We start from the raw sequence: 144,179 nt of genomic DNA, 5'->3' as shown, positions 1-144,179 counted from the left end.
CACCCCCTGACTCCCTAAAGCCTGTCCATCATCCGCAAGGCACAGGTCAGGAGTGTGTTGGAATGTTACTGTTGCTGGGTGACTATCCGCAAGCTGCCTAACAGCACTCTGAGCGTATACCATATAGACTGCAGTGTTTCAAGAAACTGACTTTCAGCATCACCTTGTCAAGGGCAATTAGGGATGGGCACTAAATATGGGCCTTGCCAGCAACACCCACATCCAATGAATGAATATAAAGAAACTAGCCTTTGGTTGAGGCATAAATGTTGGCCAGGATACTGGGGATAACTCTATTGGTCCAGTGCCTAGTAAGCCTCTATTTACATTGCAGCTAAAAACTATGTCTGTTTTGACTTTACAACTGTTAGGATAAAACCTCACCATCTAACAGCCTCAATTTATTTTTTTCTGACAACGTTTTTAAACGGGTGACCTGTTGATCGAAGGTTCCAACTGCCTGTGATGTAAATGGCCTCCATTCTGACTGATAGCAGGCAGGCAAATATGTAATCTGATTTAAACATCTTCATTTGTGCTCTGGAGCAACATGCATTGGATTGTAATCCAAAACTGTCCAACCAGCTCCCTGAGAGGAGGGCAGAGGTGAAGGTAAATACAAGGACGAGCAAACTAATTTCGATCTTGTACTTTAAACAGGAGCTTGGATCAGCAAACCAGTTCTACCTCCAGGAGCAATCAGTCGCAGTTGGGGATTTTTTTTCTTTAAAGCCTTGTGAAAAAGAGTTTCTTGCACCCGATTTCTTCCATTTACAAATCAATGAGCTAATTTCATGTGGTAGTAGAAGCGCAGAAATTGGTCTCTGTGGCTCTGGGCTATGATTGATGATAGTGTTGAATCAAGCAGAGTTCTTCTCTTAATTGATAACCAGTAACCCCATCAATCCTTCCCCCAGTTTGGGAAGTGCAAGTGTCTGGATATGCTTATGTGGGATACATGGCACTGAATAATCAACTCTGCACTTTGATTGGCAAGCTGAATGACCAATTTGGGATTGATATCCATGGACTTGTATTCCATGCAGAATTACTCAGTGCTTCAGGGAAATATTTGGCTTAATTTACTTCACTTCACCTCAAACCTAGCGAGTTAAGTGGTGCGCACGTCAAATCTGCTCAAGGGTAACACAGCACACTAAGTGAACTCTGATCGGAGCAAGTCATACATTCAAAGTTTATCCCATATTCCTTTTGCGATTCTTTGATAAGTAAATTTTAAGTAACATCAAACGTTTTTGGTGCATCTATTCTATTGTCCTTCCGGGCATGGTGCTGGAGGCAAACATTAGAATCTGTAAAGATGACTCATTGCAGGCAGATGAATCTAGACTCGCCATCCATATCCATGTTGATTTCTGAACTTTGAACAATCTCTTCCAGTCATTCCACTTTCTCCGTCTTGAATTAGCTCTGAATATCGTAATGCACGAGGCATTAGAAAGTCGATTAAAGGATGAATCTATAATGGCAGAACCGCTCTTAAAACCATTGGACTACTTCCATGCATTATCACCAACCACCATCAATCACCAGCCACAGAGCTGCACGAAGCTAAATGAGTTAGCACAATATGATAAAAGCTAATCGTATCTGCGAAATTAAATTATCATTTTCGTAATCAGCTTGTACCTCAAGGGTGCTAAAGTTTGGAGCAGTATAAATTACCTTCTTTGCCCACTTACTGATGTTATCTGAAGCATAACATAATAGATTTGTAATCATTGCTTTTCGGCGATGAAAAAGTATTCAAAAATTAAGGACAGATTGTAAGATTAACTTTAGCCGAATGGAATTACAATGTTGTATGACAAAGATATTTCATTGCTTCTTACATATTTAAACAAGTTGCTCATTAGTCCTCAATTCACTGCAGGAAAAGATTAGGATAGAAGCAATGGGGCAGATGAGGAGGAGATCCTGTAACAATGCAGCTTTGGTCGTCTCACTCCGACCATTACAGAGGGAAACCTTCCACTGCATCTGATAGTGTTCAGGTCCTGAGAGTGCTTGACTCCTGTTCTGGTGACAGGAACCTTATTGCAAATCAAATCTTACAACATAAACGTCTGTTTTTTAAAAATTAGTTCCTTTTTAAAATTCATTTGCAGGATGTGCTACGTCAACATTTATTGCCCATCCCGAATTGCCCTTGAGAAGGTGGTGTTGAGCTGCCTTCTTGGGTACACCCACTGTGCTGTTCGGGAGGGAGTTCCAGGATTTTGACCCAGTGATAGTGAAAGAACAGCGATGTGTTTCCAAGCCCTGGGGTATGGGCATTGCAAAGAAGGCCAGCATTTATTGCCCATTTATTGCCCTTGAGAAGGTGTCAGTGAGCTTCCTTTTTGAACTGCAGAATCCACATGACTAACTTCTCCTGCAGTGCTATTATCCGTGGGGATGACAGACCAGCGTTATATGTCCAAGAGGGGATGGTGTGTGACTTGGCTGGGAGCTTGCAACTGCTGATGCTCTTAAGCAGCTGATGCCTTTGCTCTTCTGGATGATAGAGGTCGTAGATTGCGATTCATTCCAATTGGCACCAAGAATATGGCAAAAGCTCCAAGCTTGATAATTTAATGCTGCAAATTGGCAAGCCTTGGTAGAGGTGAAACTTCTTATGCAATCAAATCAAAATGCAACTCGCCTGCAATTGACTATGCTAGTTATGTTGCATTTATAGTGAAATGGTTGTACATTTGACAAAATCTGAATTTATAGTAAAGGGATAGGCGAGAGATTAAACTCACAGCTTTCTATCTTGTAGGTCCCGGGGTGGAAGCCACAACATTATCGGCCTCTCACCCACTTCAATTCCTTATGGATATCACATTATGGATGGTATTGTGGACCTTGCAGCAGCTCCCCTTGTGATGCTGGTGGCAGCGCAGGCGGCCAGGTGCTGGACAAGGTGGCAGCAGCAGCATCGACAGAGGCTCAAGGCAGCAAACCGTGTGCAGGGGCCTGCCCCACACACTGAGGACCGGCCGCCCATCAGGCCAGAGAGGGACCTAGAGGAGGAGGCCATCGAGGGCCCGAGGTGTATAGGCATCGGTCATTTGAGGAGATGTCGGACAGCATGTGCCGCAGGAGGCTTCACCTCAACAAGGGGATGGTACGGCACCTGTGCCATGTACTTGGCGACCTCCAGGACCATTCCTCCTAGGGTGGGTGAGGACTCTGATGTCGAGCACCTTGTCGCCTGTCTGGATCCTTTCCCGCCTGTTAGGTGCCAACTTTCCTGCGTGGTCAAAGGGAGGGCATTGTGAGCTTCACACTTCATGCATTCTAGGGGGGTTGGAGGGTTATGGCAGGAGACGTTGAGCTTCTTAAGTCACTGGGTAGAGGTCCTCCATTTAACGCTCCCTGAGTTGATGACCGATACCACTGCCTCCCAGGCAGCACTCACTTACCTGTGGCTGAACCTCCCAACCCTCTTGCGGGAACAGGGGGCGGGATTCTCCCCTACCCGGTGGGGCGGGGGTCCCGGCGTAGCGGAGTGGCGCCAACCACTCCGGCGTCGGGCCTCCCCAAAGGTGCGGAATTCTCCGCACCTTTAGGGGCTAGGCCTGCGCCGGAGTGGTTGGCGCCACGCCGACTGGTGCCAAAACCGGCGCCAACGGCCTTTGACGCCCGCCGGCCGGCGTCGGGGCTGGCCGAAAAGCCTTTGCCGGTTCGCGCATGCGCCAGTGCTACAGCGGCCGCTGACGTCACCACCGGTGCATGCGCGGTAGGGGGGGTCTCTTCCGCCTCCGCCATGGTGGAGGCCGTGGCGGAGGCAGAAGAAAAAGAGTGCCCCCACGGCACTGGCCCGCTCGCCAATCGGTGGGCCCCAATCGTGGGTCAGGCCACCGTGGGGGCACCCCCTGGGGTCCGATCGCCCCGCGCCCCCCCCCATGACCTCAGGGGCCCGCTCGCGCCGACAATCCTGCCGCCACCAGAGGTGGTTGAAACCACGTCGGTGGGAGAGGCCTGTCAGTGGCGGAACTTCGGCCCATCGTGGGCCAGAGAATTGCCGCGGGGGGCACGCCGATCGATGTGGGGGGGCACGCGATTGGCGCGACGTGATTCCCGCTCCCGCCGATTCTCTTGTGGCGTAGAATTCCGGCCACGGCGGGGGCAGGATTTACGACGGCCCCGGGCGATTCTCCGACCCTGTGGGGGGTCGGAGAATTCCGCCCAGGGTGTCCCACCTCGATTCCACCGTGTCCAACAATGGGACTGGGTCGGTATCTCCAAAACGCGGAGCGGATCTGCGCGGTGGCATGGCTGCACGCTGTCTGGGGTTTGCTGAGATTTACGTGCTGCTCCCCCTCATTCGTGGGGAGCCGCTGGGTGTGGTCCACGTGAAGCAGCTGGCTGGACAGCCATTGCCACCGTGAAACTTGTGGGGGATCATTACTGTGCCTAATTGACATTTTATACCAGTCACGGTCTTGCCGTGTTGACCGTCAGGAAGTACCCAGCAAGTCACACTCGCTATCGCACTAAATGTTTCACCAGTTAAATCGCGCCCCAGAAGTGAAATACTAAAAAAAAATCTCATCTAACCAACCACAGACAGATGAAATAAAGATTTCCTGCGGGACATTAACGTCTACATAACACATGCCTTCTATTAGTCCTCTTTTACTGTCTATATATATATATAGCACCTGATTCTTTGCAGCTACACGGATCTTCGATAGTTGCGACTAAACTGTGAAAACCTTTGTGCTGCTTCTCTCATGTTTGATTAGCCAGACACCAGTAATACTTTGAAAGCTTTGGAGCACCATCTTGACACAATTAAGTCAATAATGAGCAGTGAGAGTGACGAGCCTTCTGATAACAAAGACAGCATAATTATTCTGCTAATGTGACATGGCTTAGAACTGCTTCAGGTCATTCTGTGAAACACTTCATGGCTGTACGATAATTATCCTCTTATAGAAAGTTCTATTTCACTCCAATTTTTCGCAGTTAATGAATCTTCATAGCATGTGCACTTCTTGTTCTTACGGTTTGACATGTTTCTTTTGTTTTCACTTCTCTTTTCGATTCAATGAGTGCTTAATTTAGGTTAAAATGACCCTCCATGTAGTTCAGTTACTGCCATACTTTTTCCACTAGAGTAAGCCGTAATTTGCATCAAATTACTAGGAATGACACCTAGAACAGAGGACGTCAAATTTAAGTACTGAATTGGAATAACTGTGAGACAAGACAATCTGAAGAATGTGATATTAGAGCAAGTGTTGACCTTTTTACCTAGCTTATGTTTGTTTCTGCTCTTTTCCTCTCGAATAGACACAAAAGGCTGAGGGATTAACATGCACTCCTTTCACTGTGTTCTACTAGCATCATATAATCATGGAATTTACAGTGCAGAAGGAGGCCATTCGGCCCAGCGAGTCTGCCCCGTCCCTATGCCGGGCATACTCCCTATGCCAGGGCCAGAATTTTATGCTGTAAATGCGCCCGACCTGACCCCACATGAAATGATGTGAGAATACGTCAGGCGGGCGTCTTGAAATCATCCCGCACTGGAGAAATGTTACGGTCGACGGGCGCGCTCGAAGTTCAGCAGTACGCGTGCCAACAATTAAACAAGTAATTAGCTCGATAAAACATGAACGAAACAAAATTGTACGGTGCCCGTCCAATTTTGCACTCAACGCGCTGGCAAACCTGACACGCGGACAATCCGTTTTCTTCATAATGTCATCCTGTGGCCGGGATACAATGGGTCCGGAGCACTGCCATTATGGGTGTCAAGGAGTTTGGGAGATAGTTTGCTGCTAGTTGTTAGTGAAACTTTATCTCTGTTTTTAGCTTCAGTCTTTGCAAATTTTGCATTTATTTCAGGACTCACTGGTGTCTTCCAGACTCCTGGAGGATTTATATGGTGTGGACCCTTCCGGTCGCTAGACACCTTTCCGTTTCTCTGGGAATGGGCATTGCCTATTCCACTGGTGGGAGCTCCTCTGAGGAAGACGGGGCAGAATTCAGTCTAGGTGCCCACTGCCAGGGCCCAGGTGCGGGGTTTGGGGTTGAGGGGTGGTTGGAACCTGTGGGTGGAGAGGCACAGACACATGAGGTACATGGTGGAAAGGGCTACAGAAAATGCCACTATCCTGCAGCCAGAGTGTACACCAGAATCGCCAGAGCGATTCAGCTACCTCAACACGATAAGAGGTTATTTGTTCATTCATGGAATGCAGGCATCGCAAGCTGGGGCAGCATTTATTACCCATCCCTATTTGCTCTCGACTGAGTGACTTGTTAGACCATTTCAGAGGGTAGTTAAAAGTCGAACAATTGCTGTTGGTCTAGAGTCATGTGTAGGCCAGGCCGGGTAAGGATGGCAGATTTTCTTCCCTACAGTGAACCAGATGGTTTTTACCAACAATCGACAATGGTTTCATGGTCATCACCAGACTGTTAATTCCAGAGTTTTAAAATTCAACTTTCACCATCTGCCACGGTAGGATTCAAAGCCAGAGCATTACCGTGGGTTTCTGGATTGCTAGCCCAGTGACAATACCACTACACCATCGCCTCCCTGCTAAAGGAGTGCCAAAGGAGAACTCTGCCTCACCCAGGAGACTCTGATTTTCATGTGCCGAGCCAGAGGCTTTGCTGCAATGTTAGGGATCCCCATCATCCAACGAGCCATCGACTGCACAAGGCGCCAGTGATTGAACCTGGTACCTTTATGAAAAGGAAGGGTTTCTTCCCCCATGGCCGTAGAGAAAGTCTGTGGCCACAAGTTGCATATTCTGCAAGTCTGCGCAAGATACCCCGGCAGCTCCCATTATACAAACATTCTCCAAATCTCACAGGTACCAAGGCTGTTCATTGCTCCAGCTCTGCTGGATGGATGGTTGCTGGGTGACAAGGGCTAACTAATTAAAAGGAACCTGATGATGCTTCTGCAGCATCCAGCAGGACAGAGCGAAGGAAAGGTACAATATAAGTCACACCTCCTCAAAAGGCAGTGATCGAGAGGATCGTTGGGCTGCTACAGATGAGATTCAGATTACAGTGCTGTAATATCCTCCACAGCTTGTGTCTCTCATAGTCATTGTATGTTGCGTCTCCACAATCTGGCTCTGGCAAGGGGGGACCCACTGGAGGATGGGGATATCAAGGCCGCCCCGCAGACCGCAGATGATGACTTCAGTAATAGATCAGAGGAGAAGCCCAGGGAAGGACGTGATGAGGACCTGGAGGCAGATTTCCAGAATCTTCAGCGAGACAGGGACACCAGGGAGGCCTTGATTCAATAGATCTTCAGCAAGGCAGCCAAAGCGCAGCTTCCACCTCATGCCAGGCGGACCAGCTCCTTACCAGACAATGAACTATTCCATTGAACCCAATGTCCACTCAGCACCGGTGCCACAAGGTTTACAGCCCCTCATGTCCACCATGTGGCACTGCCATGTGCTACATCCATAAAACAAGTGAGGCATACTCAGGCCATTGACACAAAAGTAAAATCGACAGACAATGAACTTAACTTGTAAGGTTTCAACAGTCACAGCAGTAAGCAACTTAACACATGATGGCAGAACGGAAGGTCACCCTTGAAAAGCCACTCATGCTCACGGTGATTTAAACTTACATTTGCGAGTGCTGTGCCTTGGCGCCCACCTAACCCCAATCACTTGCTGTGGCATTAGCGCCATTTGTGCCAGGCCACATCTTGGCCGCTGACCTGGGATGACACCTCTGCCCATTCTTCCTTGGGCAGATGCGGTGCTGTCCTCCTGCCATCCTGTGTGGCCTAACTGAGGTGCCAACATTTTAAAGCCCTCACTGGGTCACCATGCGGCCCGGCTACCGACAATCCCCCAGCCCCGCCTGGACGTTCCAACCACTCAAGGGGCAGGTTTCACGCTAAGCCAGCCAGCCATCATGAGATGGCATCAGTAACCCAAATGCCACCCGGAAGCGGATTGCACACCTGCCGGGGGGGCTGGGCTCACCCACCCAACTGCAGCGAAATGCAGGCCCTTGATTGTCTTTCTCTCCCGATTCTAGCTGCGAGATTGCAGGGTGATTGGTGAATAGATTTTTGAAATAGCTCACCCTTTGACATTAAATCCTTTAATCTCTCTTTCCATTGACGGTTTGCGACATGCTTCTGGTGTTGAGAAAGCAGAGAAGAACAGCTGCAATGATTAATCCAAATATTCCCGAAGAGAAGTAACCTTCAACAGGCGAGCGAAACTATTCAGCCACTTCAATTTGAGCGGAAAGATGAAGCAAATCTCTCCCGATGACACCCATGCAACATCAATCAAGTTCATTTTTTTGTGTCTGAAACAATTCCCCATTTTGTTGTTGGCAGAGGAGCGAGCATTTGACAGTGTAATTCACTGATTAAAATACAACAACAAATGGCCCGCTGCTTGTTTTGAAGGGCCACAATGAGATAATCAGGAAGTTAAATAAAGCAAATATTAAGGAATTTAAAGGACGCTCTGTAAGGAATACCTGGAATGGCAAACAGTGACATAGATGAAAAGTATTGAGATGATGAAGTTCTCCCATAATACATAACAGCTCACTGTTAAATATTTGCGCATCCACACTCAATATTTTCAACGCCAATCATCCAGTTTGAGAAGTTGATTATCAGCACAGTTCCTACTTTGACTGCAGATAGGCTGTGTGAAGTGATGAGAAACAGAGTCTCTGGCAACTATCTAATTTTTCTTGGATACAGGCGTCACGGTGGCGCAGTGGTTATTAGCACTGCTGCCTCACGGCACCGGGGACCTGGGTTGGATCCTGGCCCCGGGTCACTGTCCGTGTGGAGTTTGTACATTCTCCCTGGGTCTCACCATCACAACCCTAAAGATATGCCGGGTAGGTGGATTGACCACACTAAATTGCCTCTTAATTGGAAAAAGAAATAATTGGGTACTTTAAATTTATATTTTAAAACATTTCCTGGACCCAGGTGACAATAAACTGATTTTTATAAATATACTTCGAGCTGAATTTTCTTTTTTCTTTTTTCTTGGTTCAAATTGAATAAAAGAAGTATATGCATTGGACAAAAATGTGATAAAATCTTTCCTCATCTCTGGGGCATTCCCCACTCATCCCAAAGCCTGGCCAACCTTATAATACACATTGTTCTGCCCCCAAATATTCTAGTCCGTACGCAGCTAAAAATATAATTGAAATAACTTTGGATCACAAAAAGACACAATTTCCATTTAGATAGCATGTTTAACATAGAAAAGATCTCAAGGCTCTCCTCAGAAGTATAACCAAACAAAAGTTATCTGTGTAATCTTTGTGGTTTATATAGTTACTCTCCCTGGAGGGAACTAAGTAAACATCCACAACTATCAGCAAAAAACATGCATCTTATGTGAGACAAAGAAATGTGGTAAATAATGCAGGTGTAATACAACAGATTCAGAATAGTGGGGAATAAGGGAAGAGTTACTAACTCTAAAGACTGAAGGCGGTTCAACATAAAAGAAAGGTGGATACTTAAGAAAAGAGAATGATTTATGTAGATTGAAAATCAGTCAAAAGCCAACAAACAGCAGCTGAAAAGAAATTGCTTGCTTAAGTGAAAAAATAGAAAGGTGAACCGCTGTGATCCTTTGATCAAATAAGTGTTGTTCTGATTACGTCATTCAAAGCATCGAAGAACAACTGAGCCATTGAGGTGAGTGTGCCACAGATGTTAGAAGGTATGGCTAAATATTCTAATTTTTAGCACAGTATTTAACTTTAAAGAATTTTATAGTGACCTGTAATTGAAAGAGTAGTTACTGTATGTTCAGGCAGACCAGTGATTGGTGCCGTCTTATTGCTGTAAGCTTTCCATCCATGAATTGCAATGTAGAATACAATGCATTGAGTGAATAGGTGTAACCAAACTCAATATTAACAGAAACTTTTATCAAGTTAGTCACGTCTGCATTCAAATGGGATACCAACCATACATTGTCTTAAAAAAAGAGACAATATTTTGCTGAGGCTTTTGCCTTGCTCAAAAATAAGCTGAAAATAAATGCTTGCTGGACCTGGGTGAGAGCGATAACCTACTGTGTGATATATCTGGCAGGGTTCACCCCCACAGCTCACTGCTTATGTGTATGGGCTGCCCAAGAGACTCCTATGTGATGTCCCTTTATGCCCTATCTTATCCATGGCTGGCTCTGAGTAACATGAATTGGTCAAATGGTTAGCCAAATTGTTACAATCAGTTTTGCGCAAATTTTCCACACATGTGGTGAAGGATACTTTCACATTTGTGGTGTTCTTTGTGTTGCTGAATTCATTATGATTGGGGTAGTGTTCACAAATACCACAAAATAGCTTGAACTTAAACACTATGGGCGCGATTCTCCGTCCCCATCGGGGCTAGGAGAGGGGCCCCAGGGATCTCGGCGGCGCGGCCTTGACGACGGTCGTCATGCGTGGAGCCGTCTTTTCCCTCAGCCGCCCCGCAAGACATGGCGGTTTGATCTTGCGGGGTGGCGGAGGGAAAATAGTGCGTCCGTTATGGACGCAGGCCCGATGATCGGTGGGCACCGATCATGGGCCTTTGCCCTCCTTGGCACGGCCGTGGTACTGCCATGCTAATCGGGCGCCTATAAGCCCCAAAAGGGGTTCTGGCGCCCGTTTCACGACGGTGGCGACCAGGTGTGGTTGCCGCCATCCTGAAAAGGTCGTAAACGGCCGGCCACTTGGCCCATTGGCCTCGGAGAATCGCCGTTCGCCGTAAAAAACGGCAAGCGGTGATTCGTGGAGCGGGGCGAGCGTGGGGGGGGGGAGAATAGCGGGGGGTCGTAAGAAATGTTAGGAGGCCCTCCCGCTATTCTCCCAGGCATCGTGGGGAGCGTAGAATCGCGCCCAGCTAATTTGGATTCAACACGTACTCCTATAGAATACACAGTTGATCATTAACATTTAAACTATGCTCATCTACAATTAATCTTAATACTGATATAAACTATAATCTGCGCTCACTCACACTATTTGTACTTTTGACTCTCTCTAGCTAACTCCAGCACATACTCTCCCCACAAGGCTTAGCATCACTGCCTTATATACTTGCAACTGTAGCTCCCTCTAGTGGCTACTCTAGACACTTCATTAACCCTTGCAGTTCTTACAGTTATGATAATACCACAACATTTCCAAAGATCATAAAGGACTGGCATATCGCTAGCAATGCTGTGCACATTTGGCATTCCTATTCACCAATGTTCCACTTAAGTGCTGCAGCACTATCTCATGCTGATCGAGACCCACAACCATTGTGTGAATCAGCATGAATCAGTATTCATGGCACTAATGATCTCAGCAACACAGGTGGGGGTGGGGAGAGGTGTTTGTGCAGGTTTTGTTTTGGAACAGTCTTCTCTGATTATTATGCTTCAGCATCTCCCCAGTAGCCACTACTGCAAGATTGTTCTATTGTTCTATAATAGATGCTGTACCTGCTACAACATACCATCCTACAATGCAATTAAGCATCATCTCTTCTTGAAACAAAATGAAAATAAAATATGTAACTAAAGTATGTTGCTGATGAAATGGCAGCACATTACACAATTGTGAAGGGATACATGAGGAATTGAAGTTTTATGAAGTATCAGATTATGGCCACGGTTTTCTGGCCTGTCCACCGCATGGGCAAATCCCGTTAAGGCCGCTAACTCTTGTGAGAAGACCATAATCTCAGAATCTGATCACCCCGTCCCTGCTGGTGACATCATCAGGTTCACGCCCAGCAAGCGTGTGAACCTGATTGCCATGAATTTGAATTGAATTTAACATTCATGAATGGCTTGATGCCATTGCTTCTGGGGTCATCAGATGTCCCCTCCCAACATTCTCCCACCTCTAACGTGAGGCAATGCCAGTGGGAATCACTACTGGTTTCCAAAAACGGAAACCAGTCAGGATTACCATGCTGGTGGCTGAGTGGTGAGTATAGCCCCCAGGTGGTGAGGGACATAGCCTGCCAGTACCCTGGCACAGCCCCCTAGTGCCCCGGTAGTGCCAATCTGGCACTGCTTCTGCCAGGTTGGCACTGCTAGGGGTAGATCCAGGGCGTGGCCAGGGCAGGGACTTTTATGTGGGGGGAAGCCAAAATGATGGATGGGTGTGGGGTGCCCTGATGCCCCAATATTCGGGGTGGGGCTGACACCAATGCCCTGATGTTGACAATAATGTGGAGAGCAGGTCCTGGCACTGCCAGCGATGATGGTGGGGGGGGGGGGCATGGCACGGCACCGATGCCCTAATACTGGCGATGAGGGGGCAGGGTACATGGCACTGATGCCCAATGCTGGCGATGAAGGGGAGGGGGCACTGCTTCCCCAATGCTGGCGATGAAGGGGAGGGGGCACTGCTGCCCCAATGTTGGAGATGAGTGGTGGTGAAATGCTGCCCTGATGTCCATGATGATTGGGGGATGGAGTGGTGTCACCCTAATGCCAGAGTGGTGTGTTGGGTTTGGGGGGGTGTTGGTGACCTGAACATTAAGTGATGGTGGGGGTGAGGTTGTCCCTCTGTCTTCCAGGGTTGGGGTTGGTGGGGTTTGGGACAACCTTTAATCCATGTGGAGCCAGGTTTGCCGGCTCTATCAGGCCACGCCAGAATGACAGCGCAAATTATGCCCCATTTTTTTGACAGAGGGCACAATTCAAATAATTGGGAACAAAGTCCCATAGTGAGCGTGTTTAGCCGCGTGTTTCCCGGCACTTGCATGGCTATACAACACAACTCGCATTGTGTAAGGGGCCTCAGCGGGGAACGCGTGGCTGAGGCCGCAAATAGCCCCATTTTGTGCACTGGGAATCTCCGCTCGCTGGATCTCCCCAGTATAACGAGAGATTGGGGCGCCATGTTTAAATGGCATCCCCACCTCCAAGGCCCCAAAGCAATCCTTCCCAGCCTGAACACAGTATGAGGCTCCCCCCCCCCCCCCCCCGCACTCACCTAACTCCCCGCTACACCTCCACAGGGCACCCCCGACCCAAGTACAAATAATGCCAGCTTGGCACCGACAAACTGGCACCCTTGCAGTGCCCACACCAGCTGACACTGCCAGGGTACCAGCCTTGCACTGTCATGGTGCCATGGTGGCACCAGCAGTGCCAGGGCACCACCCCGCCCAAAGGGTGATCCCCATGAGTGCCGTTCCATTTGTGGAGACCAATGCTGAACAGGGCTTGCCCGAGGACTCTGAGGTGAAGGGGATCCAAAAGCTTCAGGTACCTCGGGAATCTGTACAATAGGGTGAGGCTGGCAATTTCGCTTTAATATGCAGAATTGCCAAAAGGGATGCTGCCCACAATGGGCGGGATTTACATTGTAACGTCTTGCGAGACCGCGTTAGATCTCGCAAGGCGTTGTGAGCCGGGTAGATCCCGGAAGCAGGATATCCCGCTTTCTATCGGCCATGCTGCTCTGTGGCGAGCTGACTTTCAGGTGCAGCGTGGCCATTGGATTGCGCCCACAGTGTCGGAAAACCTGGAGCAAAAACCTGGGGAGAAACACGTCGATTTTCAGTAAGAACCTGGAACTTTGGGTGAGATCTTCCGGCTGTCTCTGCCAGCCCCACCGATGGCGCATCCCCGTCACAGGGTCCCGGTGGCAGGGGATGGATTCAGTGGGAAATCCCATTGACAGGGGCAGGGCCAGAAGATACTGCCTCTGGCCAATGGCGGACCACCTCCCACCACCGGGAATCATGCTGCGAGAAGGCCAGAGAATCTCGCCCACTGCCATTTGTGTCGGAAACTTCCACCCTTTATAAATGCAAGAGGACTGAGAGAAATGTAGAGTTAGATGTATTTTGGTAGATACTTTGCAGTACTTTCTGGAAATGCAAGAGTGCAAATGTGATTCCAGTCTCTCTTTTATTGGGAAAAAAAGGGAATAATTACCAGAGGCGTCAATGGTGAAAGTGATGAATTAACCGATTCAGGTGCTCAGTTAGGATTAACAAAAAATAAATTCAAAATGTCGGATTATGTCAGGGAAATGGGGTGATAGTCTCTCAGCCTGAAACCCTGAAGTTAATGCAGTTGATGTTACAAACCCACGCTGCCAGCATGGAGTCAAACCTGCCGGCATTGCAAGCTCACAGACTGGTGTACCTGCTCGTCGATGAAGGCTTTTATAAAGCTCCTCTTCCACTTTTAAACAAGTAGAAACTAAACCGAGGTAAAGACTCCTGGAAAAGCAGTGAAAATTAGAAAGTCAATAGTAAATTGGTTCAATAAGCAACTACATCCACTCCAATCAGGCTGATGAAACCTCAGGAAATAGAACAGAGCTGAGGCCTCAATTAAACATGATAGAGGTGATTCTGCTATTGGGCGATTCCAGTGATTGCACTAATGCTGGTTGGAAAATTGCAGGCTTGTCTGTTAACATTAGAAGAGAGAGGATTAAGCACTGACTTTCCAACCATAACCCTTGTGTGCATCACTGTGTCAAGGGCACCTGATTGATTGATATTTATTAATGGCCCTAATGGCGGTATTGAAGGGCACTGTCTCCAATAATACCAAATTATATTGGAACATGTGGGGCGGTATTCACCGCGAACCGGTGGGGTGGCTCACTCCGGCACTGTGGAATGGCGTGAACCACTCCGGCGTCGGGCCGCCCCAAAGGTGCGGAATCGTCGGAGTGTTTGGCGCCATGCCAGATGGCGCGGAAGGGCTTGGCACCACCCAGACACGCCGAAGGGCCTCTGCCGGCTGGCGTGAGTTGGGCATGCGCGGGAGTGCCAGCATGTGCTGGTGTCATCCCAGCGCGTGCGCAGGGGGGTTCTTATCCGCACCGGCCATGGCGGAGGTTGACAGCAGCCGGTGCGGTGGGAAAGAGTGCCCCCACGGCACAGGCCCATCCGCGGATCGGTGGGCCCCAATCACGGGCCAGGCAGATCCCCCCCCCCCTCCACGAGGACTCTGCAGGCCGCCCGTGGAGCCAGGTCCCGCCGGTAAGGACCTGTTGTGATTTACGCCGGCAGGATCCACGGAAAGCGGGCGGCCACTCGGCCCATTGTGGGCCGGCGAATCGCCAGGGCGGGTCGCTGCCAGCAGCCGCCAACTGGCGGGCCGTGATTCCCGCCCCCGCCAAAACCCCGGCGCCGGAGAATTCGGGATTCCCGCTGCCCCCCCCGGCGATTCTCCGACCCGGCAGGGGTCGGAAAATCCCGCCCAAGCTAGTTCATGGAGAAAGATTGGTGCTTTAAGCAGAATTACAGAAGCAAATTGACCGGGCAGGTGAGTCAGAAGACATGCAATACTGAAAAGTCTTACAGCAATGCATACAAGTGTGCATACAAAATCAGTGTGCACTATTACTGTGTACTTAGCTTGTCAAAGGCTGGGAACTGTCGTGAATTCCAAGTGTGATCACCCTCAGACCAGGCTGAAACATTGGTTTTTAGTGCCGTCAATAAGACTTCCTTCAAGATGGATGTCACTGAGATTAGAGACCAAAATGACAGGGTTCCAGGAAACTGAAAATTAACTGCATGATTCACATGTAGCGCAAGGTGTTGGGTGTATTTATTTATTTAAAGAGAGACACAGAGGGAGTGCAATTTGCTGCAAATGCACACTCTCTAAAACCAAAATTGCATTTTCTATTTTCAAGTACAATAATACGAAGTTGCATTGATGAGGTGATGTAGAGTTCTTTATGAAGAGCTAGGAAAAGGGAAGCAGGAGTAATGATTGTGAGCCATGAAAAGAGCAAGCGACATGTAACTTGAGGAGAAATGGCTTTACACTAGTAAACTGATGGAATAAATGGCTGAAACATTGAAAAAGAGAAGGTCCTTCACAGGTCATCTGATTGACAAAGCCCATGGATGTAATGTCAGTATAAAATATGAATTAGAAACATTAATTTTGCCTCTATGTCTGGTACAGAAGAGACAAATAGTTGCAACAATCGCTTTTCCAATGTTTTAGTCAAGGATGGAGTTTTAGTTCACACCTGGCTGTTCTATACCTGGGCTGAGAGGGCTTGACACTTTACAAACACTTTCTTCGCATTTTCATCCTTGATAAATCTAACGAGCATTGAAGAATGTAATAATGGAGTAAAACGACCATATATAGAAACAGCTCCCATTTTAAATACATTCCAACAGAAATTATGCACGGCTGGAGTCTTTGACTTCACAATGTCTGGCAGGAACCGTAACTATGGTGATGTGAGTTCCTTTCTTTTGTTGGAAAAGAGCTATAAAAGAGGCTTAAAACAAAAGGGCTTTAAAAGGAACACAAGTCTTAAAAAGTTGCACAACACGACAGCTAGTTTAAGATTATGGTGAAGCAAATACTTGTGGTCCCTCTTGGAGGCGATGCTAATTGGCACACTACTGGTTTCTCTGCCTCACCAAAAAATTGTTCACCCAAAGATTCCTCAGATTTTCCATTCACTCCGCTGCTGAAACGTTGGCATCGTTACGTTGGAAACCCTGCTAACTTTGTTGTGAACCTTTAAAATAAAATGGAAAGTGCTGGAAACACTCAGCAGAGTCAGGCAGCATCTGTGGAGAGAGAAACAGTTATTCAGGTCGAGTGTTCTGATGTAAGGGGCGCGATTCTCCGCACTCACGCCGGTTCAGAGAACAGCGGGCCGCGCAAATATTCACGGCGACACTGGTCCGACGCCCTCCCCGCTATTCTCCGAACCCCGCACAAACTACACGTTGGGATTCCCGGCAAAGGCCTCGAACGCGCCCCCAACACGACCAGAATCGCTACTTATTGGCCCCCCGCTATTCTCCGGCCTGGATGGGCCGAAGTCCCGACGTCATCACGCACTGTTTTCACGCCGGCCAACACACCTGCTTTTCAAGTTCGTCAACCAGTCGTGCTGGCTGACGAGAGCTTCGAGTAGGTGAGCGCACCGCTCAGCGCACTGCTCAGCGCACTGCTGGAGTCTGGCCACAACGGGGAAGGCATCCCCGAGAACGGGAGGGGGTCCAGAGCGGGGGGGGGGGGGAGTGGGGGAGAGTGAGGGGGGAGTGTGGGAGATGGAGGGGGGAGTGGGAGAGACCGAGGGGGGGAGTGGGGGAGACTGAGGGGGGGAGTGTAGGAGACGGAGGGGGGAGTGGGGGAGATGGAGGGGGGAGTGGGGGAGAGACTGAGGGGGGGAGTGGGGGAGACTGAGGAGGGAGTGTGGGAGATGGAGGGGGGAGTGGGGGAGACTGAGGGGGGGGAGTGGGGGAGACTGAGGGGGGAGTGTGGGAGACTGAGGGGGGAGTGGGGGAGACGGAGGGGGGAGTGGGGGAGACGGAGGGGGGGAGTGGGGGAGACTGAGGGGTGGAGTGGGGGAGACTGAGGGGGGAGTGGGGGAGACTGAGGGGGGAGTGGGGGAGACTGAGGGGGGAGTGGGGGAGACTGAGGGGGGAGTGTTGGAGACGGAGGGGGGAGTGGGGGAGACTGAGGGGGGAGTGGGAGTGGGGGGGGTAGGGAGAGAGTGAGCGAGTGACCCGTCCAACCCCGTAACAAAATGTCTGCCTCCATGCCATGGTGTGCCGGTCACGAGGACACGGCCGCTGGTTCCCCTGTGGCTTACGGCCACAGGCCACTGACGCACCGGTGAGGAGGACATAGTTAACTGCCCGTTGGATGCTGCAAGTGACCAGGGGTTAGGCTGCCCGCGTGTCAGCAGCGCGACCAGGCCACCGGGACACACAGGTATCCCGTGCCAGGCGGCTGCCGAGGTGTCGACTAACCTCCGTCTAACATGTCCCGTTTCTCTGCCCCCCACCACCCTTCTGTAGGTTAGCACAATGTCTGTGAACAGAACGGCTATGTTCTGCGCAGTGGTTGGGGCCGCTGCACTGCATTTGGAGATGCAGCAGCATCCACACCCACAACCCGCAGTGGATGCAGGGCCAGCTGCAGCAGCAGAGGGAAGGGCCGAGGAGTTGCCAGTCGTCGAGCAGCATTGGGGGGGGGGGGGGGGGGGGGGGAGGGGGGGGAGGAGGAGGAGGGGGAGGAGGAGAGAGTGAGGGTGCAGCCACGGTACCAGAGGCGACGACCAAGGCCGAGGGTGTACTGTGCCCGGATCTCTTTCCTAACAATGACGGACATCACCTGCAGGAGGAGACTCCGGCTGAGTAGGGGGACGGTGATACATATAGAACATATAGAACAGTACAGCACAGAACAGGCCCTTCGGCCCTCAATGTTGTGCCGAGCCATGATCACCCTACTCAAACCCACGTATCCACCCTATACCCGTAACCCAACAACCCCCCCCTTAACCTTACTTTTTTATTAGGACACTACGGGCAATTTAGCATGGCCAATCCACCTAACCCGCACATCTTTGGACTGTGGGAGGAAACCGGAGCACCCGGAGGAAACCCACGCACACAGGGGGAGGACGTGCAGACTCCACACAGACAGTGACCCAGCCGGGAATCGAACCTGGGACCCTGGAGCTGTGAAGCATTTATGCTAACCACCATGCTACCCTGCTGCCCCCTCTGTCACCTCGTGGCGCACCTCGCCATATCTGTCACCTCGTGGCGCACCTCGCCCCACGTGGAACGGGGGAAGGACACGTGATCCCGGTTGCCATCAAGGTGACAGTCGCTCTTAACTTCTATGCGACCGGCTCCTTCCAGTCTCCGAGCGGGGACCTCTCCGGGATCTCCCAGTCATCGGTCTACAGGTGTATCCGGGATGTGACCGACGCCCTCTATGCCATCGCCGATCGCTACATCACCTTTCCCGAGGACCGAGCAACTCAAGACTCACGAGCTCGTGGATTTGCCAGCATGGCCGGGATACCGATGGTGCAGGGGGCAATCGATTGTGTTCATGTCCCCATGCGCCCGCCTGCAGGGGACAGGGAGGTGTTCACAAACAGGAGGGGGACATACTCCATGAATATCCAGGTGGTATGCGACCCCCACATGAGGATCATGAACGTCTGTGCAAGGTTCCCAGGGAGTGTGCATGACTCCTACATCCCTGCGATGTTTGAGGGGCGTCCCCCCCTGGCTGAGGGGCTGGTTGCTAGGCGACAGGGGTTATCCGCTGAGGTCTTGGCTGATGACGCCTATACGGAGGCCTCGGACCAATGCGGAAACACGATACAACGAGGCCCATGCAGCAACCAGGGGTGTGGTGGAGCGCTGCCTTGGCTTCCTGAAGATGAGATTCAGGTGCCTGGACCGCTCCGGAGGGGCCCTGCAGTACCAGCCCGACACGGTCGCTCGCATTGTTGTGGTCTGCTGTGCGCTGCACAACATCGCAATGCAGAGGGGAGATGACCTGCTGCAGGAGGCGGAGGGAGAAGCCAGTGGCAGTGGTGCCAGCACAGAGGAGGAGGAGGAGGAGGAGGAGGCTGGCGGAGTGGCGGGCGCAGCACGCAGACACGACCCAGGTGCTGGTGATGTCCAGGAGGCGGCACGACGGACCCGGCGAGGACGGCGGGCACGCGACGCCTTGGTGGCAGCACGGTTCACGCTTCGTATGTGACGTCCCCGCTGAACACCAAACCACCACCTGCATCGCTAATCGTGCAGAGGGTCAACACACAACTGCCACCACCACAGCCCCCCCCCCCCCCCCCCCCACCCCCTCTCAGTGTACACTGCTCCACTTAGACATCACCCTTACCACTGGGTCCAGACGGTATGGTACAACATCGATGGCTGTGTCAGCGGGTGTGATCAGTGCCATGTGGAATGATGACAGCCCGCTCTGCAAAGAGCTGTGAGCTCAGAATCGTTCGAGAGAGTCTGACCCATGGCAATAGCTGAACCATCCACCTTGGTGGCCGCTGAGATCGTCACGGACACTCTATCACGTGCCCGCGTGGGCTAGCTGTGGGAGGGGGTGGGGGGGAAGGGACTGCACACCCGGCACCGAAGTTTCACCGCTCGTCAACCCCAGCAACACTCGGTCACCATCACGATTCCTGTGGCTGTGGAACAATCACACGGTATTACAAGTAAGATGGAACAGTGCGTTTAATGTGAACAAACATTTACAGGTGCCCTAGCTCCTACAACTAAACTGTGCCCTTCACCCGTGCCAACTTACTCAGTGTCTCTCTTCTTTGCCTTACGGGCCCTACCACTACGTCTAAGTGATTCCCCAGATGATACAGCAGGAGTGGAGGAGGACTGCTGCGAATCGCCCCCTTCGACTAGTTTCTCCTTCGGCAAGCGTTTCCTGGGGCGACCCGGCCTTGATGGGCCAGGCTGCTCTGCGGGCGTCTCGGGTGACGTTGTGCCACCCTGCTCTGCCTGCTGCCCACCCGATGCACCAGGGATGGGACGGGGGGAGGCCAAGAATTCCGGGACGTCCCATGATGGACTTAATGGGACGGGCCCCGAAACCTCCTCCTCCCTCGGGGAGCCCGGTGGCCCCCGGGCCTCACTTTGGGACAGAGGTGCGAGCGGGGAGGTGCCCCGTCGTGCCACCGACACCTGGCGCTGCCAGTCCTGGAGGCCTGCAGTGGTATCCACCAGAATCCGAAGGTTTGCAGAGACGGAGTCCAGGGAGTTAGACATTCCCGCCAGGGACTGTGCGATCTCAACCTGTGAGTGCACGACACCATCCAGCACATGTGTCAGGCGGTTGATGCTCTCCGCGACTGACTGCTGGGACTGTGCCATCGACTTCTGGGACTGTGCCATCGACTGCTGTGACTGTGCCATGGCGTGCTGCGACTGGGCCATGACCTGCTGAGACTCGGCCAAGGCCCGCAGCGCGCCGGCAATGTCGTTTTGGTTCTGGCGCATTGCTGCCTGTGAGAGGGCAACCCTGTCCAGGGCAGAGGATGACGCGTGCACATTAAGCCCAACGCCTTGCATAACCTGACCCATGGCCGAAACCGTTTCACCCATTGCCTCCACCGCGGATGCCACCCGTGCGGTGTCGGCCTGGGTTGCTGCCATGAGCGGCACCACTCCCTGCTTGTGGACGCGGTTCAACTCCTCTAACAGCGTCTGCAGAGTCTGGAAGACAACCCTTATCCCGTCATTGTGTCCCTGGGTTTGGGTTTCTTGATGCATCGGCTGTGCGGGTGGGTTGAGAAAGTCCAGGAACTCTGAAAACGCCTGGGAGCCAGCTGCATGCTGGGCCTGGCCTGGCCTCCGCCAGTCCGGGCCCTCGGCTGCTCCGACCTCCACCTGCTGTACCTGCTCAGCTGTGATGTGCGACCCAGACTGTGACCCAGGAGCCTCATCACTAAATAGGCCAGCCGGGGTGAGTGTCTCTGGGATGGTGGATGGTGTGGGAGATAGCAGTGCCGCAAGCTCGAGGTCGTCTTGGGTTGATGCCTCCTCAATGTCATCGGCCCGCTGAGAGGCCGCAGGGCGTTCGCGGGCCATTTCTCTATCTTGCGGTGTCGCCGCCCTCTGGGCGTCCTGCTCCACAGATTCGGTTGGGGAGGATGGGCCTCCCCGCTGATCAGGCACCCTCTGTCGTGCATCCCGGGTGAGGTGGGGGCAGATGCCTGTGTCCGTCTGGAGCCAGACGGCCCTGGTCGTTTGGCATCACGTCCTAGGGAAGAGAATGAAACGGGTTACTTAGATTCGCTCGGCCGGGCGCTGGACGGTCCCAGTGGGCAGGGTGTGTGAAGGGACAGAGGATGGGGGAGGTATCCCAGTGGGCAAGGTGTGTGAAGGGACAGAGGATGGGGGAGGGGGGGGTGTTTGTCATGCAGGGTTGTCTCACTTGTTGCACCTCCGCCAACCTCGCATTGCGCAATCTCCCGAGTGGCAGATCCGCCAACAAGGTCCAGGGCCCTCTGCTCAAACGTGGTGAGGGGACGCAGGATGGGCGAACCCCCTCCCGTCTTGTTCCGCTCACGGGTGTTGTGAGCGGCCTTGTCCTGTTGGGGGAGGGGGCATAGGTAGATCATTACAATACGGCAGGTATCAGCAGTCCGTTCAGATACTGGCACAGTTTGGGGGTCAAGTTGTAATAAGACCATTGCATCTCTCCACGGGGGCCAGAGCGCTGGGTCTGTGACAACTTTGTGAACCACCCTCAACTCACTCTGCCCCAATCCCCCTCCACCCCCCGTGCCAGGGGGGGAGGTGGGTGATTAAGTAAAGGGGGGGGAGGGATCGTTGTGACCCGGGGGCACCCTCTTGGCACTTACCCTGGCAGCCCTGGTGAGGTCGTGCATCTTCTTCCGACATTGGTCAGCTGAGCGAGGGGTCTGCCCCACAGCACTGACGGCAGCAGCAACCTCACGCCAGGCCTGGCGCACCTCGCTGGCAGGGTGGCGATGCCCTCTACGCGGGCAGATGATGCCCCTCCTCTGCTCGATGGATTCAAGCAACATCTCAACATCAGCCTCCACGAATCGCGGGGCTGCTCTCCTTTGCTCCGACATCCTGGCCTACAGTTTCTGTGCTCGCCCGCGCCTTTTTACGGCGTCGGGCGGCCTCACGTGGGCGTGTTCGTAGCGTCGCCGCGTTCCTGCGTCATCGCGCACGTGATTGACGCGGCTCCGTTCCTAGCCCATTTCCCGGACGGGAATACCTCGGGAAATGGGCCGTGCCGGGCCGTCGCAAAACACGGCCGTTTTCACGTCCAACTTCGCGATTTTCCGCGGGTGCGGAGAATCGCGCCCAAGGGGCGAAATTCTCCGCACCCGCGGAAAGTCGGCAAACGGTCGTAAAAATCGGGACCGTTTTACGACGGTCGCGAAGGCTTCATTTCCCGACCGATTCACTTCCTGGAAATGGGCTAGCAGCGCGGCCGCGTCAATTACGTGCGTGATGACGACGGAACGCGACGACGACACGAACCCGCCCATGTGACGCCGCCCGACGCCGTAAAAAGGCGCGGGCGACCACAGAATCTGTCGGGCAGGATGTCGGAGCCTAGGCGAGCTGCACCTCGCTTTATTGATGCAGACGTCGAGGCGCTGCTCGATGCCGTGGAGCAGAGGAGGGGCATCATCCGCCCGCGGAGAGGGCATCGCCAACCTGCCAGCACGGTACGCCAGGCCTGGCGTGACGTGGCTGCTGCCGTCAGTGCTGTGGGGCAGACCCCTCGCTCAGCAGAGCAGTGCCGAAAGAAGCTACATGACCTCACCAGGTCTGCCAGGGTAAGTGCCATGAGGGTGCCCCCTAGTCACAACCATCCCTCCCCCTTAACTGCCCGGGGGGGGGGGGGGAGAGGGATTGGGGCAGAGTTATTTGAGGGTGGTTCACAAAGTTGTCACAGACCCAGCGCTCTGGCCCCGAGGAGAGATGCAATCATCTGATGACAACTTGCCCCCCCCCCAAACTGTGCCAGTATCAGAACGGACTTCTGAGACCTACCGTTTTGTAATGATCTACCTATGTTTCCTCCCCCAACAGGCCAAGGCCGGTCATAACCACCGTGAGCGGCACAAGACTGGAGGGGGTTCGCCCAACATGCACCCCCTCAGCACCTTTGAACAGAGGGCACTGGACCTTGTTGGGGGGTCTGCCACCCGCGATATCGCGCAATGCGAGGTTGGCGGAACTGCAGCAAGTGAGACAACCCTCCCTGACAAACACCCTCCCCCCCCCCCCCATCCTCTGTCCCTTCACACACCCTGCCCACTGGGACACCTCCCCATCCTCTGTCCCTTCACACACCCTGCCCACTGGGACCGTCCAGCGGCCCTGCCGAGCAAATCGAAATAACCCGTCTCATTCTCTTCCCTAGGACGTGATGCCGAACGACCAGGGCCGTCTGGCTGCAGACGGAGACACGAATCTGCCGCCACCTCACCCGGGGCCTCACAACAGAGGGTGCCCGATCAGCGGGCAGCCCTATCTGCCCCAACCCAATCTGCGGACCAGGACGCACAGAGGGTTCGAGGTCCACCACCACCACCAGAAATGGCCAGGGACAACCCTCCTGTCGCTGAGCGGCCCCACACCCTGGACGAGGACCTAACCATTGAGAGCGTCGGGCTTGCGGCACTGCTTTCTCCCACCACTTCCATCATCCCAGAGATACACACCCCGGCGGGCCTATTTAGTGATGAGTCTCCTGGGGCACAGTCTGGTTGGCACATCACAGATGAGCAGGTACAGCAGGTGGAGGTCGGAGCAACAGAGGGCCCGGACTCGCGGAGGCCAGACCAGGCCCAGGATGCAGCTGGCTCCCAGACGTTTTCGGAGTTCCTGGAGTTTCTCAACCCACCCGCACAGCCGATGCCTCAGGAAACCCAGGGAAACAATGACGGGATGAGGGCTTCCTTCCAGACTCTGCAGACGCTGTTAGAGGAGTCGATCCACGTCCAAGAGCAGGGAGTGGTGCCGCTCATGGCAGAGACCCAGTCCGACACCGCACGGGTGGCATCCGCGGTGGAGGCAATGGGTCAGGTTATGCAAGACGTTGGGATTAATGTGCACGCGTCATCCTCGGCCCTGGACAGGGTTGCCCTCTCACAGGCAGCAATGTGCCAGAGCCAAACCGACATTGCCGGCGCCCTGCGGGCCATGGCCGAGTCTCAGCAGGTCATTGGCCAGTCGCAGCAGTCAGTCGCCGAGAGCATCAACCGCCTGACACATGTGCTGGATGGCGTCGTGCACAATCAGGTTGAGATCGCACAGTCCCTGGCGGGAATGTCTAACTCCCTGGACTCCGTCTCTGCAAACCTTCGGATCCTGGTGGATACCGTTGCAGGCCTCCAGGACTGGCAGCGCCAGGTGTCGGTGGTGCGACGGGGAACCTCCCCGCTCGCACCTCTGTCCCAAAGTGAGGCCCGGGGGCCACCGGGCTCCCCGAGGGAGGAGGAGGTTTCGGGGCCCGTCCCATTAACTCCATCACGGGACGTCCCGGAATTCTCGGCCTCCCCCCGTCCCATCCCTGGTGCATCGGGTGGGCAGCAGGCAGAGCAGGGTGGCACAATGTCACCCGAGACGCCCGCAGAGCAGCCTGGCCCATCAAGGCCGGGTCACCCCAGGAAACGCTTGGCCAAGGAGAAACGAGTCGAGGGGGGCGATTCGCAGCAATCCTCCTCCACTCCTGCTGTATCATCTGGGGATTCACTTAGACGTAGTGGTAGGGCCCGTAAGGCAACTAAGATAGACACTGAGTAAGTTGGCACGGGTGAAGGGCACAGTTTAGTTGTAGGGGTAGGGCACCTGTAAATAATTGTTAATATTAAACACACTGTTCCACCTTACTTGTAATACCGTGTGATTGTTCCACAGCCACAGGAATCGTGATGGTGACCGAGTGTCGCTGGGGGTGGCGGGTGGTGAAACCTCGGTGCCGGGTGTGCAGTCCCTGCCCCTACCCCCCTCCCACAGCTAGCCCACGCGGGCACGTGATGGAGTGTCAGTGACGAACTCAGCGGCCACCAAGGTGGATGGTTCAGCTATTGCCATGGGTCAGACTCTCTCTAACGATTCTGAGCTCACAGCTCTTCGCAGAGCGGGCTGTCATCATTCCACATGGCACTGATCACACCCGCTGACACAGCCATCAATGTTGTGCCATTCCGTCTGGACCCAGTGATAAGCGTCATGTCGAAGTGGAGCAGTGTACACTGAGGGGGGGGGGTTTGGTGGTGGCAGTTGTGTGGTGACCCTCTGCATGACTAGCGATGCAGGTGGTGGTTTGGTGTTCATCGGGGACGTCACATGCGATGCGTGAACCGTGCTGCCACCATGGCATCGCGTGCCCGCCGTCCTTGCCGGGTCCGTCGTGCCGCCTCCTGGACATCACCAGCACCTGGGTCGTGTCTGCGTGCTGCGCCCGCCACTCCGCCAGCGTCCTCCTCCTCCTCCTCCTCCTCCTCCTCCTCCTCCTCCTCCTCCTCCTCTGTGCTGGCACCACTGCCACTAGCTTCTCCCTCCGCCTCCTGCAACAGGTCATCTCCCCTCTGCATCGCGATGTTGTGCAGCGCACAGCAGACCACTACAATGCGAGCGACCCTGTCGGCCTGGTACTGCAGGGCCCCTCCGGAGCGGTCCAGGCACCTGAATCTCATCTTCAGGAGGCCAAGGCAGCGCTCCACCACACCCCTGGTTGCTGCATGGGCCTCGTTGTATCGTGTTTCCGCATTGGTCTGAGGCCTCCGTATCGGCGTCATCAGCCAAGACCTCAGCGGATAACCCCTGTCACCTAGCAACCAGCCCCTCAGCCGGGGGGGACGTCCCTCAAACATCGCAGGGATGAACGACTGCGCTAGTATGTAGGAGGCATGCACACTCCCTGGGAACCTTGCACAGACGTTCATGAACCTCATGTGGGGGTCGCATACCACCTGGACATTAATGGAGTATGTCCCCCTCCTGTTTGTGAACACGTCCCTGTCCACAGCAGGCGGGCGCATGGGGACGTGAACACAGTCGATTGACCCCTGAACCCTCGGTATCCCGGCCACACTGGCAAATCCACGGGCTCGTGAGTCTTGACTTGCTCGGTCCTCGGGAAAGGTGATGTAGCGATCGGCGATGGCATAGAGGGCGTCGGTCACATCCCGGATGCACCTGTGCACCGATGACTGGGAGATCCCAGAGACGTCCCCGCTCGGAGACTGGAAGGAGCCGGTAGCATAGAAGTTCAGAGCGACCGTCACCTTGATGGCTACCGGGATCGCGTGTCCTCCCCCCGTTCCACGTGGGGCGAGGTGCGACAGGAGTTCGCAGATATGTATCACCGTCTGCCTACTCAGCCGGAGTCTTCTCCTGCAGGTGATGTCCGGCATTGTTAGGAAAGAGACCCGGACACGGTACACCCTCGGCTTTGGTCGTCGCCTCTGACGCCGTGGCTGCACCCTCACTCTCTCCTCTTCCTCTTCCTCCTCCTCCTCCTCCTCCCCCCCCCCATGCTGCTCGACGACTGGCAACTCCTCGGCCCTTCCCTCTGCTGCTGCAGCTGGCCCTGCAGCCACTGCGGGTTGTGGGTGTGGATGCTGCTGCATCTCCAAATCCAGTAGAGCTGCCCCAACCACTGCGCAGAACATAGCCGTTCTGTTCCCATACATCGTGCTAACCTACAGAAGGGTGGTGGGAGGCGGAGAAACGGGACATGTTAGACGGACGTTAGTCGACACCTCGGCAGCCGCCAGCCATGGGATACCAGTGTGTCCCGGTGGCCTGGTCGCGCTGCTGACACGCGGTCAGCCTAACCCCTGGTCACTTCCTGCATCCAACGGCCAGTAAACTATGTCCTCCTCACGGGTGCGTCAGTGGCCTGTGGCCGGAAGCCACAGGGGAACCAGCGGCCGTGTCCTCGTCACCTGCACACCATGGCATGGTGGCAGACATTTTGTTACGGGGTTGGACGGCTCACTCTCTACCTAAAACCCCCCCCCCCTCCGTCGCCCCCCACTGCCTCCCCCGTCTCCCCCACTGCCCCCTCCGTCTCCCCCACTGCCTCCTCCGTCTCCCCCACTGCCCCCTCCATCTCCCCCACTGCATCCTCCGTCTCCCCCACCTGCCCCCTCCGTCTCCCCCACTGCCCCCTCCGTCTCCCCCACTGCCCCCTCCGTCTCCCCCACTGCCCCCTCCGTCTCCCCCACTGCCCCCTCCGTCTCCCCCACTGCCCCCTCCGTCCCCCCCACCGCCCCCGTTCTGGACCCCCTCCCGTTCCCAGGGATGCCTTCCCCGTTGTGGCCAGACTCGAGCGGTGCGCTGAGCGGTGCGCTGAGCGGTGCGCAGAGTGGTGCCCTGACCTCCTCCAAGCAGTCGTCAGCCAGGCCGACTGGTTGACGAATTTAAAAAGCAGGTGTGTTTCACGACGTCCAAACAGGGCGCCATGACGTCGGGACTTCGGCCCATCCGGGCCGGTGAATAGCGGGGGGGCTCACAGTGGCGATTCTGGTCGTGTCAGGGGCGGGAAGGAGGCGTTTGTCGGGAAACGCGACTCCGACAATTTGCGGGGTTCGGAGAATAGCGGGAGGGCGTCGGAACAGCGTCGCCGTAAAAATTTCCGACGCCCGCTATTCTCCGACCCGTCGTGAGTCCGGAGAATCTCGCCCAAGGTCTTTGAGCTGAAGAATTAACTCTGTTCCTCGCTTCACAAATGCTGCTGACCTGCAGAGCATTTCCAGAATTTTCTGCTGATATTTCAGATCACCAGCAGTTGCAATATTTTTCTGTTACCTTGGACCTTTGTCTGTCTCTGTGTAACTCTGAAACAAATCATAATCTTCCAATAACAGAGTGATTGAGAAGTTAGAAGTGTTTTATTGGCATTTTAATTGTACAAGAATACGTACTTTGGCTAAAATGTTTGGGGCGGAGGGGTTTCCCTTCTTCCCACCCCCGCAGCAATTTCACACTCCAGGAGGCGGGACTTCTGTCCCTCACTCAGGAGGAGGTCCTGCCTGAGTCGATGCCGGTCAATCTGATTGGCTGGCAGCTCTCCAGCAATAGAATCATAGAATCCCCAAGGTGCAGAAGGAGGACATTCTGTCTGCACTGACCCTCTGAAAGAGGACTCCGCCCTCGCCTACTCCCGCACCCTAGCCCAAACTATGGAGCAATTTAGCAAGGCCATTCCACCTAACCCTGCACATCTTCGGACTGTGGGAGGAAACCGTAGCACCCGGAGGGAACCCACACAGACACTGGGAGATTGTGCAAACTCCACACAGAGTTACCCAAGGTCGGAATTGAACCCTGGCCCCTGGCACTTGCAGTAATCAGGTGTGACCTGGATTTTAGGCCCGATAAAATTGGACTGTATAAATTTAAAAATTGGACACTTTATGTCAAACTGCAGTCAACCTCCGGCAGGCTGATGGGAATTCGAACTTGGCCATGTTGGAATACACTGAAACTCAGGCAAGCTGCCAGGACGTGCCTGGACCAGTCCTATCAATCACCTATCAAGAGACAATTTGCTCTATTCACATGGTTGAGTAAATCAATACCCATCAAGAGATAATCAGCTCTGTTCATTGATCGATTGTTTTGAGTAACAAGGTGACATACAAACACTGCACCAGGAAATGGACCCCCGATGTCCTGCTGGGTAGCCATTAGTAACTCCATTGGATTCCGCCACTCCCAGCCTGTGACCTCATTGGCTGGTGGCTGGAGAATATTCGGGAAAGTCATGGGGAGGCGTTGAAGAATCAAACCCCCGGAACTCCCAGCAGCCGTGACTCGGCGTGGAGGTGACCTTGACCATTCGGAAGACTGACCGGAAAAGGAAGGAAGCAGCCAGTGAGGCCCACCTTCGCAGTGATGGCCCTGAGGAACAAGAGGCTCAGTGAATCGGACCCGCGGCACGGCTGAGTTCATCGGTATGGGTGGTATAACAAATCTAGGGATCTTTGGGTGAATTTCATTGTGTTAATTTAAAGGTCAATGTTATTGTATAGAATACACTTGGTTTAACTTTATACATGTGTTGTCCTTTGTTGACCTCACCAACAAAGATATCTGGGTAAAACCTTTGATTAATACACTGGTCGAGGTATCTGAGACTTTACAGATACAACACACTGTAAGGCAAAAGCTGCAGTGGACAGAACTGGGACTGTCCAGAATTTTCTGCTGATATTTCAGATCACCAGCAGTTGCAATATTTTTCTGTTACCTTGGACCTTTGTCTGTCTCTGTGTAACTTTGAAACAAATCATAATCTTCCAATAACAGAGTGATCCCGAGCAATCCCCAGAGCATAAGTCCTGGGATTCCAGGAACAGGCAAGTATTGGGGATCTTAGGATGGGAAGGGTGGGGGAGGCCTGGGGATTGGCTGCAAACAGCCCAATCGGTGCAAAAGATTGAGAAATTGTAAATGCAAATGATGTCAAGCATAAATTGAGTTTCTGAAGGGTGGGCTTTTCCAACTGAAAGCCCCATAGAGGGTCACACCACAGCAGTCAAAACCTTTAACTCTGGTTAAAGAGATTTTACTGGAAACCAACGCCATCCACAAAAACTGGCCACACCCCAGATTGAAAGAAAGAAGGTGATGCCTTTCCACAAATTATACCACTTTGTGGATGTTGTTCAAATTGAGTAAGTACAACTTTCCATTCCACATGCCGCTCCCAATTGCATGGTAGGTTTTTCCACAGTGGGGGCGGCTTGTCACTGGTGACTGGCAGGATCTTCCGGTCCTGCTGATATCCAGGCGTTTTGCATGGCTCATCAGTCCTGCCGCAGGGGAACCCGCAGCGGATGTCGCTTTTGGCAACACCGGAAGATCCCACTGTTAGAAAAACTGGAAAATCCCATCCAAAGTTTTCAAATATTAAAACATCCGGGGTAGCGGCGAGCCATTCGCTCACGGCGGAATTCTCTGCTCCCGCCGCTGTCAATGGGAATTCCCATTGGAGCCGCCCCACATCACCAGGAAACCTGCACTTGGGGGTCCACAGCTCGTGGAACCACATAAATCCGCGGCGGGATTCTGTGATCCTGAGGCTAAGTATTGACGCCATTGGAAACGCTGTCGCATTTCTCGACGGCGTCAACACGGCCTCAGGATCAGCAATTCTGGCCCCTACAGGGGGCCAGCACGGCGCTGGAGTGGTTCATGCCACTCCAACTGCTCATCCTGTCATGAACTGGCACCGGCGCCAACGCATGCACGCGCAGTGGCTCCCTTCAGTGCGCCGACCCTGACGCAACATGGCGCAGGGCTACAGGGGCCGGCGCTGAAGAAAGGAAGACCCCAGCCAGAGAGGCCAGCCTGCCGATCGGTGGGCCCCAATCGTGGGCCAGCCCACATCGGAGGCCTCTCCCCTGGCGTCGGACCTCCCCACCCCGCCCACAGGCTGCTTCCTACCCTTCCACGCCAAGTTCCCGCCGGCTGAGAGCAGGTGTGGACGGCGCCGCACCAACCACGCCAACGCTACAACGGCCGCTTGGCCCACCCCAGGCTGAGAATCGGCGTGGGGGCCCGAAAGAGTGGCCCCTGACCAGCGCCGCACCAACCACGCCGACGCTAATGGTGGCGATTCTCCACTCTGCGGAGAATCGCGTGCCGGCGTTGGGGTGACGTTGTGCAATTTGCGCCTGTCGCGGGGATTCTCCAGCCCGCCCCTGCTGTTAGTGAATGGCCGGAGAATTCAGGCCCTGTAAACTATCAAGAAACTGAACAGAATATAGCAATGAAAGTAGCAAGTTGTTAACTATTTTGAAATCATTTTTCAATGATTTTAAATTAGGTTACTCACATGCGGAATTTAACTTTTTGTAAAAATGCTTTTTTTGTGATCAATCCATTTTCAGTTTTATCAATTAAATTGCAACAGATGACCCTGTTAAATATATAATAAATGTTCTTCAATGCAAGGAAATGTTTTTAAGTGCCTACTATGATGGCTCTTTACGCTGGTTTTGGTCAACTTTTGGTTTGTAATTATACAAATGAGTTTTGGTGGATACAGGAATTGTTATGTCAATTCAGAAACCGAGCAAAAATTTAAACATAATTTGTGGTCTATCGGCCAGTTGCACCCGATCAGAAACCTTGATGTAATTTTTTTTCCTATAGCTTCCACTATCACTTCGACCATGGGAGCTACTTGCAGCTGACCATATAAAGATCTTCAATATTGCAATCGGTTCTGCCTGATAAGATTAGTACGTGACAAATTTGTCCCACTGATTGGCAGAAGGATAACAGCGAAGCATCAATGCAACACATTGACAAAAAAGGGAGCTTAAGAAATTAATTAAGGTGTAAAGGGGCAGCATGGTGGCACAGTGGCCAGCATTGCTGTCTCACAGCGCCAGGGAACCAGGTTAGACTCGGACCTTGGGTGACTGTGTGGAGTTTGCACTTTCCCCCCATGTCTGCATGGGTTTCGTTCGGGGGCTCCTGGTTCCTCCCTCAGTCCAAAGATGTTCAGGTTAGGTGGATTGGCCATGCTAAATTGGCCCTTAGTGTCCTGTGATGAATGGTATCGGTAACTGCTGTAACTGTACCTTGCCTTTAATACATTGGCCCTTTAAGACCGGGCTTGGAACCCTGGGGGACTCCGCCTCTGGCTCCGCCCTCGGGAAACAGAATATAAGGTGATGCTCACTGGGCAGCATGCTGTGACCACAATTCTTGGCAGCTGTCCGGTTCTCTGGTAATTAAGGCCTTTGAATTACCAATCTTGTGACGTAATTGAGGGTATCTCAATTTAATTACCAGAGAACCGGACAGCTGCCGAGAAGTGTGGTCTTCAAAGGGCCCCTCCCGTCCACCAACCGCATCATCTATTTCCTCACCATTATCGATGAGTTCTCCCGCTTCCCTTTTGTGGTCCCCTGCCCCGATATGACCTCGGCCTCCGTGATCAAGGCACTGCGCAGCATCTTCACACTGTTTGGTTTCCCCGCTTATATCCACAGCAACCGGGGCACATCGTTTATGAGCGATGAGCTGCGTCGATATCTGCTCAGCAAGGGCATCGCCTCGAGCAGAACGATGAGTCCTTAACTTATCTTCACAATTATTCTTTGAGAAACAGGAGTGAGAAAGTGTACGGACAGTGAGTAGAAGAGCGGGATCAGCTCATGTGGAGAAACATAGCTGTCCTGATACTGTAACATTGAATGACCACGTGAAGAACAGCATTATACCAGCTATCTGGTAGGGGTAACATTTGGTTTGTAGTGTAATACCCTTAATTTGAAATAATGCAATTGTATAAATAGGCCGGCAGGATGGAATTGTTCGAGGAATATTCTTCAACCTGTGGTCTGAATGATTTTATCATAACTTGGTTATATCCTGTACTGTGGCAGCCTTTGCCTCCCCCATGCTCTGTGCACACATCAGGACAAGGTGAAATGTATCTTATGACAGCTTGATATCCAGCATCTCGTACATAAAACTGGCTAATGAATAATATTAGTTCCACCAAGTAGCAAGTCATTGCTTGATGTTTTAGCTCATTAAGTTATTGTTACAGGGTCCAAACTTAGGCATTTCAATCTAAATTGGAATATATTATGCATGGGACGGGGGCGCCATTTGATGCAATAACCACCTTTTGGTCATGCCTATATCGATGAAGATATTTTTAATATAAATTCTGAGACCAGCCCAATCATAGTAATAATAATAATCTTAATTATTGTCACACGTAGGCTTACATTAACACTGCAATTAAGTTACTGTGAAAATCCCCTAGTTGCCACACTCCTGCGCCTGTTCGGATACACTGAGGGAGAATTCAGAATGTCCAATTCACCTAATAAGCACGTCTTTCGGGACTTGGTACTTGTGGGAGGAAACCGGAGCGCCCGGAGGAAACCCAGGCAGACACAGGGAGAACGTGTAGACTCCGCACAGACAGTAATCCAAAGCGGGAATCGAACCTGGATCCTTGGTGCTGTGAAGCAATAGTGCTAACTACTGTGCTACCGTGCCACCCTGAGATAACCTGTCTTGATTCTATTGCTGATTGTATGGCCAAGCACTATGCAATTAGTATTTGGAAGGATGAATATCACACGCATTAGTACACAGTGTGCTTTCGGGTTACACCATAAGACCATGAGACTTAGGAGCAGAATTAGGCCAATCGGCCCATTGAGTCTGCTTTGTCATTCAATGAAATTCTGACTGATCTGATGTGATGACCCTCAACCCTACTCACCTGTCTTATCCCCAGAACCTTCCATTCTCTTCCTGATTAAACATCTGTCTATCTCAGCCTTGAACATACGTAACGCTCCCGCCTCTCCAGCTCTCTGCAGTAAAGAATTCCACAGATTCACTCCCCCCCTGAAAGAAGACATTCCTCCTTATCCGTCTTCAATGGGCAACCCCTTACTCTAAGATTATGCCGTCTGATCTCAGACTCTCCCACAAGGGGAAACACCATCTAACCTGTGAAGCCCCTGAGGATCCTGTATGTCTCAATAAGATCGCCCCTCATTCCTCTAACTCCAATGAGTACCATAAGACCATAAGACATAGGAGCGGAAGTAAGGCCATTCGGCCCATCGAGTCCACTCCACCATTCATTCATGGTTGATTTCAACTCCATTTACCCGCTCTCTCCCCAGTACAGGCCCAATCTACTAAACTTCTCCTCATAAAAAAATCCCTTCATACCCGGGATCAACCTAGTGTACCGTGCATGGACTGCCTGCAATGCCTGTATAGGTAACATATTTTGGCTCTTATTTAGCCACGTTACTTGTTCACTCCAGAGCAATAGACATTTTTTTCCCCAGCGAATTGATAGAAATTATTTTTTTAGAAAATCGTTATTTTTAAGAATACAGGGACAAGGGTCGAGGTGGATAGTCCTGCTCAACAACAAGATTAAAAAGTCAAGGAAAGACGAAGTAAGTGAAGTTGGGTAATGACAAGCTTGGCTTTGATAGATTCTTGGCTAACAAGGGGGTGAAGGGTTATCGGGGGTAGGCAGGAGTGTGGATCAGCTACTATCTATTTGAATGGCAGAGCAGGCTCGAGGGGCCGAGTGGCTCCTAGTTTCTATGTCCGTATGAAAGCCTGTAGATTTTGGGAAGATGAAGCTCAGGAAGGCGAGAAGTTCTGAAACAAACAGGCTGCACACAGCTCCATTATGAGAGTAGAATAATAATGCATTGAATGTTAAACAGTATACTGCTTCTCTCAGGAGAGAACAACATTTCATCTGATTTAGCATTCAGCAACACAATTGCAAATTTATTAGTGAATATGTATATATGAATTTCTGTTCTTTTCTGACAGAAGCAGTGTACATAACATTCAATGTATTATTCATCTCCTCAGCTGGAGCTGTGTATCACCTACTTTGTTTCTTTGCAGCCACTAAGCTGAAATGTTATAAAAAGGCGCATTCTAAGATTAATCAAAGGTTAATCTCTGATGTTGAAAGAAGTTCAAAATTGGGAGCTGCTGGTGAAATCTTGGCTTCAATTCACAAGAGGCTGATGGGAAACAATTGGCTTTCTTTGTTTTCATTTATAACCTTTTTAAAAAAGTTACAAGATGTGTCAAAAAGGTGATGGATAAATGTTTTCAGATATTGAAATGTTTATTTTTAAAAATGATGTTTTGTTCACTCACTGAAAGATTCAGAACACACTTGGGACAGGGTTTTGGGTTGGAACATCAACTTTAGGGTCAAATGTGCGTCAGGACCCTGTACCCAATTGGAAACAGGTAATTACTTTTTTTCAAATTAGCCAATTAATGGCCAGAGGGTGGGCTCAATGTACAATTAAGAAAGGCCCTCAAAGCCAGGGGGCCATAGGAGACCTTCCATCTTGAAGGAACAACAGCCTGCGAGGGAGACCACACCCATCTTGAGGCACTCTCCAACTTTTCAAACGTGTAAATTAATTAAATTGCCTCAGCAACTGGGCCAACACTCTGTCCAAACAAACGTGGAGGGCTCCAATGCTTGCCTGAAGTGCTGGCCTTCCAGGCTATCGGTCACTATAGGCCCCGTTGGATTAGACCCCGCTGCTTCAGAGGGTTTGCAGGCCAAGAAGAAAATTTTGGTCAGCTCTGTACATAGTCAATGTCGGCCACTTTAACTCCTTCCAATTGGATATCCACCATTTGCAGATGAATAGTCCTTCCGATCCCTCATCCATCATCTGCAAAAATGAGCTGAGGGTGGGATAGTGTGAAACCAGCACGTTGGCCAGTGCTGCAAATTCATGCACCTGTCCATCTCCATAAGTGGTGATAATTCAAGTTCTGGGCTAGAATTCTCCGATCGTTGTGATTCACTTTTTCCAGCGGCACCTCACCCCTGACCCGTAGGTTTCCCGGCGGCGTGAAGTGGTTGTAAGGGTAAATCCCATTGTCAACCGGCGTGAAGATAGAATCCTCCCGCCAGCAAACGGTACGCTGCTGAGAAACACGTAGCTGGGGAGTGGAGAATCCAACCCCTGGTGTCAGAGTTTAACACTCTTTGGATGAGGAGCGCTGGAGAAGCTGCTTAATCCTGAGCATTCAAAATAGGGCCATCGTGTTTTACCCTTTACCTATCTCTCTTATCCATTATTTTATTAATTATTCCAAACATTTTCCAAAATCATATATTGTTTAGTTTCATTGTTATAAACCACTCCTGAAGACAACAATTTAATATAAAGAGCAGCACTAAAGGAAACCAATGTAACAGGTTTAGTAAATTTATACAGTTTACATGTAGAACGTTTAGATTATAAAATATACAAAAGGGTTAACTGACTTGGGTCACTCTGCAGGGAAGAGCTAATTCCATGTGACTTTTCCTTAACAACTAAACTATTGCAATGTTCCAGAAAGGAAGCACATGCTCTGATATATGCACGGTCAATTGATTTTGCATCTTGTTGGACTTTGTATGAGTCACAGCACTGCCATAGAGAAGAGTGATAACCACTAAAAACAGATAGGAACTTAAATAGACTCCGGCAAAGAAGAATGGATACTTCTCTGAGTTAAAAATAAGCAATGCCACAGAAGTTAAACAGTAACAAAACGTTGCCCTTAATTCACTGTTAGCTGAGCAAGATGTCTCACAGTGATTTGAATTGAGCAGAAAGTGGGACAATGATCGAAGACATCAGGAAGCTTCATGGAGAGTTTTTGAATAAGACCGAGAGCTCCACGGAGGGAATGAGAATGGCAGGGGCATAATGGTTGCGACACTTGTCATTCATTAATTTGAGGGAGGAGGGAGGCGGTAGATTGTTCCAGAAACTTCCATTCTGGAGTCCAAAGAAGCTCGGAGTTGGGAGTGATTCCTATTGTGGGGCAGGGTGGTTGACCACCCATTGATCCTGCACTGTTCAACTCATTACATATGCATCTGCAAGGAGCATGCTGATTCTCACAATGGGGGGCAGACCAGAAGTCACCGTCAATGCCATTACCTTGTGGGGTTGAAGATCCAGGAGCCATATTAACAGGGCACTCGGGTAGCCTGCACTATCCTTTCTACCTCTGCCTGGTCAGCGCCTTCCTTGGTCACCTTCCACACAACTTTTTTTTAATATAATCTCTAATGTCACAAGTAGGCTTACATTAACACTGCAATGAAGTTACTGTGAAAAGCTCCTAGTCGACATGTTCCGGCGCTTGTTCGGGTACACAGAGGGAAAATTCAGGATATCTAATTCACCGAACAGCAAGTCTTTCTGGACCGGTGAGAGGAAACCGGAGCACCTGGAGGAAACCCACGGAGACACGGGGAAGCTGTGCGGGCTCTGCACAGGCAACGTCCCAAGTCGGGAATTGAACCTCGGACAATGGCGCTGTGAAGCTACAGTGCTAACCACTGTGCTGCCTTGCTGCCCTCGGTCTGCATTTGCAAAGACTCCCCAAAGAGGACAATGCAATGACGACTCACCATCAATCACGGAAGAAGCCCACTTTGGCAGCACATGCTATTTGTGCAGTCGTAAAAGTGAATGTTCTAGTTTGTCACTGGTGGGGTAATTTAATTTAGAGGGAGAAATTAATTCTGGCAAGGTGGCCTTTTACTGAATGTGCATGACTTGCCAATGCATGCAAAAAGTGCTTCCCGACATTGTTCGGCGGGAACGTTGACCCGCCTTTAACTCACCTTTAAAATCCCGACAACTTAATTGCTCAAGTTCATCTCAAAGTTTATGAAGCTGGTTTTTGGCTTCACATCCCCCCCCCCCGCCCCCGGCCCCCGCGCCGCCTGCCGGGCCTCCTGCTGCTGGCAGGACTGGAAGCTTCCATCCCGAGAAACCAAGCTGCAAAGTGAGATGAAGTGCCAGAGATAGGGAGGAATGATTTAATGAAGATAGCTACATAACAATATTGAGATTATGTGCAAAGGGATGGACCGAAGTCAATAGACATTAAGGAAGTTATGACAGATAACTCGGGCAGCACGGTAGCATGGTGGTTAGCATAAATGCTTCACAGCTCCAGGGTCCCAGGTTCGGTTCCCGGCTGGGTCACTGTCTGTGCGGAGTCTGCACGTCTTCCCCGTGTGTGCGTGGGTTTCCTTTGGGTGCTCCGGTTTCCTCCCGCAGTCCAAAGATGTGCGGGTTAGGTGGATTGGCCATGCTAAATTGCCCGTAGTGTCCTTAAAAAAGTAAGGTTAAGGGGGGGTTGGGTTACGGGTATAGGGTGGATACATGGGTTTGAGTAGGGTGATCATTGCTCGGCACAACATCGAGGGCCGAAGGGCCTGTTCCGTGCTGTACTATTCTAAAAAAAAGATGGGTAAGTGTCCCAGGTTTGATTCCCTGAACATGTGGTGTCTGCAGTTCTCTCCGTGCCTGTGTGGTTTTCTTCCGGGTGCTCCGGTTTCCTCCCACTAGTCCTGAAAGACTTGCTGTTATGTAATTTGGGCATTCTGAATTCCCCCTCGGTGTACCGGAACAGGCGCCGGAATATGGTGACTGGAGAATTTTCACAGTAACTTTATTGCAATGTCAGCCTACTTGTGACAATAAAGATTATTATTATAAGTGATACTTTCTACTCAAAAGAATATAGGTCAGTGCTTCCAAAACCCTCTTCTGATGTGCTCCCATTTGACTGCTTCAGGATTTGTGCACCCATTGGGAGGGTAGCTTCAGCCACTGCACAGTTGTTTGGTGGGTGTTGGGAACAGCTTCTGAGCAGATAGGGGTCGGTTATTCAACAAAGGATAATATGATAAACTGAGTAACTATAGATCTGTTAGCTTTGCATCACTTATGGAGTAACTTTTAATGTTCATTATCAAGGTCAAACTGATGAGCATGTGGAAATGCATGGCTTCATCAAGAATCAGAAATGCAAAGGCTAATTTAGATCAGCTGGATTAAAAAGCACAGATTTGTTAACGGCAAACCAAATTTGATAAATTACAATTGGATTTGTTTTTAAGCAGTCTGGATTAGACAGCTGTTTGAAATGCAGTAGATGTATGCATAGTGTCACAGACAGGGAAAAGATGGTAAGGTGGTTCCCTCATTTTCTGTCACTCAACAGACAAGATGCATTTCAGACAAGTTTTCTCAATAGTTTTTAAAAAAGGAAGAATAAATACTTATTCCACAACACGCAAAAAATGTGATCACAACAGCACCCATTCACATACACACAAAAGAAAAGTTGATTTAAAAGAGGTAGCATGCACTTAGGTTTTTTTTTAAGTCTAGAAAGTCATTATCACTCTTGAGTCAAGCTGGAAATAGTGCAGGCCTAATGATTCTTTTTTGGTTCATCGAGGACATGAAGGAATTCATAATGTTTTACTTCTTTGATCAGCAGATTTTTGGCTTTGCCCCAATTGAGGAGCAGTTGACGCCGATGGCAAAGATCTGTCTTAGAGCTTCAAATCAGTAGGTAAATTGCGAGTCACACATGTCTGCATGTTAGTGGATTCTAGTCAGGATTCTTCCTTGGCTGGGTAGACTATTTTCCCTCTGTGGTCTCATTGTTTCCTTGACTGACTGACAACTGACATTTCTGTCCAAAAATGTCTGAAGAAATCTTTATTACAGGTTGATTTCCATCAGGTGACTATAGCATCAGTGTCCCCATTGTCCAAATAAATGGTCGCGAATGGACATGATCATTGCCACACAATAGGATTATGAATCTCAGTCATTTGTGTCATCCTGTGATAAACTGGGTCTTCCTCACACCTATCTGCGGCATTTCATTTTGTAGCAAATACGTCTGTGTGGTTTTTTGCATTAATTCCTGTGGGTATTTAGACAATAGAAGCTGTTAACACGACAGGAAGGATCTGGGGCAGATTCTCCACGAAATGGCGAGGTGGGCAACTCCGGCGGGAATGAGTGGCTTGAACCACTCAGGCATCAGGCTGCCCCAAAGGTGCAGAATCCTCCGCACCTTCAGGGGCTAGGCCGGTGCCGGAGTGGTTTGCGCCCCGCCGGACAGCGCAGAAGGGGCTTGGCATCATGCCAACTGGTATCAAAGGGCTTCTGCCAGCCAGTGCGAGTTGGCGCATGCGCAGGAGTGCCAGTGTGTGCTGGCGTCATCCCAGCGCATGTGCAGGGGGATCATCTCTGCGTCAGCCTTCGCGGAGGGCTACAGCAGCCGATGCAGAGGAATATAGTGCCCCGACGGCAGAGGCCCACCCCCGGATCGGTGGGCCCCAATTGCGGGCCAGGCCACCGTGGGGGCACCTCCCAGGACCAGATCCCCACGTGCCCCCCCAAGGACCCGGAGGCCATCCGCACAGCCAGGTCCCACTGGTAAGTACCTACTCTAATTTACGCCGGCGGGACCGGCTGAAAAAGGGGGGCCACTCGGCCCATCGCGGGCCAGAGAATTGCCGGGGGCCGGAGAATCACCAGCGACCGCCGACCGGCGCGGCGTGATTCCCGCCCCTGCCAAATCCCCAGCGCCAGAGTGTTCGGCAGCCCGCAGGGGCAGGATTCACGCCGACACGCACTGATTCTCCGACCCGGCAGGTGGCCGGAGAATCCAGCCCCTGTTGTATTTTAATGTCTTCTCAACAGAATGTCCCCCCAAAAAGTTTTTACGTTTTAGTATCCTGACCAGGTAAGCAGGCTAACTTCCAGCCTTGGGAAGTTTCATGTATATGTGGTCAATACAAAGGGGTAAAAGGTCAGCTGATCTCCACCTCCATTCTGTTTTTTTAAGTAAAGCATCAATGTTTACGCAAAGCCACAGACACAACTGCATGAGCATGACAATGGAGACTACGGGGTTGAAATATGTACGGGCGCGATTCTCCCGAGTCACGAAAACTCGGGAAGCTTGCGTCAAAAACGGGCGCGTTTGACGCCAGCCTCCGCCCCCCCGACGGGGAACCGATTCAGCTCCCCGGTCGGGGCTAGCATTGCGCGGCCGTGAACTCCGGCATCACGGGCTTAACGATTTTCATTAAGCCCGCTAGCCAGAGTTAGCGATGGCTGACGCGTCAGATGACGTCAGCCGTGCATGCACGGATTGGACGACTCCAACCCGCGTATGCGCGGATGACGTCATCGCGCTTGTGCGTAAAATCCGCGCATGTGCGGGCCGTTATGCCCCGCAGAAGCCCTGCGGATGGATCCATCGGGGTGGCGGAGGGAGAAAGAGTGCGCGGGGTGAGTACCCTGCTGCCCGTGCCAGTCGGTGCCATGGTTCCCCAGATCGGGACTTTACGGCCGTTTTTACAAACGGTCAGACCAGGTGTGTTTTACGTTCATAAAAATGGCTGTAAAGGCCTTGGAAATCGGCCCATCGGCCAGGGGTGAATAGCTGCTTGCCGTAAAAAAACGGTGGGCAGCGATTCGTGTCGGGAGGTGGCCGTGGGGGGGGAGAATAGCGGGAGGGCGTCGGACCAGCGTGTCCGTAAAAATTTACGCCGCCCGTTATTCTCCGAATTTTCGTGAGCGCGGAGAATTGCGCCCGTAGTTCTTTGATACAAACACGTACATAGATAAAGTCATAAACGGTCCAGCAGAATCTTGGACTTAACAAGTTGGGACGTGAGTGCAGGAGCAAAGAGATAGTGACCAATTTGTACATTTGCTACTCTTACAGTGACAGTATGCTGTGCAACCTTGGCATCCCACTACAGAAAGGACATTAAGTCAATAGGATATGTGCATGGGGATTCATTAGGATGTGACTAAAGACGGGGTCAATATTTATGAGGAGGTAATTTAGATGCCGAAACTACTTCCACCAGAGCATAGAGAGCAAGAGGCAAAAAACAAAACTTAGCACCGCATGACCTGAAGAGTTTTCAAAGCATTTCACTGCCAATTGATTACATTTGACATGTAGTCACAGTTGTAATATTGAATAACGCAGCAATCAATTAGTGCACAGCCTGGTCCCACAAACAGCAAATATGCTGAGGGATAAATATTGACCAAAACACAAAGATAACCTTGAAATTTTCAGTATTACAGGTGAGTTTGAATTAAAATATGCCCATGATTTTAGGCGGCACGGTGGCATAGTGGTTAGCACTGCTGCCTCACAGCTCAAGGGTCCCGGGTTCAATTCCAGCCTTGGGTGACTGTTTGTGTGGGGTTTGTACTTTCTCCCCATGCCTGCGCGGGTTTCCTCCGGGTGCTCCGGTTTCCTCCCACAGTCCAAAGATGTGCAGGTTAGGCGGATTGGCCATGATAAATTGCCCTTGGGGTCCAAAAAGATTATGTGGGGTTACTGGGTTACAGGAATAGGGTGGAGGCATGGGCTTAAGTAGGTTGCTCTTTCCAAGGGCCGGTGCAGACTCGATGGGCCGAATAGCCTCCTTCTACACTGTAAATTCTATGATTCCATGATTTAAACTGCGGTCGGTAAATGATATGCTGGATAAAGTATTTTTTATCAATGTATTTTATTGGATGTTTGAACAGAGTATATTTGCCGTTATGTGCACAGGATATGATATATATATATAATATATAGGCATTGTGCCGGCGAGACAATTCCAGAGGGCAGTCCTCGAATGGATCTGGTGCCGGTGTTGCCACTCGCTTCTCCCGGACGAATTTCGCCGCCGTTGTCCTCTCGTGCACACTTCCGCTTCTGCGGCCCTCCCGTCTTCTGCCTGTATTCTCCTTTTTCTCTGTTCCTGTGTATGTCAAGTTGGTTAGCGTTTCCCTGCCTCCCCACCCCACCCCCACCCCCACCTACCTCCCTGGCTCTCCTCTATTGTTCCCTGTCTCTTCCCTCCTTCCCCACCCCCCTTGTGGTTCGTCTTTCCTTCCTCTTAGATTGAGTTGTTTCCCCCCACCCTCCCGCTCTATCTCACCCTCTCATGCTTTGGCTGCTTTCCTCTGGTTCCTGGCTGCCTGGCTATTCTTCTGCTTGTTTGGAACAATTGGGTGAATGGTCCCACGTTCTGTGGAAGCCGTCGTCTGACCCTCGGATGGCGAATTTGATTTTCTCCATTTGAAATGAAAAAATAAAAATTGCTTATTGTCACGAGTAGGCTTCAATGAAGTTACTGTGAAAAGCCCCTAGTCGCCACAGAGATTCCGATTCGGACAGCCAGTCTGCAGCTTCAGGTGGTGCTGCTGACCGCCAGCCGAACAGGATTCTACGGCAGGCGATCAGGGAGGCAAAGGCAAGGGCGTCCGCCCTCCTCCCCAGAAATAGATCTGGCTGGTCTGAAATCCTGAAGACCGCCACTTTTGGGCATGGCTCCACCCTCACCACCACCATTGGGTGGGGACATTGCCTCGAAGAAGGCAGTCCAGTACTCCACAAGTCTGGGGCAAGACCAGAAAATGTGGGCGTGGTTGGCCGGGCCTCCTTGGCACCGTTCACATCTATCCTCCACCTCCGGGAAGAACCTACTCATACGGGTTCTTGTTCAGTGGGCTCTATGTACCACTTTTACTTGTGTCAGGCTGAGCCTTGCGCAGGAGAAGGTGGAGTTGATGCTATGCAGTGCTTCGATCCAGAGTCCCCACCCTATCTTGATCCCCAGGTCCTCCTCCCATTTCATTCTTGTTGCGTCCTGTACGGTGTCGGGCCCTTCTACCAGTCGGTCGTACATGTCGCTATAGTTTCCTCTCTCTAATGTGCTTGCGTCCAGTAACTCTTCCAGTAATGTCTGTCGTGGCGGTTGTGGGTAAGTCTTTGTCTCCTTTTGTAGGAAGTTTTTGAGTTGCAGGTACCTCAGCTTGTTCCCCCTGGCTAGCTGGAATTACTCCGTCAGTTCGTCCAGTGTCGCGACCCTACCGTCAGTGTATAGGTTCCTGACTGTCACTGTCCCCTCATCCTGTCTCCACCTTTTGAAGGTGGCGTCAGTCAGTGCTGGTGTGAACCTATGGTTGTTACAGATGAGAGCTTTGCCCGAAATTTTGGTCAGGCCAAATTGCTGCCTTAGTTGGTTCCAGGACTGGAGGGTGGTTATCACCACCGGGCTGCTGGAGTGTTTATTGGGTGGGGATGGGAGTGCCGCCATGGCGAGGGCCCGGAGGGAGGTCCCCTTACAGGAGGCCTCTTCCGCATACACCCACTCGGCTTCTGGCATGCTGGATAAAGTTGATAAGATTTAGTCTCAAAAGGTTAAGAACTTTTCACAAACCATGGTCACCAATCTTCTTATCATTAATAAGGAAAAGACGGCTCTAAATAGCAATTTTAGATGGCAGTCTATGATTTGAATGAAAGTTGGATCTAAGGGCTACAGTAAAAGATGGCATGCATATTTTATTGCTTCTCTCCATATGGGATATCTCTTGAGTAATTGGTCATGGACTTTCACACCAATGTTTAACTGGGTTGTTTTGACATTGAATGGGACAGTCCAGTCTAGTGTTAACTTCAGCCATGATTCAGTGTATAAATAATGGCTCTTCCTTTGTCAAAGCAGGGATAAATAGTTGTACTGTCCTTGATCTGTCTTTGCTTTAGATTTTTGCAGTGGTCCAATGCAATGTTTCACAGCTTCTGGGGAAACCAATAGATTATGGACATAAAAGAGGATAGAGAAGGATTATGAAATGATTAATGAACTAGATAGGTATCATCTTCACATTGAATTAATTAATGTCCCACAGTTACCATCTCTTGTGGTTATTTCTGAGTTTCATCTCCTCACAAGAGAGTTATAATTAGATTTCTTTTGTGATCTGGTACCTTGTCTATTTTGTTGTATTACTCTCTGATTTATAAGATTTGCCTTTTTTGACCTTGTTTTGAAATGAAAAATTGTCTTCCAAAACAAAAGATAATTTCTCAACTGCTTTTACCCCTTTCATCAGCTCGAGAGTCCTCCAGGAACGAAGGCGATCATCTTAAAGTTTCTAATCTTGTTAGGTTTCTTAATGAGGCATAATTAAGTTTTCTGGCATTTCAATCTGTGTATTAGTCTGACTGTTCACACTGATTTCTGAAGTGATTACGTTTTCACTCTATTTTCCATATCTCCTCTGATGATTCCAAGCACTATTGCTGTTCCTTCATTACTGCTGTTGGATGGCTCCAGGTGGCCTTTGTTAATCATTAATATTTATCTTTCCGAATCACGGAACTGAATCGAATGGTAATATTTTCTACCTGTCCTTCCATCTGTCTCTATCAATGGTAAAATGACAAAGGCAAAAGAACTCAGAAACGATTGTATGGTGGCTGATTATTATTATAGGCAAGCCCTCCAGTTCGAGGATAAGAGTTTTTGTCTTTTGATGTTAAGTTGATGAGCCATCAATTGCACGAGAGACGAGTTGCTATACAAAAGTTAGGCTTTAATAAGCTAGAACTTAGCCCTGCGGTTGTCTACAATAAATTGGATGACCGCCTGGCTTTCCGACTATTTATACCTCGGTAAGGAGGCGTGGTTAACCCAGCCTCTCGAGCAATCGGAGAGCTGTCACGTGACTGGTCTCAACCAATCGGTCAAGAGGCACATGACCGACCAGGGCCAATGGTAAGCCGGTGTTCTGCACCAATGGCAGACAGCTAACAAATCATATCACCACATTGGTTTTATCAGATTTTTTTCTTCCAGGAGGGTTCTGTTCTGTGTTATCGTATCGACGGGTTGACTGATTGAACAGATTACAAACTGACAGAACCCAGGATCGTATTGAATTAACACATATAATTAAACGAGGTTGAAATGATTGGATCAGAGGCATTTTGCAGCCTGTTAGACGTTTTTCCTCATTCTTCAGTTCGAAAAGGTTTCACGCCATAACTTGCTGGTAGTGCGAGCTGATAGGAGGGGAAGTGGCAGAGGAGAATGGGGCATCTAACATCTAGAATAGTGTAATCCACAGTGTAGGTGGAATCTTGCACTCTGTGTTCAGGGTGCTGGCCGGGTCGGGAAAACCGGCCCTCATAGAATTTACAGTGCAGAAGGAGGCTATTCGGCCCATCGAGTCTCCACTGGCCCTTGGAAAGAGCACTCTAATTAAGCCCACACTTCCAATTTATCCCCGTAACCCACTAATCCTACCTGTCTGTGCGGAGTCTTCCCCGTGTGCGCGTGGGTTTCCTCCGGGTGCTCCGGTTTCCTCCCACAGTCCAAAGATGTGCAGGTTAGGTGGATTGGCCATGATAAATTGCCCTTAGGGTCCAAAATTGCCCTTAGTGTTGGGTGGGGTTGCTGGGTTGTGGGGATAGGGTGGAGGTGTTGACCTTGGGTAGGGTGCTCTTTCCAGGAGCCGGTGCAGACTCGATGGGCCAAATGGCCTCCTTCTGCACTGTAAATTCTATCTATGTAACCTTTTTTGGACACTAAGGGCAATTTAGCACGGCTAATCCACCTAACCTCCACATCTTTGGTCTGTGGGAGGAAACCGGAGCACCCGGAGTAAATCCACGCAGTCACGGGGAGAACGTGCAGATTCCACACAGACAGTGACCCAAGTCGGGAATCGAACCTGGGATCCGGGAGCTGTGAAGCAACTGTGCTAACCACTGTGCTACCGTGCTGCCCCTTTAGCTGCACAGATGACATTTCTCTCCAGGTTCTTGGGCACTATCTCCACAAAGAAATCTGGGGGGGGGGGGGGGGTAGGTGGTTTGTGCTGTCACACTGGTGAGCGGAGCCTTATTGAGCCCACAATGCCGCATCTAAGGAGATTGGGGCACCATGTTCAGAGGGCATTTTAAGGGGATCTTGCTCATTTTAAGGGGATCTTGCATCATTCCTTGTAAACACGGGGGCGGGGGGGGGGGGGGGGGGGGGGGGGGGGCGTTGAGGGTGAAATCACCTTCTCATGAGGCGAATGGCGAATCATCCAGCAGTAAATTGGTTTACAAGAAAACAAATTGGCGCCACACCCACAATTTTAAAAAAGTATTTCTCTTTCAAAATCTGGCTAATGTTTTGAGCAATTTCTACTTTAATTAAAAAATGGCACTGCCTGTTAAAGAAGATAGATGAAGCAAGCATACTCCAATTATCAGATTATTTTACATTGGTTATCTATAATTATAGCATCACAAAATAATGCTATTCATTTTTATCTTCAGCAGGAATGATCTAAAGGCAGACAGAATATTAAAATGCAAGGAGAGGTGACATTCCAATTGGCTGATTGGGTCACTGTCTATAATCATATGACTTGCTCAGAGGTAAATCTTTTCAGTCTAATTTTTTCAAATAAGTAATGATGGTTTGTGCTTTATCAGCTAAATTGTTTCTTTCCTGTTAGAATTTACTGCTTGTAAACATAATAATATTTATTGTTGTCACAAGTAGGCTTGCATTAACACTGTAATGAAGTTACTGTGAAAAGCCCCTCGTTGCCACACTTGGGCGCCTGATTGGGTGCAGTGAGGGAGAATTCAGAATGCCCAATTCACCTAACAAGCACGTCTTTCGGGACTTGTGGGAAGAAGTCTTTTCCTGTCCGTGTGAAGTGGAACTCCAGAATGACTAGGAGCTGAATTCAGTAGAGCTCAGCAGTTTAAATGCAACATTGTTAAGCTGGTGGGATGCCAGTTATGTCTAACCATACAAGTTAGTACCCCACACCAACGTACACAAGCAGTGATGCATATTGCTGTACTTGTTCACAAAGCAGTTGCTGCTTTTAAGTGCAGGATCCTATGGCAGGATATTGTCATGGCGATGGTCTGCTTCTAGGAAATGTTGTAGAGATGGTAGTGTGAGGGTCGAGTACCATGGGTCTGTTTGCCCCGACTGGACACTGTTAGAATTAATAATCAGAGTTAAATTCTCACATGAGTTTTGAAGAAAAGCACAGAATCTCTAATGTCACTTAATTAAAATACAAATTGCTCCACTAGTCCCATGGCTAATTCTAGCAACGGCGCAGGGCCCACGTTGCTGTTGAAGGGTAACAATGAGATTGTAATCTGTCATCACTTATTTGAGAACATTTTGACATATTCTGGAGCATTTCGTTTTACCTTCCTGCCATTCGTTTGCTCTCATTGGCAATTATATTTTGCTTTTATTTTTATTTTCATTTTACTGAATTAACAATGAATAAGATTCCTACTTAATATGATGACTGGTTGTCATAAAAAGAGAGTTGCATGGGAGAAGATTCATGGTGTGGAATCTTCTTGAGGGGCTGAGGGGCTTTCCTGCCGGCTGCAGAGCTGGCAAGAGACCCCTGGTGCCTCTTTTCAGGCAGGCCTTCCAAACCACAAGCCAGTTAGGCATTGTCAAGGCTACCAGCTTGCCTTACCCTGGATCAAGACTCCAGAGAATTAAAGTCCTGCCTACCAAGTATTGGCAACTCACCACAGACAATGGCTGCTGCCAAAAGGACACTGCTGGAATGCCATGATCATGAAGGTCCCAAAGCTGGATGTAAATAATGTGAGTGGAGGGGGTTCACGGGATGCGGGTTGCACAGAGAGGTATGGGGGGGGGGGAGGTGGGTGGCGCGGGGGTCAGAAACAAGGGCAGTGCAGTGGCTCTCAAACGGCAGCCCTTTCCAATGTACAAACACTCAATTAGGCATTGAGTGCCTTTGATCAGAGGAGCCATCACATTCCCCACCCCCAGCACATCTAGTGGGTGACAAGCTTGCCACACAGTTTTCTTTTAAAAAGTCACTCCGTTCTTAAAAGTTAAAAGCCAATGTGCAGAGTGGACAGGGCAAACACCTAATCCATCTCATTGCTGTTCCAAAAACTAATTCAAATTCAAATTGATCTAATTCCTGGTCTCCACGAGAGGGACATACAAGATCCAAGCTGACCAGAAAAGGCATCGCACCTCATCAAGGCCTTGATCTGATGCTTGACCTTGAAAATGAAATGAAATGAAAATCTCTTATTGTCACGAGTAAGCTTCAAATGAAGTTACTGTGAAAAGCCCCTAGTTGCCACATTCCGGCGCCTGTTCGGGAAAGGCCGTGCATCATAACTGATGACAAGAGGTCAGCTTGCAGCTAGGTTAATACCAATAACAGCGGGATGAGGTTGATATTAATGATCATTAATTAGTTATTTAAGGGCCTCAATTGGCAGCAGGGTGGAAGGTTGACACTGTGCCTTCTCACTCAAAACTTAATTCTTGTGGAAGTGGACAGGCAGCGAGGTTCAGGTATGTGCGTACCCTACCCGCCTCGAGGTTTGCCACCAGTCAGAGCCGAAGATTCCACCCATGGTTCTGGGTCGGATGTCAACAGAAGGTTGCGAAAAATTATATGTCCCTGGGCCTCTGCTGACAGCAGGTAACTGTCAGGCTTGGAGGTCAGGCGTACGGGGCGGGATTCTCTGAGCCTGGAGAATCGGCGCTATTGGTGCCGGCACGGTCAGTGCGGCGTGGTTGGGGGCTGCTCTACAGGCCCCCCCCCCCCCCAGCGATTCACCGCCCGGAAAGGACCGAGCAGCTGTACCAAAAAACCCAAGTCACGCCGGCGCCGTTCTAACCTGATCTTACCCAGCGGGACCTTGGCTTGGAAGGATCCGGGGGCGGCCTGTGGGGGCGTGGGGGGGGTGGCTTCCGCTGTGGCCTGGCCCGCGATTGGGGCCACCAATCGGCGGGCCAGCCTCTCGGGCTGGGGGCCTCCTTTGTTCCGCACCAGCCCCTGTAGCCCGACGCCATGTTGCGTCGGGGCTGGCGCGGAGAAGGGAGACACCGCGCATGCGTGGAAATCGTGCCAGTCCCACTGTGCATGCGCGGACCCACGGCGCCCATCTGACGCTGGGATCGGCAACTGGAATGGTGTGGGTCACTCCAGTATTGTGCTGGCCCCCTGTAAGGGTCTGAATTGCTGATCCTGAGGCCATGTTGAAGCCGTCGGGAAATGCGACGGTGTTTACAACGGCGTCAACCCTTAGCCTCAGGGTCAGAGAATCCCGCCCAATGTGTTTTGTACCTTGGAGATGACTCACACTTTGTTCTGGGTGTGAACAGGACTTCAGTTTTGTCTCCAGCCAAAAGCTTCCTTTCAGTTTCTGTTACTCATGCACGAGCTGTACTAACAGCGCACAGCGCAGAGAACAGTCACCAAACACACAAAATCAAACAAAGAACAATTGAACAATTCTCTTTTCCCCAACATCTTTCCCCACTTGAAAAACTAAAGGACGTTATTTCAAATTGAACTATTCTAAACAAACGTATGTACAGTTCTTGGAGCCATGGTGTGGAGATGCCGGCGTTGGACTGGGGGAGCACAGTAAGAAGTCTTACAACACCAGGTTGAAGTCCAACAGGTTTGTTTCAAACACGAGCTTTCGGAGCGCAGCTCCATCCTCAGGTGAATGGAGAGGTATGTTCCAGAAACATTTATATAGACAAAGTCAGAGGTGCTGGACAATGCTCGGAATGCGAGCATTTGCAGGTAATCAAATCCCTGGACCTGTAATGATTTGATTGTCCAGATTGTCAATGATCAAAGTGTTGGTTATGGAAATTGTTGTGGTGATTTCCAGCCATTTGTTTTGTGAATCATGAAGAAAAAGCAAAAAAAAACAATTTGCAATGTTTGCCATGTTTTTGTTGGCCATTGGGATGGCTGTTAACGAGCGGGCCATGGCTTAATAGGTTTTTCACAGAATGCACACGTTTTATAATGTTTCTAATGAACTCTTCTGTACAGCAATCTATTGATGGCCACCCGAATTATTCAGAGGATCACTGTTTCATCTTAACAACATCCAGATGTCTTTAATGGGTAAGTTGCAATATGTATTGCTGTCACAATTTTGGGATAATTATTCAAGTACTGCATGTATTACAGTTGACTAAACAAAGACACAGAGTTTATTGACGCCCACCTCCACCCAGTGTCCCAGCTATCCTTGAATATCCAGGCTTTGGCGGACAAGTGGCAAGTAACATTAGCATCAATGCTTCACAGCTCCAGGGTCCCAGGTTCGATTCCCGGCTGGGTCACTGTCTGTGTGGAGTCTGCACGTCCTCCCCGTGTGCGCGTGGGTTTCCTCCGGGTGCTCCGGTTTCCTCCCACAGTCCAAAGATGTGCGGGTTAGGTGGATTGGCCATGCTAAATTGCCCGTAGTGTAAGGATAATGGGGGGATTGTTGGGTTACGGGTATACAGGTTACGTGGGTTTAAGTGGGGTGATCATTGTTCGGCACAACATCGAGGGCCGAAGGGCCTGTTCTGTGCTGTACTGTTCTATCTATTCTATCTAACATTTACATCACAGAAGTGCTGGGCCATGACCATCTCCAACAGGGAGAATCAAACCATCACCCTTTGATATCACAATATCCTCCAGAAGCAAGATACTGGGATCAATATTGATCAGAAACTGAACTGGACTAGCCATATATATACTGTGGCTAAGAGAAGGTCAGAGGCTAGGAATTCTGCAGTGAGTAACACTCCTTCTGACTCCCCGAAGCTAATCCACCATCTACAAGGCACGAGTGTGATGGAATACTCTCCACTTACCTGGATGAGTACAGCTCCAACAAATAGGTGTACCTACTTTTGTATGTTTAGACTAACAAGTGCAAATGAAATAGAAATTGCAGAAGCACTTGGGTTTGATGCAAGATTAATAGAGGTTTACTGAATAGTTCTTCACTCTACAAGGTTTGACTCTAGACTCTTTAAAAGCCAACAAAGTAACTGATGATGTCACACACGTCACGTGACTCAGTTCTTAAACAGACTGCACACAACTACATTAACCCACATCTGTAACACCTATACAACATAGACTGCAATGGTTCGAGAAGGCAGCTCACCTCTACTTTCTCAAGAACAATTAGGGATGGGCAATAAAAGCTGTCTTTGCCAGCGACGCCGACATCACTTGAATGAAAAAAACAACTTATGTTTGTGTCATCTCTTAAGATACAAAAGGTGGAGGACAACTGATAGAGAGGGTAAATTGATACTAAGCACTAGCAGAAGAGTTGGGAGGGATGATGAATCTCTGGCTGAAAGCAGTTTTAATTCAGGAGACTTAGTACCATTAACGTGCTCACGTGAAATTTCTCGTAATTTGACAAAGCTGCTGGTCATTTTCAAATAAGTGGGTTAATGAAAAATGGATTTCCGATTAATGTTGAATGTGTCTGTTTGATTTCAACTCCTCCTTTGACTGCTGATGCGGGCCTCACCTAAAATGCTGACCTCTTGTTCTCATTCAGATGCTGTCCTGCACTCCTGCGCATTTCCGGAACTTTCAACTTTTATTTACGTTCTAACCTTTGCCTTTTCGTTCCCCCTTTCCTTTCATTCTTGTCAGAGGCGGAGAGTTCAAATTATTTTGCACACTGTTCAATCAAAAGAAAATTCTGGTTTAGTGGTCCTGGGACAGCTGTGGGGACAGCCATCGTACTTAACACTTCCAGATGTTTACCAGATTGCATCAGGTGATTTGACAGACTTGCATGAATCTCAGAAGTTTTGGCAATTAAATTGGGATTAAGGTTCTGGAACCGAAGAGTCATTTTGCATCTCTGCTGTACTTCCGCCTGTAGCTTCTTGGGCAAGTTATCTTAACTAAAATACTATTGGTGCTGTTATCCTGTGTAACATTTGCTCAGATCCAACAACTGTTTTATCGAGATCCAAAGTATCAAGTTTCATCGACGCTAATCATCGTGTTATTGTAGAAGCTTGATTTTCTGAGTTATTTGCCTCCAGGGTGCATTATTTAATCAGTATTTACGCAGGCATGCACGCTTGACACCGGCATTGCTCATAAAATGCAGTTGTACCTCACTTGGGGGGGGGCTGACAAGTTAATCACGGCTCAAAACACAAAACAAATCAGGTCTTTAAACTACATACCCTTTGATCCACCTTTCTACAAATGAATGAAATACTCATTCAGTGTATACCTTGGTACAGTACTAGAATTCCAAAATCCAGAACATAAAACTTTAAACAGGTTTTGAATTTGTTTTTGTGACAACTGCAGTACAATGTTGTTGGTTCTTGGCAGGGTACAGTCAGACAGTTGTCCGCAAACTCTCTTGTAACTTGCAGACTGGTCATTCTTCATGTGCAAGTTGTATTCTGGTGCTGTTATATTACTCTTTGCTTCGTAATCCAGAATGGTCTGATGGTGTGATTCTGAAGAAACTACCAATCTCTAATTTAAAGCCAAACTGCTTTATTGAATAACAATTAAATTTATATTGAGTTTGCACACTCCTCAGAACTGTAACTATTAATAAAATAATCAATGTTTAAGTAATAACTAATGAAATACACATGCTACTTCTATCTAGTCTGAACTATGCTGTGATTTATCTCTCTCTGCTGCTAATACTCAACTGACTACTCAAGATTCCCTGAGTTCTTATATTTAAACTGGGAACTGGAAGTGCCCTTGAGTGGTTGTATTACACTGAGATGTAATAATTAACCCTTTATTTGTCTACATATATACATATCAATACATATCATTACAAGTACTAAATGGCTCTTTGACGTCTGACACTATCCTCAACTAACATCGGTATTGCAGGTCTGGTCTTAATGCCATCCTTGAAAGGCATTGAGTTCTCGCTGCACTACTCTTCCATGTGCATAAATCATCCCCCAGCACCTCAGCCAAAGTACAACATTCAATATGTGAGGTTTGACAATGAGCACTCACCGACTATTTTGCTCTTTGCTTTTTGGTTTATTTCATAGTCACACCAAAGCCTGTTTTAAGCCATTGTTGGTAGGTTTGCACCTCTATTTGTAACCCCTCATTTGTCAAATCGATGGATCTGCAGTAGCTGAACTTGCCATCAAGCTGCGCAGGTGATATGGGTTGCTGGTGCGTGGAGGTGAAACTGAGGTAGGAGTGCAGGGATCGACTGACTGAATGCGGATAGAGCTTTGAAAGGGATCACGCTAGAGATGGTGGATTAAATGTGCCAATTTATGGTTGCTAAAACGTCAATCAATCAGCCCTGATATTTGCAAAGAGGTCCCTCCAGTCTCCCAATGGAACTGTAGCAGCTGATTGATTTTGCAACGTAAGCTAGAATTCTTTCTCCCTACCTTAACCTGACAGCACTGAGGCCTACGTCAACACCTAGCTGACTCAGCAGGAGATAGTGGCTGTGATTAAATCATGAGATTGTATTTATACTAGTTTCTGACTCAGCATTATTGCTCTGAGCACAATACATAATTTCTTTTTAAAACACACCGGCAGGAATTTACCAGAATCCCCGCAGCAGGTTTAAAGGTGGACAATGTGACACGAGCTGAAAAATCAATTTCCCGTCGGCAGTGGCGGACTGGGTCTAAAAATATTGGTTGCCAGGAGATAAAGGGGGTCCACCCACAACTACAATGCTATCATTTAATTTTCATAATGAATAAATAAAATTTTCAAAAAATACATATGGAAAAAAGGGTACAATTAAACTTTTTGTGGAAAAAATGTGTATTTCTTAGTAATTACAGTGTACATGTACTGTACATATTACTGGCATTAGATACCGAATGTAAATATAGAATGTTATAATTGAATTTTTTTTTTAATTTTAAGTAATTGGTTGATATTTTTAAATAGTTTACTGCACAATTTACACATTAACAGATATTTCAAAAGCACAATAGAGCATTGCATGCAGTTCACTATATTAAGAGCAATCGTTTGTGTTCGCTAGATGATTGTGCAAATCTGCCAATAATTGCTTCTGCATCCAATTCATCTAACAATTCCTTCTCAATGGATAGCAACATGTATGATTCCAAATTCTCCTCAGACAGCGAATTTCTTAACCTTGTCTTTATGATCTTTAGCTTTGAAAATGCCCTCTCACATTAGACTTGAGTAACTGATAGTGTGCAGATGACTTTATAAAGTTCATAAAGGTTATCATATGCCTTGTCATGAAGTCTGTTGGATGCCAGAATTTTTAGTACACACGATGGGCAAGTGCTGCAAATTTTACAATTGTTGCAACTGGAATCCATATTCTCACCATCATTAAGTAATAGCTTTAATACATCAAAGTTTGAAGCAAAAGAAAACAATTCCAATATTACTTGATTGTTGCTGATTTGTGGAAACAGCTTAATAATACCTTCCAATGCTTCATCTTCAAGGCCCTTCTCTGCAATAGTTTTAAACTTTGCTGGGTCCAAGCAGGACAAATCTTTATACAACTGTTTGTGTTATACAAAGCGTGATTCTAGTGACTGGACAATTTGATCCATTATTAGGTTAAACACATTTACTCGAAAATCAGCTAGAGAATCTCAGGAATTTCTTTCATCATCAATAAGCTCATCTGCCATTCTTTTCTTCTTCCTCTGCCTCTTAACTGGCAATGCTGTTTTCAACGCATCAATTTCCAATGTTTGATTTTCATCCATATTCATCTGTGAAATCCTGTCATTACATTTATTTACAAATTTCAAAGCCTTGCTGTGAACGTTATCAAATGTTCTTGTCTGTTCCTTCAACTTTGTTATAGCTGAATCTACCAAACTCCATGCAGTAAACATATATAAACCACTTGTCTGTAGATAACTTGATAACGGGGTTGTAGTTTCAAATATATACAAGTAAGTAAATGCTGTCAATATGGTTTCAAACTTTAGAAGACTTTGAAGTAAAACATTTGCTTAATGTTTTGTTTTTACATCAAACTTTTCTGAATCTTGTATCATTGATAAGCAAGTCAATAGATTTACGAAAGTACTGGCAGCGGCATCATCAAAACGTCCAAATATAGTTGTTGCTGCATTGGATTTTCCTGACCATCTGGTCTCACCAATTAGCTTTAATCGTTTCATTTGTTCTTGTCCTAGATGTTTTCCAACAACTTCTATCCATACAGCCATTCTCTTGTATGATGCTTTCACAAAAGTTGCTATATTCTGGAGCAAATTGAAAAAAGAAACTGCAGGCACACAACATTTTGTTCTTTCAGTTATCACCAAATTCAAGACATGGGCATAGCACCATATATGAACATGTTGATCAGCCACATCAGCAATTTTACTTTGTAAACCATTATACTGGCCATGGTAGCTTGCAGCACCATCTGTGCTATCAGATAAACATTTTTGGGGGTCAATTTTAAGATGCTGTAATGTTTCAATCAATAGATCAAAAAGTCCCTGTCCTGTACCATCATTACGTGGCACAACTGAAATTAGTCGCTCACAGATAATACCTTTAAGCACATAACGAATAATAATGCTAAACTGATCGATGGATGAATTATCTTGTGTTGAATCAACCTGAATAGAATAATATTTTGCTTGAGAAACGTCATGACTAATTCTTTCTTGTATCATATTCTTCATAATTTTGATTAACATGTTTATAGTTGTTTTACTCAGGTATGTAACAAGTCCACCACGGTCTTTACTTTGAGCCTTTCCTTGTTGCTCTAATCATTTGATTCTTTGTTTAGGCTTGTTTTGCACTGCAGAAACGTGAGCTGCCATAATGGGGTCATATTTTGCCATCAACTGCACTGTAGCTAAAAAATTGCCATGATTCAGAACCTCATTATCTAGAGTGTAGGCCGATTCATTTCTGTGACCTCGAAAAGGAAGTGCTTGCCTAACATCTTTATGATGTCTATAATCCTCATGACAATACTTCTCTGCTTCAGTACTTCTTCTTGCCTTTTAATTAGTGATGCTGCAAAAAATCTATCTAAGGTGCCATCATTAACCACACTGATATATTGCTGAGCTTTTCTGACATGTGTTGTTGTCGATTCATGTAAAGTCAAGCTCTGGCTAATACGCCTGTAGTCACTAAAGCCATGTACAAAGGGTGATGGATTACAAATGTTGGGAAACTCAAAGGCTAAGCAGTATAAACAATATAAGCATCTATTTTCTTTGTTATATGTTAGCCATTTTCTTGGGACTGAGTCATTCATAATTTTCCTCTCATACAAACGAGCATCAAATGGCAGATCATCAAGTGGCTGAAGTGGATGTTCAGCAAAAACAGTTTTAGCTTTGCTCGTGATGGATATTGGAAGATTCCAGTAATTGATCTTTAATTTTCTTGCGTAGGTTCATTTACAGGATGTGCTTCAGAAACCAAGTCATTTATGCTTGAAGGAATATCTGATTCCCTGTCACTAGTTGAAGCAATGCGTTCAGATGTTGCAACTACAGGCAGTACAGATACCGGAACAAGGAAGCCAGAAGAAATATTGGGCCTGGATTGATTAGTAATGGATGCACTTGTATTAGCCTCTACATTCAAAGTAGCTCTTCTCTGTTCTTGTAACTCGCATGTCATTGCATCATCACCATGAGCAGTGTTTCTTGCTTCTTGATTATTTGTTGCAGAACTGGATATTGATGTGGATTGTGTTTGTGGTATTATAAACTCTGTAATAGGCCTGCATCGCTTGGCTGATTCCTTCCTTTCTGCTTCTTTTGGTTCTTTGCGTTTTAGTGACCCAGATTTATGCTTTTTCTTTTCCATGCTGGTAGGGGTAATATTCCTGAAATAAAAACTTAATTAAAAATAGCCCACATTGGGAAAAATGAATATTGATGATTGCAAGAATAACTTGAAGGAATGCCAGATAAACCCCTACTAGATAAAAAATATAAAATAACTTACTTACACTTCAATAGGCTATGTTCATTAGTCAATACTACTGTGGCCTATGCAGCTTCAGAAGAGGAGACAATCCACTGTCCAGTGTTCACACCAGCAAGCAACTGAGACAACTGTTGAAATTTAGAAGTTTTGTCCGACTATAGTAAGACATTAAGAATGGTCCCACGACCAAAGTTAACATGTCCAGTTTGATACCAGTGGAGTGTTACAAGTCGCAACCCTTTGAGTTTACCGATCATGGCTTATCACTTCAATATCTTTGACCTCATGAATCACGGTCAAAGGTACCGCTTCTCCTTTTCAGTGACCTCACGACCCTATGTACTGCTTGATATCCTTTCAAGTTGCCGACCATCTCAAATCACGAACTGTAACTTTATCTTTAAATTCACACACTCTTGCTGAAAACGTGGATTTCCAACTATGTCCGACCCGGGTGAACCAGCCCCCCCCTCCCCCCCTCCACTCCTTTTCACATCTGTTTAACACTGCTTCGTTCCTTCATACACTGAGTGATTATTTGTTTGTTTCTTTATTGCATTTTTATTTGGTATTGCTCTTTTTAAAAACAATTATATTTTATTAAGTTAGAATACAAATCTCAGGAAAGAAGTTGGAGATTTATTTATCTAATTAATTATAATTTTTAAGGGCCCTTCAGAGATTCACGGGCCCCTTCTTGGCTCTCCGGGCCCCGGACCGATATACCGGCTGAACCAAGACTACTGCTTGATATCCTTTGAAGTTGCCGACCATCTCAAATCACGAATTGTAACTTTATCTTTAAATTCACACACTCTCGCTGAAAACATGGAATTTCCTTAATTATGCCTGACCCGGGCCCCCCTATTCCACATCCTTCCACTACCTCCCCTGTTTCGTTCCTTTTTATGCACTGCTTATTTGTGTCCTGTTCTCTTTTTTTCTTATTCCTTTTTATTACTAAAACAGTTGCCTGTGTTTGTTTCTTTTTTGCATTTTTATTTGATATAGGGGGCCCACTTCATCAGGGGCCCACTTGCCATCGGGCAAGCTGACACCCTGGCCAGTCCGCCACTGCCCGTCGGTTTAAATTGACAGCGGAATCTTGTTCTTCCGCCCGTCATGGCAGGTCACAATTCCCACCAGAGGCCGTCGGGAAACCAATTTGCATCCCGCCGAGGTGTGGGCCGGGGTGGGTGGAAAGAGGGAAAATTGTTCAGAGGCAGGTGTCTGTAGAGTTAATGGAGGAATTCTGGGGGTGTACTCAGGATACCGGCGAGAGGATGAGGTGGTCATGATTAAAGGGGGCAGTGGGAGCTGGTAGGGTGTGAGGGTGATGGTAGAGTGATGGCAGGTGAAGGGACGCTAGGGGATGCGGAGGAGGATGCGGATTCTGGGGTGGGCAGGATGAGGGGAGGCATGTCAATTGTAATGGAGTGGGCTTTCCGGGAAGGTAAGGGACTTCTACATTTACCTGTGTTTGACAGAAGGTGATGGGGGAGAGTCTGGAGGTAAATGTAACACCTGGGGGAGGCGTCAATTATTGTGGCTGCCCCCAACTATGGAGAGCCGCATAGTTGATCTCTCGAGATGCTGCATGGGAGTTAGGTCGGAGATGTCGGTCAGCTCAGCTGGAAACTGAAAGGGAAGCCCAGCATGTAACACTTACAAAACCAGGGCATTGGAGAGGTGAGGTTTTCTTCTGTTCGATCATGGGACGTGGGTGACACTGGCTGGGCCAGCATTTGTTGCCCATCCCTATTTGCCATTGAATTGAGCTGGGCCATTTCGGAGGGCATCTATTGAGTCAACCATGGTGCTGTGGATCTATAGTCACATGTAGGCTAGAGAAGCTGCAGATTTCCTTCTCTAAAGGACATTAATGAACGCAATGGTTTTTTTTTAACAATATTGAAAATGGTTTCATGGTCATCTTTATACTGTTAATTCCAGATCTTTTATTGGATTAAAATTTTGCCATCTGTTGTGGTGGGATTTGTACGTAGCTCTCCAGAGCATTACCCTGGGTTTTCGGATTCCATGTATTCGCAGGGCAAGGACTCAGCGTGTGCCGGTGTCTTCTTGCACATGGCTTAGAAGGACCCTGGCAAAGACTTGTGCCTTCCTGCACAAGCCTGATTCAGTGGAAAAATCTTGGTCCTCGTGTCCCTCCAATAAGGATTGGGGGGCAATGTGGGGAGGGTTTGGTGTGGAGGTAAGTGTAACAATCGTAGTTCACCTGTGAAACCACTTGTAAAATCGCAACTTCTTAATTTTTCTTTCTCTGTCACTTCTTCAAAGTGCTCCCCGATATCCGCAGAAGGAGCGGAGGCAGTCTGCTGATCAGTTGGTTCTGCTGCCTGGATTGACGCTGGCAGCCATTCTCTGGAGACTCGAGGTCCAGAGGGCCCTGGCTTACTTTGGCCATCCTGCTGTGGGGAAGCTGCTCCTTTTGTGGTAACAGATGGGAAGGCTGAAGGGGTTACAGGCAAAGGGGATTCGGAATTACTGTATACCCTCAGAGAGTCCTGTTTGGAGTTCCCAAGCATGTCCAACAGCCGCACCTCTTCCCTTTGTGAGCCCAAGGGCTCTCCCCTGCCTGATACTTTGAGACAAAAGGGCACCCCACCCACCTTCCCCTTGCCTAGCCACTACAATAGCTTCCCGTGGCTACAGCGATGGAGTACAGGCCTGAATGCATCTCTGGCAGAATCTGTTAGACCAGGTTACCCATGAAGTCCGCCATCCTCCCATGGGGACCTCCATGAGGCACAGGCTGACTTCATCGGCCAGAGTTCGGACAGACTCCTCTGCCTTACGCGCCACTCTGTTGAGGGCCTCCGACCTCTCTACCCGATTTTCCTTTGTCTCTTGTTGCCTCTCCAGAAACTCTTGGAAGGTTGAATCGAGAGATCGGTCATCAGGCATGAACCTTGCAGACACATCTTTGCCAGGACACTTGCAATTATCGGAGAACTTGACTGACCCTGCCTCCTTCAATTGTGGACATGTGATGGAAAGTGCAGGGATCTGCTGTGATGCCTCAACAGGTATACATTCTCCCTCCCCAGTGTCCTCCTTCATCTACAGGTTTGTCCCAGTGTTTGACAGGGCTTCATCACTTTTGGCCGGTTCCCACTTCCTGCTGGCAGTTGTGAGAGAGAGAAGAGAAAGTGAATGACTGCATGAGCTGCCTACAACATGGAGAAACGCTTGAAATGTTTCTATGACATTCACGGATCCTTACCAAATGAAGGCCACAAGCCAAATGCTCCATCTCCGACAGATCTTCTCTGGTTCACCCCCACCAACACGACTACCTGCTCAGATCGCCAGTTCTTTTAATTGTGCTTGGCCCGCTCTCATCTTCTCCCTATCGCTCTGATTATGGCTAATCTGCTCCTTTGCAAAGAGAAAATAGGATTGAGAGTTATTGAGGTTCCTGGATCTTACTCATTCTTCAAGACATACAAATAGACCACTGGATTGTGTGCCATCTGATTGCTGCATTGCAGGGTTGTCCTGTAGGACTCTGGGCCAGCAGCATCCAGAGTGGTAAACCTATGTAGATATAAGGATAAAGCTCACAAAGCCATGTCATTAGAAATGCTTGCCCGTGCCCTCAATGCCAGAGACCATTCCACTCACATCCCCAGTTCCCAGACAGAAAGGGTGAGGGACCTACAATGGCGTCTCCACCTGCAGACTAGATGAACTGTAATCAGGCTATGAGTAGTCACCTGAGGCCACTGAACCCCTGGCCCCTGTACTATTTAGTGAAGGGAGTGTGAGCCGTTGAGGGTTCACTTAATCCAATGTAGAGATGAGATCATTCATCTTTTTGTGGTATTGCAGGGTAGTCCACTGACTGCCCTGGAGATGTGCTCCCATTCAGACTTTATCTCCCTGCCCAGACTCTCCCTTCCATCCTGTGACTAGAGGCCAGCCCTCCTGGCATCTACTTGGTCAAGCAGGATGCCAGGAGGCAGCACTGAATTTGGGCTCTGGCATTCCCTGTCCTCTTCCAACTCATCTCCTCCCTCAGTGTTGAGCGGGTGTCTATCCAGTCACTTTTTAAAATGGCGCCTGGATATGATTGCAGAGTGTGGGCCATCCAGCATGCCGCTGCCGTGAGAAGCGGCGGGAAACTCAAACTGCAAAATTAACAAAATTTGGTTTGTGTGATACGACACGAGTTCCTGGTGACTTCCATGGCGGGAATCACTTCCTGCTCCTGCCACGCCCCTTCCCACATTCCTGTTCCCGCCCCCGCCTCCACCCCCTCCACGGCAATGAGACCCAAAAGGGCAAATTTTGATTGTAAAATGTGTTGTGGATCTTTCCTGCCATGACAGAATGTCTACCTATTCTTGACTGGAATTGTATATTGAATTTGAGTGGCACTATGGTAGCGTGGCCTCTTTAAGGGGGTGGACCTGGTGGACCACGTGACTGGCTTGGGGTCAATTGTGAGGGTGCATGCGAACCCCGATCAATTGCAAGTTGGCGTGGGGTCCTGGGAGCAGGGGTCTGGGCAATGTGGACCCCAGAATCGAAGAGTTAAGACAAATCCTATTGTGTTTGGTTATGAATGGAAGCCTCCAGAGTGTTTCTCCAGCCGCCACAAGCCCATAGTACAATTCTGTTTTATTTAATCAAATCTTTAATTGTGCTTTTACCAGGAGTAACCATGACACCACAAGACCATTTGGTGGTCTAGATGGTTGGCAAATAACCAGCTTCTGGAATTCTGGCAACACTATTCTATAAATTTGGCATTAAACTTTGAACATGGGTGTCAGAAAAGATGAATTGTGACCCTGCTGCTATTGATCAGATATCAGCAAAATGACATGTGCTTTTTTTTTTACTCAACCATGAACCTTTGCATGCACTGCAGCATGTTGCTGTCGTAATATCTGTATTCAGTTCATCCAAAGGTCAGAACAATGTTTGCAGAAAATTGTTAATTTAAAAAAATGTGAAAGCCTCTACACTAAACTTTAAACACTTTGGCTGCCTTTTATTGCGATCGTTACCCAAATCTAATCTCCTATGGTTTAAACAAGACGAATCTTGCTAATTTTCTTTTTGATTTTTATTTGGTTTCACTACAATTGACAACAACATTTATGCAATACTGTTAAAGTAGAAATAGATCCCAAGGTGCTTCTCAGGGTCCTCTGGAGACGTCAAGCCATAGGACAGAAAAAAAAGAACCTCAAGTTTGGTGAAAGACCTTGATTTTATGGGGAAGCTGAAAAGAGGAAAGGGAGGTGGAGAGCGGAGACATTAGGGGAAGTAATTCCACCGACTGGACTGCAGATGGCTGGGGGCACAGATGCCAGATAAACCAGGATGTGCACAACAGCTAGTGTCAAAGGAATTGGAATTACAAGAAGTGGGTTATAGAGTTGCAGGAGGTTACAGAGCTAAATGGAGGACAAAGCCAAGGAGGGATTTAAAAACAAGCAATGTGGTTTAATTTCAGGTGTTGGGGATTCATGGTTGGGGATAATGTTATCAACATGTAGATGAGGAAGAAGAGCCAAGGCTGAATCCTTCGCAAACTTTAGAGTTGACAGCCCAAGGCCAAGGAGTGAAGCTACTGGTGGGGATTCTATACATCCGAGTATACGAATTAGGAACAGGAGTAGGCCATACGGCCCCTCAAATCTGCTCCACCATTTGATTAGATCATGGCTGATCTTATTATGGCCAAAATTCTACTTCCTGTCAATGCCTTAAGCAATAATCGAGCAATGATCAAACATTTATGAGTGAAACCAAGCTAAGGAAATCTGATTGAGATAGATAATTGAGTTGGAGAATCTGGACGAGGATTAAATGGTGAACTGTGTCAAAGGCTGTGGTGAGGTTAAGGGTGATGAGTAATTGTAGTGAAAGAATATTTGCAGCACAGATGGAGGCCATTTGGTCCATTGTTTACATGCTAGCTCTCTGCAAGTGCATTCCACCCGTCCATCCTTTCCCTGTGATCCTGAATTTGTTTGCTTCTCAGATGCTTATCCAATTCCCCTTTGAAACCGTGATTGAATCTATCTCAATCGCAACATCAGGTAATACATTCCAGACCCTAACCACTTGCATGGAACAATGTTTTCTTCATATTTCTCTTGATTCCTTTGTCATTCATCTTGATCCTTCCACCAAAGAGAATGGCTTTTCCATATCTACACTGTCCAGACTCAATATGATTTTGAACACTTGTGTCAAATCTCCTTTCAGCCTTCTATTCCCCAAGGAGAATAACCCCAGTTTCTCCAATCTATCCACGTGAATGAAGTCTCTTATCCCTGGAACCATTCTTGTGGATCTTTTCCATCCTCTCTCTGAAGCCTTTACATGAGGGGAAGGGACAGGGTGGACAGGATAAATTTGTTTCCCTTCGTGAAGAATTCCAGAATCAGGGGACATAGATTCAAGGTAAGTGGCAAAAGGTGCAGGGGGGTTCATGAGGAAGGACTTTTGTTTTTTATAAACGCAGAGGGTAGTGGGAGTCTGGAATTTGCTGCCGAAGTTGGTGGTGGAGGCAGAGACCCTAAACTCTTTTAAATAGTACCTGTATCTGCACTTTAAGCGCTCTAAGCTATAGTGCTACTGACCGGGTGCAGCAAGGTGAAATTAGAAAGGGCACCTGTGTGTCCGAGGGCTGACATGGACAAGGTTGTCGAATGGCCTCCTTCTGAACTGTAACTTTTCAATGATACTACGATGAGGTGCAGGGCCAAGAAATGTGGACAATACTCGAGTGAAGGCCGAACCTGTGTTTTCCAGAGCTTTATCATAACCTCCCTGCTTTTGTATTATACGTTCCTATTTATAAAGCCCTGGATAATGCATGCTTTTTAGCCACTTTCCCTACCTGTCTTCAAAATTTCACACACTTAGATCCCCGGTTCTTTTTGCTCCATTATAACCCATTATAGAATTCCACCTTTCATTTTATATCGATTTTCTTCATTCTTCCTATTAAAATATATCACTTCAAATATCTCTATGTTAATTTCACCTGCCACATGTATCTCCCCACATCCCCCCCCCCCCCCTTTCCATTCTACCAGCCTGTCTATGTCCTTGTAATAGGTCCATGGAGGCAGAAATCCCGTCACCAAAATTCCTTTTATTTACAAACCCAACAGCTGAATAACCATGACCATTCGGTCTGCTGTCTACACCGGGAGTGCAGAGGTTATATACACAGAAAGGGGTTCCCTGATAGGGCCACTAATCAGGGAATTCGTATTCTAATTGGCCAATCTCAAAGGCCCAAGTCATTACACGCCCCCGCCCCCCCCATCCCAAAGTCAAAGGAACCCCCATGGTCCTCGTGACTCACGGGTCTCCTGCTTTGTTTTTGCGCTGGGTCCAGGTCTTCCACTTCGGCCTCCGACATAGAGGGGGTATAACGGCTAGGCGCCTGTCTTTTCCGATGCGAGCACCTGAGGGGTGATTCGCCCCTTTTCTCTGGCGGCAGGGGTACAGCTGCGGCATCATCCACGGTGTCCATATCCGAGTCCGATGTCCTCACCAGTGGTATCGGAGAGGGGGGTGAATAGTTTGTCGGTGAGGACTCTCCACAGTCCTTGGTATGCTGGTCTGAGTCAGCATGGAGGAGGAAACAAATCTGAGGCCCGCACCTGGTCCAGGTGTTTCTTTATTACATGTTTTCCCACACGTATCTCATATGACACAGGTCCTGTCCTGGCCTTGACTGTTCCTTCTACCCATGTGGGGCCATTCGCATAATTTCTGACCCATACATTTTGACCCGTGTTGAACTGCCTTCCTCAGTGTGTGTTGTCGTGGCTCCTGCATTGGGCCTCTTGTTGTCGCTCTCTTCTGCCATATAAATTCAGGAATAGTAGACTCAGCCGGGTTCGGAGTCGTCTGCCCATGAGTAGCTCCGCCGGTGCTATTCCCATTGTGGCGCGTGGGGTTGTACTGTAGTCAAATAGCCAGCATGACAGTTTGGTGTCCAGTGATGCTGCTGACTGTTTCTTCATCCTGACTTTTAAGGTCTGGACGGCTCTCTCCGCCAAACCTTTTGATGCTGGGTGGTATGGTGCCGTTCGTATGTGCCAAATGCCCCTCGACTTCTTACATTTTGTGAAGTCCTGGCTGGTGAAAACCGTTCCGTTATCCGAAACTAACACCTCCAGGTTAACATAAGTTGCGAATGAGGTGCGGAGTTTTTCAGTGGTCCAAAATGGAAGCTCTGTTCTGTATGACCTTTCCATAATATGTCACCAGTCCTAAAAAAGAACTTGACTCCTGGGTTGTGGTGTTACCCGGGGTATCTTTAATCGCCCTCACCCGATCCTCTCAAGGGTGTCGCCCTGATTTGTCAACCTCCCAAGGACTTCCTCCAGGTTTTGCAGGTGTTCGGCCTTTGTTTTTCCTGTAATGAGGATGTCGTCCAGGTAAATGGCGACTTGTGGTAGCCCTTGCAATATATTCTCCATTGTCCTCTAGAATATCGCACAAGCTGACGATACCCCGAAGGGTAATCTTGTATACTGAAAAAAGCCCTTTAGGGTGTTTATTGTTGGGACTTTTCGTCCAGCTTCAGCTGTATATATGCATGGCTCATATCCAGCTTTGAGAATAGGAGTCCCCCAGCCAGCTTTGCATACAAATCCTCAATCCAGGGAATTGGGTATTTGTCCAGTTGTGAGTAGCGATTAATCGTTTGTTTGAAATCTCCACAAAGGCCGTCCGAGCCGTCCGACTTAAGGATAGACACCACGGGTGCCACCCATTCTGCAAACTGGACCGGTTTTATTATTCCCTCACGCCCCAATCGTTTTATTTCCATTTTGACTTTCTGCCTTAATGCAAAGGGTACTGGTCGGTCCTTGTAGAATTTGGTACTGCCTCTGGATCTACATGCAATGTCGCCTTTACTCCCTTTATTGTTCCGAGCCCTTCTCGGAAAACCTCTGGGTATTTGCACGGTAGTTCATTCAGGCGGACATTTTCCATCTGGAAAATGTTTACCCAATCCAGCTGGATCTCTTTTAGTCAGTTTTGTCCCAATAAGCTTGGCCCCACACCTTTCACAACCATTAAAGGCAGCCTAACCAGTTGCTCTCCATAAGCCACAGCTACATACGTTGTGCCCAACACTCTCAGTGGCTCCCCTGTATATGTCCTCAGTTTTGCCGAGGTCCTGGTTAGGAATAAGGGTTGGAGTCCAGTGCGAATGTTATTGAATACTGTTTCCCCTCTCACTGATACGGCTGCTCCAGTGTCGACTTCCATCCATGTGGGACGTCCATTCAACCTTATGGATACTTTAATGAATTTTGATTTCACCATCATTACACAATTTAGTTGTTCCTCATCGGAGGTAGGTGGAACTTTTAGGGTGTGTATTCTCCTGTACCCCGGCCTACATGACCTTCTCTTAGATGATGGTTTTGGGCTTCTATTTCTCTTTTCTGGCTCCGATCTCTGGCAACAATTACAATATTTGGCCGGGTGAAAGGCTGCAGGGGCTGCCACCTGTCTGGACCTAATATTCCCTAGCTTGGGAGGGCATCTGCAAGTGGGCCTGCTTAACTTAGTATCCGAGTCGCTCCTGAGTGTGGCTATGCAGTTGCAGTTGCCTATCCCCCAGAGGTAGTCCCTGAACTCAGTTTCACTGGTATGGGCGTCCACCTCCATCGGAGTACCCTGTAACTCATGCGCTCCGTTTGCCCCTCTTTCTAAGGACAAAGCCAGCTGCAATGCTTGTTTGTAATCCAGCTCGGCCTCTGCTAACAGACGTTTCTGTATTGCTAAATTATTTATTCCACATATCAAACGGTCTCGGAGCATCTCATTTAGCGTCAGGCCAAATTCGCAAGCCTCTGCTAATCGCCTTAATCTTGTTAAAAAGTTTGTAACTGACTCCCCAGTGTCTCGGAATGCGGAGTAAAACTGGTACCTTCGCAGATGCGGGTCATAGTACTCTTCTACTATGTCCGTCAATTCCTGGAAAGTTTTTGTGTCCGGTGAGACTGCGCATAATGGCAAAGGCTGCTGGCCCACACGTGATCAGCAGAATGACCCGTTACTTTTCATCCAAAATTATATCATTTGCTCTAAAGAAGTACTTCATCCGCTCTACATATTGGGCCCAGTCTTCCACTGCGGGGTCAAAATATTCCAACTTTCCGGATAAAGGAATTTTGCCTCTCAGTGGCTTACCCTCAATGTGCAGCAGCTGCTGATGAGCAGGTTCCTTCGAGTCGCCCCATTTTCCTCTTCGCCACTGTACTAAGTCCACGGAGGCAGAAGTCCCGTCACCAGAATTCCCTTTATTTACAAACCCAACAGCTGAACAACCATGTCCATTCAGTCTGCTGTCTACACCGGCCGTGCAGAGGATCTGACACTCCCTGTTATATACACAGAAAGGAGTTCCCTGATTGGGCCATTAATCAGGGAACTCGTATTCTAATTGGCCAATCTCAAAAGCCTGGCCTAAGTCATTACAGTCCTCTTGAAGTCTCTCACTATCATCCTCACAGATCACGAGACAAGTTTTGTGTCATCTGCAGATGTTGAAATTGTACCCTGCACTCTCGAGTCAAGTTCCCGAATCTGAATCAAATGAATTAATGATCCTAAAGCCAACCCTGGGAAACCCCACTATGCACCTTGATCTCCCCAGAGCAGTTCATCCACTTGTTGGCTTCCACTTGATGTGACCATCAATTCACTCGGAACACGATTGGAAGTAAACTGTGGTTTTAATAGTCTTACTATTTAACTGTGGCCTTAAATAGTGGGCTGGCTTTGTCCGCATATTGGGGGACCCACTGGGCATAATAAGAGAAGAATCCCAGGCACCTTTTGAGGGCCTTGGGACAATGAGGGAGAGGGAGTTGTACATCGGGGCCCAGGACTCCGTTTTCCACAACATAGCCGAGGATGGCTAGTCTGGTAGTGCGGAAAACGCATTTCTCCGTATTGTAAGTGAGGTTGAGTTTCTGGGCGGTTTGGAGAAATCGGTGGAGGTTGGCGTCGTGGTCCTGCTGATCGTGGCCGCAGATAGTGACATCGTCCAAGTACGGAAACGTGGCCCGCAGCCCGTACTGGTCCACCATTCGGTCCATTGCTCATTGGAACACCGAGACCCCATTTGTGACGCCAAAGGGGATCCGGAGGAAATGGAAGAGATGGAAAAGGTACGCATCGAGGTGCATGAACCGGTTAATGGTTTGGCTGTAATCAACCACCATCCGGAACTTTTCCTCGGTCTTGACGACCACCACCTGAGCTCTCCAGGGGCTGTTACTGGCCTCTATGACTCCCTCACGTAGAAGCCGCTGCACTTTGGCTCTGATGAAAACTCTATCTTGCAGGCTGTACCGCCTGCTCCGAGTGGCTACTGGTTTACAGTTAGCCGTCAGGTTAGCGAAGAGTGGAGGGGGGTCGATTTTTAGAGTCGCAAAGCTGCATGTAGTGAGTGGAGGTAGGGGTCCGCCGAAGCTGAGTGTGAGGCTCTTGAGATTACATTGGAAATTGAGCCCGAGTAACTGTGGGGCGCAGAGTTCAGGGAGTACGTACAGCTGGAAATTAGAGTAGCTGCCGCCCGAGGCGAGGGAGATAGTTTGCCGTGCAGGAAAGATAGGGAGCGAACAGCGTCTTACCAGGTCAGGATGTACGAAGCTCCCGCAGTTGAAGAGGCACGGTGTCCTGTACCCGTTGATTTTAACGGACATCATCGAGCTCTGGAGGTGCTTCGGACGTGACTGGTCCAACGTAACTGCGTTGAGTTGCGGGTAGTTGGCGGCTCAATCAGCAGTGCTGGAGTGGCCCCGTGATGACTGTTCGCTGAGGTCGTAGTCGTCGATGTGAACTTCGGTTGATCGCACGTGACAGGTGATGAAGAAGATGGCGTCCAGGATGGCTTCCCCCATGGATCGCACATGATGGGCGGCGAGGAAGATGGCGTCCAAGGTGGCGGCGTCCATGGCTCGCACGTGGCCGGCCGCGTGGAGGAGGATTGCCAAGATGGTGGCCCCCATGAGTCGCACATGTCGGGTGGAGCCTGAGTCGGCAGACACGCTGCAGCATTACGGGGTCTGCGGGCCTGCGAGTTGGGGGGGGGGGGGGGGGGGCGAGTGCTCTGGACTGCGGGGGAGTTAGAGTTAGAGAGTTTTGATTTTACCAGGCATACTCTGGCATAGTGTCCTTTGCGACCGCAGCTGCTGCAGGTCGCGTTGCGGCCGAGCAGTGCTGCCGTGAGTGTTGGGGCTGGCCACAAAAATGGCACGTTGGCGCTCCATAGTGAGTGGGTGGCCGCGCGGTACAGGCCTGGGGCAGTCGCTGGTCGGGGGTCCACGATGGGGTCGCTTGGTCCACGGGGAATGAGTTTAGACTACGGAACGCGACCTCCATAGTAGTTGCTAGCTCTACCATGTCCTCCAAGTTCTGGGCCCCTTTCTCAAGTAGTCGCTGGCGCACATAGTTAGACCTGAGCCCCGCAACGTACACATCACGGACAGCGAGTTCCATATGCTGGGAGGCCATTACAGCCTGAAAGTTGCAGTCCCGAGCAAGGGCTTTAAAGTTGCACAGGAATTCCTTTAGCGACTGTGCGGGGCGCTGGCGGTGGGTAGTGAAAATGTGCCGCGCGTAGACTTCGTTTATCGGCCGCACGTACAATCGGTCGAGCATAGCAAGGGCCTAATATATGAGGTGGTACAATTGAGTTGCGTAGAGATGCGATAGCTCACCCGTGCGTGCAGTAGGCTGAGTTTCTGCTTCTCTGTAGTCTCGGATGTGCTTGATTCAGCCAGGTAGGCCTTGAAACACCGAAGCCAGTATAGGAAGATTTCCTTTGCCTCTGCAGCCTGCGGGTCGAGTTCTAGTCGATCAGGTTTGAGGGTTGATTCCATAGTAGTTTTCTTCAAGTTTTCTAAGACTATTAAATTGATGTGACCAGCACTTCACTCGGAACACGATTGGAAGTAAACTGTGGTTTTAAGAGTCATACAACTGAGCCAGCCTGCGACCAGAAGAACTGAGGGCAGGCTCACACGGCTGCAGCACTTTATACTTCTGGTAGTGGGAGGGGCCATGGGCGGAGCCATCGGCGGAGCCAAGAGTGGAGCCCTGTACAAGCTCCTCATCTCCCCCTATGGGCAGAGCCGCACAACGGCTCACAGACAGAGCCCACGAGGACATAATGCTATACAATACAATACAGTGTGAATTATATTCACCACACCACTCAACCAGTTTTCTATACACTCTGTACTCCCACTTTTATTCCGGGGATTTTCAACTTTCATTGTCATTCAAAAGAAATCTGGATTTTGCAGCGTCAGGGTGGCCATACTCCCCATGTTGCGAAACTTCACCTTAAGTTTGTGTGTGTGTGTGGTTGAATGTAGACATATGTAGCTTACCTTAGAGTTATCAGATCATCCTGAGCTGTGCAGCATAAGTAGTGCAAGATATCAAGTATAAAAGATATTGCACAGAAGGGGGCCATTCAACCCATCTTGTCCATGCCGACCCAAAGACTCCTGAGCGCCCTTTCTAATCTCATCTTCCTGCACATGGCCAATAGCCCTGCAGCCTACTGCACTTAGTACAGATCCAGATATTTTTTAAGAGTTTAGGGTCCCTGCCTCCACCACCAACTCAAGACAGCAAATTTCAGACATCCACTACCCTTTGTGTCCTCTCTAATCCTTCTGCCACTTATCTTGAATCTATGGCTCCTGGTTTAACTCTCTGCTGAGGGAAACAGGTTCCTCCTGTCTACTCTATCTCTACCGCGCACAATTCTGTATACGCAATCGTGTCACCCCTCAGCCTTCTCCGTTCCAAGGAAAACAACTCCAATCTCTCCTCATAACTACAATTCTCCAATCCCGGTAACATTCTCGTAAATCTGCTCTGCACTATCGCCAGAACAATTACATCCTTCCTGTAACATGGCGACCAGAACTACACACAATGCTCCAGTTGTGGCCTCACAAGTGTCTTGCTACAGTTCCAGCATTATGTCCTTATTTTCATATTCTGTTCCTCTGCCAATGAAGGAGAGCATTCCATAGGCCTTCTTTACAACCTTATCTACCAGTACTGCTCTCTGAGGAACTTTAGCGACTGTTGTTTCCTGTGACGAAGCCAACTTTGGATCCAATTGTCCACATTACCCTGCATCCTATGGGCTTTTACTTTTGTGACCAGTCTACCATGTGAGACCTTGTCAAATGCCTCATTAAAATCCAATTTTTCACACTGCTCTCCTTGAGCTACTATATCCACATCATGTTGCTGAACTGTTTGACAGATTAAAATAAACTATGTGGACATCATACCATTCAGGTTAAAGCTAATGAAGCTTGTTAAATCAGCAGATAAAATAACATTACAGTCATTCACTTTTCAAATGTTTTGACCAACAATTGATAGTTATTACAAATCAATTTGTCTCTAAGTGACCATCGTGTAGCTCCTCTCACGGTGAGAGCTATGGTTGCATAAATTAACATTGCACACACCAGAGGTGAGGGCACATTTAATCCGAGGTGACACTTTTCCAAACAAACTTTTATCGTGCTTCATGGAGTACCGCAGTCACCAACTCCCATCAGATTTGTCTCAAACAGCTAGTGACAACCCAGAGGGAGTTTGTTAGACTGATCAAGGTCAGCTGTCAAGAATACACCATTAGAAAATGCAAAGGTTTATTTTTTTTAAAATAAATTTAGAGTACCCAATTTTTTGTTCTAATTAAGGGGCAATTTAGCATGGCCAATCCACCTAGCCTGCACATCTTTGGATTGCTGGGGTGAAACCCACACAAACACGGGGGAACGTGCAAACTCCACACAGGCAGTGACCCAGAGCTGGGATTGAACCTGGGACCTCGGCGCCGTGAGGCAGCAGGGCTAACCCACTGTGCCACCATGCTTCCCGTGAAAATCCAAAGATTTATGCAGTGAAGATAATGGGAGCGATTCTCCCAGAGAATTTCAAAGTGTGGTCTCCGGTGATTCCCACCGGGTGGGTGATCAGAATACCCACTAAAATCCACCCACACTTAGAAATTCCTTTGGAGGGGGCTGTGTTTTCATAGAATTTACAGTGCAGAAGGAGGCCATTCGGCCCATCAAGTCTGCACCGGCTCCTGGAAAGAACACCCTACCCAAGGTCAACACCTCCACCCTATCCCCATAACCCAGTAACCCCACCCAACACTAAGGGCAATTTTGGACACTAAGGGCAATTTATCATGGCCAATCCACCTAACCTGCACATCTTTGGACTGTAGGGAGGAAACCGGAGCACCCGGAGGAAACCCACGCACACACGGGGAGGATGTGCAGACTCCGCACAGACAGATTCCAAGCCGGAATCGTGAGGGGCATGGCCTAAACATGCCTGCAAGCTGCCTCAAAGTGACAGTCAAGGCCACCCACCCCCGCCACCACCATTGCTGGCATCGGGGCTTGAGTCCCTCCCCCACCCCCCAACACCATCGCCAACCGGCTTCAATGAGAATGCCTCCCCATCCTCGCCAATATCAATTCCCCCCCCCCCCCACACACACACAGATTGCCAGCGCCAATCCCCTCTCCCTCGCCTCCCCCAAATGATCGCTGGCATTGGGCCTTTTCCAATGGGTATCCCTTCAGGCTCTGCCCCCTTTAGGCCCTGACCCTTCAGGCCCCACCCCTTGGCAGTGTCTCTCAGCAACCTGGGACTGCCAGGGTGTTAAGGTACCAGGGAGAAGTATCAGGACATTGCTCTGCCATATCCCTGACCAGCAGGAGGCTACAATGGCCTTAGAGCCCTCTGGTGTGGGCATCACATCTCCATTTGTGGAGACCAGTCGTGATTCGTGCCTGCTTCACAATGCGCTCGCAGGTGGGAGAATAGCAGAATCTGGAAGAATATGGCTTCAAGCTGATTTTGAATTTTTAAATACTACTTTTAATATGCTCATCTGGTTGACAACCAACATGAGCGTGACACAGCTGGAGGGTCGCCATCAATAACTTTATCCCCTTATCACTGGCAGATATTATTTTGTTGATGTTACCCTGAGACATGAAGGAACAAATGTATTTATTCATGTACGCACAGTGGGGTCAGGATAATACAACAACCCTAAAACTCTGTAGTGATTCTACCAACCTCCTGTTCTAGTGGGGGACTGGAGAGACTTCTGTGGATTATTATGGCCCACTGATTTACGTCATAGGAAACAATTCAGGACACTTGATTCTCTGCCTCTGGAATATTTTCTGAAACTCGTTCTACTTTCTTTGTTGAGGATATGCACTTCTAGCTGAATTTCCCTTCCTCGCACCAATACCCCATACCTCCTGCAGCAGTCTAACCACGGCATGCTGTGTCACTGCAGACCGGCTGGTTTTACCAGGCTCTTTGTGATGGACAATGATGTGCTGGAGTGTGTGTATCTTGTAACATAACACTGTGGTGAATTTGATGTGGGCTGCCCATTACCAAACACCTTTGCTTTTGTCAGCTATTCATAAAAGCACAATATTTCTCCCTCTCAAAGGAGCTGAGGTTGGATTCCTGATCAATGATGTGTTGATGGCATTTAGAGATTGTGAAGTTCCAGGCGAGCGACCACACGGAAGCGATGACTGTTAGAAAAACTCAATATTTATTTACCTATTAAGATAAGCCCCTACTCCCCGAAGGGTCTCCAGCGCCCATCCCACACTTGGGCCAGGGTATTTATGACCCTTGGCTTAAGGGTGTAGCTCCGCCCCCTCATCTGAGGGGGTCATATTCAGGTGAGACCACAGGGACTCTGAGGTTGCAGACTTTGTGGCCTCCAGTCAGGCTATAACAGATATTAAAGCTGTACCAGCAATAGAAGAAACGGAACTGACCTCAATGACTTTGTGCGAGAGAAAACTAGGCAAGGGAGCAGTTTTAACTCCTGTTTTGTATCACTGGGACTTTTTCTTATATGCGCCTGCGTCTGGGCATTGCCAGGCCTGAGACTCTCTTTGTGAAGATAATTAACAATTCTTGTTGCCAAGGGTTACACATAATGGATGGATGCTTGACTGAGGTGCTGGAGGATTTGTGGACGCACACACCATCAGTAGTCAAGTTGTTTGAAAAGAAAGTTAGGTAACAGGGGGGAGGAGGAGGAGCAATTTAGCCATGCAGTGTCCTTTGTGGTATCCTATGGGCTGCTCCCCAGTACATAAGTATACAAAACAACAGTCTCTTCTCTAAATCTGCCCACTGACAGACCTCACATGGCAGAAACCTCTGCCACTGTAAGAAAACATCCAACAAACATACCTTCTCAATAACATTGGGAGTATATTGATGTACCCTTGCTGTATTCAAAGTGATTAAAGCTATTGCCAATTGTCGAAATACATCTGCCAAAATCAATAGGCTCTGAATTAATCGGACATTAATCTATTCGGGCAGCACGGTAGCATGGTGGTTAGCATAAATGCTTCACAGCTCCAGGGTCCCAGGTTCAGTTCCCGGCTGGGTCACTGTCTGTGCGGAGTCTGCACGTCCTCCCCGTGTGTGCGTGAGTTTCCTCCGGGTGCTCCGGTTTCCTCCCACAGTCCAAAGATGTGCGGGTTAGGTGGATTGGCCATGCTAAATTCCCCGTAGTGTCCTAAAAAGTAAGGTTAGGAGGGGGGGGTTGTTGGGTTACGGGTATAGGGTGGATACGTGGGTTTGAGTAGGGTGATCATTGCTTGGCACAACATCGAGGGCCGAAGGGCCTGTTCTGTGCTGTACTGTTCTATGTTCTATGTTCTAATCCAATCAACAGTAAATGATACTCGTTGGTGACTGCATGTGGATTTCCAGGGCATCACATTTTAAAAAAACTTTTATGACCCATTAGGTAGCACTAGAATAAAACTAGCCATCCATGCTGATTTGTGAAATTAAGCTTCTCAAGACGTCTATTCCCCCAGTGCTGTGAGGCTGCAACGAGCAGATTTGGAAATCATTTGAATTGTTTCTGGACACTGCGATGAATCAGAAGAACTGGTTGTGACCACTGCTGAGGCCTTCTTCTGAAGTCTCTCCTGATCATAAATTGGGAGAGTTGCTGCCAACAGAAATTCTGAGATCCCACATATGTCTTGCCAAGGCAGCAGTAAACTATTCTAAGTACCGAGATAAGTGAAAAAAAAAACCCTGCAAGATTGTACAGTCCCAAGGTTAAAAGAGCCTGCATTCTGTGAGTGATTCTGCATTTATTGCAACCTTTTTTATTTTTCCTCACCGAGCGGAAAGCGAGATAGATTTTGTTAGAGGGTGTGAGTTAAAGGCTGCAACAGTTTTACATAAAATCAGGCAAACTGCCTGATGTACTAAATTTTTAAAAAGTGCAATTGACCGAGTGTGGCTCCTCGTCTGTTTCAGGTGTGTGGCAATTATCTCCCAAATAGCTCGGACATGTTTCAATGACCCTTCTAATTGCTGGACCATTTACGTGGGACCTCATTAACCAGCGGCATTCTCCAGAACTGTACTAGCGTTTGACACTATTCCAGTATTTTTCCTGCAATTCATACCTAACATTGCAGTCAAAGTTTATGCACATATGTAATCTACCACATCATTTTAGTCCATATAAAAATGTTGATGATTCCGCCCCCCCCCCCCCCCCCCCCCCCCCCCTGCCCCCCCGGTGGCGGGATTTCTGGCAGTAGAGGGAGATCGCCATGGGCTGTTAGAGGGAGCTTCTGGTCCCGTTGATGTCTGCAGCATTTTGCATGGCTCACCTGTCCTGTTGCCAGGAAATACGCCGCGGGGGAGTGGGGTCACCTTTGGTGAGCCTGGAAGATCCCGCCTGGGGAAGGGCCGGAATATCCCATCCCCAGACTTCAAAGTTTACTTTTTACGTTTAGAAACAGCCATTGGAGCAGCTATGCTGCGGGATTCTTGTCAGCGGAATCCCCTGCTTCGCTGGCAGCTTACACACATCCACGGCTTTTCCAACGGCGTGGGATGGCCACATTGGGAAACCCCATTGGCCGGCTGCCAGAACGGAGAATCCCGCTGCCGGCAGGGGGCAGGCCATGCCGGAAAATGGGGCTGGTGGGAGGGAAAAATCCCACCTATGGTATTTGCTACAGTGAGCATTATGAGTTGTGTCATAATAGTAAATGTTAATCAGCATGAAGGGCGCGATTTACCGGTCTCACTCCACCGACATCGGGACGGGAGGTAGATTCTGGGAGAGGCCTCTCACAGGATTCCCAAGATCATAATGCTTTGGGAGTTCTAGTGAGATCTTGCGAGACATCGCGACCTGGATCCCGCCCAGACCTGCATAGCAAAAAGAGCTTAAAAGCTCACTTAGCTAATATGCCACTGGATCAGATGGCCACAGATAGTCGAGGAGACCCCAGACCAGTGCCATTTAGCACTGGTCCTGACAAATGGGGACCAAGCGGAATGGCACCTGGAGAGGTCTCCCAGGCGATCGGAAGCCTCTGGGTGGTTGGTATCTAGACAGGATGGCACCCTGGCATGTCTGGTGCCACCTGGGCACCCTGGCAGTGCTACGTGGGCACCCTTGTAGTGCCAACCTGGCTGGGTATCTGGAGGGCACTGCCAGGCCAATGTCCAGGTGCCAGTCTGGCATTTTGCCCGCACCAGGGATTGCATCTCTGGGGGTTCCCTATGGCGATATGGTGGTGAGCGAGGGGGCTTGAAGACCCCCAAATGGGTGAATTGGGACATTGGGTGGGTCCGGGGTTCGCGTTGGGGGTGTTGAGAGATCGGGACACCATTTTCAAACGGCGCCCAATCTCTTCCTGCACTGAGGACCTCGTCATTCAACACGATCATAGAATTTATAGAAACATAGAATTTGCAGTGCAGAAGGAGGCCCTTTGGCCTATCGAGTCCGCATTGGCTCTTGGAAAGAGCACCCTACCCAAGTCCACACTTCCACCCTATCCCCGTAACTCAGTAACCCCACCTAACCTTTGTGGACACTAAGTGTAATTTAGCATGGCCAGTCTACTTAACCTGCCCATTTTTGGACTGTGGGAGGAAACCGGAGACCCAGAGGAAACCCACACAGACACGGGGAGAAAGTGCCAACTCCACACAGACAGCGACCCAAGCCGGGAATCGAACCTAGGACCGTGTTGCTGTGAAGCAACAATGCTAACCACTGTGCTACCGTGCCGCCCACATGATCATGGCTGATCCAGGACTTCAATTGCACTGCTCCCCCTAGCTCCTGATTTCCTGGGAGATCAAAAACCTGGGGCGGGTTTCCCCTCCAGCAGCGAGATTCCCTGTGCCGTCCGCCGGCCAATGGGGTTTCGCATTGTGGGCAGCCCCATGCCGTCAGGAATGTTATTTCTTTCTCTGCCTTAAATATATTCAATGATGGAGCAGTCACAACCCTCGGGGGTAGAGAATTCCAAAGGTTCACAACCCCTGGAGTGAATAAATGTCTTCCCATTTCCAGTCATAAATCATCATCCGTTTATCCTGAGACTATGCCCATATGTTTTCGATTCCCCAGCCCCCAGGCAACTACTTAATGTCTACCTTGCCAAACATCTTCGGAATCTTGCATGTTTCCATGGTTTCCGTGATAAATTGTTGTTCTGGTCCATAAGATACTAGCTGACACAGATTTTAAAAGAAAATTAATGGTGAGGGCATTTCAAGAGGCTGCGCAATGGAGATTCACCAGGTTGCATGGATGCCCAGAATTTCCCACACAAAGATTTCCTGATCTCAGCCATAACCTTATGAACATAGAACATAGAACATTACAGCGCAGTACAAGCCCTTCGGCCCTCGATGTTGCGCCGACCTGTGAAACCCCTCTAAAGCCCATCTACGCTATTCCCTTATCGTCCATATGCCTATCCAATGACCACTTGAATGCGTTTAGTGTTGGCGAGTCCACTACTGTTGCAGGCAGGGCATTCCACGCCCTTACTACTCTCTGAGTAAAGAACCTACCTCTGACATCTGTCCTATATCTATCTCCCCTCAATTTAAAGCTATGTCCCCTCGTGCTGGACAGCACCATCCGAGGAAAAAGGCTCTCAATGTCCACCCTATCTAATCCTCTGATCATCTTGTATGCCTCAATTAAGTCACCTCTTAACCTTCTTCTCTCTAACGAAAACAGCCTCAAGTCCTTCAGCCTTTCCTCATAAGATCTTCCCTCCATACCAGGCAACATTCTTGTAAATCTCCTCTGTACCCTTTCCAATTCTTCCACATCCTTCCTATAATGCGGCGACCAGAACTGCATGCAATACTCCAAATGCGGCCGCACCAGAGTTTTGTACGACTGCAACATGACCTCAGGGCTCTGAAACTCAATTCCTTAGCACAAAGCTGAAGCCATAGATGTTTCAATGATGGAGATTGAATTAGACGACTGCCGATCTCACGTCATGTTCACACACCTTCTACCAGATGGTTACAGTGTGGCATTGGCATTTTGACGTGAAAGGGATGATTCCAGGAAAGATAAAAGAAGAAAATAACCATGTAACTTAAAGGACATAAAGAATATTGAGTGCTGAGATAGAAAGTTAAAATAAGAGTTGCTGGACTTTATAAGTCGCTTCTAATAAGGACTTCAAAAAAAATTCTTAGAAAAAAGAGTTTGTGGTTGGGATTGTGTTGAGCAATTGAAATTCAAAACCTAAAGCTTTGTGAAAACAGGTCTTTGCTCTGTAACTTAATATTGTGTTTATTCAAACTGATTTAAGTTTAGAATTACTGTTGCCATAAAGTATGCTTCTGCAGGCTTCAGAACAAGGAAATTCTCAGTTGTGTATTGTTTTGTAGATGTATTGTTTTCTGTGTTGCATACTTCAGTGAACACAGTTCAGCTTTGAATGAATGAGAACTGGTGGTTGAGTTCGTGCATAGAGCCAAATTCTTCCATGTAGGGCACTCCAACTTGCCAAAAAATACAAAATCAATTGTCAGATAAGAGTATCAACGTACACCATGTCATTTGGTTATTGTGAAATGCACTAAACACTCCATTTTAGCTGGACTTAAAGCAACATTTTTGTGAAGCTATGCTGTCAGTACAGAGCTTTGCTTCGGGCAAGTATGAGTTGTGAAGTCTACCACAGGCCTACGCACGCTGCATTTCACGGCAAAACAAGCTGTCAGGCAAATGGAAGTTGCACAAGTGGCTCAATTTGCTTTTTGATATGCCAATGAAGGATTCAATGATTTTCCTCCGCACTCCATTCCCACACTCACCCCGTTCAGGTAAAATTCTCAGCAGAATCATACTTTGGTCCCAGAAGTTGGATTGTTGATGTTGAGATTTGACTTGTTGCTTCAAAATGTGTTCCTCAATCTAATCTCAAAGACCTTCGGTGGGATTCTCTGTTTCAGGAACTATGGGTGGGATTTAATGTGTTTGGGGTGGAAGCTGGGGCAGTTCCAAAATCAGTTGCATTCTTGGACACACTCATCTCCATCAAGGACGGTCACCTCAGCACTTCGCTTTACCGCAAACCCACGGATAACCTCACGATGCTCCACTTCTCCAGCTTCCACCCTAAACACATTAAAGAAGCCATCCCCTATGGACAAGCCCTCTGTATACACAGGATCTGCTCAGACGAGGAGGAGCGTAACAGGCGCTGAAAGATGCCCTCGTACGAAGGGGATATGACGCTCGACTCATCGATCAACAGTTCCAACGCGCCACAGCAAGAAACCGCACCAACCGCCTCAGAAGACAAACATGGGACACAACTGACAGAGTACCCTTCGCCGTCCAGTACTTTCCTGGAGCGGAGAAACTACGACATCTTCTTTGCAGCCTCCAACACGTCATCGATGAAGATGAACATCTTGGCAAGGTCATCCCCCACCCCCACTACTTGCCTTCAAACAACCGCGCAACCTCAAACAAACCATTGTTTCCAGCATACTACCCAGCCTTCAGAACAGAGACCACGACACCACCCAACCCTGCCATGGAAATCTCTGCAAGACGTGCCAGATCATCGACATGGATACCACCATTACACGTGAGAACACCACCCACCAGATACACGGTACATACTGGTGCTACTCGGCCACCATTGTCTACCTCATATGCTGCAGGAAAGGATTTCCCGACGCGTGGTACATTGGCGAGACCATGCAGACGCTGCGATGACGAATGAACGGATATCGCGCGACAATCACCAGGCAGGAATGTTCCCTTCCAGTCGGGGAACTCTTCAGACAATTCACACCTCTTTAACCTGGGGTTACCCCTACCTCTGGATCTGTAAAGACTTAATTACCTGCAAATGCTCGCATTCTAAGCATTGTCTTGCATCTTTGAATTTGTCCATATATATATTTTTGGAACATACCTCTTCATTCACCTGAGGAAGGAGCAGTGCTCCGCAAGCTAGTGTTTGAAACAAACCTGTTGGACTTTAAGCTGGTGTTGTAAGACTTCTTACTGTGCTCACCCCAGTCCAATGCCAGCATCTCCAAATCATGGTTACATTTTCAGGTCAGAGACTCGGAATTCACTGGCGAGTGACTTACCTCCTGACTCCCCAACATCTACAAGACACGAGAGCCAACAGTGTGATGGAATATCTGCTGCCTGCATGAATTGAGTGCAGATCCAACAACACTGCAGAAGCTCAAAATCATTCAGGACAAAAATGGTCCACTTGATCAGCACCCAATCCAGTACTTAAAACACCCACCGTCATTGTACCGTGGCTGTGGTGTGCACCATCTTCAACATAGCAGGGCGCCAATGCTTCTTTGTCAGCACCTTCCAAACCCACGACCTTGATCACCTAGAAGGGCAAGGGAAGCAGGCACACGGGAAAGCAACAAACCCCAAATTTTCCTCCAAGTCAGACACCATTCTGACTTGGAGGTGTTATTTGAACACACCGGTGCCAACACTCTGCAACTTCCTCCCAAACAACACTTTCACCAATCGGCAATAGTTGACTGTCATGTTCTTTGGTAGATAGAGGTGGGCAATAAATGCTGGCCTTGCCAGGAATGCACACAGCTCACGAGTACATTTAAAAATAGTCACCCTACTAGACCTTTAAATTATAAAGCAGTACCATTCTTTCTGCTCACCAATGGGAAAACTGTTATTACAGAATGTCCACATGATGTTAACGGTTCAGGTGGGCGGCCACCACTCATTCAATGCTGATGTCCCATCTGCAGTGTCTGTACACTTGGCCAAAGCAAAATCTACACTTCTTGTTCTGAGCAATTATAGTGCATCGTACCGACAAATTGAAAGAATTCAATTTTGAAATGGAGTGACCTTGTGCAGAGATGTGGCTTATTTATATATTGGCAAATAGCACTGACAAATAATTGGAGTACAGCACATCAAGATATTATGCAGCAACGTGCACTCAAATATAATGCACACCACATGGTGAAACTGGATGCAGAGTTCAGCGAGTGGCCTTTTATTATTCTGTTTTTGCAGATCCAGACGTAGAAAGTAAGCGTGACTGGCATGAGTTCAGAGAATGTCCAAAGGAACCTTCCTTAGCACACAAGGTTAAGGTAACAAAGGAAGTTCAGTCAGGAAGAAAGGAAGGAGAAGGGATATATGAGTATTCAGAAAGGAAGGTAGAATTGGCAGGAGAAACTCTGGGATTGTGCGAGGCAAGAAGCCAGGAACAAGAAGGGAAGTTTGTCACTGATTGAAGTCTGACTAACAAGACATTACACCTCAGGAGACTTGAATCAATGTTCGGTTAGATGAGGAAAACATACATGAATTTATGGGGTATTCTGAAATAAGAGATGATGCATTATTATGCCTACCTTGGACACATAATAAGCTGAAAATGTCTTCTCACATCTGGATATGGCATGTAGCAAACTGTTGCAGAACTGAAGGAGTGACTGCCAATGGATGAAGAAATGTGATCCTTATTCGTTGATGAGTTGATAGATGTTGGCTTGAAGAAAGGATGCCTTTCAAAGATTTCCTTCCAGCTGAGAGAGAGAAAATATTACTCTGAGTCCTTTTAGTGGAGTAAAACAGAAGTTATAACCACACAACAATGGAAGGAGAGATCCTCTTGTGTTAAGTGTGATACAATGATGCAAGATGCTAAAAGAATGCTAGATAAGGGCTAAAAATGATTCAGAAAGTTACTGAAAGCACACAGCATGTAGTCCAATCAAATGAAAGTTATGGGAGCAAAACAAAGTTAAGAGAAACATCTTTTTGTACCCTCACCTAAGAGAAGCGCATTCAACATCTGCACAATCTGGGAGGATGTCTTCAAGGCAGCTATATAAATGCCGAGTTTTACAGTGCCCTTATGGAGTGCATATCAACATTAGGAGGTGTCCGCTACCTATGCTGTGCCATAAAAGCTATAGCCGTAAACCAACTACAAGTGGAGAGTAATTGTTTTCCCAAGGAAAGAATTCTCCCACACGTAATCTATGCAGAAAGTTTTTACAACGTTATGATAATGCTGTGGCTCATTTCATTGTTTTGCGACGGCAGCTGAGAAAACATCTCTTTACTTCAGGTTTATTGCTTGATTTGTTAAGCTGGAAATAATCCCGGGAATCACTTTTACCAGAGATGCCATTCCTGCTCCAGTCCTGTCATTGCAGCTGTGGGCAGAATCTTTCACTCTGAGGTCGAAATCTGGGAATTTCTGCTGGGTGGCTGGAGAGTGAATATGCAGGAGGCACATGTAGAAGATAGGAGCAGGAGGACGCCTTTTGGCCCTTCGAGCCTGCCGCCATTCATCATGATCACGGCTGATCATCCAACTCAATAGCCTAATCCTGCTTTCTCCCCATAGTCTTTAATCCCATTCTCCCCAAGTACTATATCTAGCCACCTCTTGAATATATTCAATGTTTTAGCATCAACTACTTCCTGTGGTAATGAATTCCACAGGCTCACCACTCTTTGGGTGAAGAAATGTCTCCTCATCTCTGTCCGAAATGGTTTACCCTGAATCCTCAGATTGTGACTCTTGGTTCTGGACACACACATCATTGGTAACATCTTCCCTGCATCTACCCTGTCTTGTCTTGTTAGAATTTTATAAGTCTCAATGAGATCCCCCTTCATTCTTCTGAACTCCAGCGGGAACAATCCCAACCTAGTCAATCTCTCCTCATATGTCAGTCCTGCCATCCCGTGAATCAGTCTGGTAAACCTTCGCTGCACTCCCTCGAGAGCAAGAACATCCTTCCTCAGAGAAGGAGACCAGATTTGCACATAATACTCCAGATGTGGCCTCACCAAGGCCCTGTATAATTGCAGCAACATATCCCTGCTTTTATATTTGAAACTTCTCGCAATGAAGGCCAACATACCTTCTTTACTGCCTGCTACACCTGCATGCTTACCTTCAGCGAATGGTGCACAAGGACACCCAGGTCCCGCTGCACACTCCCCTCTCCCAATTTACAACCATTCAGGTAGTAATCTGCCTTCCTGTTTTTGTTTCCAAAGTGAATAATCTCACACTTATCCAAATTATACTGCATCTGTCATTTATTTGCCCACTTGCCCAACCGGTCCAGATCATGCTGTAGGATCCCTGCATCTTTGTCACAGTTCACTCTCCCACCCAACTTGGTATCATCTGCAAACTTTGAGATGTAACATTTTGTTCTCTCATCCAAATCATTAATATATATTGTGAATAGCTGGGGTCCCAGCACCGATCCCTGTGGTACCCCACTAGTTACTGCCTGCCAATTTGAAAAGGACCCATTAATCCCTGCTCTTTGTTTCCTCTCTGCCAACCAGTTTTCTATCCACCTCAATACATTTTCCCCAATCCCATGCGCTTTAATTTTGCACAATAATTTCTTGTGCGGGACCTTGTCAAACGCTTTCTGAAAGTCCAGATATACCACATCGACTGGCTCCCCCTTGTCAACTGTGCTGACTACATCTTCAAAGAATTCCAACAGATTTGTCAAGCATAATTTTCCCTTCATAACTCCATGCTGACTCTGACTGATCTTACCACGGCTTTCTAAATGTTCCGCTATAAAGTCTTTGATAATGGATTCAAGCATTTCCCCCACTACCGATGTTAGGCTTACTGGTCTAGAATTCCCTGCTTTCTCTCTACAGCTGCTCAGCTCATTATTTATACATCCGCGAGGAACTCAGCGAATATTGTGGAGGGGTGGATGGGAAGTTGCCCACCCTGCCGTCGCCTCATGGAGTCGAAGGTACCGGTGCCATCTTGGCACCTGGAGAGCCATTCACCCACTGCAGGCCAAGACTAACCAATTTCTCAACAAGAGAAATAGCCAAGAGAAGGAAGCAATCTTTGACCCTGTCAGTTAGTGATACCTCCTTGGAGATTTTACTCCAGGCCATCTAAGACAGTAGGTGCTGTTGCTCAGGCTGGCACAGGATGCCCTCCAATCTGTCACAACGGCCTGGGAGGAGGTCATAGGGATAGTTAGCACCCGGAGGCCCAAAAAAGAACTGGCCTGTAGTGCAGAAACGGATTAATGATCTGCCGTGCTCTGCCAAGGTAAGGAGGTCTTTGCACACTCACTCTCATAAAGGCATTGGGCAGTCTGAGGGTTAAAGTGCACATGGATGTCTCACACGACTAGCAGATGGGACATCAGCACTAAATGAGTGCCAGACACTTAAAGCTCTCCATTTCAAATTAATTACAGGACAAATGGATTCTTAATCACTTAAAGGGGAGGGCTCAGAAGCAACAATAGACATTATGCTTCTGAGGTACTCATTCACCCATTGGGATGACAATCTATCCTTCTTTCTTTCTTGAACGACAGGATTGTGCGTAACAAACATGAAGGGCCAATGCCAGGGGTGGAATGCCTGAACTTTCTCCCCTTAGTACCTTTGAGGAGCAGACTGCACAGCCTGGTGATCACCTCACTGACACCGGTCCACATCTAGCGGAGGCAGTGACAACCGAGTTCTCTTCTCCTCGGAGTACTGAAGGAAAACAGGCCGCCGCTGAGTCTGAATCAGATGACGAGAATCAGATGGAGAAAAGAACATGGTTTGTCTTCAGTTCGTGAGTGCTTCCAACCTCCCCTTGTCATCTACCAAGTTCCTCCCATCCACCTTCACAGTCACTGCCTCCTAATTCTTCCCCCTCTTGTGTCCATCCAGCTACCCTTGCCCTTAACCCCATTATTAATTATGTCAACATTCCTATTCCCGTGCCCCCATTCCCTTCAATGTTGATGTCCCCATGCCCCTCAATAATCTGACCCCTCCGTTTCTAGAGGCAAGCTGCAGTCTTATTTTTAGACGAGACCAGCTACTACCCCACCGATGACACTTGAACTTCCATCGCAATGGATAGACCGCCTCCCTTGAAGGTAACTGTCCCCTCTGTATCCCTGATTCCAATCTTCAGGAGTAAATGCAACAGATGACGGAAAATGCTCTTTACACAACTTTCTATAACAACATCACTGCCCAGAGAGGCCTTCCATCTCCCAAGACATACGAGAAATGCTGAGCCCTCAAACACACTGCGGACAATCTGGCCTCATTCCCTGGATTGTCTCATAAATGTGTCCCCCCAAAGTCTGTCCTCATTCCATTGACTCTACAATATGGTCCCTGTACTGTTTCTCATCCTTCCCACCACAACCCCCAAGTTCAACATGGTGCCAGCCGCGTGCAGACCCGGCCTGCCAGATGGTGGGCCCTGTGACCCCCCCCTCCAGCCAGCAGAACGGCTCCCCCCGACTGTGACACAGTCCGCAGCCGCCACGCGAGGTTGATGACACCTCGGACCACAAGTGATCCATGCCGTCGGGAAGTCGGCCCATCGGGGGTGGAGCATCGAGGGAGGACCTCAGGTGAAGTCCTGAGGCCGTCCCAGCGGTGTACCCAGAGATTATGCCATTTTTGAGGGGGTGGAGCATCGGAAAATCGGTGCCGTCCCTGATTTTGGCATAAAAATGGATTCTCCGGCCAATCGCCAAACGCGATATCGGCGTCGGCAATCGGAGAATCCCACCCGCAGTCTCAGAAATGGAGAATTCTGCCCTTAAAAAGAAGTCACACAACACATCAGTGCTCAACAGGAATTTGCCAATATCCTGGTCAATGCTCACACCTTAAGCCTCAGAAATAGTTCCTTTTTTAGGTAAGGGTATTAAAGGATAAGTACTATTATCTTATCTACAATTGGCCTATTTATGTAGTTAATCTGCTTCTATTGCACTCTAGTACGCACTTACAATTGTTCGGTATAAACTTAACTTGTAGGCAACACTGATTTAAATGTAATCACACAGAAACTTCCCATCTTCTCTAACCTTCTGTGGGTGTTTCTCACTTAGTTGTTTTTTTTGAGAATTTGTCTGTTGCTACCTTTTTGACGTGACATACTAACAATTCTACACGGTGTCTATTCTGCTGTTTGCTGCAGCATTTTCGCAACCCTTCACTCCTTAGTAACAGCAAGCATATATATAACCAGGCACTTTCAAAACTGACATGTCACCAATGCTGTTTCTTACTTATCTAAAGATCAGTCATAAGGAGAAACAGGCTGTTGATATTTCTGCAAAAGATATTTTCTGCCTGTCAGACTTTTTGTTTTCCACAATACGTCTGTTCGGAAGCTTCAGGCAGACTGCACAAAACATCCACAAGTCCTCCTTTAGCAAATGCATCTAGTTCTTGGGAATAACATGTAACTAATAAAGAATTTTAAAATGTAAAAGTAAGGGGCGCGATTCTCCGCTCCTCACGCCGGTGGGAAAATCACGGGAGGGCCGGGCGATTCACGACACGCCACCCTGGCACCCCCCGCGAATCTCCCACCCTCCCCCGCTCGGAGGATCATCGCTCGCCGTTTTTCACGGCGACCGGCGATTCTCCGGCCCAGATGGGCCGAGTGGCCTGACGTTCCCGACCTGTTCACGCCGGCGGCAACCACACCTGGTCGCTGCCGTCGTGAACATGGCGCCAAAGCTTTGTTTGCGGCTTGTGGGGGCGGAGAAGGGAGTGAGCACCACGGCCGTACTCGGGAAGGGACTGGCCCGCGATCGGTATGCACCGATCATCGGGCTGGCGTCTCCAAGGGACGTACACTTTCCCCTCCGCCGCCCCACAAGATCAAGCCACCACGTCTTGCGGGGCAGTGGAAGGGAAGACGGCAACCGCGCATGCGGGGTTTGGAGCCGGCCAACCTGCACATGCGCGGCTGATGTCACTTAGGCGCCGCCGTCACGTCATTCTCGGCGCGCCGCCTTGACGCAAGCGTCAAGGCCCAGCGGCCGAGATTTACGTAACACCGCTCCTAGCCCCCTGGTCTGTGGCCACATGATATAGGTCTCTGAACTAGTAAAGCACAAACCTAGAGAAATTTCTGGAACAGTCATAAAGTCAGGGTCGCGACCAGCAGGTGGGTCGTGGGCGGGTATCGGGAGGGCCATGATTCGCAGCGTTCCCGATCGTGGGAAGAAGTGCCCAACGCCGCAGATTCTTTTAAAAAATCGATGGAGTCTTCTCTCCAGAAACGGCGGCAGAGAGTGGGTTACATTGGTGTACTGAGGTCACGTGCTCTGGGCGCGAGAGAGATTCCTCCATTTTGTAGCAGCCAGTAGTGCTAATGTGAGCTCGAGGGCCTCTGGTGAACAACCCATGAAGAAGATTCTGAAAACAGGAACATGGCAGACTCAGTATGATTTCTTGAGGTCTGGATTTCCTAATTGTGCCGCTGCAAATCAGGATGAAAAGCCCATGTGTGTTACATGCAGGGAACTACTGGCAAATGAAAGATTAAAACCCTCAAAACCTCAAATTCATTTGAAGACGAAGCATGGCGAGTTCGAGGACAAAGCAAATGAGATTGTGAGGACCCAGCAGCCTCAGCTGTCACGTTAAAGGTAAGTGACAATGTGGGTCGGCAAGTTCGGGCGGCGTTGGTCGCGAAGGATGGCCGGTTGGTAAAAATGGATCTCAGGTAAAAAAGTTTGAAAAACACTGCTCTGGTGTCCCTATTTCGAATCCCACCAGGGTGGATAGTTTCAATTAAATAAAAATAGCCCTGCGGCATGCATGGCTGTGTGAAAAAGAATTAGGGTTCCTCCTGTGGCTACCGAACTGGTAAAACCATAAATTGGAGCAATAGGATTCAGGTTCGAATCCCACCATGGTACTTGGTGAAATTTGATATGTGCTCTTAAAAAAATAAACCTCCTGAGGCAGGCAAAGTATCGGTCACTGAATTGGTAAGGCACAAACCTGGAGCTATGCTTTGAGGTTGCAGGTTTAAAGTGCACCAGGATAGATAGTTGAATTTAAATTCCAAAAGAAACCTCCTGTGGCAGGCAAGGCTGACCTGATTTATTTCAACAGGCCCATGGCTCTGTGGTAGCCGCTCTGGCCACTGGATCAGAAAGTCCGGGTTCGAGTTCAAAAGGAGGACTTTAGATACGCTTAAAAGAAATAGACTTAGCTTGTCGTTGTTTGCTTTCTCCTGTGGCCCAGTGAAGCAGGTCACTGAATTGATAAACCACAAACCTAGACCAGTGCCCTGGGATTCTAAGTGCAAAACTCACCACGGTAGATGGTTACGTTTGAATTCTGAAATAAACCTCCTGTCCAGGCAAGGCTCACCTGATTATTTTGCACAAAATAGGGTATAGGCCACTGAACTAGCAAACCACAAACCTAGAGCAACGTTCTGGAATTCCCATCTCTAATCCCACCAGGTTAGATGGTTTAAATAAAGAAATCACTCTGTGGCAGGCCTGGGTGAGCTGTGATATTCAGGGTTCCGCCAGTGGCCTAGTGGTGTAGGTCACTGAACTGGAAAAACCTCGAACCTGGAGCACTCTCACCATGGTGGATGGTTAAATTTGAATTTTAAAAGGTACCTCAATGACAAGTGTCATAATATACATCCAGGTATATCATGGTGCACAGACAGGCAGTGAATGACACACAGGATGACCAGTGAACACACAGAACACAGCAGCCAATCACCAGACAGGACACGGCCACTATAAAGCCAGAGGGCACCAGTTTTCCCGCGCTCTTGGGATCCAGCCTCTGAGACAATCAGAGCTTGTGAGCAGCAACTAGAATAAACACCATGTGGTAGGAAGATAGTCTGGTCAGGTTAGCCTCAGGTCTCCAGTCAAGTCAGCATAGTGTCAACCCACAGTTAAAGTATGTATGATTGTTAAGAGTTCAATAAAATCGAGTTGCATTTCTTCAAGTGTTGGAAGCCTGTCTCTCTCACCACTCCAGTAAACGCAGTCCTCGCAGACTCAGCTTACCCAACACATCAATAAGATCCATACGTATAGGCAGATTCAAGCTCTGGAAACAACTACTTCTGATTGGTTTGGTTATGAGGAAGGGATTGTCACAGCTTCGGAATGTTTACTTCTTCTGTGCTCCAGGTCTGAAAGTACAAAAGCTCATTTATAATTAGTCTTGTTGCTGAACGTTCAGCCCCTGTGACTGGTATTATCCATCCTTTTCCTCAGGACCATTCTTCTGCCTGTGACACCATCCTCCCCCAGTGCCTTTTCCCTATTGGTCCAGTCCAGTTGAATTGCCTTCGCTTGGTTGCGAGCTGACTGATTCAATCTTCGACTGAGTTGGGTAAAAATGGTTTCCTTTCCTCTCCAATACCATTATTTCCAGAGTTCCCAAAGAGCTATCCACCCATTGCCCAACTGCATATTGATCTTCAGTAACAGAACTTGCAAACATGGGCCACTATTTTACATCCTCATTCTTGGCCAGGATTTTCTGATGCCGTTGAACGTGAATGGAGTTTTGGCTGCAATGCCAAATTTCCCATTCTTGCTCGCAACAGGTCCCGCCATGAACAAGACAGGACAATCCCACCCATAGTATTAGATTCCACGCATACTCTAATGACACACAGCTCCACATCTTTGCTATCTAGCTCAACCCCAGATTGCATGTCTTAGCTAGATTCAAGTCTGGGTTTTTCTTTGATATGGGTGAAAACATAAGCATTGGGTGGATTTTAATGGTCGTGGCGTGGCCCTGTCCACTGGCTTGAGATGGCCCCTGCCCACCACTGGTTGAATGGCAGTGGAATGAACTCCTTAAGTGCCCACTTATTGGCTCCAGGCAGGAAGGGTGTCTTTGACACTTCCCACTGTGGACCCAATAGTGGAGAGTCAGGAAAGTGATGGGGTCTTCATCTCACAATTCCATGCCCCATTTACGCCCCCCACTCCTTCCGAGTCCACCTCCGGGGAGCATTAATTCTGCCCATCATCTTCAATTTCCACCACAAATCAAGTCCTTTACAACTGATTCCATCATTCCTCAGTCACTTGTTCACAATCTCAGCATCTTATTTGACTTTCAAATGAACTTCCATACCTTCTCTTTCACAAAGAACTTCTACTTCCACCTGGGTAACATAATGAGCCTTTCACTCAACTTACTTACTGCTCAAATCCTCATTCGTGTCTTTGTCACTTCTAGACTTGTCTATCCCAATGCTCCCCCATCCAGCCCCCCATAAGCCTCAGCTCATTCAAAACTCTGCTGTCCTAATCCACACTAAGTCTCACTTTCCTAGTGCTACTGATCTCAACCCTCCTGTTCCCCAACAACTGAAAATTTGAAATCCTCGGTCGGGATTCTCCCCTACCCGGCGGGGCGGGGGGTCCCGGCGTGATGGAGTGGCGTGAACCACTCTGGCGTCGGGCCACCCCAAAGGTGCCGAGGTCTCCGCACCTTTAGGGGCCAAGCCCTAACATTGAGGGGCTAGGCCCATGCCGGAGTGGCTGGCGCCCCGCTGGCCGGCGCAAACGGCCTTTGGCGCCACGCCAGCCGGGGCCGAAGGGACTTCGCCGGCCGTAGGAAGTCCGTGCATGCACCGGAGCATCAGCGGCTGCTGACGTCATCCCCGCTCATGCGCAGGGGAGGGGGTCACTTCCGCCTCTGCCATGGTGAAGACAATGGCGAAGGCGGAAGGATCGGTGGGCCCGATTGTAGGCCAGGCCCCCGTGGGGCACCCCCCGGGGCCAGGTTGCCCCCCCCCCCCCCCCCGAGGACCACAGGGCCCATCCGCGCCACCTGGTCCTGCCGGTAAGGAAGGAGGGTTGATCCACGCCGACGGGAGAGGCAGGACAGCGGCGGGACTTCAGCCCATTGTGGGCCAGAGAATCACCGGGGGGGGGGGCGCCGACCGGTGTGGCGCGATTCCTGCCCCTGCCGAATCTCTGGTGCGGGAGACTGCGGGACACTGCGGTGGCGAAATTGACGCCGGCCCTGCCGGTTCTCTGACCCGGCGGGGGGATCGGAGAATCCCGCCCCTCATCTTTACCCTGAAATTCCTCATGACCAGTCACCCGTCTATCTCTGTAACCTCCTTAAGCTCTACAATCCTTCAAGAACTTTGCAGCCTTCCAATTCTTGTCATCCTCACACTCTCTTCAAACAACCAAGCCCCAAGTTCCCTCCACAAATGCCTTTATTTCTTCACCTCAAACTCCACTTAAGAACCAGACCCTTGACCAAGTTTTCAATTACCCCTCCTAATATCTCCTTGTTGCCCATTTTTGTCTGTTTATGCCACGGTCAACTGCATTTCCAATGTTAAAAGTGCTTGACACATTGAACTTGTTGCTGTGGAAACAATAATGGTCTATGCAGTATTTTACACAGAAAGAAAATTCTGGAAGAATTTTGGCGGCCAGATGAAAACGCCAAAATTGTTTTTGCAAGTTGCTCATATGTACACCCATTAAATGTCCAAGCATGACCCGTTTAACAATCCAATTGAGCCTTTAAAAGCAGCTCTCCCTTCAAGCAGCTGCTGCGATCCAAACACCCGATCCACCTGGTTGACATTTCACCTTCAATCAAAGCCATGTAAAACAGATTAACTGGTCATTATCTCAGTGCTGTTTGTGGGACCTGGCTGACGCATATGCCTACGAAATTGCAGTGACTATACTTCAAAAGTAATTAATTGACTCTAAAGTGCTTTGGGATGCCCTATGGCTGTTAAATGTGCAATGTAAGTGCGAGCGATTTCTAATTCTCACCTGCTGCCTCAGTACTTTTTGTACATGAGGAAACTGCGAGGGGAACATATTTGATTTATCTAACTTTACCTAATTTGACATGGCCTCCAGCTGTGGGTGCATTGCCGCTTTCCACTGTAACTAGGGAATCAGCCCTTTAATTTTAAACTCCATTTTGCTGGGCAGAGAAGTTCAGTTGAAGACAAGGCTCATTGCAAGAGGACATTAAGGAGCTGGACTAATGGCACCCATTTTATTTCACCGCCTCAAGTTCAGCAGCTGTGAATCCTGGGGGAAACTATGAATGCTTAAAGGCCTACTGGATTTGATTTACTCAAATATTTTCAATCACAAATAGGAGACGTTTTTGATTTGTTGTTTGTAAAGATTAACAGGTAATAATAATAATCGCTTATTGTCACAAATAGGCTTCAATGAAGTTATTGTGAAAAGCCCCTAGTCGCCACATTCCGGCACCTGTTCAGGGAGGCTGGTACGGGAATTGAACCCGTGCTGCTGGCCTTGTTCTGCATTGCAAGCCAGCTGTTTAGCCCACTGTGCTAAACCAGGTATAAGGAAGACTTAAACTAAGAGAAGCCTCAATGTTCACTGCTTTACTTGGTACTGATTGTTGTACAAGCAGTTAATTCGAACTGTGTGATTTGCTAATGCGACAGAGGTTGGATTCTCCGTTTCGCGACGCCACTCCCACGAGACTCCCAATACGGCCGGAGAATTGCCTGGTCCGTGGCTGCGCCTGCGCAAGGTGGCGGCCTGCAGTGGCTGCGCCGTGCAACATGGCGCCGGCCGCGTGTGGACCCAGCCTGCCAAATAGTGGGCAGAGAATCCAGCTTACCGCAAAACACGGGCGCTGATCCCGTTCTGATGCTCGGGTCCCCCGCTGATGGCAGAATCGGAGTTTGCGGCCCATACCAGCAGGAGATTGCAAATTGGTCTTCTTGGATGGGATTCACTGTTTCTGAAACTAAGGGCTGGATTCTCCGACACGGATTGAATGTGCAGACTCCGCACAGACAGTGACCCAAGCCGGGAATCAAACCCTGGTGCTGTGAAGCAACAGTGCTAATTGGTCCAGCCATGACGAATGTGACCTTGATGCCGTGAACCTCACAGAGAGCCAAGGGAGTTGCCCCAAAAGTCCATTGGAGGACCAGCCTCTCCCGTCCCAATCCCACCAGACTCCCAATCTGGCTGGAGAATTGCCGGGTCCGTGGCTGTGCATGCACAAGGCGGCGGCCTGCAGTGGCTGCGCCGTCCAACATGGCGCCAGACGCGCGTGGACCCAGCCTGCTGATGTACGATCAATTGCACAATTGACGGCTGTCAGGGTATGCTAAGTAGGCATACTGTGGGTTGACATGGAGTATCTGTAACCTTTCAACCAACAGGTCAGCCTTGTGGGGTCGTACGTGCTTACAGAGGAGTATGGGCCCTGGAGCTGCAAGGCAAGTCAGGAGCGACACCCCGGAGGTGGACTTCCGTATCAGGATGAATGAAGCTCTCTGTGCTCCCGGAGTCCAGCAGACAGGCGATCTCGTGCCCATCAATCTTCACGTTGGTGGAAGCAGTTGACAGGTTGTGTGGGCGAGACTGGTCAATCGTGACTGAGGCGAGACGCGGCTGATCGTCGATGGTGGCAGGCGATGAGTTGCCCGGGGGGCATGGGTCCTGGTAAGATGGTGGCACCCAGGAGCCGTGCATGTCGTGAGGGAGACAAGATGGCGGCGCCCAACGATCCTGGGGAGAACAAGATGGCGGCGCACACGAGCCGCACATGGTGGGGGTTGAACAAGATGGCAGTGCCCACGGGCCGCACGTGGTCCGAGGAGGGGAAGATGGCGGTGCTCACTGGTCGCACATGGCGGAAGTCGGAACAATAGCGGCGACTACGCGGGCCTGGCACAACGCAGCAAAGTGTCCCTTTTTGCCACAGGCCTTAGAAAGGGTGCTCCGGGCTGGGCAGCGCTGTCGGGGGTGTTTAGGCTGCCCACAGAAGTAACATTTGGGTCCCTCGGGGTTGGTTGGCTGCCGCGCGGCACAGGCGTTGGGTTGGCTGAGGGGGGGTCACTGGTGAAGTCCACGATGCGCAGGAGGGGTGGGCCGCGCGGCCGGGGCGTGGGACTGGATGCTGCGCAAAGCGACCGTAAGCGGGAGCGCTAGCTTTTTAGTCTCAGCTAGGTTGAGCGTGGCCCCTTCTAAGAGGCGCTGTTGGATATAATCGGACCCGATCCCTGTGACAAAAGCGTCTCTCATGAGCAAGTCCGAGTGTTCCGTGGCCGTAATGGCCTGGCAGTCACAGTCTCTAACTAGGGGAATCAGGGCATGCCAGAAATCTTCCACTGACTCACCGGGAAGTTGACGATGAATGGAGAGGATGTGCCTAGCGTAGAGCGTTTTAGTCCGCTGGGCGTAGTTTTCTTTCAGAAGCGCCATGGCTTCTGTGTAGGTAGGCGCGTCCTGGATAAGCGGAAAGACATTGGAGCTCAGCCGCGTGTAGAGGATCTGAATCTTCTGAGCTTCGGTTATTTGGTCTGGCGCAGACCCGATGTATGCTTCGAAACAGGCTAGCCAGTGTTGAAAGTACTTTTTGGCGTTGTCTGACTGCGGATCCAGCTGCAGGTGATCCGGCTTGATGCGGAGGTCCATCTTCTGAAAACTTTAGTGTATTAAATTGATGCCCGATCAATTGCAAAAAGACGAGAGTTGGATACAATCGAGGCTTTAATACACTAAGATGTGTGGCCTCCTACAGCAGCTAGTGAAATGGCTGCTGTACAAGGAGCACACATATTTATACTCCACCTACTGGGCAGAGCCAGCAGGCAGGGAACTACCACCGTAACTGTAGTACAGGTCCTTACCACAAATCGCCTAATATATACATCAGTGGTGACTACCACCCCTGCCAAATAGTGCCCCCTTTGGCCAAACTGGTCACCCCCAGACCACCCCTCCACCAGTGCCCCCAGCACCAGCCAAAGACCCCCCTGCCCGCGGATCGAATCTCCCCTGACTGGCGGCGCTGACTCAGTCCGCAGCCACCACCCCGAGTTCCCATAAACAAAATGGCATGAGAGACCCACGCAGTTGGGAACCCGGCCCATCGGGGGCCACGCATTGGGGGAGGGCCTCAGGTAACGTCCTGAGGCCATCTATATGGCGTGCGGCGTACTCCTGGAGTACGTAGTTTTGGAGGAGGCGGAGCATCGCAAAAGAGAGGCCACCCCCGATTTCGGTGCCAACATGGATTCTCCGGCGGAACGCGATTTCGGCGTCGGAGGCCAGCGAATCCCATATTTTTAAAAGTTTAATACTGCCTTTAATTTTTTCAGTTAATCATGGATGACTGGCCTTCCCCTTGGAATTTTTCTTTCTCACTTGAATGTACCTATTCTCTTTACTCTGAAATATCTTCAAATTTAAGCCTCTATTGATCTAACCCTCAGCATATTTGCCAGTTCCCTCTCGCTAGCTCTGCTTTCAAGCTCTTATAGTTGCCCTTTTTAAAGTTTGAAATACTAGTCTTAAATGCATTCTTCTCTCCCTCAAACAGCATGTAAATTTCAATCTCACGATCGCTGCTCCTTAACATTCTTCACGGTGAGGTTATCAAGTAATCCCATCTCATTGCACAATATCAGGCCTAGTATAGCCTGGCCTCTGGTTGGCTCCAGAATTTGGTGTTCCAAGAAACAGTTCCCAAAACATTCTTTGAACTTCTCATCTACGCCATCTTTGTCTATCTAATATTTCCAACCAGTTTGTAGATTAAAATCCCCAATGATTATCTCTTCTTTGATATGGGGCGGCACGGTGGCACAGTGGTTAGCACTGTTGCCTACGGCGCTGAGGATCTGGGTTCGATCCCGGCCCTGGGTCACGTTCTGTGTGGAGTTTGCACATTCTCCCCGTGTTTGCGTGGGTTTCATCCCCACAACCCAAAAATGTTCAGGTTAGGTGAATAGGCCGCGCTAAATTGCCCTTAATTGGACAAAAAATAATTAACAAAAAAAAATCTCTTCTTTTATACTCTGTCCTACTATGTAGCTACAATATTTGGCCTATACGCCACTCCCACAAGTAACTTATTGCCTTAATCATTTCTTATCTCAACCCAAAATGTGCCTACATCTTGGTTTCCTGAATTTAAGTCTAATATGATAATATAGAACATAGAACAGTACAGCACAGAACAGGCCCTTCGGCCCTCAATGTTGTGCCGAGCCATGATCACCCCACTCAAACCCACATATCCACCCTATACCCGTAACCCAACAACCCCCCCTTAACCTTACTTTTTATTAGGACATTACGGGCAATTTAGCATGGCCAATCCACCTAACCCGCACATCTTTGGACTGTGGGAGGAAACCGGAGCACCCGGAGGAAACCCACGCACACAGGGGGAGGACGTGCAGACTCCACACAGACAGTGACCCAGCCGGGAATTGAACTGGGACCCTGGAGCTGTGAAGCATTTATGCTAACCACCATGCTACCCTGCTGCCCCATATCATCATCATTAATTAACTGTTACCCCTAGAAGTGTAGACAGTCCCAATGGTATAGATTTCACTTTCCCCAATACTGGTGCCAGTGCCCCACGAGTCGGAACCCAGTTCTCCCACACCAGTCTTTGAAGCACGTATTCATTCTTCTCATCTTATTTTTCCTACACCAATTTTCACCCAGCTCAGGTAATGATCCAGAAATGATTACCTCCTGAGATTCTGCTTCTTAATTTGGCGAGATAAAGCTCTGGTAAATTGTTTCTCAATAAAGTTCATATTTTCCCTTGGGCAGCAGATTCCGCAAATGTTCCCTGTTAGCGCATTGAAACCAAGTATTATTACAATTGCTATATACACAGCTTCGACTGCCAAGATGATGTTCAATACAAGAATGACGTATAGCCTGGGTGGAGCCCTTCATTTCCTGAGATGGATGGATAACATCATATGTATAGCAAAAGACCAAACTAAATTGTATGTATTTTCTATTAATAGCCCTCAACTTTTGAACTAACACTTTAAACCTGAATGTTTTATTTTGTATCCTTATCTTCAGTCAACTGGAGACTTGAAATATTTATGTTTTGGTTCTGAGGACTGCTTGACCCAACACATTAACGTTCTATTCTTCTATCTCTGAGGCATGGATATGAATCATATCGAATTTTGGCTCTTCCTGACATACTATTACAAATTCTCATGGGCCGATAGATAACTACACAGAGAAGGGTAAAAACAAGCTTGCAACCATTTCTGCTGTGGGGCGACGGACTATGACATATGTGCTGCTCTCATGTTTCACCCACGTTAACATTAAAAAGAATCTTTGATTCAAAGTTGCCTTCAGTTGGGGTATGGCTGAGTGTTCTCTCATAAGACAAGCTCTCACAATGAGACCGCAGCATAGAAAGAAGAAACATTAAAGAAAGAAGGGTGGCACGAATGGCACAGTGGTTAGCACTGTTGCCTCACAGCACCCCCCCCCCCCCCCCCCCCCCCGGTTCAATTCCGGCCTGGGGCTGACTGTCAAATACACATACTCTCCGTGTCTGGGTGGGTTGCATCCGGGTGCTCCGGTTTCCTCCCACAGTCTAAAGATGGGCAGGTTAGGTGGGTGGATTGGCCGCACTAAATAGCCTCTTCATGCCCAACAGTTAGGTGGGGTTACGGGGATAGGGCAGGGGAGTGAGCTTAGCTTGGGTGCTCTTTCAGGAGTGTCGGTGCTGACTCGATGGACCAAGTTGTAGGGATTCTATAATTCTATGAAACTCTATAATTCAAAGGAAATAATCATGAACTCCCTTTCAATTTGACATTGATTTTGAGAAGAATGAGTCTGCTGTTGTGAATTAGCAAAGAACATCTAAACAATCAACACACGTAAAATTTTATTTTGAAATTATATATTGAATTGGTTTCAGCAAAAAATACAGAACATATATTAGTTGTTATAATTTTCTTATTATGGAGATTATAAGTTGATTCTGCGAATGCAGGTTCCTCTGAGGTGAAAGTGAGTTTAAAATAATTTTTTCCCCATTTTGAGGTCAGATATTGAAAATGTCAACTCAATAAAGAATGAGGAACTATCCAATGATACTCCCTCATTTTGGCCAGATTTTCTGAAGGAGAGGAGGTGGACAGAATATGTCACAAGACTTTGTCATGGAGTTAAAAGCTCCTTAATGTTTAAGCAGGGGGAATTAGTTCATTTTGCACTGAATGTTGGACAAGTAAGGCAATTAGCCATTGTTCACAAAGGACCATTGGCATCTCTTTCCAACCGAGGCAGCAATATGACGACAGTAGTTTTAGAGAGATTGTGGAGTGGCTGGTGTTGAGGATGTTGTTCATGCTGCCTGACAACAGTGGTTTTAGAGAGATTGTGGAGAGGTTGTTGTTGAGGATGTTCTTCCTGCATAGGTGGAACCTGATGTTAGATCTTCAGATGATGTTGAAAAGGATTGCATGTAGACAAGGAAAAGGAAGGGGCTCAGGAAAAGACCCTGGGGGAGTTCAGAGATAATGACATAAGTTATAGGAAGCAGCATCAGACCATTCTGCCCATCAAATCTGCTCCACCATTCGATCCTGGCTGATATGTTTTTCATCCCCATTCTCCTGCCTTCTCCCCGTAACCCCAGATCCCCTTATTAATCAAGAACCCATCTCTGTCTTAAAGACACTCAGTGACTTGGACTCTGCAGCCTTCTGCGGCAATGAATGCCACAGATTCACCACCCGCTGCCTGAAGAAATTCCCCATCATCTCTGTTTTAAAGGATTATCCCTTGAATCTAAGGCTGTACCCTTGGGTTCTAATCTCTCCTACGAGTGGAAAGATCTTCTCCATGTCCCCTCTATCTAGGCTTCTCCGTGTTTTGTAAGTTTCAATGAGATCCATCTCTCCCCTCCCCCCCCCACCCCCCCCTCTCCCCCCCCCCCCCCCCCACCCCCACCCATCCTTCTAAACTCCATTGAGTACAAACCCAGAGTCCTCAAAATGGTGTAGTAGCATGAAAGAAAAGCCATTTCTGGAGATATACCCACATCATGTATGTTATACCCATTCATTGAGCTTAGTAATTTTGACATGGTGGTCTTCATGAAAAACATGTTTATAAATGTGGCCATATGGCTATGCTGCAGCTTAAGAGTATGCAGGGCGAGGGGTAATCGGTGACTGCCAGATAGTCAGATGTCCGTCCAGGATTTGTTTAGTTCTTGGTGTCAACGTCATGAATGGCTCTGACTCATGTGGCTGGATTCTCTGATTTTACGGCTATGTCCGGAGCATGTGTCTGGCCTTACGACCAAAAAGCCGCCTGTTTCCCGTGAACTCAGGCATTTTAATATTGACTTGCTGTCCTGCAAGAGACCCGAAGAGCAGGTTAAGTGTGGCTGAAGGAAGAATGCGGTGGTCACACGTTCTTCTGAAGAGGAAAACCCGAGGATCCGCCCAGGACGCATGGAGTTGGATACACCATCAAGAATGAATTCTCCAACTGACATTTCAAGCTGAGTAAAAAGATTTCCACTCCACCCTGGATATCATACTCTCTACTATTATGAAGGAGCATAAGGTCATCCTCATGGGGACTTCGACGCCAGAGTCGGAAAGGACTCCTAAATCTGAAAAGGAACCATCGGAAAGGAAGGAGTTGGGAACTGCAAATCGAACAGGGTTCTCCTGCTCACTGAGAGTGTGGAACACCGGCTTGTCATCACTATCACACTGTTCCACCAAAAACAAGTTCAAGACTTCCTGGAGACACCCACGGTCAAAGCTTTGACACATGATTAACTTCATCATCATGTGATCCCGACACCAAATGGATAGCCTCATCATCAAAGTGATGACCAGTGCAGCTGACTGTTGGACAGATCACAGGCTCATCCACTCCTCGATGTCCATCGAAAGCAGCGGAAGATGAAGAAACAGCTCAGATCAGGCTGTGAAGAAACCATCAGCTACAAGATCATAGCCAGCAGCACAGTGCTTAGTACAGTTGCTTCACAACTTCAGGGTCCCCGGTTCTATTCCTGGCTTGGGTCCTGTCTGTGCAAAGTCTGCACGTTCTCCCCATGTCTGTGTGGGTTTCTTCCAGGTGCTCCGGTTTCTTCCCACAGTCCAAAGATGTGCAGGTTAGGTGGATTGGCCGTGTTAAATTGCCCTCAGTGTCCAAAAAAGTTAGGTGGGGTTGCTGGGTTACGGGGATAGGGTGGAGGTGTGGGCTTGGATAGGATGCTCTTTCCAAGGGCCAGTGCAGACTTGATGGGCCGAATGGCCTCCTTCTGCACTGTAAATTCTATAATTCTTAGACTGGCTGATGGACAGGAGACAGGGAGTTGAGATAAATGGGTCTTTTTCTGGATGGCAAGATGTAACTAGTGGGATGCCACAGGGCCTTGGACCCCAGTGATTTACAATCTATATTAACGACTTGGATACAGGGATAGAAGTTTTATGGCCAAATTCGTAGATGACACAAAAATAGGTGTGACAGCAAATTGCAATGAGGAAATAAAAACCTTACAAACGGATATCGGTTTGTTGGGAGAGTGGGCCAAAATGTGGCAGATGGAGTTTAACTTGGATCAGTGTGAGGTCATGCATTTTGGTTGGAAAAATGGGGAGGCAACTTATTATCGAAATGGGGAGTGATTTCGGGGTGCTCCAATGCTGAGGGGCCTGGAGGTCCTCGTTCATGAATCACAGATAACGAGCATTCAGGTGCAGCAGAAAATAAGCAAATGGACTGTTGGCATTTAAAGCAAAAGGAATGAAGTATAAAAGGTGAGGAAGTGTTGTTGCAACTATACAAGGCATTGGTAAGACCGCACCGGGAGCATTGTGCACAGTTTTGGTCTCCGCATTTGAAGAAATATACAGTGGCATTGGAGATAGTTCAGAGGAGGTTCACTGGATTCCAGAGAGTGGGTGTTTGTCGTATAAGGAAAGATTGAACAGTTTAGGCCTACACTCTTTGGAGTTTAGAAGAATGAGGGGAGATCAAATCGAGATATAAAATATGCTAAAAGGTAGTGGTTAAGGTAGACGTGGAGCAGATGCTTTCTCTTTTGTGGCATTTCAAAATGAGAGATCATAATCTTAGAATAAGAGGTTGCAAATTTAAAACAGTTTTGAAGAGAAGCTACTTCTCCCAAAGGGTTGTGAATTTGTGGAATTCGCTACCCCAGAGTGCGGTGGATCCAGGGACAGTGAGAAAATTTAAGGAGGAGTTAGACAGATTTTTCATTGGTAATGGGTTGAAGGATTATGGAGAATGGGCAGGACGGAGGAGTTGAGGTCAGGATGGGACCAGTCATGATCACATTGAAGGTGTTTAGGCTCCAGAGGCTAAATTGCCTACTCCTGCTCATAGATCATCTGTTCTAGGGAGGGATGCTCTGGCTGGTTGTGCAATCCAGCTCTTGGTCTGTAGCATTGTAGGTAACAGATGAGGAACATATCAGCCACGATCGAATGGCTGAGCAGACTTGATGGGCCGAATGGCCTAATTCTGCTCCTATATCTTATGAACTTATGAATCACACTCGTTAGCGCATGATCACCGAACGAGGAAGGGGTGGCACGGTGGCACAGTGGTGAGCATTGATGCCTCACAGATCCAGGGACCAGGGTTCAATTCCACCCTCAGGTGACTGTCTGTGTGGAGTTTGCACTTTCTCGCGCTGTCTGCATGGGTTTCCTCCGGGTGCTCCTGTTTCCTCCCACAGTCCAAAGATGTGCAGGTTAGGTGGATTGGCCATGCCAAATTGCCCCTCAGTGTCCAGAAGGTTAGGTGGGTTTACTGCGTTACGGGAATAGGGTGGAGGCGTGGGCTAAAGTAGGGGTGCTCTTTCCAAGGGGCCGGTGCAGACGCAATGGGCCGAATGGCCTCCTTCTGCACTGTAAATTCTATTGGGATCTGAAATACGCTTCCTGAGAGTGTGCTGGAGGCAGCTTCAATCAAGGGATTCAAAAGGGAATTAGGCTCTTATACAAAAAGGAAGAATGTGCAGGGTTACGGGGAGAAGTGGGGGGGGGAAAGTGGGGGGGAGAAGTAGGGGGGGGGCACTAGGTGAATTGCTCGTTCAGAGAGGCAGTGCAGACATGACTATCCAAATGGCCTCCTGTGCTCCAACAATTCTGAGATTCCTAAAAGCCAACATTTCATTTTTCACCTGGCCCCATAAACTGTAAATGTGCAAGACTGTTTCTGTCACTTCATCCGAGTAACTTGTACAGTGCTTTGAAAGGAAGGTGTGCTTCCGCTCGGAAGAGGTTACTCTTGTTTCAATACTCCCCCTGCACTGGCAGAATGAAGGCATTATCCTCAAACTGATCAGCCCTCTTTCTTTTCCTGTTCATTCTGATCTCCATGCTGCTATGATATGAAAACTTAATGGACTTCCTTAGCAAGGATCGCTTTAGCAGCCCTTTAAAAGCTGTTGCAGACCAGCGATTTCATCCACTTAGGCAGAGTTCTCCTGCCGCTGCTCCAATGTCTGTATATACAATTGGATTAAGCTGCCCTCATAAAGTCATGCAACATCATCTGTGCTAATAAAATGCAAATGGTTTTCACATTACGCTGAACCGAGCTGCAGTATAATGGGACCAGATAACCTGAAAATACACTATTTTATTACATATTTGCACATTGGCATTCCGACTAATCCAGAGGGTGAGATGCTAAACAGTGATCCCATCTGCCTGTTCTTGTGGTTCAGATAGATATTGACGCTCCTGTGCCACAGTTCAAAGAAGTGCAAGCAGTTCTGTCGCCTTCCCGAGTTACATTCCTCCTTCAAACAACAGCACAATGAGCAGAAAACAATGAATCATTCATCTCCCTCTTGTGTGCAAACGACAGTCAAAGGCAATTCATTTCATGTGATGATAAACTTGGAAGTAACGTGAACCTAACTCGCTTGTTGGGAAACAGATGGAACACGGCTACTGCATCACACCTAATACTGCCCTACACTGATTTCAACAGAGAGGAAAATCTGGCGGGGTGCAAAATCAACCTCACCCCCGATCATGTCAGCCAAATTAGATTAAATTTACCCCCCTCCCAAAGGTTGCTGAAAGAGCTGTGATGTGAGATAAAATCTTTCTTCACTGGCTAGAGTGCCAAGGTGTTAACGACATTTAATGGTTCTAATTGATGTCCGTAAAACCTTGGATTGGATTACTTCCAGTGCACAAGAATGTACAGATGGATGGCAGCGGTTCAAGAAAGCAGCTCACCACCACCTTCTCAATGGGCAACTGGATTTGGGGAAATCAAGATTCCCACTCCAATTAAATAATTCAAAGCAATTCTATGATCGCATTACTGTTATTGTACAGGGGTGCTCAGAACAAAAGGCTGCACACAGTGCTGACATTTGAAGGAGCCACTGATAGTTAATGGAGGACCTTGACAAGCAAAATAACTTACTGGCAAACATGTGAATCTTGATTACAATCTTCAAGCAATGGAATGGCACTCTGACACCTGGGTTGCCATCTGACCTCCTGAACAGAGATGGCGCTGCACTGCAGCAAAACTGTACTAACATGAAGGTGACAATAAATGTAAAACACAACGCAAGCTTTTGCCACACCACCTGAAATGAAAAAGATTTCATAGCCTTTTTCCTACTAATCATTAAGTTACATTGGTACCACTGTGTGATTGACTGCCACACTACTTAACTGTGTTATGACGCCCTGGGCTAGTGCTTTGTCAATTTTAGCCCCACATGCCCTGGAGTCACAACACAAGTGAATTAACCAATAATTCTTTAAAAAATACCCATAGTCTTTTTCTCTTGGCTGTTCAATAATTACAGTCACCAGGTTTATAGATATAAACACGATTACTGTTTATCTACCAGGAACTATGAAATATGCAGTAAATATAATTGGTTAAATACAGGCTAATACCCGCTACCCACACACGCGAGAGAGATGAATACAGAGTGTGTGTGTGTTGGGGGGATGAAACATAATAAGGATCAAAGTCAAAGGATAAGAGTCTTTTCTCCAGCTGAAGGTTCTTTCAGTATACTTTCTTCACAGCAAATGTGCAGATTAGAGTCTTTGGTTTGAAGCCTGTAATGGACTTTGTAGATTTATTCATTCAGGGTCCATGTAGTTTAGATAATGTAGTACTCACAGACTGCAGGCACCTTCTTTCTCATCAAACTGGGCCTTCAGCTCGAGGTTCGCATTCAGGCCTCTACATTTCCAGAGAGGTCCTTTATTTCACATCAAACTTTGCTTTCATCGATGTCATAGAATTCACTGTGCAGAAGGAGGCCATTCGGCCCATCAAGTCTGCACTGGCCCTTGGAAAGAGCACCTTACTTAAGCCTGTGCCTCCACCCCATCCCCGCAACCCAGTAACCCCACCTAACCTGGACACTAAGGGCAATTTAGTATGGCCAATCCACCTAACCTGCACATCTTTGGACTGTGGGAGGAAACCGGAGCGCCCGGAGGAAACCCATGCAGACACGGGGAGAATATGCAGACTCCGCACAGACAGTGACCCAAGTCAGGAATCGAACCTGGGACCCTGGAGCTGTGAAGCAACTGCGCTAACCACTGTGCTACCGTGCTGCTCTTTCAGCTTGTGGTTAGTCTTCGGCCTCTGCAGTCTCAAGAGAACAGGCTTGCTAGAGAGAGAGAGAAAGAGAGAGAGTTGGCCCTCACCTTTGTCCTCACCCTGGCCTTCTGGAGACGATTAGCTGGATCTTTTGGGACAGGGTAATTGGGCCTCTTCACCAGGCTGCCAGAATCAAAACTGAAACTAAACTCAAGCCTCGGGATTCTGAAAACCATATCAGTAGGATCAGATCCAATCACCAAATGTTACCAGGCACAGCACAGCCTTTTCGGTCAAATTCAGTGACCACCAGCTAGTCAATCAAACTGAGTCCTCACTGATGCCAGCCAATGTGCAATCACCAGTTTAAACCAGCACGACATTCTGGATTCTTCCGTCTGCATTAAAGGTACAGGCTTCTTACAGGCTGCTTGCCTTAAAGTGAGATGTCCATCAAACATCATCCATGGATCAAACGTGCATCAGCAAAATAAAAAGACAGGGTAAATAAGGGAATAGATGGGGAATAAGCAGGGTGTGCCCTTACAACAGTGACAGAAGGATTCCTCTATCCACCTTTCCTGTCGCCAATTCAATTTAAACCAAGTTGCAGAGAACAGAACCTGCTTGCCTTCCACAAAGGAAAGTCATTTTGTGTTTGGAAAACTCTGAAGTCTTAGCAACATGAGAATGGTGTCAGTCGCTGGCAACCGTCAGTATTGATTGGTCAGGACAAATCTACTGATTTATAACCAATAAAGAACATTGGAATTTGAAGTGTTTTAAAAGCCCTTTTTATGATGTAATTGAGGCTCCATCAAAGGCACTAATTACTCCTATTCTATGCATTTTGTTGTCTCTGAAGGCCTGGAGAGATTAGCAAGGTCCCTAAACAACTCAACATAATATCCCTGATGTCTGACTGGACATATCAGAGCAAGTGAACAGGAGCTCTCTTGCTTAATGTTTGAGAAATAAATGTTGGCAATAGTAAAACCCATTATGAATGCTTTGCTTGTACACAACTGCAATGATAAAATAAATGAACATATTCCTTTGGCATGTTTTACTTCAGTTTATTTCCATTCGTGTTTAGATTTGTCTTCCTTGCCTTTTCAATATATTTTTCTTTAAACACATTTTAACCTTGAGTTACCAATATTTGATGGAACTGAAGGCAATGAAGAGATGGATATTTATTGCATTGATCTCCACCCATATAGCTGGCCATGCACATGCCTGATAGCTATGGGGAGAGTTGATCAGTGCAAGAGGCTTCCAACTATTTTGTATAAACCAAGTAAACTAAATTAAATGAACATGGAACATAGAACAGTACAGCACAACTGAGGGACAAAACAAAAGGGGCAGCCCCTGAAAGGGACACTGCCTTAAACAAACACCAAACACGAATGAAACTCAAAACATCGAACTAAAATGTGATTAAAGGGGTTAATAAAGCACCTTAGTTCCTGTGGGGCACAACGAGCATGGAGGGCTTCGATGGTGCCCTTTGACACCGCATGCTCCCTCTCTAGGGATATCGGGATGGGAATGCAGCCTTGGTCGAGGGGCAGACAGACGTGTCGGATGACCCCCTTGGTTTCCCGCTGACTGGACCTGTTTATGGCAAGTTAGACCAGGCCAAGGAGCCGGATGACGAGGTGGCCCTCCTCCCTCCCCGCCTCTTTTTGCACAGGATGCCCATAGATCAGAACATGGAGCTGAAGTGCAAACTAAACCACAACATAAGCTTTTTCAAACGTGGTCATGACAAGTTGGCGGTGGTACACTGCCCTGCTCCACAGCCAAACAATTAAATAGCAACCTCGGTTGGTATCCACTACACACAAAACTGACATTACCTACTACAGGTATCGGAGGCACACTAGAAAATGCCAAAATATCCCATCCATCCAGTTTACAATACAGGCACCCTAACTAGTGGAAATGGAGGTTCCACCAAAGACCTATTCAACAAGCCCTGTACCCACTGAAGGAATGCCCCAAGTTGTCCACACTGAGGGCACCAGGACCAGAGCATCTCCAGCACAGCCAGCTGCCATAGTCCTACATTAAGGGCCAAACCAAACACAATGCTCCAAGGTTACTTAACAAAACAGTCTACAACTAGCCTTCGTCTTTTTTTAAATAACAAAATGGTGGAGGTGGGAGTTAAGGAGACGCAATGGGCCAAGCATGAGCTGCAACAGCTTAATCCATTTTTCACCTCATGCAAATGGTAATGTGCTATTAACCTGTTCAATCTGTATGTTATATAATGGTTTGCATGCAGTAACTGTTCACACACACTATGACATCTCAGTACCAGTGTTTGGCCCAACTTAAACAGGGAAGATGTAGACCGAGTGGTCATGTGATGATGTGGCTACGTAAAGGGTCACGTGTAGGAAATGCAGGAGTTCTTCCTGGAGCGCGACAGAATGGAAGCATGTAAATGCTGTTCAGAGCACTGAATAAACTACTGTTGTTGAAAGTCCTTGGTCGCCAATATTTGGAACCCAGCACTTCTAATACCACATTATCTGTGCTCAATGCAGAGTAAGATGTGTAAACATCGAGGAGGGCTTCAATGCACCAAAGGCTGGGTTTGAAGTGAGTAGACTACTGCAGGATTCGTGAGGGACAAAACTCCAATGTCTTTTTTTTTAAAGCACACCTGGAAGAATTGAGCTTAAATCAAAGATCCAGTTCTCAAGTTTTATTTTGTTTTGACAAAGTTCCAATCTGTCAGTTTGAAGATTTGTTTCTTTAAACAAGCGCCTCATCCGATTTCATGAGCTCAGAGAGATGCCAAACTTGACGTTTGATTCCTCAGTTCTGATTAACATCTTGGGAAAAAGTGGTAACATTGTGAGATCTGTGCTACATTACTGGAATAATGCTCTTGAAGGTGTAGCCTAGACATGGCAATGGGGAATTTTCCAATAAATGCTTACATGTGTGCATACAACCTGACTTTCCTTTTATTTAGTTTCATAGAATTTACAGTGTAGAAGGAGGCCGTTCAGCCCATCAAGTCTGAACCGGCCCTTGGAAAGAGCACCCGACCTAAGCCCATGCCTCCACCCTATCCCCGTAACCCAGTAACCCCACCTAACCTTTTTGGATATGAAGGGCAATTTATCACGGCCAATCCACCTAACCTGCACATCTTTGGACTGTGGGAGGAAATCTGAGCACCCGGGGGAAACCCACGCAGACACGGGGAGAACATGCAGAGTCCACACAGACAGTGACCCAAACCGGGAATCGAACCTGGGACCCTGGAGCTGTGAAGAAACTGTGCTAATCACTGTGCTACCGTGCTGCCCTGGAGGATATCCATTTTAAAACCCAGCAAAAAATAATAGCCTTCCAATGCGTTGAGTACTCGGACATTAACATCACATTCATTTAAAGTCGTATCCTTTGTTCACGCAGTAGGAGGTCCCATTTCACGCCATGTCTTGGATCATATTCAAACAGACAGGCAGCAGCAAAAAGCATTTTTCACAATGTAGTCAAAATGTCGATCGTACAAGCAATTTTGTGTTCCTGAGAAAGATTTGCAGCAAGAAGAATCACTTTTCATTGTGATATAAATTGTACATGAAAAGACAAATAAAGAACAAGACGAGCTTATTGCTTTCATGCATTACCATTAATGTTTTGTGGTTGCAGGGAATTCTTTTGGTATTATTTGCCAATGTGTGGTAACCATAAAGCTCGACAGAAGAACAAAAGGGGTTTAGGGACCGCCACCCTGACATTATTAGATTAGCAAAATAAAAATTAAGCTGGAAGATCAAAATACAACTGCTCAACTTATTGAAACCCCTATTCAGGCACATTAAATAGAAGGAAATCAGAGGGTCTCGATTAGCAAAGCCAAATCTATTCGCAGTCGTCATCCGTTTGAGCCCACAGGAGCCACGCATTCTTAACATGTCTCTGCAAAGTTTTTGATAAGAGTTGATTCATCCTTCAGAAAAGAACCGAGCAGGTCGAAGTGCACAATCCCAGGGTTTGTTGTTTTTTCTCTCTTGACGGTTGTCAGCAGCCCCCATTCTGTCAGAAAAAAGGTCAAGGAAACGTTGCCAGCTGGAGAGCATTGTTACAGATAACTTATGATGTCTATATAATTATAAGTTGCTTCATTTTTTTTGCTGCTGTCAGAGAATGCTCACTGCCAGGTAGCAGATGGAGACATTTGATGCATTAGGGAGAATATATTCAATGTCTAAAATGAGTGATGTTTTGCCTGATGATGGAGGCTTTGCAAAATTATCTGTGAACTGCACGAACAAAGAGCTGGTGCAGACGGGACGGACTAAACCTCCAGCGCTCCATCTCCTTATTAATGATTGGAGGCAGTTATTTTGGTTGTCAGTATATATATATATTTTAAAACCTCTGTCCTTTCAAAGGGAAATTGGATGTACATTTGGAAAGGAATTGCAAGGCCATGGGGAAAGTACAGAGCAGTGAGACGAGTTAGACAGGTCTTTTAGGGAGCCAGCAGAGACACGGTGGGTTGGCTATGCGGCCTCGTTGTTTGCTTATACGATTTTGTGGGCTAGATGTTGCCATTAATGGGGAGCCCTGCTGGGGCTGAATCTAAGAGGTGACCTTGCTTTTACTAATGATGGTGGCATATTCCCGGTGGTAGCCAATTAAGAAGCCACTGCCGGGACTGCTGTTCAATTAAGCCTAGCATCCCAACCTCCAGGGCTGATCCTCAATATGAGGAGCAGCAGCAGCTCAGCAGTGTCAGTGTAATCCTTGGTCATTGCTGAGACAGCGATAGCAGAAAGAACACCCCAATGGCTGGTTGCCCTTGGGGACAGGTCAGTGTGGTTTACTGAGGTCAGGCAGGCGGACCATAGCCACCTGGGAATGGAGGAGTTATTGAGGGCAGACAGCGCTGTTGCTATGGGATGACTATGCTGCCAAAGAGACCCTTCCACGTCCATGGTCTCCCTACGTGGTGACGGGCCCTTCCAACATTGAGGGTGGAAGTGGCCCTTAATTGTCGACAAAAGCAGGACAAATCCAAATTGTCCAGTTACCATCCCATCAATCTAATTCTGGGCATTAACACAGTAATGAAAGGTGTTGTCGACAGAGTTATCAAGCAGTGCTTGATAACGAGCAACAACCTGTTCGTTGATGCCCAGTTTGGGCTCCACCGGGGTGAATCGGTTTCTGACCTTGTTAGAACCTTGGTGTAAAAGAGGTGAATTTGGGAGGTGAAGTGCGAGTTACTGCCCTTGACATCAAGACAGCCTTGCACAAGTGTGTGGCATCAAGAGGTTTCAATCGGAATATGCACAATCTTTTAGTGAACAACGCAATATTGTCCGGAAAAAGAAGCACAATAAATCAAGAAATTATGTTATAAGATTTAAAGGGAATTGAATATTTACCTGAGGTAAATTTAAATTGCCAAGAATAGAAAAACCACAATGGAAAGAAGCAAACAAAGCCACCATTTTCATAACTTTTAAATGCTCATCCAATATTTATTTCGCTTTGAGCAGTAATGAAGGAGGGAGTTATCAAGAATCTCATGGTGAAGAATTAACAGAAGGAATAATGGCTATTATATCCATTCTTATGCCAATTAGGCGTTGTGCACACTGCCTGGGTATCGGGCTGTGGTAGTCACCACTGATGTATTATTCTGTATATACAGGGCCGGCCCAAGGCACCGGCAACTCGGGCAGTCGCCAGGGGCGCCATGTGCTAGGGGGCGCCAGAGACTCGGGTCCCGCGCATGCGCAGTTGGGCCGGTGCCAACCAGCGCATGCGCGGTGGCCGCCCTCCCCCAGGGTGGCCCCCTCCGCCCCCCCCGCCCCCCTCAGTCCGCCCCCCCTCCGTCCTCGGCCCCGCCCCCCCCTCAGGCCCGCCACCCCCCGCCTCGGGCTCGGCCCCCCCCACCTCGGGCTCGGCTCCCCCCCTCGGCCCCGCCCCCCCTCGCCCCCCCCCCCCTCGGCCCCGCCCCCCCTCGGCCCCCGGCCCCGCCCCCCCTCGGCCCCCGGCCCCGCCCCCCCCCTCGGCCCCCCGGCCCCTACCCCACGGCCCGCCCCCCCCGAAGGGCGCCGAAGTTCAGCTTGCCCGGGGCGCCAGCAACCCTAGGGCCGGCACTGTGTATATATGGGTTTTACGGTAAGGCCCCTGTACTACAGGTACGGGGGTAGATCCCTGCCTTCTGTCTCGCCCAGTAGGCGGAGTATAAATGTGTGGGCTCTCCGAACAGCAGCCATTTCATCAGCTGCTGTAGGAGGGCACACATCTCTGTGTAATAAAGCCTCGATTACCTTCCACTCTCGTCTCGTCGTAATTGATAGTGCATCAATTTATTACAGAGATTTTTCAGAGATGGACCTCCGCATCAAGCAGGATCGCCTGCAGCTGCATCCTCAAGCAGACAACGGCAAAAAAGACTTTGAACATTGGCTAGTCTGTTTTGAAGCATACATCGGGTCTGCGACAGACCCAACCTCAGAGGCACAGAAGCTCCAGGTTCTGTACATGCGCCTGAGCTCCAATGTTTTGCCCCTCATCCAGGACGTGCTGACCTACGCAGAAGCCATGGCGCTACTGAAGGAGAATTACATTGAACGGACCAACAAAATCTACACCAGGCATCTCCTATCCACGGGGCACCAACTTCTTGGTACGAGTGTGGAAGATTTCTGGCGTACCCTGCTCACCCTGGTGAGAGATTGCCAGGCCGTTTCGGCCACTGAACATTCGAACCTGCTGATGAGAGACGCGTTCGTTACGGGCATAGGGTCTGCCTACATCCGCCAGCACCTCTTAGAAGGGGCCACGCTTGACCTCGCGGCGACCAAGAAACTAGCGCTCTCGCTCACAGTCGCCTCACGCAACGTACAGGCTTATGTCCCCGACTGCACGGCCCACCCCTCCGTGCATCGTGGACCCTGCCAACGGCCATCCCATCATGGCCCACATCAGCGACTGCCCCCAGCCAACCGAACCCCATGCCTGCGCCACGCGGCAGCCAACCAACCCCGGGGGACCTAAATGTTACTTCTGCGGACAGTCAAAACACCCCCGGCAGCGCTGCCCAGCACGGAACGCACTCTGCAAGGCCCGTGGCAAGAAAGGACATTTCGCTGCAGTATGCCAGGCCCGCTCAATCACCGTTATTGTCCCGGCACCCCCCACGTGCGGCCAGTGGGCGCCGCCATCTTACCCTCCTCGGACCACGTGCGGCCCGTGGGCTTCGCCATCTTGCTCTACTCACAACACGTGCAGCACGTGGGCGCCGCCATCTTGCCTGCCTCAGAACCAGTGGGCGCTGCAAAGTTGCCTGCCCCAGGACACGTGCGGCCCGTGGGCACCGCCTTCTTACCCAACTCAGGATCCCTGCCCGTCGGGCACTTATCAGGCCGCTCATTGCCTACAACCGCCGCCGACCAGCTCATCTCATCTCGGTCACGATTGACGAGTCTCGAACGCACAACCTCGCGACCGCTTCAACAAAGGTGAAGGTCGACGGGCATGAGATATCCTGCCTTCTGGACTCCGGGAGCACTGAGAGCTTCATCAACCCCAATGTGGTAAGGTGCTGCTCCCTCGCCGTACACCCCGCTAACCAGAGAATCTCCCTGGCCTCCGGATCCCACTCTGTGGCGATCCGGGGGTACTGCATCGCCAACCTCATCGTCCAGGGCGTAGAGTTCAGCGGCTTCTGCCTCTATGTCCTCCCCACCTCCAGAGCCTAACCCTGAAATTTGGCGGGCCCTTACCACCCCTTACTATTTGCGGACTCGCGACCCTTAAGGTCGACCCGCCTTCCCTTTTTGCAAACCTAACCCTGGATTGCAAACCCGTCGCCACCAGGAGCAGACGATACAGCACCCAGGACATGACCTTCATCAGGTCTGAGGTCCGGCGACTGCTGTGGGAAGGTATTATCGAGGCCAGCAACAGCCCCTGGAGAGCCCAAGTGGTAGTGGTGAAAACTGGGGAAAAAAACAGGATGGTCGTTGACTACAGTCAGACCATCAATCGGTACATGCATCTTGACGCGTACCCCCTCCCACGCATATCTGATATGGTCAATCAGATTGCACAATACTGGGTCTTCTCGACAGTGGACCTGAAATCTGCCTACCACCAGCTCCCCATTCGCTAGGCGGACCGCCCGTACACGGCGTTCGAAGCAGACGGCCGCCTTTACCATTTCCTTAGGGTTCCCTTCAGTGTCACCAACAGGGTCTCGGTCTTCCAACTGGAAATGGACTGAATGGCTGACCGGTATGGACTGCGGGCCACTTTCCCGTACCTGGACAACGTCACCATCTGCAGCCATGACCAGCAGGACCACGACGCTAACCTTTCCAAATTTCTCCACACCGCTACTCTCCCCAACCTAACTTACAATAAGGAGAAGTGTGTGTTCAGCACAAACCGATTAGCCATCCTCGGCTATGTGGTTCAGAACGGAGTTCTACGGCCCAACCCCAATTGCATGCGTCCCCTCATAGATCTCCCCGTTCCCCACTGCCCCAAGGCCCTCATATTATGCCTGGGGTTCTTTTCGTATTACGCCCAGTGGGTCCCAAACTATGCGGACAAGGCCCGCCCACTCATTCAATCCACCGCTTTCCCACTGATGGCCGAGGCTCATCAGGCCTTCGACTGTATCAAGGCTGACATCGCCAAGGCCGCGATGCACGCAGTTGACGAGACGCTCCCCTTCCAAGTCGAGAGCGATGCACCAGACATCGCTCTGGCCGTCACCCTCAACCAGGCAGGCAGGCCCGTGGCATTCTTTTCCCGCACCCTCCATGCCTCCGAAATCCGGCATTCCTCCCTCGAAAAGGAGGCCCAAGCGATCGTTGAAGCTGTGCGACATTGGAGGTATTACCTGGCCGGCAGGAGGTTCACTCTCCTCACTGACCAACGGTCGGTTGCCTTCACGTTCAACATCACACAGCGGGGCAAGATCAAAAACGATACATTTTGAGGTGGAGGATCAAGCTCTCCACCTACAATTACGAGATTTTGTATCGCCCTGGTAAGCTCAATGATCCTATCCTGAGGTACAGGTGCCAGCGCACAAGTGGACCGACTAAGGATCCTGCACAACAATCTCTGTCACCCAGGAATCACCCGTTTTTACCACTTCATTAAGGCCCGCAATCTGCTCTACTCCATCGAGGAAGTCAGGGCTATCACCAGAGACTGCCAGGTCTGCGCGGAGTGTAAACCGCACTTCTACCGGCCAGACTGTGCGCGCCTGGTGAAGGCCTCCCGCCCCTTTGAACGCCTCAGCGTCGACTTCAAAGGGCCCTTCCCCTCTACTGACCGAAATACGTACTTCCTTAGTGTGGTCGATGAATATTCCTGATTCCCCTTTGCCGTCCCATGCCCCGATATGACGTCTGCCTCCGTCATCAAAGCCCTTAACACCATCTTCGCTCTGTTCGGTTTCCCCGCCTACGTCCACAGTGACCGGGGATCCTCATTTATGAGTGATGAGCTGCACCAGTTCCTGCTCAACAGGGGCATTGCCTCGAGCAGGGCGACCAGCTCCAACCCCAGGGGCAATGGGCAGTTGGACCGGGAGAATGGGATGGTCTGGAGGGCCGTCCAGCTGGCCGTATGGTCCAGAAATCTCAGGCCTCCCACTGGCAGGAGGTCCTCCCCGACACACTTCACTCCATTCGGTTGCTCCTGTGCACCGCGACTAATGAAACCCCCCCATGAACGTCTCTTTGCCTTCCCCAGGAAGTCCACCTCCAGGCTTTCGCTCCCAACGTGGCTCGCAGCTCCAGGACCCGTTCTCCTCCGTAAACACGTGCGACTCCACAAGGCGGATCCGTTGGTTGAGAGGGTACAGCTACTCCACGCTAACCCACAGTACGCTTACGTAGCATACCCCGACGGCCGCCAAGACACAGTCTCACACAGGGACCTGGCACCAGCTGGTTCCCCACACACCCCCCTCTGCCCTGGCACCACCCTCCCTTCCCCCGGCGTACCCCACCGCAGCCCCCGCTCTAGGACAGAATATGCAGATGCCAAGGAATATCCTTTTATCTGGGAAACACAAATTCCCTGTGACACCATTAACCCAGTATTGCCAGCAAATATGCTCTGTCATTGGGAATTTGAGTTACTTAAATGTGCCTTTACAACGTGCTCTGGACACGGAATAAGAAACAGCCAGTAAACTATTCCAAGCCCAATTAGAGACGGCTGGAATGAGAAAAGTACCGTTGCTGTTTGGAATGAACAAAACTTTTATCTAACAAACGTATCTAGTGCAAATGGATATCTTCTCGCGTTTCATTTTATTGTTAATTTGTTCTTTTGGAGAGACAGGGTGGAATTGCAAACCATTTCAAAACCAAGCACTTGCACCGAGTTAATATTGGGCCCACGTACGACAAGCCACACATATTTTACCGTGCACATAAATATCTCTGATGTAGTGGCAGGGCAACGTCTGTACATCTATCATTATATATTAATATGGGAAATCCACATTTGTGCACCGTGATAAAGGAAGAATGGCACCTCTATCATTGGTACAGCTTGTATACCCATAGAGATTAACTGCTTTTGTCGTGTAGCTACACATATTACAGCATCCATGTGAGGATTTGATAGCGAGGCGGACACGGGTAATGTATTTCAGAGAGGAAAAAATGTCAACTATCACCAAGTATCTATTCTGACTCTTGACTTGTGTGTTTCTGCTTAATGTAAATGTGAAATAGTGAAATAGCAATTTCAGAAGTTATTTCTGGTCTGGTAAGGCCACAGAGTTGGCATTCAGCTAATCTCTTAACTGATACTAAATTTGTTCAGTAATCACCAAGGGTTGGTAAACAGCGATAATTGGGAGAGCTAGCCATTTCCAAACTAAAATGAATATGTCATATAAAATTCTCTTTGTGTATCTCCTCTGGGATGTCTCCCCACCCACGGCATGTACAAAAATGTTCTGTCATTTTATGCTGATGCTGTCACATCTCACTCTCAAATGGTAATACTCAAAATTGTGCGTATAGTTTGGGAGACGATGGGCGGGTTTCTCCGTTTGCCGACACCGAAATCGTGAAACGGGATTGGGCAGAGAATATGTCCTCACATCAAAATCGAGGGGGGGCGACGATTTGACGGCAAATCGCGATTCTCCGTCACTTCGACAGCGTCATCAATGCGTACCGGAATGCACATATAACAAACACCTTTTGCAAATCATTAGCGAGCCTGACCCGGTATTCTCTGGAGCCTTGGCAATTCTCCTCCTCCGATGGGCTGAGTTCCCGACAGCGTGGTTCACATGTGTTTTTCAAAATAGTTAAACCAGTGTGGTGGCTGATGAGGGAGAGAGAGAGGAGGTAGGACACAGAGAGGAGCAATTACGGGCTGCCGGGCCCGGACACTGGCCTGGCTTGGGGGGGGGGGGGGGGTGCTTCCAGGGCCGTGGGGGTTTGAGGGTTATCAGGGAATGGGCCGAGTGGCCAGGGTGACCCACCCACGGGACTGGGACGGTACCCAAGCATGGATCGCCATTACTGTGGCTATCCTGCTGTGCACCCACTGACTAGCCACCTTGGACCATGGTTCTGCAGAGTGACATCAGCTGTATGGATGCTCCCACTCTCCCACCCATGCACCTCACATCCGGCCACCATCCACTGGCGGCCCACCCAGGGCAACCCCCACAGTACATAGAACATAGAATTTACAGAGCAAAAGGAGGCCATTTAGCCCAGCTAGTCTGCACCGGCAAATAGAAAGAGGCACCCTACCTATGCCCACACCTCCACCCTATCCCCGTAACCCAGTAATCACATTTTTAAAAATGGATCGAAGAAATTGAACTGTTTCAATGAAATGCCTTATCCTGGAGTGTTCGTGTTGTATGTCACATATAGGGTGGAGTTTTATCTCAGGCACGCTGCTCCTGATAATGGAACAGGAATTGGGTGCCACTTTCTCTCTTGCATCTTGTTGGTTCCCACATGATTACAATTGAAACATAAAATGCCAGCAGCATGGACAGGACAGACAAACACGCAGCTGGGGAAAGGTTTCAGTGGTGAAACCCACCATCACCTGATAATTCAGCAGGTACAGGCAGGCTATAAAAGCGACTTTTCATCACAGTCACGGCTTTCCTTCCCAACCACAGTGTGTGATTATTGAGAGAATTTCAGATAGATTGGGCGCGATTCAGCGTAAATAATCCGATGTCCGATTCCGGGTGCGGTTGGCGGGGTTTTTCTGGGTGGCTTGCAGCACCCAGATTGACCCACTATTCACCAACACTTTGGCATTTTTTTGGGGCCTAGGGGAGTTTGTCCCACCAAGGCCACACTTTAGATGATTTCCTGCACTGGCGAGCTGATCTCTCCAGCAGGGATGGCTCCTCACGGATTGGGGGCGGTATTGAATGGCAGCTCCGATTTCTAAACGACCCCCTCCCCCCCCCGATCGCCCCCCCGCCTCCTGCTTTTTGGACCCCTTTCCTTCACCCCCCCTCAGACGCAACTGCACAAAACCAATTCTGCAAAGCCACCTTTAAATCATAACCGTGCGCCACAAGATTCTAATGAGCTGCTGTCTTTATTGTAAAGGTCGGGCGCGATTAAAAAAGGGTTTTGTGCGAATACGTAATCATGGAATGCAAAGAGATTACAAGCAGGAACTCACCACAGGACAGTGTGAGGCCCGAAACATGCTGCTGATTTAGGGGAGGATTCTCCGGTCCCCCAGCCGTGTTTTCTCGGCAGTGCGCCATTGCCTGCCGGCGGGATTCTCGAATCCCATGCTCGCCAATGGGATTTCCCATTGAAGACACTCCGCCTTGCCGGGAAACCCACGGGAGGGGATGTGCTGCCAGCCTGGAACAGAGATTCCCACTGGCCAGAGAATTCCAACCTTCAATCTCTCTGGAAATCGATATTTTGTCTCATATTTAATTTAGTCACCCCGCATCTTTCCTGTTCTTGCAGGTTGCACAAAATCGCCCCCCCCCCACAGGGTTGCTAACCATTGTAATAGCTTAATTACTTGAGGTGAACCAATTGATTGATCTGGAGGGTTTTTTTAAACACAAAGATGCTCCTCCAAAATGGATGCAAGTGCCTATGTTCTTTGTATATCGATATGTATTTATAGTTCATGTTTATGTGGAATATAAACATTTGTAAATGTAATTAGAAAAATTCTAGTCGTTGATGGACACTTTATCAGCAGTAATCTAAAGAAATCATTAATGTGATAAACATAGTCGCAAATAGCAGTGTTTAAATGAAATGGAGTGTATTTTAGAAACCATAGCAATTCCGGGACGTAATTTTCATAGCCGTACAGAGTGCAGACAGTTCAATCTACACTATCAATAAAAATTACATTACCCTCAGTTCAGAAGATTACATTAAAACTGCATTATTTGATCCATTTAGTAAAACAGCTTATGAATAATGGAAGCGAAGTAGCACATCATCAGTTGAGCTGGATTTGTGCCATTCCTATTTTAATCTTTTATGTTATGTTGTTGTTAAAGCTCTGCTTATTTTAAGAAATATTAGTGCAGCAAATTACTCAAAGACAACTGTTGAGCAACAAAGAATTTTTAAAATGTTGAAATTATGTTTATAGGTGATGCACTATCAATTATGCAAAGACGAGAGTAGGATGCAATCGAGGCTTTATTAGACTGAGATCTGTGGCCTCCTACAGCAGCTGATGAAATGGCTGCTGTATAGGGAGCACACATATTTATAGTTCACCTACTGGGCGGAGCCAGCAGGCAGGGATCTACCCCCGTACCTGGAGTACAGCGGCCTTACCGTAAAGCACCTATATTAACATCCTATATATACAATATATACATCAGTGGTGACTACCACATTCACCCCCTGTTAAAAAATGAGACCGGCGGGGGTGGTGGAGAACTCTATACAGGAAATTGTGTTTTAAAAGTACAGATAATATTATAAATTCAGGTGGTTCGGTGCCTTGATCTGTTGTTGGGAGCGCCATCGTGCTGGTTGCAACTCTGGCGGCGGCTTGGTCTTCGGTGACTCCGGGAAGGTGTCGAAACCCTCTTCATACCCGGGTGGGAGCAAGGGGAGGACGGATTGTCCCAGAGCGGGGGCTGCGGTGGGATGCGCCGGGGGAAGAGAGTGTGGCGCCAGGTTGGGGGGGGGGTTGGGTGGGAACCAGGTGGTGCCAGGTCCCTGAGGGAGACTGTGTCTTGGCGGCTGTCGGGGTACACTACATAAGCGTACTGAGGGTTGGCATGAAGTAGCTATACCCTCTCAACTAATGGGTCCGCCTTGTGGAGTCGAACGTGTCGACGGAGGAGAATGGGTCCTGAAGTTGTCAGCCACGTTGGGAGCGAAACCCCGGAGGTGGACTTCCCAGGGAAGGCAAAGAGGCATTCATGGGGGGTTTCATTAGTCGCGGTGCACAGGAGCGACCGAATGGAGTGACGACCTCCTGCCAGCGGGAGTCCAGGCGATTTCTAGACCGTAGGGCCAGCTGGACCGCCCTCCAGACCATCTAATTCTCCCGCTCCACCTGCCCGTTTCCCCTGGGGTTGTAGCTGGTTGTCCTGCTCAAGGCAATGCCCCTGTTGAGCAGATACTGGCGCAGCTCATCGCTCATGAATGAGGAATCCTGGTCGCTGTGGACGTGGGCGGAGAAACTGAATAGAGCGAAGGTGGTGTTGAGGGCTTTGATGACGGTGGCTGATGTCATGTCGAGGCATGGGACGGAAAAGGGAAATCAGGAATATTCATCGACCACACTGAGGAAGTACGTGTTGTGGTCGATGGAGGGGAGGGGCCCTTTGAAGTCCACACTGAGGCGGGCATGGTCTGGCCAGTAGAAGTGCGGTTTACACTCCACGCAGACCTGGCAGTCTCTGGTGATCGCCCTGACTTCCTCGATGGAGTAGGGCAGGTTGCGGGCCTTGATGAAAGAGTAAAGATGTGTGACCCCTGGGTGACAGAGGTTGTCGTGCAGGGTCCCGGGTCGGTCCACTTGTGCGCTGGCACATGTACCTCAGGATAAGGCATTGGGGGCTCGTTCAGCTTATCGGGGCGATACAAAATCTCATTGTTGTAGGTGGAGAGCTCAATCCTCCATCTCAAGATTTTATCGTTTTTGATCTTGCCCTGCTATGTGTTATTAAACATGAAGGCAACCGACCGTTGGTCAGTGAGGAGAGTGAATCTCCTGCTGGCCAAGTAATGCCTCCAATGCCGCACAGCTTCAACGATGGCTTGGGCCTCTTTTTCGATGGAGTGCCGAATTTTGGAGGAATGGAGGGTGCGGGAAAAGAATGCCACAGGCCTACCTTCCTGGTTGAGGGTGTCGGCCAGAGCGACGTCTGATGCGTCGCTCTCCACTCGGAATGGTAACATCTCGTCAACCGCATGCATCGCGGTCTTGGCGATGTCGGCCTTGATAGGTCGAAGGCCTGGTGAGCCTCAGCCGTCAGAGGAAAAACAGTGGATTGAATGAGTGGGCGGGCCTTGTCCTCATAGTTTGAGGCATAATACGAAAAGAACCCCAGGCATCATTTGAGGGCCTTGGGGCAGTGGGGGAGGGGGACTTCCATGAGGGGGCGCATGCGATCGGGGTCGGGCCCCAGAACTCCGTTCTGGACCACATAGCCGAGGATGACGAAGTGGTTCGTGCTGAACACGTACTTCTCCTTGTTATACGTGTGGTTGAGGAAAGTGGCGGTGTGGAGAAATTTAGCAAGGTTGGCGTCATGGTCCTGCTGATCGTGGCCGCAGATGGTGACATTGTCCAGGTACGGGAAAGTGGCCCGCAGTCCATACCGGTCAACCATTCGTTCCATCTCCTATTGGAAGACTGAGACCCCGTTGGTGACGCCGAAGGGAACGCTAAGAAAGTAGTAAAGGCGGCCGTCTGCCTCGAATGCAGTGTATGGGTGGTCCGCCTTGCGGATGGGGAGATGGTGGTCGGCAGATTTCAGGTCCACTGTTGAGAAGACCCGGTACTGTGCAACCTGATTGACCATATCAGATATGCGTGGGAGGGGTAGGTGTCGAGCTGCGTGTACCGATTGATGGTCTAACTGTAGTCAACGACCATCCTGTTTTTCTCCCCAGCTTTGACCACTACCACTTGGGGTCTCCAGGGGCTGTTGCTGGCTTCGATGGTGCCTTCCCGAAGCAGCCGCCGGACTTCAGACCTGATAAAGGTCCTGTCCTGGGCGTTGTACCGTCTGCTCCTGGTGGCGGCGGGTTTGCAATCCGGGGTTAGGTTTGCAAAAAGGGAAGGTGGGTCAACCTTAAGGGACGTGAGGCCGCACACAGTAAGGGGTGGTAAGGCCCGCCGAATTTCAGGGTTAGACTCTGGAGGTTGCACTGGAAGTCCAGGCCGAGTAGCAAGGCAGCGCAGAAGTTGGGGAGGATGTAGAGGCAGAAGCCACTGAACGCCACTCCCTGGACAGTGAGAGTCGCGATGCAGTACCCCTGGATCGCCATGGAGTGGGATCCGGAGGCCAGGGAGATTCTCTACTTAGCGGGGAGTACCGCGAGGGAGCAGTGCCTTACCGTATGGGGTGAATTAAGCTCTCAGTGCTCCTGGAGTCCAGCAGGCAGGAGATCTCATGTCCATTGACCTTTACTTTAATTGAAGCAGTTGCGAGGTTATGTAGTCGAGACTGGTCAATCGTGACCGAGGCGAGACATGGCTGGTCGTTGGCGGTTGCAGGCGGTGATCGGCCGAATGAGGTGCCCGAGTCGGGTAAGATGGCGGCGCCCATGAGCCGCATGTGTCGTGAGGAAGGCAAGATGGTGGCACCCGTTGTTTCTGGGAGGAACATGACGGCGGTACCCATGGGCCGCACGTGTTGCGAGTCGAGCAAGATGGAGGCATCCACTGGCCACACGTGGTCCAAGGAGGGGGAGATGGCAGCGCCCACTGGCCGCATATGGGGGGTGCCAGGACAATAGCGGCGATTGAGCGGGCCTGGCACACTCCAGCGAAATGTCGCTTCTTGGCAGGCAGCGCTATCGGGGGTGTTTTGATTGCCCATAGAAGTAGCATTTGGGCCCCCCGGGGTTGGTTGGCTGCCGCGCGGTACAAGTGTGTGGTTGGCTGAGGGCGGTCGCTAATGGGGTCCACGATGGGGTGGCAACCTGCGGAGTCATTTGGTCAGCTGCTGTAGGAGGCCACACATCTCAGTGTAATAAATTGATGCACTATCAATTACGCAAAGACGAGAGTAGGATGTAATTGAGGCTTTATTACACTGAGATGTGTGGCCTCCTACTGCAGCTGATGAAGTGGCTACTGTACGGGGAGCACGCATATTTATACTCCGCCTAATGGGTGGAGCCAGCAGGCACGTACCTGTAGATAGGGCCTTACCGTAAAGCATCTATATCAACATCCTATATATACAATATACACATCAGTGGTGACTACCACATTAGGATATTTTATGACTTTGGTCATCACAGCAGGAGCACATGGCGGAAACGTCAAACTTTTGACCATGTCTCATTTTGTTTACCATGTTTATCTCTATCAGCGTCATTTTCACCTGGGTCAAAATACTGTGGGGGTTCAAGCACCACAACAGACTTAAGTATGAAAGCCGGTACTTCAGTTCTGAGCGAGATGCAGGCTTGTGCATGAGTTCTTAAACTGAGGCCTTGATCAATCAGATGTAAAAGATTCCATGACACTTTATTCAAAGCTGAGAAGGGTATTCTTCCATAGCCTGGCCACGATTCATCCCCCACTAGCACCTGACTACTTTGCTGAAAGACCAGGCCTAGGAGCCAGCACACCCTAAGCCCAGCCTTGTTGCTAGTGGTCCACCATGGATGTTTTGGTGTGGTCAGGGATTATCTATGATGTGCCATCCCACAGGTTTTCAGGACCAATGTGTCAGCAGGCCATCCCACCATTGGGGTCGTTCAGTCCCACCCAGAATCATGCAGGATTCCTGTTGTCATCCAGTCAGCTCCAAGGTCTGCCTCTATGAATATCAGGGCAGAACACTATCAGGTAGATTGTGATGCCCACGTGGTGGAATAGCACTAAATATCTTCAAGTAGGCAAGCATTGACAATAAATCCTGAAGTAGCTTATCTCAGCTGAATCAGGGTTCCCACCCCTTTGTTTGCCTGGCATATAGACAGGAATTCGCAGCACTAAGAGTGCATATAGGGCACCTATCACTGTATCCATGGCAGACATGGGCCGGGATTCTCCCCTACCCGGCGGGGCAGGGGGTCCCGGAGTACCGGGGTGGTGAGATTCACTCCGGATTCGGGCCTCCCCAAAGGTGTGGAATTCTCTGCACCTTTAGGGGCTAGGCCCGCGCCGGAGTGGCTCCCACTCCGCCGACCGGCGGCAACGGCCTTTGGCGCCATGCCGACCGGCGTCGGGGCTGGCCGAAAGGCCTTCACCGGTTGGCGTGAGTCCGCGCATGCGCCGGTGCATCAGCGGCCCCTGACGTCACTCCGGCGCATGCGCGGTGGAGGGGGTCTCTTCCGCCTCCGCCATGGTGGAGGCCGTGGCGGCGGCGGAAGAAAAAGAGTGCCCCCCACGGCACAGGCCCGTCTGCCGATCGGTGGGCCCCGATCGCGGGCCAGGCCACCGTGGGGGCACCCCCTGGGGTCAGATCGCCCCCCCCCCCCCCCAGGACCCTGGGTACCGCTCGCGCCGCCTGCTCCCGCCGGCACCAGAGGTGGTTTATACCACGTCGGCGGGAGAGGCCTGACAGCGGCGGGACTTCGGCCCATTGCGGGCCAGAGAATCGCTGTGGGGGGCCCGCTGACTGGCGCAGGGGACCCGCCGACCGGCACAGCGTGATTCCCGCCCCCGCCGATTCCCGGGTGGCGGAGAAGTCCGGCCACGGCGGGGGCAGGATTTACAAAGGCCCTGGGCGATTCCCCGACCCTGCGGGGGGTCGGAGAATACCGCCCATGGTCCGGGCTGGCCTTATTGCCCTTATTAAGAAAAGAAAATCTGCCCAGGCCCAGTGCAGCTTTGGTAAGGGAGCTGCATTATATCAGAGAAGGTTCAGACAAATCCAGAAGTTTAAAAGTATCCATCCACGAGGTGCTGTGGGACATCAACAGCAGCAGAATTGTTTTTAATCACAATCTGCATCCTCACAGCTTGGCATCAGCCCCACTCTACCATTACCATCCAGTCAAGGAATCAACCCTGGTTCAGGGAGAAGTGCAGGAGAGCACACCAGAAATATTCAAAATGAGGTGTCAACCTGGTGAAGCTACAACCCAGGACTAGACGCATGCCAAAGAGTGGGTGCAGAATGTGGCAAAGCAATCCCACAACCAACAGAGCAGATCAAAGCTCTGCAATCCTGTCACAATCTGAATGGTGGTATGTAGTTTTTTAAAATAAATTTAGAGTATCCAATTCATTTTTTCCAATTAAGGGACAATTTAGCGTGGCCAATCCACCTACTCTGCACATCTTTGGGTTGTGGGGGCGAAACCCATGCAGACACGGGGAGAATGTGCAAACTCCACACGGACAGTGACCCAGAGCTGGGATCAAACCTGGGACCTCAGCGTCGTGAGGCTTCAGGGCTAACCCACTGCGCCACCGTGCTGCCTATGGTTGTATATAGTTAACAACTAACCAAAGGAAGATGTTCCACAAAGGTCCTCATCGAGTATTTGCAACAATCTGTCACCTGTGGAGAATAAACGACCTCAGTCTCTCAGTCTCCTCTTGAGGTCCCCAGCAACACAGATGCCAGTCTTCCACCAATTCAATTCACTCCAATGTGATATCATAAGAAAGGCTGAAGACACTGGATTTTGTCAAGGCTCTGGGTCCTGGCATCATCCCATCTGCAGTACGAAGGATTTGTGCACCCCGAGTCAAGCCGTTTCAGTACAGCTACAACACTGGCATCGACTGGAAAAATGTGCAAAATTGCCCAGGTATGTCCTATCCACAAAATGCAGGACCAATCCAACCCAGCCAATTACCATCCCATCAGTTTACTCTTGATCATCATCAAAGTGATGGAGCGTGTTGTCAACAATGCTACTGAGCAACACTTACACAGCACCAAAAAAAAAGGTCCTCTTTTCTGATGTGGAGAACGCTGCCAGCCTGGTCCTCCAGTGAACTGCACTTCTGTCCCTAATGTAGAAATAAGCTTGGCTTAAGGCTTACCTTCGTACCTTCATGGGCTACTTTTCAGATATTCCAACAAATCGCAATGCTGCTATGATGGGAGAATATTGGAATGGACCCAGAGTTTGTGCTGCCTCATTGATGAAGCTTACAGATGAGGAATAGTCACACATGCTGTTTGACATGCTAGTCACACAGGGGCTGGTTTAGCTCACAAGGCTAAATCGCTGGCTTTTAAAGCAGGCCAGCAGCACGGTTCGATTCCCGTACCAGCCTCCCCGGACAGGTGCCGGAATGTGGCGACTAGGGGCTTTTCACAGTAACTTCATTGAAGCCTACTCGTGACAATAAGCGATTTTCATTTCATGCAGTGGGCTGGTTTTTCATCGCTGAATGGAGATGTGAATCAGGTCACAAACCACTGAAATTAGTTACTTTTTGTGGAAAAAACAATTTTTCTGGGCCTTACCGACCCCACGGCATTTCGATGTAGCCTTTTGGCAGTTGGGAATTCCTGGTTTTAAAATGCACATGCATCTCTTCTGAGGTTCCCATTGTATGGACTCCAGAAAATCAGTGGGGTCATGGCAGAATGGACAATATTTAATTCGCTATCCACTGTGTAGCCCGCCCAATTTCCTCTTCCATTAACTTGAACACAAAGGAAAATTGGGCATTAATTATAATGGACCGAATGGCCTACTTCTGCTCCGACATCTTACAATGAACGATCAATTCAATATCACCCATTTGACAAAGTTTAAATTGCTGCCATAATCTTCTGAAAAGCAATCACTGACTATCATTTAGAATGCAAGAGCATCAATTGCATTCACTCATCTGCCATTATTATTGAATTTGAGCATCTCATTTGATTGGATAGAGCACCCGGGACTTACAAACTTAATGGGAACAAAAATACCCAAAATTGCATTGGCAGGCAAATATCTTTGTTGAGGTAAACACAGGCAAGGAAATCAACGGATGTCACCTATAACATGGATACTTATGGAAGTCTTACAACACCAGGTTAGAGTCCAACAGGTTTGTTCGGAATCACCAGCTTTCAGAGCGCAGCTCCTTCATCAGGTCAGCTGCGCTCTGAAAGTTAGTGATTCCAAATAAACCTGTTGGACTTTAACCCGGTGTTGTAAGACTTCTTACTGTGCCCACCCCAGTCCAACGCCGGCATCTCCACATCGAGGATACTTATGAAAATGAAATGAAAATCGCTTATTGTCACAAGTAGGCTTCAAGTGAAGTTACTGTGAAAAGCCCCTAGTCGCCACATTCCGGTGCCTGTTCGGGGAGGCCGGTACTTATGGCATTTTAGGAGCTGCTGGAGAAACATTGTGCTGCGGATGAAGAGTTACTGCATTTTGAATGTGTTAACATAACGACACTGCTTTCCCGAGAATTAAAAACATGCGGTTCCTACTGTAAATAACTACTTCCTCCCACACCTGGGAACAATATCAGAAGGTTCTGTCATTTCTGTTTGCCATTTTGAAGCCAATAACTACACCTGAGCCAAATAAGAATAATGGAGTGATTGATAAAACCCTTTGCCCTCTGGTGCTTATCACAGGTTCACATCCCTGTCTCGAGTCTCATTCATGCTGACAATGATTGCCATCCTCAACTGTAAGCTCACAGCTGATCCAAGCATTCCGGTGCAACTGCATAACTGATTGAAACAATGCCTCTCGCTGATGCCTGATTTGCTGTGGGCAAGAAAACTCCCAAAGTAAATTTGTTTAACGTCATTAGACACACACAAATTTCTTCACCGTCACCAGAGAGCGATTGTGAGATTCCAAGTGCCTTTGATCAGAATCTGGTCAACGATAAATAAGCAATTCAAGAATATTTGATTTCAACTGTACATCATTCTAACATGCTGCGTAGAATAGACCAGAGACACAGGGTAAGGAACGCCGAGAAATGCCTTTTAATGTAAGATTAATGACGGAGTGACATCAGCACTGCCGTTTAGTACTAACGGTTTATCTCTCATGAATACACTGTTTGCCACAGTTTATCTGTTTGATATCTCAGGGTGTAATAAAAATGTGAACTAGTTCTAGCAATGATTCCTAATTGAAAGACAGCCCACAGGCTCAGCAATAAAACACTGTGCACAATTCAACCTTTTGTTAAATATTGCCAAAGCCCAGGAAAGGGTTGTGATGTTTCTAGTGTAAATGTGTTCAGTTATAATGAAGTCCAGAAAAGGATTGACTCAGCACCTTTACCATTTTATCCATCTGATCAGACTATGTTCCGTTTCTCAAATATTAATTGGGGAATGGGCAACAGACATGGAAAACACTAACTGAAAGAACATTGCACCATAAATCAACCCAAGATTGAGTAATCCAGTCAGTGTTTTCTTCAGGCTTCCTGCCCATTTACCCAATGTTATTAAAGAGCTACAAGATGGAATATCATTTTTAGCCCGAGGAATTCTGCTTTTAAAGAGCTACCCGAGGGCAGCACTTTGGCGCAGTGGTTAGCACAGCTACCACAGGGCGCCGAGGTCCCAGGTTCGATCCTGGCTCTGTGTGGAGTTTGCACATTCTCCCCGTGTTTGCATGGGTTTCACCCCAACAACCCAAAAGATATGCAGGGTCAGTGGATTGGCCAAGCTAAATTGCCTCTTTCTGACAAAAAATGAATTGGGTACTCTAAATTTTTGAGAGAAAAAAAATAGCTACCCGATAGCAGCAAAAAGGCTAACCAGAAGAACCATCTTTGTACAAGTGTTTTACTCTGATCTAAATTATGGTTACGTTTTTTTAATGATCTCCGTGCAGTCATTAGAGAACATCCTACTTTTGACATTGTGTTGCAGGGGAAGGTCATTAATGAAACAACTGAAGATGGTTGGGCCTAGTACACTACGCTGGGGAACACTTGAAACAGTGTGTTGGAACTGAGATGACTGGTCACCAACATCCTCTGCCTCTCCCTTTATTCTTGGTCTGACTCCAAGCAGTGGGAAGTTTATTTGAGATTCCCATAGACTTCAATTTTATTCGAGTTCTTGGTGCCACACCTGGCCAAATGTTAATTAAATATCAAGGGACGTCAGTCTCATCTCACTTCTGGAATCCAGACCTGTCTATGTTTGAAGTCTTGAGTGGTCCTGGCAGATTTTGCTGAGTAAATGATAATGAAATGAAATGAAAATCACTTATTGTCAAAAGTAGGCTTCAAATGAAGTTACTGTGAAAAGTCGCGAGTCTCCACATTCCGGCGCCTGTTCGGGGAGACTGGTGCGGGAGTTGAACTGTGCTGCTGGCCTGCTTTGGTCTGCTTTAAAAGCCAGCTATTTAGCCCAGTGTGCTAAACCAGCCCCTGCAAGCACCGTCAATAACTCCTTCCATCATTTTATTGATTTTTGAGAGTAGAAAATGGACTGGATGTATTCCAGTCAATTCCAGTGGCAATTTTCCCCACAGTTGATTAGATGCCAGTGTTGTAACGACAATAAAAGGATAGATTGCACAAGGAGAGCAAACCAAGTGGTACGTTGGGTTAGAGTTGCCACTGCAGTCACCAACACAACAGTTTCCCAACTGATGCTAAATGAGTTAGGTTAGGGGCTGCTGCACACCTCCTGCGGATGTTCAGGAGTGTAATGTAGATTTGGAGACTCACGGGAAAGGAGGATTATTGACTATGCCTGGAGCAGGGAAATTGGTATTTAGTGTGAAGGAACTAAAAGAAATATCTATTTGGAACAGAGAAACTATGAAAACCCCAAAGCCTTTGAGAGACCACACTTGGAGTACTGTACACAGTCTGGTCTCCAGATTGTGAAAAGGATACAGAAGCACTGGGGAAATTCCAAAAAAATAAATTTTGCAAATTACATTACCTGACCCGAGAGCATACAACTCTCAGGAAAGATTGAAGAGGTTGGAGGTCTTTTCCCCGGAAAAGAGGAGGCTGGGAATTGACTTGATAGTGATCTTTTAAAATTCTGAAGGGTTTAGAATCCATTTGTGGGGGACACCAAAATTGATGACCATAAATATAGAATATTCATTAATCAATCCAGTAAGGAACTCAAGACAAACGTATTTAACTCGAGAGAAGTGAGAATATGGAACTCGTTACACCGTGGATTGATTAAGGTGAGTCGTATAGACGTTTCCAAGGAGAAGCTAGATAAATGTGTGAGGGAGCAAGGAATAGGAGAAGATTTTGATCGGATGATATGAGGTGAGATTTGGAATGCAAACATCAACACAGACCTATTGGGCCAAATGACCCATTACTATGCTTTAAATTCACTGCAATGTTATGTAGTGTACCCATGGATTTCCTTGAAGAATGACGGTATTGTCATTAATGGCTGGGAGGAGATTTCTATCAATGGTTCAAAATGTCAACAAGAAGTACATTTAACGAAAACAATGGCTGTACACAGTATCATTAACTTTAGCCAGTTCCAAACACATTTATTTCACTACCTTCAGAGATAATTCTCCCCGAAATTCCACAACATCTCATAGATTTTTAAAAACTATAAATAAAATCCAATAACAATCACCACACCAGGCAGTTATGACTCGTTGATGTTGCTTCTGAGGTACAACAAAACAACTAGCTTTTCAAAGCAGACTTTCTTCATAGACGTGGGTCTCTGGGAGTTAAAACGGTTTTCCATGCTATTAGTTGACACCTCAAACAGATACCCTTGCTCAGATTGAGTCTTCAGGCACTTAACAAATCATTTTAAATCAGAAGCAGATACCTGGGGAACACCACCACCTGGAGGTTCCGCTCCAAGTCATTCACCACCCTGCCTTGGAAATATATCGCCGTTCCTTCGCTGCTGCTGGGACGAAGTCCTGGAACTCCCTCCCTCACAGCAGAGTGGGTGTACTTACATCTGAAGGACTGTAGCGGTTCAAGAAGGCAGCTCACCACCATCTTTTGAAGGGCAACGAGGAATGGGTAATAAATGCTGGCCTAACCAGCGACGCCCACATCACATTGGATTATCCCATTAAATATGGATGCAGGTGAGATTATAATGGATCATAAAGAATGGCAGTCTTCCTTCAGTCGTGGCAGTGGTGGGTGATAACTGTGCTCAAGAAAACAATCAAAACATTAGTCAAAGAGAGGAATTTAGTGAATTTAATAAAAATGTAAACAATCTTAATGGAGAAAATAATGGGACTTAAGGTAAACAATTTTTCAAGCGTGAATGGTTGTCACACCAGGGTATTAAAATAAATAAGGGTATGAGCCATAATTGTTCAAAGTTCTAGATTTAGGAATATGTGCCTTTGCATTGGAAAACGATAGGCCGACTGAAAAGTCTTCTCGCCTGTAAGGCGACTTTCAGGCACAACTTTCCCTTTTTATCCAAGTAACTGCCCTATCTCCAAATTACTAATTTTTTGCTGAGCAGTACCCAGGATCCAGGAAGTTGGTTATATTTTAATAACCAGTAATTTACATTGCCCCGCACTAATGCTAAATCAGCAGGAAGATTTGCAGTCAATCTACAAATTTACCAATTGATGGTGAAGGCCTTTGTTTTCTACCAGCGTGCTGATTATTACCTCACTTTTATGAAATCTAATCAGTAAAATCTAGGCACAAACAGGCTTGGTATTTCCTCAATTAACTTTACAAACAAGACATGTTTAGCACTGATAGTACAATGTGCAATGTAAAATTATGTTCCAAAGTGCAAAGAAACATGTGAGGTTGAATTGGGAAGGTGGAACTTTGATGAATTATTCAGGTCTGTCAGGTGAGTGTCCCTTTAAGAAAGGTTTGGTCTCTCATCATGTGACTTGTAGCACAGCTTCAATTATGTCATTTGTGGGTGGAGCTTTTTTTGGTTTCAGTTTCGGTTTTGCTGCTTTGACCTGCAGAAGGCAAGAGAAATGTTTCCCTGTTTTTCTCTGTTCTCATTTTAAAAGCTGTTCCAGTGAAAACCACAGTGAAATGAAAATGAAAATCACTTATTGTCACAAGTAAGCTTCAAATGAAGTTACTGTGAAAAGCCCCTCGTCGCTACATTCCGGCACCTGTTCGGGGAGGCTGGTACGGTATTGGGTGTGGCAAACTGCCTTGTTGCTTTGAAGATAGAGTTGCTTTCGGAAGGAGTTTTGAATCTGCTGGTTGGAACTGGATCAGAATCTTAGGGAAAGGACCAGTCCCATTCAAGTGAGAATACAGTGTATTGGGCCACGCCCTTGAAAGATATTTTGGTTTATTCGATTTTGTTATTGAATTGGAACAGCTAAGGGGGAATTCATTAAGTGTTATATACATAGATTACTGTAGCTGCTGTGTTGTCTTTATGTTTGTAATTGATACAAAAATTCTTGCTGTCTTTATATATATATGTTAACTACATTCTTAGAATAATTTGATGAAAGGAAGTCAGATGAATCACACCTGAAGTGAAGCCTTTTGTGCTCACCCTAGCCAAATTCAACATAAAGGCTATAGGTCAGGTGAATTTCATAATACACTTTGGAATTTCTAAGCCCTGACCCATGACAGCTCTGATAACATGATTATATTCAGACAAGTATTGAAAAGATATGAGGCAATTTCATTTCAAAAATTGTAATTTTGCATTGGGTTTGTAGAACTGCTAAAGCTGCTCAAAGCAATAAAAATACAATACTGGGAATGAGCATGGGACTGGCAGCACAGCAGGATGTGGGATTTTACAGAGGATCAGATCACTGATTTCAAAGAGGCATTCTACCTCTGTGACCGCATTGGTGAAGGTCAAATTGGATGCAGCCAATGTGGGGATCTGCTTTGTGCTCTTGGCCAGAATCTGTGCAATGCTGAAGTTTTGAAAGTCCTTGGGAACCCAAAGCCAGAAAACATGGCCTTCCCAAACTCCAGGACATTGCGAGGAACAAGGAACCAGGAACCTTCGAGGACTTTGTGAAAGTCTGCATGCCTTTGATAAGATCATAGAATTTACAGTGCAGAAGGAGATTATTTGGTACATCGAGTCTGCACTGGCACTTGGAAAGCGCACCCCACTTTAGCCCACACCTCCTCCCCTATCTCCATAACCCCACCTAACCTTGTGTTTTGGACACTAAGAGCACATCTTTAGACTGTGGGAGAAAACTGGAGCATCCGGAGGAAACCCACGCAGACGTGGGAGAACGTGCAGACTCCGCACAGACAATCATCCAAGGCCAGAATTGAACCCGGGGCCCTGGAGCTGTGAAGCAACTGTACTAACCACTGTGCTACCGTGCTGCCCACGGCAATGGCACAGTGAAAGGTGTTGAACTATGCCAAATAAATTTAGAGTACCCAATTTTTTTTCCAATTAAGGGCAAATTTAGAATGGCCAATCCACCTCCCTGTGCATCTTTAGCTTTGTGGGGGTGAGGCCCACGCAGACATGGGGAGAATGTGCAAACTCCACTCAGACAGTCACCCGGGGCTGGGATCAAACCCAGATCCTCGGTGTTGTGAGGCAGCAGTGCTAATCCCTGCATCACCGTGCCATCTTCCTGGTGACAAAATGACTGAGGAGTAAGTGGAGATTCTGTTGGCTGGTCACCATGATGCCAATGGCTGCATCATCAAATGAGGAGCTGGTCCGAATGATGATGGGTGGCTGATGGTTCTCTTTTACCTGGATTGGTGAGTGCCTTTTTTTTACACCGATTTACAAACCTCATTTCTCAGTGAATTATTTTCCGTTTGTATTTATCAACACGCATGCAGTTTAGAGAATGGGATTCTAATGCACTGAGCTTGTCTGGAAGGTAATGGGGGCTGAATAGATATCAGGGGAGGAAATTCTCTCTGAATACACTGCAGGCCCTTGCATCTTCTTGGTAGGAACGGGTGTCTCCATGTTGTTCTAGTTGAGCTCGGACCCCGGTCGCCCAACCCCCCCCCCCCCCCCCCCCCCCCCCACCCACCACCAAACCTCCTTGAAACAATCTAGTGGAAAGGTTAATTGCAGTAAGAAGAATTTGGATGTCACTGAAGATGAAAAAGGGAATGCGGCTCCAAGGTTGGCTTCTGATCAGATTGTATCTGCACAGCAATCTAACATACTTCATTGCTTTCACGTGATAACATCTCACAGTGAAATAAAAGTACAATACTGACGTCAAGGCAGCAGAAAACAGGGACGCAATTCTTGAAACAAGTGAAAGGTCATCAATTCTTTTATTTTCATTTCTCGGAGGCTTCTCTTCGGCACTAGTTCTTAAAAGAGCATGATTCCATTGGCAATAATGGTCCTCTCATTCCTTAACTAAATGACCATTCTTCATGTCTGTGCCACTATTGAGTGATGGAAGTCATGTGGTTGCAAAAGCTAACACAGCCAAACCCAGTCATGCACACAAAATGCAAGTTGTGGATTGACAACAGAAGTGGGAAGATGATATTTTTGCTTTTCAGCTCATGGATACCTTAAGCTTACATTTTGTAGTAGAATCAATCATGAGGCTATTGACGGTTACCACTACAAAGAACAAAAAACAAAGAAAAGTACAGCACAGGAACAGGCTCTCCTAGCCCGTGCCGACCATACTGCCCGACTAAACTACAATCTTCTACACTTCCTGGGTCCGTATCCCTCTAATCCCATCCTATTCATGTATTTGTGTATTTGTCAAGATGCCCCTTAAATGTCACTATCGTCCCTGCTTCCACTACCTCCTCCGGAAGTGAGTTCCAGGCACCCACTACCCTGTGTGTAAAAAACTTGCCTCGTACATCTACTCTCACACCTTAAACCTATGCCCCCTAGTAATTGACCCCTCTACACTGGGAAAAAGCATCTGACTATCTACTCTGTCTATGCCCCTCATAATTTTGTAGACCTCTATCAGGTCGCCCCTTAACCTCTGTTGTTCCAGTGAGAACAAACCGAGTTTATTCAACCGCTCCTCAAAGCTAATGCCCTCCATACCAGGCAACATCCTGGTAAATCTCTTCTGCACCCTCTGTAACGCCTCCACATCCTTCTGGTAGTGTGGTGACCAGAATTGAACACTATATTCCAAGTGTGGCCTAACTAAGGTTCTAGTGGCCTAACTAAGGTTCTGTTCGAAATTTCCATGAACTGTGGCCTAGTTTTTCATCCTCATGTTGGGTAGGGGAAGCTGATTAAAATCTCCATCTCGGTCTCCTCACCTTGGGAGAGAAAATGGCCAACATCCGGGGATCTTCGTTGCTGGGGTCAGGGTATGAGCTGGAATCAGACCATCTGATCTGGGAAGAGGTGCCATTGCCACCTCAGAGGCCAACAGATGCTGGCTGTAGAAAGGGCCACTTCAGTGTTCAGGAACTTTGACCGGTCATCTATTCCTCACCCCTCAAATCCCCTTGACTCTCCTTATGCACACTCATCTGGGAGCTCAGATATTTATTAGAATAAACAAATACCTGCTTCCCAGAGGAAATATTGATTTACAGCTTTGGCTCTCTGACCTCTGGGGTCAATTTCACTATATTTGTGTATATAAGTAAGTGGTTTCAAGTGTTTGTGGTTTGTGAAACTTTGAAGTCCCTGGATGATTGACACTTTCATTAGTTTGTCCAGACTTTTTTAAGCATAGGGGAAAGTGATAAAAGGATTATATTTGTTAAACACATTCCACTCTACACTGGGGTGTTCACTGGTTCTGGAAAGCGCACAGTGGGTTAATTGATGTGGAAGTGCCAGAGCTTGGGATGGGCGCATGAGAGGCCTGAAAGGGGTGGATGGAAGACAGAGCTTTGCATCAAGAGCATGAGAGGACATGGGGTGGGAGGTGGTATGTAGAAGGGTAGAGCCTAGCATAGGGGGAATGGGGCTGGGTGGAAGTTCAGGACTTGGCATAGGGGACATGAGGGGAACCATTTAACTTACCTTTTCAAAAGATCTACTAATGCTCACTAGGGTTCATGATTTATCTAAGGGACTGAGAACTACAGCACTTTAAAAACCTGGCAGAACTCCATTAAAATTGCAGAGGAGTTGGACATGTTCATCTCTGCAATGGAGCCAGCCAGATCAGAAATGCAGATCAGGCTCTTGACAGGATGCAGCCTGCAACTTTTAAAGGCACTCCTAAAAATTGCATGGCCTGGCAATGGGGTTAGGAATCTGAGAATCTGGACCAGTCCACAATTTCAATACGGCTTGGTGAAAATCAAGGCCTGCATATGCAGATTTAAACACAGAAATCATGAAGTTACGGTCCATTCTACCCCCCCCCAAAAGCTGCACTAAAATGATCTCACCAAAGTGTGACATTGAAAAACATGCAAGGTCATGCAATATATGCATGATAGATACCCATGAAACACGCCAGAAAATGTTGCAACCTGTCCATACCAATATAGATGGGTGGAATAGTGGCACCGTGGTTGGCACTGCTATGTCACAGCACTAGGATCCAGGTTCAATTCCAGCCTTGGGTGGCTGTGTGGAGTTTGCATGTTCTCCCCAAGTCTGCGTGATAAATTGCCCATTAGTGTCCAGGGGTGCAGGTGTAGGTGGGGTTACGACGATAGGGCGGGGTAGTGGGCCTAGGTAGGGTGCTCCTGCAGTGGGTTAGTGCAGACAGGCCAAATGGCATCCTTGTGCACTGTAGGTATTCTATGGCTCTAAGATGTATTTGAAATTGTGTGCTGAGTCTTGATTGCTAACAAACATTCTCTCTGGCACTGAATGCTAACTTTCACAAACATGGAGCTTAATTTTTTCAGATTTTAATTATTGCTAGAGATTTCTTTGACAGTACCTTTCTGTTCCTTTAGTGCGAAAGCCCAGAGAAAACCAGGAGACAAGAGTAATGAATGACGGATGTTTCTAAATCGGCCATAAGCAAAAATTTTGGACCATTCAAGTTGAATAAATTATTATGCAGTGCAGCAAGTGATCACGTTGGTCAACATAGCAGCCAGTTTTCCACAAAGCAAGTAGACACAGCAAATGGAGCATCTCACTATTGTTTTTACAGCGTGTCTAGCCCACTGAGGATATTCTGTCCCTAACTTTCAAGATACAGACTTCAGTCAATGTGGACTTTTTGACATTGACTTTAAAAAGTGGGGCAATGTGCCTCAAAGGGGGTCGACTGAGGTCAAGTGACCTTCTGTGATTTCTGCACACACAAAGGCTTAATTCATGACTGAACACGCTGCTGTAAAATTCTTAAAATGTAAAGAACTGTTGGTGGGGTGTCCTCCTTTGAATAGGCATGATGGAGACAAAGCAATTGTCCGTGTATTTTCCAAAACTCAAAATCAATAAGCTCCCCACACCCCCTCCCACACACACACACATACAGACACATACACACACACAAACACACAAAGAAAGTGTGTGCTTTGTGTGTGTTACCATTAACCATTAACAAGGAAAGTTGCAGAGAAACCAATTTATCATAAGTAGATTTGAACAGCCACCATGAAATGCTTGATGAGTAGCAACGGCTTCTAACGTTTGAATGATTTGTGTGGACAATGCACGTATTGATCATGTCAGACAATGAATCTTATTACTCCAAGGATCATGTGAGGACAGATCAAGTTGGCACCCATTTGGACAAGAGAGACCATGTGCGGGATTCTCCGATATCCGGTGGGAGGTCCGTACCGGCGCCAAAGAGTGGCGTGAACCACTCCGGCGTCGGGCCGCCCGGAAGATGCGGAATCCTCTGCACCTTCAGGGGCTAGGCCGGCACTGGAATGATTACCGCCGCGCCAACCGGAGCCGAAGGGCCTCAGCCGGCCTGCGCAAGTTGGTGCATGCGCAGGAGCGCCACTGTGTTCCCGGAATCGCTGCCGTGATTCCTGCGCATGCGCAGGGGGTTTCTTCTCCACGCCGGCCATGGTGGAGCTTTACACAGGCCGGTGTGGAGGGAAAGAGTGCCCCCATGATACAGGCCCACCCGCTGAACAGTGGGCCCTGAACGCGGGCCAGGCCACCATGCAAAAAAAACGCGCCGGAGAATTCAGCAGCCGGCGTCGGAGCGCCCCCCCCCCTCCCTCCCCCCCCCCCCCCCCCCCCCCCCCGGGCGATTCTCCGACCTGGCGGGGTTTGGAGAATCCCGCCCTACTCTTCCAACTGCGCAGGGTATAATGGGGTTGCTGAATCCCACCCGTTGTCTCTGTGAATTCAGGAAGTGCATGTCTGATAGAGAAAGGGAGAGGTTGCAGAAGTTAAGATTGTGTGGCGTATGGTTATTGCAGCCAGGTACAGGCAGATAATGGTTTGCCATGTAGGTGTACAAGCTTCCCTATGATCAAGAATAATGAGAAGAAAGGTTATAGAATTTAAAACAGCCATCACGTTACAGCTCCCAGCATGGAAAGCAAATTCACTGAGAAATGGATAGCACCTATTTCATAAGGGTGATGTTTTAGAAAAAGTAAACGATTATCCCAAATAAAGGTACGGCAATCAACTTGTCTACTCCCGCTAATAAGATTGAGGATGCTTAAATTCTGGGGAGATTGCCAACTAAAAGCACATAGATTTGAACCTAGTCTATAGATTGGCTAAATCTATCTCATGCCATTCACTTGTCAATTATTTAAAAAGTCTAATCTCGCTGACTATTATCAATCTCGACACTAATCTCGACCTCAAATCTGTAATTAGCAGGTAGCTAATGGTGAATTACTGCGACATAACTAAACTGCCTTTGTAGCCTGTAATTTATTTCATCAATTAATTCTCACTGCAAATGATTTACATGCAGAAAATTTCAGTTTAACTTGTTACAATCCCAGACCAGACCAGCCTCTGAATTTTCTTTCGATCCTAGTTAAGGAGCAGTAACTTTAGATTGACGTGGAAAGAATTAGAAATCACTGTTATTTGCTGAGAGAATAAAGGCCCAAGATTTCTGGGGGTGATTCCCGGAGAGATTGCGTTTCCCGATTTCCCCCACCTCGCGCTTGCTGACAATGTCACGAGGTTCACGCCTTCATAGGGCAGGACCGTCATTTAAATAGATTGTATTGAATTTAGATATTAACAAGTCGCCCACCACATAATTTCCCCCCTCACTAAATATTAATACCTCGCCAACTTGACATCACGTCGGCAAGGTTTACAAACAGGTTTGGCCAAATGGGAATCAATCGAGGGGTTCCTCTGGGGGCGCAGAGGTAAATATAGCCCCTTGAAGGGGGGGGGGTGCGGGAAACATTCTCGGATAGTGCCCTGGCTCTGCTCCTCGCACAGGCACGGGTTGGTGTCGCCAAGTTGGCACCAGCAGATTGGCACTGTGCCAATCTAGCAGCACCAACCTAGCCGTGCCAACTTGTGCCTGGGGCAGTGACAGGAATGGGTCCCGTGGGAGTGGTGCAGTTATGTGTTGGGGGTGGGGAGAGAGCCGGCACTAGTTGGGGAATGCTGGTGGTACGTCCGCGGTAGTGGTGGTGGTGGTGGTGGTGGTGGGGGGTTGTGCGGAGGAAAATGCCAGGGATGATTGTTGAAGAGGAGATGCCGGCTATGATTGTCCTGGGTAGGGGGGTGTTGAGGGAGCCTCCAACATCCCTGTAGTGGGGGCTGGGCCATTAAGTTTCAGTGTTGATCATCCTTGAAGATGGCATTCCAATCTCTGTGGAGCCTGTTGCCGGCCCTATCAGGCCCCGCCCTATCAGAACAAACCATGCTCACTCATTTCTTTCGAGACTCAAGATCTGGAGGGAAAACTGGTCTGGGCAGTTGGAAAACTACATGCCAGTTTTCAGTCCGATCCTGACACTTTGCCAAATACTGGTAAGAACTTAAGAACTAGGAGCAGGAGTAGGCCACCTGGCCCCTCGAGCCTGCTCCGCCATTCAATGAAATCATGGCTGATCTTTTGTGGACTCAGCTCCAGTAAGATTCCACCTCACATTATCAAACAAACATAAGTAAACCAAGCAGTCAATACTACCTTGCATCATAACATTCAGAATTAACATGAGGTAAACATAAATTACCAGGCAAACTGTGGTCGAACTCACTACAAACAAAAGAGGCACCCAAGACAGGTCCCACAGATTCCTCAGCGACCCATACAGATATCACTGATCACGAGTCACAGAAGACCTGGACACTGTCATCCTCATGGGAGATTTCAACTCCTCTCTTTTGAGGATACAGCTTCTGATTTTCTGCAAAAGCCAGACAGCCACAATGACTGATTGTCTCCTGGTTGTTCAATCTCTTCTTCCAAAACCATGTCCCACTGGTTTCACAGGGCTGCACCCCCGCATCCAAATACCAGCATGAATCTAGTTTCTCTAAGCGGAACACCACTGATTCTGCGCTTCCCCGGGTACCAACTCGTCGTAGTATGAGGCTACAAATGACTCCTGGGGCTTCTCCGAGCCACAGACCCCCCCCCCCCCCCCCCCCCAGCAACATATGGTTAGTGGCAGCACTTTAGCTGCATGGAGCCAGTCACCTTCTCTATTTGCTCCCAACTCTTCCAGGTGGCTCCTTTTCACACCATGAGGCCCCGGAGTGGCTGAGGTTTTGCTCCGTCTCCGCGTAGGTTGTCCTGCACAGCTCGTTCCCCCTTTGCCACTCTCTGCACCCATGCTGGACCTCCTGGGCATGCTGGAAATTGTAGTCCTCAGCCTCCGCCCAGAAAACAGTGAACCCAACAATACCGATTCCCTCACAAAGTACTGCTATGCTTCTCAAATTGATAAACTTTTTAGTCCATGACTTTGTTGTATGAATGTGTTAATTGTTGACAAGAAGTTAATTCATTCACTCAGTGGCTTCTGTGGCCCTGATGGTACGTCGCTAGTATAAATGCTAATATAATTTGAATGGTTTGAAGTAAGACAGTTGGATGAAATGAATTTAGGTATCTTAACTACCTTGGCATATATAGGGTGATAAGACCCAGATGGTTCCTTGATGAGGACTTAAGGTCAATGGTTAAATGTTTGTCTGGTGCTTTTTATGCATACCTTATCAGATATTAATCCGAGCATTCTTCTGCATTATTTCATCTACTTATAAATGGAAATCGCAAACTGGATAGGATTATCTACAGGAATCGCTGGAATCCACACAAATATGCCAGAATGTCAGGTTAGAATTATGGAGGAGTCCACCAGTCTGCTTTTGTGTAGATTACACTGAAGAGGCATTTCAGTGGCAACAATCCTATGAATGATTTGGAACTGGTGACAGACTCAAAGGTTCTGAACTCTGCATATGATACAAAATAAAAGACAGAAATCAAACAACTGGTATTTATGGCTCTCTATTTTGTTACCTGAGCCATTAATACAAGTACAAAAAGAGAAAATGCTGGACATATTCAGCACGTCTGGTAGTATCTGGGGAGAGAGAAGCAGAGCTAACAGGGGCGATTTAACCATCGCCTTGCACCCGCCATGGTTTGGGGTGCGCCGAGTGAATAGCAGAAAAGGCTAAAACTGGGATTCATGCCGTGTGTGCACCTTTGTGCAAATCACCCGGCTCGCTCCCAATGGCGAGTTCCAGATCTCACTCAGAAATGGGGAGAATATCCCCAGTGAGAGATCATGGGCTGGATTCACCATTTTGGAGGATCAGTGCCAGCACCGGTGTGGGATCTGTGGCGTTTTACGATGCCAAAATCGGCGCCAAACCCTCACCGATCCTGTGACCAGTGAGGGGCTGGCAGCCGGGCCAAGTAAAACTCCCGACGCCCACAATATAAACAACTGGAGAATGGGCAGGTCCAGGGCCGCGCTTGCAGACAGCGACGACTTGCAGCGGTCGCTCCGTAAAACATGGCGCCGGCCGTGTGGGGACGCGACTTGGCAAATAATGCCCCCCTGGCTACCACCCACGAATCCTCCCAGCCCTCACAGAAGCCCCCCTGGCCATCAGCACAGCTCCCGTCCGACTGTGGCGGTGTTGGGCACAGTCCGCAGCCGCCACGCTGAGACCACACGTCCCTCAAGCGGTCAGGAACTCGGCTCATCGGCAGCGTATCATCGGGGGAGGGTCTTCAGGTGACACGCCAACGCTTTTCCAACATTATTTTGGAGGGGGTGGAGGATAGAAAACCGGTGTCACACCAGCGCCGCCCTTGATTTGGGCATGCAAAGGGATTCTCCGCCCAATCGCCGATTACAATATCTGTGTCAGGCAATGATGAATCCCGCCCCCACATGTTTTTAAAAACGTGAAGCTGGCACAATGGCTTCATGGGTAGGGGCTTTGGGTCTGTGAGGCCATCAAGCCATCTTTAAATATTTTGGAGAACGGGGCAAATACAGCTATAGCCTGTCTGTCCCACCAAACACTTAAATGACACAGCCCTGCAGTGGTTTCTATCCTGAAAATCAATTTCACCCCCTTTGACTGTGAGCAGCCTCTAGCTTCACAGCTGAAGGCTCTTTCAAATGACAAATTAGCTTTGTTAATTGTAATAGTACTTTAAACTCCCCAACTATCAGGTGTCTCCTCGAGGGCACAAGTGCCATGTCTCAGAGAATGATTAGTGCACAGCATTTCAAGCAAACATTGAGGTCTGAAAAATGTGCCTGAACTCTAGGATTTCTGTGGTCTTTGACAGCCTTGAAGGACGTCCTCTGGAGGGCCTGGAGCCAAAGGGCCCCAGCTGACTTTGATTTGTGGTCACGTGTACCGAGGTACAGTGAAAAGTATTGTTCTGCGTACTGTCATCGGAGTGTCACTTTGAGAAATGTTTTTGTCTTATCGCATGGCTTCAGTGATTTCATTGTGTGGGTGGAGCTGGGCTGTGGCTCTGTGAGTTTTTCCTTTTGCTTTGCGTTTGGAATGGTTTTGACCTGCACAGGTTGAAAGAGGTGTTTCTCTATCTTCGTTTTAAAAGCTTTTCCAGACTGCTTGATAAGTTTCTGGAAGCAATTCAAGCCTGCTGTTTGGAAAGGGGAACAAGACTTTCTTTAACACGTCTTATAACAGTAAGAAAGCCGTGGTTTGGGTCACACCTTTTAAAAGAGGTTTCCGGTTTTGTTTGGATTTTGTTATTGAATTGGAACAGTTAAGGGGGATTCATTAAGGGTTATATATAGATTATTGTAGCTTTGTGGGGTCTTTATGGTTGTACTTGATAAAAATTCTCACTGTGTGTGCTTATACAAATTGTAACTCAATTTGTAGAATAAAGCTTGTTTTTTGATTAAAAACGCATAAGAAGTCAGTTGAATAACACCTGAAAGGCAGGCTCTCGTGCTCATTGTAACAAAATCAATAAACAGTTATAGATCATGTAAGCTCCATGTATACTTTGGAGTTTTCTAAACCCTGGCCCACAACAGTACAGTCCAGGCAGATATTTCCATAAATAAAAAACATAGAACATATGATAAATACACAATGTAAGTACATAGGCACCAACATTGGGTGAAGCATACAGGAGTGTAGTACTACTCAATAGAGAAGATGTGTGGAGAGATCAGTTCAGTCCTTTTAGGAGTCTGCTAACAGCGGGGAAGAAGCTGTTTTTGAATCTGTTAGTGTATGTTCTCAGACTTTTATATGCCCTGCCCGACGGAAGAGGTTGGAAGAGAGAATACCTCTGGTAGGAGGGGTCTTTGATTATGCTGCCGGGTTTTCCAAGGCAGCGCTAGGTGTAGACAGAGTCTATGAATGGGAGGCAGATTTACGTAATGGTCTGGGCGGTGTTCACAAGTCTCTGTAGTTTCTTATAGTCTTGGGCCAAGCAGTTGCCATTCCAGGCTGTGATGCAGCCAGATAGGATGCTTCTTATGGTGCATCAGTAAAATTTGGTAAGAGTCAATGTGGACATGCCAAATTTCCTTAGTTTCCTGAGGAAGTATAGGCGCTGTTGTGCTTTCTTGGGTGTAGCGTTGACGTGGGTGGACCAGGACAGCTTGTTGGTGATGTGCACAGTGAGAAATTTGAAGCTGTCAACTATCTCCACCTTGGCACCATTGATGCAGGCAGAGGTGTGTACGATACTTTGCTTCCTAAAGTCAATGAACATCTCCTTAGTTTTACTGACATTGAGGGAGAGATTGTTGTCATTACAGCATGCCACTATGGTTGTGTCATCAGCAAACTTGTCGATAGAATTGCAGCCAAATTGTGTAACACAGTTGTGTGTATATAGGGGTATAGTGGGCAATATGGACGCAGCCTTGTGGGGCCTCAGTATTGAGGAATATCATGGAGGCGGTGTTGTTATTCATTTTTACTGATTGTGTTCCATGGGTCAAGAAGTCAAGGGTCCAGTTGCAGAGGGAGGAGCCAAGTCCAAGGTTTTGGTGTTTTGATATGAGTTTGGCAGGGATTCTGGTGTAGAAGGTTGAGCTGTCATCAATGGACAGGAGTCTGATGTAGGTGTCCATATTGCCAAGATGTTCCATGAATGAGTGTAGGGCCAGGTAGATAGCATCTGCTATGGACTGGTTGTGGGGGGATGTGAATTGCAGTGGATCAAGGGATTCTGGCAGTATGGGGTTGATGTGACTCATGTCCAACCTCTCAAAGCACTTCAAAATGATAGATGGCAAGGCTCACCGGACAGTGGTCGTTGAGGCACATTGTCTGGTTCTTCTTTGGCACCGGTATGATGGTGGTCTTCTTGAAGTCGGTGGGAACCTGGTAACGGAAAGGGAGAGGCAGAAGATGTTCACAAACACACCCGCCAGTTGGTCCACACAGAATCTGATTGCATGACCAGGGACCCCATCTGGACCTTTTGATTTCCAATTTTGAAATAAACAACTTTGAGAAAGGCCCATCTAGCTTCGGAGGATTTGACGGTAAGTATGGATGTGTCTGTGACGGCTGGGGCAGTTGACAAAGGTTTGCTGGTTTCCTGCTCGAAACGAGTATAGAATACATTCACTTCATCGGGGAGGGGTGCGCTGTTGCCGGAGATTCTATTTGGCTTTGCTTTGTAGCTCGTTATGTTGGTTCAGACATGCCACAACTGATGAGAGTCTGTGTCATTAGTCTGTGACTCTAGCTTAGTCTGCTATTTTCTCTTGGCGTCCCTGATGACTTTATGGATTTCTTGCATAGATCAGGGTCTCCA

At 48.5% G+C, this 144,179-nt stretch overlaps 1 long non-coding RNA gene across 1 annotated transcript; it reads left to right on the top strand.

The window, feature by feature from the left end:
- The first annotated feature begins 46,819 nt into the window (after positions 1 to 46,819).
- On the top strand, positions 46,820 to 136,350 carry LOC119962360. The gene is made up of 4 exons (XR_005459841.1): positions 46,820 to 46,915; positions 50,371 to 50,445; positions 97,235 to 97,349; positions 135,937 to 136,350. It is a non-coding gene; the product is annotated as an uncharacterized LOC119962360 (long non-coding RNA).
- The last annotated feature ends 7,829 nt before the right edge of the window (positions 136,351 to 144,179 follow it).

Source organism: Scyliorhinus canicula, chromosome 2 (assembly GCF_902713615.1).
Source record: "Scyliorhinus canicula chromosome 2, sScyCan1.1, whole genome shotgun sequence".
In the NCBI taxonomy this organism is placed as follows: Eukaryota; Metazoa; Chordata; class Chondrichthyes; order Carcharhiniformes; family Scyliorhinidae; genus Scyliorhinus; species Scyliorhinus canicula.
The sequence above is the reverse complement of the archived record's forward strand: the minus strand, read 5'-3'. Positions and strand labels throughout refer to the sequence as shown.